At 43.8% G+C, this 143,611-nt stretch overlaps 3 protein-coding genes and 1 long non-coding RNA gene across 5 annotated transcripts; 3 read left to right on the forward strand and 1 right to left on the reverse strand.

Moving 5' to 3' along the window:
- The first annotated feature begins 7,916 nt into the window (after positions 1–7,916).
- RRAGD (Ras related GTP binding D) lies at positions 7,917–51,225 on the forward strand. Its single transcript, XM_082730596.1, has 7 exons — positions 7,917–8,414; positions 28,870–29,165; positions 34,582–34,781; positions 35,939–36,053; positions 36,835–36,977; positions 41,642–41,790; positions 48,315–51,225. Exons 1-7 carry the CDS (start codon positions 8,279–8,281, stop codon positions 48,464–48,466), a joined length of 1,191 nt encoding a protein of 396 aa, XP_082586722.1. The 5' UTR covers positions 7,917–8,278; the 3' UTR covers positions 48,467–51,225.
- Positions 51,226–64,601: 13,376 nt separating this feature from the next.
- Positions 64,602–66,161, reverse strand: LOC309864788. The gene is made up of 3 exons (XR_014311759.1): positions 66,026–66,161; positions 65,130–65,263; positions 64,602–65,032 (listed from the first exon to the last, which is right to left on the reverse strand). It is a non-coding gene; the product is annotated as an uncharacterized lncRNA (long non-coding RNA).
- On the forward strand, positions 65,784–91,919 carry UBE2J1 (ubiquitin conjugating enzyme E2 J1). Of its 2 annotated transcripts, none has more exons than XM_082730598.1 (8): positions 65,784–66,628; positions 74,330–74,403; positions 75,547–75,678; positions 76,776–76,860; positions 77,141–77,246; positions 80,820–80,949; positions 82,425–82,544; positions 88,619–91,919. In XM_082730598.1, the coding sequence occupies exons 1-8, from the start codon at positions 66,598–66,600 to the stop codon at positions 88,895–88,897; spliced, it is 957 nt and encodes a 318-aa protein (XP_082586724.1). In that variant the 5' UTR covers positions 65,784–66,597; the 3' UTR covers positions 88,898–91,919. The 2 variants fall into 2 exon arrangements, with proteins under 2 accessions (XP_082586724.1, XP_082586725.1); XM_082730599.1 differs by lacking the exon at positions 65,784–66,628 and adding an exon at positions 67,242–67,391.
- A 5,048-nt stretch (positions 91,920–96,967) lies between these two features.
- On the forward strand, positions 96,968–141,166 carry GABRR2 (gamma-aminobutyric acid type A receptor subunit rho2; the record flags this gene model as incomplete). Its single annotated transcript, XM_082730595.1, has 9 exons — positions 96,968–97,080; positions 104,636–104,742; positions 129,562–129,629; positions 131,151–131,374; positions 132,144–132,226; positions 132,425–132,565; positions 135,790–135,942; positions 136,917–137,113; positions 140,177–141,166. The coding sequence occupies 9 exons, from the start codon at positions 96,968–96,970 to the stop codon at positions 140,486–140,488; spliced, it is 1,398 nt and encodes a 465-aa protein (XP_082586721.1). The 3' UTR covers positions 140,489–141,166.
- Positions 141,167–143,611: the final 2,445 nt, after the last annotated feature.

The raw sequence follows: 143,611 nt of genomic DNA on the forward strand, positions 1-143,611 counted from the left end.
GTGGAAATCTACATGTAGCAATTCCATTTTACTAGTCTGGGACTTTACTTGGGTAATTACAAATGCCGTTTTCAGTTTGTTCATGGCTTCTAGTTGGAAAAATTCATTATGTATTCCAAAGACAACATGATAGATATCTAAGAAATAGCCAAAATTACAGGATTAAAGGAAGTTGTCCTGGGGCAATATTCAATAACTAAAATATTAGAAATCAAGTAACTTGATCCATATCCTGCTGCCCTCCCATTTCTGTTCCTATCTGGGTCTTATTTTAATAAATGGCATTACCATGCATCTAGTTGCTCAAACCAAATGCATGGGAGGAGTTCCTTCCCTGACCACCCATACTGAAGAAGCTACCTACAAATCTTATCTATGCTATCTCTGAAATTTATAAAATCTATAATCTGAAATTGTAAAATCTATCCAGCCCTCTCACTTTTCACTGTTATTTCTTCTTCCACTCTTAAATCTGCAATCCACTTCCCCCACATCAGACAGAATATAGGCATCAGCTATCTACTGCTGTGTAACAATCCATCCCAAATCCTAAGGTCCTTTTTCTTTTTTTTTGGAAGATTTTATTTATTTATTTGAGAGAGAGAATGAGAGAGAAAGAACATGAGGGGGTTAGGGTCAGAGGGAGAAGCAGACTCCCTGCCGAGCAGGGAACCCAATGTGGGACTTGATCCCGGGACTCCAGGATCTAGACCTGAACCAAAGGGAGTTGTCCAACCAACTGAGCCACCCAGGTACCCCCAAATCCTAATGTCTTTGAAAAACAACTATTTTAGGGTGCCTGGGTGGCTCAGTGGGTTAAGCCGCTGCCTTCGGCTCAGGTCATGATCTCAGGGTCCTGGGATTGAGTCCTGCATCGGGCCCTCTGCTCAGCGGGGAGCCTGCTTTCCTCTCTCTCTCTCTCTCTGCCTGTCTGTCTACTTGTGATGTCTCTCTGTCAAAAAAAAAAAAAAAAATCTAAAAAAAAAATATTTTAGGTGTGCCTCGCTGGCTCAGTCAGTATAGTATGTGAATCGTGATCTAGGGGTTGTGAGTTCAAGTTCCACCTTGGGTGTTGAGCCTACTAAAAACAACAACAACAACGGCAGCCATCTTATTTACTCATAGTAAACCCACATGATTCTGTGGGTTGGTTGAGCAGGGTTCACCTGGAATAGCAAGTCTGTGTTCCATGTGGTGTTAGACTTGCTTATGTGGCTGCAATGTGGGGTGGAGAATCCAAGATGGTCACTCCCACGTCTGGTCCCTCAGGTGGGATGGCTGGAAAGCTGGGGCCTCTCTACTCCTGTGCTATAGCATCCTTCATGGATGGCTTCCCTGTCCATGAGGCTTCTCAAGCACGCTAGCCCAAACTTCTTTTCATGGTGGCTCTGGGCTCCAAAAAGTGAAAGAGGAGGTAGCAAAGCCTTTTATGGTCCAATCTCAGAAGCTGCAGTGTCACTGTTATTTCTATTGGTTAAAAGCAAGTCATAAGGTCTGCCCACATTCAAAAAGAGGGAAAATAGCAAGGAGGAGAGGCAAAGTCTCATTTGCAAAAGGGCGTGTGGGATGGTGTGGATGGTTGTGGCCATCTTTGGAAATAATCTACCAGCAAGGGCTTTTAGAAAAGTAACCACACATCTCACATCCCCTCTTAAGAGTCCTTAATGCTTCCAAAGGCACTTAGAGTAAAATCCCGAAACTCTTTATCCTGAAAAGACCACCTGTCCCTCATGCCTGCCACTGTCCTCCTGTCTTATCACATTGACATTTTGTTCCTCCAATGCCCTTTCCTTTTTCCTTGTTTTTTCCAACTACTGAGAAACCTTCCAGGGGAACACTCTCCATCCCAGCTTTAACTTTGTTATCTCCTCATGGTCAACTGAAATGTCATTTTAGGACACCTGGGAGGCTCAGTCAGTTAAATGTCTGCCTTCAGCTGAGGTCATGATCCCAGGGTCCTGGCATTGAGTCCTGCATTGGGCATCCCTGTGGAGCAGGGAGCCTGCTTCTCCCTCTGCCTGCTGCTCCCCTTGCTTGTGCTCTCTCTGACAAATAAATAAATAAAATCTTTACAATAAAAATGAAATGTCATCTTTTTAATTATTTATTTGAAAAAAAATTTTTTTAAAGATTTTATTTATTTATTTGACAGAGAGAGATCACAAGTAGACAGAGAGGCAGGCAGAGAGAGAGAGAGGGAAGCAGGCTGCCTGCTGAGCAGAGAGCCCGATATGGGACTCGATCCCAGGACCCTGAGATCATGACCTGAACCGAAGGCAGCGGCTTAACCCACTGAGCCACCCAGGCGCCCCTATTTATTTGAAAAATTTTTAAAGTAATTTCTATAGCCAACATGGGGCTCAAACCTACAACCCCAAGATCAGGAGTCACATGCTCTACCAACTGACCAGCCAGGGGCCCCTAAATTTTTTTTTTAAGTAAGCTCTATGCCCAGTGTGGGGCTTGAACTCATGACCCTGAGATTAAGAGTCACATGCTTTGCCAACTAAGGCAGGTAGGTACCCCAAATATCATCTTTTTAGGACAGGTCTTCTCTGGCCACCCCATCAAAATCAGACTCCTCCTCTCACCCTCCTGGACTCTTTCTCTCTCTCTCTCTCTCTTTTTTTTTAAGATTTTATTTATTTATTTATTTATTTATTTATTTATTTATTTATTTGACAGGGAGACACACAGCGAGAGAAGGAACACAAGCAGGGGGTGTAGGAGAGGAAGAAGCAGGCTCCCCGCTGAGCAGGGAGCCTGATGCAGGGCTCCATCCCAGGATCCTGGGATTATGACTTGAGCCAAAGGCAGACGCTGAAGGACTGAGCCCCCCAGGTGCCCCCTCATATACTCTTCCACCTCCCTCTGTTTATCTCCTCCAAAGCACAGCCCCGAAAATTTAATTGCCTTCATGGTCATTAAAAAAAATTTAAAAAACATATTTGTTGATTGTTGAAGAGATGATGTTATCAAATATAAGTCTCTATAATGGCTACAAATATGTAAAAGGAGAGTGTTTCCTTCGAAGGAGGGAAGCCAGAAAGAAACTAACATTTCACTGGATATTCTCTTATGCCTTTGCCTCTTTTACCTTATACATGTTTTTTAAAAGATCGAAACATTGTTATTTGTAAAGCTATCTCTACATCCAATGTGGGGCTTGAACTCACAACCCCAAGATCAAGAGTCTCACACTCTACTAACTGACCCAGCCAGAGGCCCCTCAAAACATTATTTTGCTAAAGTCTCTTTAATGGTGGGCTGCCTCAGTGAAAATGATCTAATGATTTTTTAATGATTGGATCAGGTCAATGACCGTCTTAGGAGACCCGGAGACTGTAAACTGTCTTCTTGAAAAATTCGGTTGGCTTCCCTGGATTAGCAGGAGTTGAGGGAGATTTTTTTTTTTTTTTTAAGATTTTATTTATTTATTTGACAGACAAAGATCACAAGTAGGCAAAGAGGCAGGCAGAGAGAAAGGAGGAAGCAGGCTCCCCGCTGAGCAGAGAGCCTGATGTGGGGCTCCATCCAAGGACCTTGGGATCATGACCCGAGCCAAAGGCAGAGGTTTTAACCCACTGAGCCACCCAGGTGCCCCTTGAGGGAGAGTCTATAGAAGGTTCTTTTTTCTGTTTGCTACAAGAGAGAATTAATGGCTTTAAATACATATTTTAAAAGAAAGCCTTAAAGGCTCTCAACATGTGAATCCTAGGAACCAGGCATAAAGCCATCAGATGCCTTAAAATATCCTAAAATGCAGGATGCAGGCTGTATTTAATTACTTGCCCTCTTCAGGACTGCAATTATTCTGCCTAAATTGTACAGGTCTCTTTTAAATAGCTCTCATGTTCCTTGTCACAAGACTTCTAATTGTAGACGGCAAAATAATTCATTAGAATAAGGGCACAAACTTTTGGACTTTAAAATTCAAATTTTATTTTATTTATTTAAAGATTTTATTTATTTATTTGACAGAGAGAGAGAGAGACAACAAGAGAGGGAACAGAAGCAGGGGGAGAAGCGGAGGGAGAGGGAGAAGCCGGGGTCCTGCTGAGCAGGGAGCCCAGTTCGGGGCTTGATCTCAAGACCCTGGGACCATGATCTGAGCCAAAGGCAACCACTGAATGACTGAGCCACCCAGGCGGTCCGAATCTTGTAAATTAAATGGCTTGGGGCAATAGACCCATTTTTGAGTGTATATGTGTGTTTTAATTCTTTATCTAGGAGACTGGGAGCCAGTTCTTCACTTTCTGCCCCCCTTTTCAGTCTAAGGCTATAATATAATTTCCTGTAGCCACTAAATAGGAACAAGATCTAATGTCTAGGGACGCCTGGGTGGCTCAGCTGGGAAGCCTGCTTCTCCCTCTCCCACTCCTGCTGCTTGTATTCACTCTCTCACTGTGTCTCCCTCTGTCAAATACATAAAAAAAAAAGGTTCTGTGCTAAACAGGGGGTTGAACTTACTCAGGACCCTGAGATCAAGAGTCACAAGCTTCACCAACTGAGCCAGAGGCACCCCAAAGTCTTTCCATGTTTATTTAAATACTGAAAGAATCTATATACATGACTTTTTAAATTAAAAAAAAAAAACTTCTTTCAATTTTTTCAATATATCCTTTATTTGAAAGCTGACAGAATTGGATTAACAGCAAAAGAAAAGCAATACAATTTTTTCTTGTTCTCTTTGTTCAAACTTTATCAATACCGTACATTTTGGGGGGCACCTGGGTGGCTCAAGTGGGTTAAGCCTCTGCCTTCAGCCCAGGTCAGGGTCTCAGGGTTCTGGGATCAAGCCCAGCATCTGGCTGTCTGCTCAGTGGGGAACCTGTTTCCACCACCCCCCTGCCCCCCATCTGCCTCACTGCCTACTTGTGATCTCTCTCTCAAGTAAATAACTAAAATCTTAAAAAAAAAATACTGTACATTTGTAAATGACAATGAATTAGAATCTTTTAAACCTGTCTATGACTCTCATCTACCTTGGGATAGAGCATAATCAAGGATTTGGCTTTTATTGATTATTTTTTTTTAAAGATTTTATTTGTTTATTTGACAGAGAGCGATCACAAGTAGGCAGAGAGGCAGGCAGAGAGAGAGGAGGAAACAGGCTCCCGCTGAGCAGAGAGCCCGATGCGGGACTCGATCCCAGGACCCTGAGATCATGACCTGAGCCGAAGGCAGCGGCTCAACCCACTGAGCCACCCAGGCGCCCCTTTTATTGATTTTTTTTTTTAAAGATTTTATTTATTTATTTGACAGAGAGAGATCACAAGTAGGCAGAGAGGCAGGCAGAGAGAGAGGAGGAAGCAGGCTCCCTGCTGAGCAGAAAGCCCGATGCGGGACTCGATCCCAGGACCCTGAGATCATGACCTGAGCCGAAGGCAGTGGCTTAACCCACTGAGCCACCCAGGCGCCCCCCTTTTATTGATTTTTTAATGGATTTGTTCCTTTTTTTCTCAAGAATGGACCAATTCTCAAATATTTTAGGGCGTGCTCCAATTTACTGCTGATGTCCCCTTTAAAAGTTGTCTTTTGGGGGGATAGCAGAGATTATCAAATATCTCCATCCTTTCGGGGTCTCAGGCACAGTGGGGTTTTTGGCTTAGGAATTGTCCTATCTTGAACCCATGGGTCCCTGGGACAGACATGCCTGGCAACCAGCCCAGGAATGCCCTGACTGGCTAGCCTGACTTTAGACGGGCTTCTAGGACCTCGTGAGCAGTCCTCTGGAGTTTGAATCAAGCCAGTTCAGTGTCCTTTCCAAGATGGTGGGTTTGTTCTGGGATAGTTGGAAGTCTAAATCCAATCTGGGAGAGGACTTCTTCCTTCCCCCTGGGAACTTCCTTTTATAAAATGAATGAAAGACACTAGGAAAATTATCCCTAGTGTAACTTCCCCTGATAAGGTCAAGTAGAGCCTTCTTGTGTTTGCTATGCCGTGTGCCCCCCCCTTCCTCCCCAGCCCCAGCCTGGGACGTGCTATCTGCCCCACCGGATCTCAGTGTTCTGGACTAGGTTCTAGACTCGCTTGCCCTCTGGTTTCCAGTTGGGTTTGGCCATTGGGAGGCACTTCCAGGAGAATGGAGGGTGGTTGGTGAGAGAGAGGTCAGGGTATCTCTACTGCTGTCTCCTTGACAGTGAGGTGCTTCTGAAAGTGTTTCCTCATCAGCTACAGCTCCTGTTTTGTGCCCCTGCCCAGTACTCAAGCTCCCTTTCTTTAGTCCTTCAACTTTAGAGGTGATAGTATCTTCCCATTGCTAATCCCTACTTTGATTCCCTGAACCCTGCCCATGCCCCTGTAAATTGTTCTTTTTTTTTTTTTTTTTTTTTAAGATTTTATTTACCTATTTGACAGAGGGAGATCACAAGTAGGCAGAGAGGCAGGCAGAGAGAGAGAAAGGAGGAAGCAGGCTCCCTGCAGAGCAGACAGCCTGATGCGGGGCTCCATCCCAACACCCTGGGATCATGACCTGAGCCGAAGGCAGAGGCTTTAACCCACTGAGCCACCCAGGCGCCCCTGTAAATTGCTCTTTAACTTAAAGCTTTCTGTAAGTTAAAATCTTTGCCCATGCCATCTGTTTTCCTCCTGGAAAGGACCTTGACTGATGCAGTCATATCAAGTTAAGCTTCCTCCCCTGGGAAAATCTGAAGACCTTTCCAGTTAGAAGCAGCCACCTCCTAGGTGTCTACATCCACCTTCAACACCACAACTACTACAAATTCCAGGACATGAGTCATGGTTTGCTAGGTTGAAAGGTCCTCCGGGGCAGGAATACTATTCTGAGTATAGGTGGACACTCTCCGCTCCGACCCCCCCCCCCCCAGGCAATCCCATACTTAGTGTAGCCCCTGTCATATTGTAGGTGCTCAATAAATGTTTCAGACAGAGTCAGCACCCTTGGGCCCCAAGAGCCTCCAGTCTCAGCTCTCTGCCTCCTCCCCCATACCACCTGCTGCCCTGTTGGCACCTGTAGAATCTGGATCACCATGCTGGCCAGCTGGTTTATTTCTTATTGTGCTTGACATAAGGAAGTTCATTCACGTGGTTTTTGCAGGATCAGAAAGGGTGCGTATAGTATGTCCGGCGGTAAAGAGCTTGTGGAGAAATGCAGGTTTTAGTTTCACCCACACATTGTTGCTGTTCCTATGTGAGAGTTGCTCCCCCCACCCCCCAAGCCTTGAAACATTTTATTTTGAGATGGGGGGATTACAGCCTCTGAAACAATGAGACAGGAGTAGGTGGTCATGAATAGCCTGTGAGTATGTTGTACACCTGCGACCTTTTCCAAAAGGCTGCAGAGCAGCCTAGGCAGCCATGAAGCACGTTAGGTTTTTTAAGAAACATTTTACATCGGGATAGGCCTGATTCTTTAATATTCTTGGTGGGAAGCACTTTGAACCATAAACGCACACTGAAAGGCAATTGCTATGGAGATTGAGCCTCTGCAGTAAATTTCTCTGAGTTTTCTTCTCGGGGAGCTTCAGTACCCATGCGGTGTCCTCCACACAAGGCTCTGGGTGGGGGCCCGGGCGCAGCAGTGGTGGGGAGGGGGGAAGGCAGCCCACTTGGGACTGGAACCCTCTCCAAGACTGAAAGCCAGAGAAGGCCTCCAAGGTAGGGTGTGTGTGTTGGACATAGGTGGGGGATACGTTCTCAGGTTGTGCAGGCCCCCAGCTCGCCGGCCTGTGCGGGTACCACGTGCAGGAGGCGCGCGTGGGGGCCCCTGGCGCGCAGCCGCGGTGGGTGACTGCGCAGCGTCCCATAGCCCGCGGTACCGGGCGTGTGCCACTGTGAGCTTCTGGTTAGGTGGAGGGCTCCGCGCAGCCCAGCCCCCGACTCCTTGCTCCCCCTCCCCCAGTGTGTGTGCGCGGCCTCGGGCCAGCGCCCCGCCGAGCGGTGCTGGAGCCCGGGAAAGCGCGCGCGCGCGCCCGTGTGTGTGTGTGTGTGTGTGTGTGTGTGTGTGACAGTGTGTGTCAGGTGACTTGGGTCACGCAGTCTCTCTCTCCCTCCTCGGGGAGGAACTGCCGCGCTCCGGCTGACTCCTCCGCCGGCAGGCGGGCGGGGCGGGGAAGGGGGCTCTGGGAGCGGTGGGAACCGCGAGACCCAGACCTGGACGCCGACCGCCGCGGGGGGCGCGCGGCCCTGCCTCCGCGGGCTCCCGCGAACCTCCAGACAAAACCCCAATTCAGAAATAGGCTGCGAGCGGCAGGGGAGGAGGTTTGGCCCCCACCAGGGACCCCCGCCGCTCCCGGGACGGCCGGCCGTGGGAGCGATGAGCCAGGTGCTGGGGAAGCCGCAGCCGGAGGACGAGGACGACGATGAGGAGGATGAACTGGTGGGGCTAGCGGACTACGGGGACGGGCCCGACTCCTCGGACGCCGACCCGGACAGCGGGGCGGAGGAGGGAGGTGAGCGCGGGGTCCCCCGCCCGGCCCCACGCCCCGCGCGTCGTCAGGCTGCACCCCATCCCTTCCCTGTGTGTCTTCCTGCCCCCCGCCCGACCAGGCGCGCGGGCCACCGACTTGGAGGGGATCCAGGAGAGCGGAGTTGAGAGGTGGGGGTGGGGAGGGGCGTCCGAGGAGCTACCACGGGCTGCAAAATGGGGGATCCCGGGAGCAGGCGGCGGAGGGGGAACCCGGATCCGTGGAGAGAGCTGAGAGGAAGCTTAAGGGCAGGAGGAACGTACGCTCTCTGGCCCTTTCCAGGGCTAGTACCTTCCCCACCCCTCACCCGGAGCTCTCCAAGGGTCTGGGGGTTAGGAATGGGAGGGGACCGCCCGACGCGCCCTGGGACCTCTCCCTGAGTGCTGCTGTTGAAGCCTGGTCAGATGTCGTGGCTAAAAAAGGCAGCCGGCGGCAGCGTGATTGGCAGGGTCTTCGGCAGCTGCGGGTGTCAGTCTTACCCCGTGTCGCCGCGGGAGGGGTCTTTGGGCTGCTCAGGTCTGCGGCGGCGGGGGCCCCCGTACAGCCGCTGGGGGGATGCGCGCCAGTGATGGGGGAGTCACCGAGTGGCCGCGGGTTTCCCGGAGTCCAGACAAATACAGTTGTTAGGACACCTTATCTCTGCTCAGTGTCACCGCCTGGGCATGGCCGTGCCTGCCCTGGAGTGAGCGCGGGGCGGGGGAATACATTGCCACTCAGAAGCAAACTCTGTTTCCTGTTTAAGAAGAGGGGTTTAGTAATTGCTCAGCCTGTGGGGAGGTCCTGCATTTAATTCTTAAGGCCTAAGGAAGTTGAGAGTCTTTTAGGATTCCGGAAAGATTCATCTCTTTTTGTCTGTCTCCAAAGCAAGGGGAAAAAAGTCCTCTATTATAAGGTCACTTGAAAAGGTCAATAGAATAAGGCTGTTAAACAGAACATCTAGATGAAGCTGTAGGCTTCCTAGAGAAGGCACTAACTTCTAAAAATTTCACTTAGAAGAAATTGCGGGGGAGGGGGTAAAACTACCTTTGTGACTGTTGATTTGGAAGAACTTTCATTGAAAATTCAATTGAACTTTAAATTCCCATTCAAAGACTTTTTCCAGAGGAAATTGCCATTATTTTGTGTGGGGTAGGTGCTACTTTCAGTTAATCAGAAAGGGAAGAAAGGGGTGTGTGTGTGTGTGTGTGTGTGTGTGTGTGTGTGTGTTTTAAAGGAAAGAAAGTTAACTAAACCTCGAGCCTGATAGATGAGAAAGAAGCTTTCTAAGTCACATTTTTTCATAGCATCCTTTCTCCGAAGAGGACTTAGGCTGATTCCCCATTTGCTTAAATTGGCGTGTGCACCTGTGTGCTACTTTCTTCTGCACTTCCCATAATTGGTCCCACAGTTGAGCACGTGGCCACGGTTTTGTAGATAAAGGCTTTCAACCCTTTTGTTGGAGTCTCTAGAGCTACCTTTGGTAATTAAATTGTTCAGTCGCTTTGTTATTATTCAAATTGCTTTCGTTAGTTCCTTCTAGATTCTTAGAAGACTCTAGAGATTCAGAATGGGGATGTATTTGGAAGATATTTGAAATGGTAGACACACAATAGGGCGCATGTATGATACTCTTTTAAAAAAAGAAAAGTGACTGTATCTGGGAAGAAAAGCCCTGTAATTGGATAGTTCTGAGGGCCTGAGACATTCCTTGGAATGCAAAGGACCTACTTACTTTTTCTGCAGTTCCTTAAGGGGGGACGCTTTCAAAATTTGATTTGAGTTGAGGACTTGAAATTGAAATGGAAGTAAAGCTTTGCCTGAGGGGTGGGATTTCCTGAACAAAGGGCTTCCCCAGAGCCCAGTCTTGAATGCTCCTAACCTAAAGGCAAACTCCTCTGTAAAGGATGCTTTTCATTACTTCAGTAATAAAATCATCCATCTTGAGTTCTTGGGATCAACCTGGAATCTTGCTATAAAAGCGTTGAGTATATTTATGTGGTAAGAGGAGCGACAGATGATTATTTGTTCCTGCAGACTTTACTGAAGCTCTCCGCCTGCTGTATATAGGTGGTCTGTTCTCAAGACTTCCTCTGTTATCTCAAGTTCCTGTTCTTTCCATGTATCCTTGACTTTGATTTTGGGGTTTAGGCATGAATGCAGAATCTCTTACCAGAGCATTCACTTTCTAGAGTGGCAGATACTTTCCTCAGTCAGCAGCTCTAGCAACAACTGTCCCTGACAATGTCCTGACAACTGATAGGATCCTGGGGAGTTGGGTTGAGGGTGGAGGGCAGGACTTGTGACTTTAATTCCTGGGACCTCAGGTGTCACCAGAGGGTCATCTCAATTTCTGATAGGCCCTGGGCACATGTTGCATTGGAATCCTGTGTTTATTTTGGTAAAATTTACATTTACCTACTCTCAAATGAAAGAAAAGGAATGTGGAGGGAAAGGGACTCTTACTCTGAGGAAAGGTGGATACGCTACATTTTGAATTGTGAACAAAGCATTTCTTTTTTTTTTTTTTAAAGAAAGATATCATTTTTTTATTTTTGAAGATTTTATTGATTTATTTGAGAGAAAACACAAAGGTGGAGGGAGGGTCAGTGGGAGAAGGAGACTCCCCACTGAGCAGGAAATCTAGGATCATGACCTGAGCTGAAGGCAGACAGACACTTAACAAACTGAGCCACCCAGGTGCCCTGAACAAAGCATTTCTTTGATAAACACTCTTCCCCCTCTTCCTTCCTTATGGACTTGATTTAATGCCTTTGCTTAGTGGAGACCTGGGGCTTGTTCTGTTGTTCAGAGATCTACCCCAGCAGGTGGGATGCAGGACTGACTAGTATCACCTGGTAAGTTGCAAAGGGATTTATCAGGAACTGTGCAAAAGAAGGTAGATTCAAAATGGATAGTGTGAATTTCATTTCCCTTAGTCTTAAAAGGAACTTCGGATCTTATTTTTAAACTGAAGACCTTGTAAATTTTGCCACGGTGTGCAAAATTTGAAAACTTATTGCAGCTAAGGTGAAACTTAAATTGCACTTCTCTGGCTTGCGCTCCAGCTTTTATTCATGAATAGTTGGAGTGCTCTTTGGCAGATTGGTTCTGTTAAGGACATATATGGGCACCTCTCAACCCCCCTTGGTAGGGTAGTTAATCAGACATAAGGTGAGGTCTCCCCCTCCATCTCCTCACTCCAGTTAAAACTCCAGAGAGGGGAGGCAATAAATAAGCCATTAAAAACAATTGCAGCAAATACAATGATTGTTTTTAGACACATGGGATTTAAATCTTTAGTAAATTACTGTGCTTTAAAAATTGCAGAAACAAGGGGCACTTGGGTGACTCAGTGGGTTAAAGCCTCTGCCTTCAGCCCGGGTCATGATCCCAGGGTCCTGGGATCCAGTCCCACATCGGACTCCCTGCTCAGCTGGGAGCCTGCCTCCCCGCTTTCTCTCTGCCTGCTTCTCTGCTTACTTGTGATCTCTGTCTGTCAAATAAATAAATAAAGTCTTTTAAAAAATTGCAGTAACAAGAAAGCAATTAAAAGGGGCGCCTCCCTGCTTGGCAGGGAGTCTGCTTCTCCCTCTGACCCTCCCCCTTCTCATACTCTTTCTCTCTCAAATAAATAAATAAAATCTTTAAAAATAAAATAAAATAAAATAAAAGGGGCGCCTGGGTGGCTCAGTTGGTTGAGCGACTGCCTTCGGCTCAGGTCATGATCCCGGACTTCCAGGATCGAGTCCCACATCGGGCTCCCAGCTCCTTGGAGAGTCTGCTTCTCCCTTTGACCTTCTCCTCTCTCATGCTCTCTCTCACTCATTCTCTCTCAAATAAATAAATAAAATCTTAAAAAAAAAGAAAGTAATTAAAAGATCATATGTGGGGTGGGGGTGGGGGCCCTGGGTGGTCCAGTGCGTTAAGCCTCTGCCATTGGCTCAGGTAGTGATCTCAGGGTCCTGGGATCAAGTCCCATATTGGACTCCCGGCTCAGCAGGGAGCCTGTCTCCCCGCCTCTCTGCCTGCCTGCCTCTGCCTACTTGTGATCTCTCTCCCTCTGTGTCAAATAAATAAAGATCATATAGGGCACCTGGGTGGCTCAGTCGGTTAAGTGTTTGCTTTTTGCTCAGGTCATGTTCTCTGGGTCCTGGGATAGAGTCCTGTGGGCTCCCTGCTTGGTGGGGAGTCTGCTGCTCCCTCTGCCCCCACCCCACTTGTGCACACGCTATCTCTCTCTCACTCAAATAAAATATTTTAATTAAAAAAATAAAAGATATTTGATCAAAAAGTGAAATTGTTTTTTCCCAAAGTCCCTCTCAGCTTTTAGGGGAAACTTGGCTAAGACAGCTGCTCATCCACAGTCCAGCCAAGGTGTGGTCTTGCTTCCACTGCAGCCTGTGAACTCTCTTAGCGTCTGAGGAAGTGACAGTACAGGTGGTTACTGGAGAAACGAGAAATCAACGGTCAGCAGGTGATAGTTCCCTGATGGGTATGAAAGCAGTGAAACCACTGGTGTGCAGCTATTAATCATGAGTGTCAGCTTTTTTTCCTTCCTTAAAGTAATTTAAAAATTGTTAGTGAATTCATCCTCTCTTTGTTCCTTGGGAGTAAGTGGGGATAGGTAGTGACACTGTGGCTCTGAAGTGCTAGGACTTTTCTGCAGCCACAATACGAGTTAGACCTGAGTAAGGTTTAGGAGAAGGTCAAGTTCATGGATATGTAAATCCATTTCCTTGTAATTCTGCCTTGTCCAAAAAGGGTTGGCTTGGCAACAGCCCTGACTATGCCTAATCTCTTGGGTTTCCTGTGGCTCTGGAAATACAGAGATACAGAAGAGTTGAAATAGATTAAATATAGAACAGTAAAAAAAACGATGTGACCAAAGTCACACCTTAGGCACAGTGTTTGTTTAAATACATATGGCACAGGTGTGTGTGAATGAGGGGGAGGGGCAGAGGGAGAAGGAGAGAGAGTCTTTTTTTTTTTTTAAGATTTATTTATTTATTTATTTGACAGAGAGAGAGAGAAAGAGAGAGAGAGAGATCACAAGCAGGCAGAGAGGCAGGAGGAAGCAGGCTCCCCACCGAGCAGAGAGCCCGATACAGGGCTCAATCCCAGGACCCTGGGATCATAGACCTGAGCCGAAGGCAGAGGCTTTAACCCACTGAGCCACCCAGGCGCCCAGGAGATAGTCTTAAACTGCCTCTGCCTGGAGCCACAGGGCTTGATCTCCTGACTCTGAGATGATAACAGCCTAAGCTGAAACAAGGGGTTGGATGCTCAACCAACTGTACCACCCAAGCTCCCTGAAAGCATAGTTTTATATTGGATGTTTTGTAAACATGTTTCAGTGATTCAGGGTATTATGGAATCTTGATTCTCTACTTCTATCTATCTACTTCTATCTACTTCTATTCTTTTACTTCTATCTACTTCTATCTTCTATTCTCTACTTCTACATCGCTCCCATTTTCGTATCAGAACAGACACAGGGTAGTCTGATGGAGAAAAAGGAAGCAGAAACTAAGTTCTAGAGTTCCGGATAAGGGATGTAGTTCTCAGTTTAAAAGACCATCTTTTTCAGTCCCCAGCTGACTGCGTGTCTCTCTGTTTACCCTCTGCTTCCGTCCGTCCCCTGACCTCATATCAATCTTTCCTGCTCATTTTTATCACTTTCTTTGCGTCCTTTATTCATCCTTAATTTTTTTTTTTAACCTTTTCTTTCTTCCTCTTCTGTGAAAGCTTTCAGTATGTCTTGTAATGGTGGCTTTCCCTGGTTTGCTCTGACACTCAAGACAAGTGGGCTTTTCACTCCTGGCCTAAGTCGTGCAGGATGCAGTCGACTTTTTCCTCTGGAGGACCTTTGGGGAAGACTCCAGCTCAGTTTCTCAGGGCATAGGATGGAGGACCACAGATAACCAACCTGGATCATTCTCAAAGCATTAAAAAAGAGAAGTTCACAGGAATGTTTTCTGCTTGCAGGAGCATTAGTAAGTTAGCACACATTAGAAAGCTTACTGAATATATATATTAAGGAAATATTCATATATGGGATTTTTCTTTAGTGACCTACCACTGTGATGTGAAAGAATTTCATAGAGAAAGATTTGGTCTTCACATATAAATAAAAGCCACCTTCAAAAACTTTCATGCCTTTGAAAATATATGTTCAGTTTATATTTAATTCTTCTTACTAAGTAGTTGATCAATTGGGCAATGAATCTGTATGATTTTTGCATATTATTAATGACATTCATATATTTCTTTTTTTAAAAAATTTTATTTATTTATTTGATAGGGATATCCCAAGTAGGCAGAGAAGCAGGCAGGGAGGGAGGGAAGCAGGCTCCCCACTGAGCAGAGAGCCCGATGCAGAGCTCCATCCCAAGACCCTGAGATCATGACCTGAGCTGAAGGCAGAGGCTTACCCCACTGAGCCACCCAGGCGCCCCCATATATTTAATTCTTATTAGGATGGAATTTCTCCCTGAGCTCCTGGGTCTTTTTTTTTTTTTAATTAAATAGACTCTATATCTAATGTAGGACTTGAGCTCATGACCCTGGAGATCAAGAATGGCATATCCACAGAGCCAGCCAGGCACCCCTGAGCTCCTGAGTCTTGAATGTATAAGTAGTTCCATTGATCAGAAATGTAAAGGTTCACAGACAATGTTGCAAAGAGAAACAAACCAGAGGCCTCTTCCTAAAAGCATAAGTAAATAGAAGCTTAAGCCTTGGATGACCCCACAGAATACTAATAGCAAAGAAATTCTAGCTTTCCCTTAAGGCCATGTGAGCTTCTCACAGCAGCTACATTCCACAGAAGGCCCTCTCATCACCTGGGCTGGGGTAAAAAAAGAAAGAAGAGTGGGTGCACATATCTACACAGACTGATAGGTAAGGCCTCATGGGCCAGGGAGCATATATGGGGTCACATAGCTGGTACGTGGCAGACTGGGACTTGAACCCCAGTTTGTTACTATCCCAGTACTATTTAAACCATTCCACTTGCCATCACTTTGCCACTGTGTTTTCCTAATTTTTCATTAAATCTGTTTGATTTTCCCATTGTGGACCCACTCAAAGGTGTCAGCTCTCGGCAACCATTCCTTAATTAGAATAGTTCTCAGTTGTATACTATTTCAGAATTTATGAATTGTGTGTCCTGTGATGTCTCCTTCTCTCCTGAGAGACCACGTGAGCTTAAGAAGGTAAGGCTAACCCTGTTAGAACTGTGTCAGGCCTTGAGTTCCACTTTCCTGATCTCTGGTTCCTTCTTTGCTGTGAACATTCCCAACCCACAGACCAGCCAGGTGTGGCCCCCAGACGGCCACATACTCAAGGCACTGATGCGTCTTTCCCTTCCTTGTGTGTTTATAAGGCCTGTTGGTTTTTGACAGAGATCTGCCAGTTACTGATGAAGTAATTAGCTTGTAGGTCCAGTTCCATGGCCCCTGTTCATAATGCTGTTCCTTGGGTGGTTGAGTCTCCCTGGGATTTCCAGCAGTCTGGTTACAAAGCCAGGGTATTTGGAAAATTGGGGAGCTCACAAGTATAGTGCAAGATAGGTAAGGTATGGTCAGTGTCCCTCACCGCAGTAGATACACTACCTAGGCAGAAAGCTCATACTCTTGATACTCAAGTGCTGATCTGGGCCAGTGTCAGATAGGAGGTTTCTTTTTAAAGCTTCAGTTAATTTAGCTTCCAGTTCTGCTTAGTCACTTTCATGCAGTTATCCCAACCAGCAAACATCTATTGAGTATTTATTGTGGTAAGCATTGAGGCCTCAGTTTTTACATCTGGAAAAGATACAGGTTACAGGTTAGCGCCTTGAGGATTGAGGTGACCCTCTGTGCTATGCAGTGGTTAGTGAGTGAGAAGTGCTGGGTGGTAATAGGTTGGAGCTGGCTGGTTTGAGCCAGTTCTTGGTGGCCAAGGCTAAAACCTCTCACAAATTCTCTCACCCCCAGGCAACGAGATTAGGGGGAAAACCAGCCATTGAGGCACGAATGGCCTCAGCAACCTTCATTCCCAGTTCTAGACCTGCCGGTGACCTCTTGTTACTGTTCTCCCCAGGCCCGGATCCTTTTCTGACCTGAGCTGCAGGCAGACAGGCACCCCAGAACCCACAACTTTAAATGCCCGTTCAGCCTCTTTCCCTTTACCCTCTTTGTGAATGGGCCCTTGTTAGCTTGCTCTGCCAGCTTGGGAACTTGGGACTTCTTTCTCCCTTGTCATATGTGTCCAGGGGATCACTAAATACTATTGAGTCAGTTTGAACTTCTCACAAATCTGTTCCTTCTGACCATTTCCACTGTCTGTGCCTTAGTTCTTTCATTTCTCATTTGTGTTCTAGAATAACCTAAGTGCTGTGAGGAAAGGAAAAACTTTCCCTCTATTCTCTTAAGTTCTGAATTGAGAGTCTGCAAATTAAACTGACAAAAGGTGGATTAACAAGAGAAAACCAGATTTAATTATGTACTAATGCATGAGAGTTCACAGAAAGTGCAATTTAGGTGTTTAGAGGGGTGTCTGGCTGGCTCAGTTGGAAGAGCATGTGACTCGATCTGCTGGGAGTAGAACTTACTCAAATAAATAAACTTAAAAAAAAAAAGAGGTGCTTAGATTTCTGGCCTTATTACTATCTTAATAGAGGATAAGGAGGGGACGGAGGTCAGTTCTGGGAGAATGAGTGACTTCTTGGAAGGGAGTCGGGGAAAGGGCATTTATGGAAAAATAAATGACTTTTTGGAAAGATAAATGGGCCCACAGGAGAACAGCTGGGAGATAGGAGAGTTTGGGGACCATGTCTGTTTGGGTGTGGTGCCAACTTCTGTCTCAATCTCAATCTTCACCCAACAGAAGATCAGAGTTGCTTCTAAGAAGGAGATTTATGGCAATTGAGTTCTTTTGGGAGGCTCTGCTTTAGGGAAATAAGGGACTTCAGTATCTTTGGCTCAGTATAATTTTTATGGCACAGTGACTTACTCTAGACCCCTTCACTATCTCCCCACTGACCCCCCCCCCAGGGGGTCTGTTTCTGGAGTAAACCTCTTGAAGTGTAAATCTGAACATGTTAGTCTCCCCTTAAAATCCTTAGTGATTCCCTCATGGCTTTCAAAGCAAAATGCAGACTTCCCAGCATCTCATTCATGAAGTAGCAGAGTCTGGTAGTGGTTGACAAAATAGTTTTGACCATAGTCCACAATAAAAAAATGTGTTTATATTGTGAACCAGCCCTACATATGTGTAAGTAAACTTGGAAGAATTTCGCTAGCAGTATATACACCTATTATACTTGATGTACTCTGGTATTTCCCCAGTCTCTTTTTTCTTTGTTGCAGTTTTTGTTTGCTGGGAGCTAACAGACTTCTCTATCAACAAAGCTATTCAAAGATATTTATTGGACTCATGCCACATGCTTTATAATTTGCCTGGGTATATGTGGTACAGACAATAAACAAGTAAACAGACAAGAAGACAAATGTGTAAAGTAAAAAGATAGTTTTGTATAGTGATAAGTATTTTTTTCTTTAAGATTTATTTATATGAGGGGTGTCTGAGTGGCTCAGTGGGTTAAGCGTCTGCCTTCGGCTCAGGTCATGATCTCAGGGTCCTGGGCTCGAGCCCCACATCTGGATCTCTGCTCATCGGGGAGCCTGCTTCCCCCTTTCTCTCTGTCTGCCTTTCTGCATACTTGTGATCTCTCTCTCTGTCAAATAAGTAAAATCTTAACAACAACAACAAAAAAGATGTATTTATATTAGGGAGAGAATCTTAAGCACATTGCCCAGTCACTGAGGCGCTCAGATGTTGTGCTCAATCTCATGACCCTGAGACCATGACCTGAGCCAAAATCAAGAGTTCGTGGCTTATCCAGCTGAGCCACCCAGGTGCTCCCAGTGATAAGTACTATTAAGACACAGGGTTGGGGTGCCTGGGTGGCTCAGTCTTTAAGCACCTGTCTTTGGCTCAGATCCTGATCCCAGGGTCCTGGGATCCTTCATCGGGCTCCCTGCTGGGCGGGAAGCCTGCTTCTCCCTCTCCCATTCCCTCTGCTTATGTCCCCTCTCTGTCAAATAAATAAATCCTTTAAAAAAAAAAAAAGGGCTGTCAGGAAGTGATGGGGTCTGATTCAGCTGAGAGGAGGTAAAATTGCTGCTGGGGTGAGTGAGAAGAAAGCTAAGGGAGGCCTTTCAGGTGGAGGGAGTTGGATGTCCAGGGTGAGGAACCGGAAGGCCAGTGTGGTTACAGGATAGGGAACTATCCTGTAATTAACAGGATAGGGAACTAGTAGGGAGGATGAACAGGGCACAGGATGAGAAGGTGGCCCATGTAGGGCCTTTGTAGAAAGAAGGTGTTTGGATTTTATTCTAAATGCTGTGGGAAGGAAGTCACTAGACAGTGTGCAGCCTTTTCTTGTCTTTAAACTACATTCCTTAAACTCCCGGAAAGCCAGAATCTCTTTCTGGCACAACCTTTCTTTCATTCATCTCTTTCCACCTCCTTTTCTATAAGACTCAGCTTTTTCTCCAGGGAGTCCTCTCTATGAGCCCGTGAACACCTCTGTTACAGGGCACTGTAATTGTCAGGGTTTTTTTGGTCTGTTTTCTCCTCTAATCGCTAAGGAATGAATCTTTCTTTGTGTCTGCAGCCTGTGTCTCAGCCCCCTGCAACACTTGGCAGAGGATCAGGCCACCTTTATGAAACTGAACAAACGGCCCTCTGGTCAATTTCACCTCTCCCAGCAACTTCCTCCACTCCCGCTGACACTTTGAAAGGCCCTTCCCTGGGATTCCATCTCCAGGCCCAAATCCTGTGGTTCCTTTGTGATTGAAAAGTGTTAGCCCTTACCTTGTAGTGCTCATCCTTCATTCTCTTCCTTTCACCTTTCTCAGGATATTCTTTTTTTTTTTTTTTAAAGATTTTTATTTATTTGATAGATCACAAGTAGGCAGAGAGGCAGAGAGAGGAAAGCAGGCTCCCTGCTGAGCAGAGAGCCCGATGTGGGGCTCCATCCCATGACCCTGAGATCATGACCTGAACCGAAGGCAGAGGCTTAACCCACTGAGCCACACAGGCACCCCACCACCTTTTTTTTTTTTTTAAGATTTTATTTATTTATTTGACAGAGAGATCACAAGGAAGCAGGCTCCCCGCTGAGCAGAGAGCCTGATGTGGGACTCGATCCTAGGACCCTGGGATCATGACCTGAGCCGAAGGCAGAGGCTTAAACCCACTGAGCCACCCAGGTGCCCTCTCAGGATATTCTTGAACAAGCGGTGATGCACAGGGAAAGTTTAGTGGGGAGAGCCAGGTGGCCAGGAGGCTAGCTGGGTGCTCCATTTCCTGATGTGTGTTCCCTGCTATCACTCCCAGAGTGGGTGAGAGCCTCTGGGAAACCCCACAGGGTTTCAGAAGCAGAGATACTTAAGGGGAGGTGGGAGATGATAAGAGGAGAGGTTTTTTTTTTTTTTTTTGAGATTTTTAAATTTATTTATTTGACAGACAGAGATCACAAGTAGGCAGAGAGGTAGGCAGCAGCAGAGAGCCCGATGTGGGACTTGATCCCAGGACCCTGGGATCATGACCCGAGCCGAAGGCAGAGACTATAACCCACTGAGCCACACAGGCGCGAGATTTTTTTTTTTAAATATACATGATCTATATCAGATCCTAGAGGCCTATCATGCTTGAAAGCAATGGCAAATCAATTTTTCCTTTATTTTATTTATTTTCTAAAGTAATCTCTACACCCACCGTGGGGCTTGAACTCATGATCCCAAGATCAAGACTCACATGGTCTACTGACTGAGCTAGTCAGGGGCCCCAAAGGAGGGATTTTTGTGAGCAGTCCTCTGTGATACAAGAAACTGGTCTGTAGCAGTGGTCAACAAAGTTTTTTTGACTGTGGGTCACGTACCAATACACTTATGTTGTGAACCAGGATCACATATGCTTAAGTAAATCTAAAAGAGTTTCGCTAGCAGTATGTACTCTTACTACACAGGGCGTTCTCTGGTATTTCCTAGTCTCTTATGTTTTCTGTGTTGCAGTTTTTTGTTGAATGCCATCTTAATTGTTGGCTAAGACTCTACGTGAGGACTTCACCACATATTAGCCCTGTGACCTTGGGCATGTTCCTTCCCCCAGATTGCTCAGGTGCAAAACAGACTTGTACCTCCTCATTGCCGGGGGTATGGGAGGTGTGCGGGGAGGAGGAGGGGGTCCAAGTTTGCAGAAATGTCTAGCAAGGTACCTGGCATGTGTCCAAACCAGCTAAATGTAAAATGCATCTTCCTGGGTCTGAGGGGTCTCAACGGAGTTGATGGTACCCTCGTCGATCTGGCCCCCCCATTGCCCAGCACTTTACTGTGGGTGGCCGATGCTTGAACTTGGCAGGGAGAAGGTAAACACTTCCAGCTGTGTGTGTACATTGTGGTGGCACGTGCTTCTCACTTCCCAGCCAGTCTGTGTATGTAAACGAGCACATACACTACCTCCTCTCTACCCGGTGACCTTCTATATCACCTCCCACTCTCCCAGGAAGAGGAGGGGGGGTCCACCCTCGGAGGCACGAGCATGTATGGCCAGACCACGCCGACACTTCTGCAGACCCCGATGAAGGGAAGTTAAAATCCACACTGATCTCCAGTAGTAAGAAGTAAAAACATGTATAAACACTTAAATATTTTTGTGCTTATATATCATTTAAAGTAGACTTTTGCTTCCTTTGATTGGATGGAGTGTTGCACAGCAGAAACAGAAGGCATAGACTTTGGGATGGGCCAGCCCTCACTTTGAATGTTGACCTTCCTGAGCCAGTAATTTCTTTACCTGTGAAATGGGGATAATACTAGGTATTCCTGAGAGAGTTGAATGGGGTGAAGTGTGGTGAGTGCCCAGTACAGGACTTGGCATATAGAAGGTACCTTTTATGTGGTTGATGAGTTTGAGTGCATGTTTTCCTGTTCTATGAAAGGCATGGTGCACCTTTGCCTAAGCTTTGAGCTCTGCTCTTCTCAGAGAGCCTCCTTCCACCACCCCCAGCAACCCCGTCCAAATCCTGCACTGCTTTGTCTGCACTCATAACCCTTGTAATGCACTGTTCCTTCCCATTCCCCGTAGGCATTTCTCTTACACTTGGCATTGATCTAACACTAGTTGTTTATGAGGCAGTAATAGAACAACTGTAGCTTTTGATGTTTCCATTTTGTCCTTGAGAATACATTTATAAATCTTTTTTGTCAGATACTCTTTTATTTTTATTTACTTTAGATTTTTTGTTTAAAGATTTTATTTGTTTTTTTAAATTTAATTAATTAATTAATTAATCTGACAGAGAGAGATCACAAGTAGGCTGAAAGGCAGGCAGAGAGAGAGGAAGACAGAGAGAGAGGAAGGGAAACAGGCTCCCTGCTGAGCAGAGAGCCCGATGCGGTGCTCAATCCCAGGACCCCAGGATCATGACCTGAGCCAAAGGCAGAGGCTTAACCCACTGAGCCACCCAGGCGCCCCTAAAGATTTTATTTATTTATTTGACAGAGAGAAAGAGGGAGAGAGCACAAGCAGGGGGAGTGACAGGCAGAGGGAGAGAGAGAAGCTGACTCTCTGTTGAGCAGGGAGCCCAATGTGGGCCTCCATCCCAGAACCCTGGGATTATGACCTGAATAGAAGGTAGATGTTTAACCAACTGAGCCACCAGGTGCCCTGAGAATACATTTTATTTTTTATTTTTATTTTTATTTTTACTTTATTTATTTTTTAAAAGATTTTATTTATTTATTTGACAGATCACAAGTAGGCAGAGAGGCAGGCAGAGAGAGAGGGGAAGCAGGCTTTCTGCTGAGCAGAGAGCCCTATTCGGGGCTCGATCCCAGGACCAGAGCCAAAGGTAGAGGCTTTAACCCACTGAGCCACCCAGGTGCCCCGTAAATACATTTTTTTAAAAAGTGCTGTATTGGGGCATCTAGGTGGCTCAGTGGGTTAGAGCCTCTCTGCCTTTGGCTCAGGTCATGATCTCAGGGTCCTGGGATCGAGCCCCACATCGGCCTCTCTGCTCAGCGGGGAGCCTGCTTCCTTTCCTCTCTCTCTGCCTGCCTCTCTGCCTACTTGTGATCTCTCTCTGTCAAATAAATAAATAAAAATCTTAAAAAAAAAAAAGTGCTGTATTGAGGGGGCTTCTGGATGGCTCAGTCAGTTAAGCCACCAACTCGTGGTTTTGGTTCAGGGTCCTGGGATCTAGCCCTGTGTCAGGCTCCACACTCAGTGGGGTCTGCTTGAGGATTTCTATCCCTTTCCCTCTGCCCCTCCCCCCTCTTGCATGCTCTCTGTCTACCTAACTAAATAAATCTTTTTTTTTTAAAGCTGTACTGAGGTATAGTTAATGTAAAATTAAGTACATTTATTTGACATATGCATACAAAGTTTTGACATATGTATACACCTGTGAAACCATCACCGTAGCCAAGAACATACACATTACCCTTAAAGGTTTTCTTATACACCATCAAGGTCGCTCCCTCTGATGCTTTCTCACTACCTCTTGCCATTTCCCAGGCAACCACTGATCTGCTACTTGTCACTATAGATGAGTCTACAGTTTTTAGAACTTTATGTAAATTGAATCACAGAGTTTATGTCTTTTTCAGCTGGCATCTTTCACTCAGCATAATCATTTTGATATTTACCCATGTTACATGTGTCAACAGTTTATTTTTATTGCTGAGATGCACCGTAATTTATTTATCCATTCACCTGCTGATGGACATTTGGGTATCTTTCTTTTTTAAGATTTTATTTATTTATTTGATAGACAGCAAGAGAGGGAATACAAGCAGAGGAACTCAGGGAGGAAGAAGCAGGCCTCCTGGGGAGCAAGGAGCCCAACGAAGGGCTCAATCCCAGGACCCTGCTAAAGGCAGATGCTTAACGACTGAGCCACCCAGGTGCCCTGGTCATTTGGGTCATTAACAGTCTTGGACTATTACAAATAAAATTGCTATGAGCCTTTGTATGGACATAAACTTTCATTTCTTTTAGGTAAATATATGGCTGTAGAATATAATACATGTTTAACTTCTCTTTTTTTAAGATTGTATTTATTTATTTGTCAGAGAGAGAGCAAGCGAGCACAGGCAGGCAGAGTGGCAGGCAGAGGCAGAGGGAGAAGTAGGCTCCCCGCCAAGCAAGAAGCCTGATCTTGGACTTGATTGTAGGTCGCAGGGATCATGAATGAGCTGAAGGCAGCTGCTTAATCGACTGAGCCACCTGGGCATCCCTACATGTTTAACTTCTTAAGAAACCATGAAACTGTTTTCTAAAATGGCTATACTATGGGCACCTGGGTGGCTCAGTGGGTAAGCCTCTGCCTTCGGCTCAGGTCATGATCTCAGGGTCCTGGGATCAAGTCCCGCATCGGGCTCTTTGCTTGGCAGGGAGCCTGCTTCCTCCTCTCTCTCTCTCTCTCTGCCTGCCTCTCTGCCTTCTTGGTCTCTCTCTGTCAAATAAATAAATAAATCTTTAAAAAAAAAGAAAAAAAGACTATACCATTCTACTTTGCCACAGCAGTATGAGAGTTCTAGTAACTCCACATCCTCATCAGCACTTGGTACTGTGTTCTTAATTTTAGTCATCTTAACTGTGTACGCAGTAATACCTCATTGTGGTTTTGATTTACATTTCCTTGATGACTGGTGATGGGCTGAGCATCTTTTCATGTGTGAATTTACCTTTCATAAGTCTTCTTGGTGAATTGTCTGTTCAAATCTTTTCTCTCCCACCTTTCCAAAAATTGAATTTTGTTTTCTAATTAATGGGTTTTTAGAGTTCCTTACATATTCCACAAATCCTTTCTCAGATCTATGATTTGCAAATATTTTCTTTTGACCTATGGCTTGCCCTTTTTATTATTTTAATGGTGTCATTTGAAGAGCAGAAGTTTTTATTTTAATAAAGTCCAATTTGTCAAATTGGGGGGAGGGTGTTATAGTTAAGAGATCTTTGCCTAACCCAAGGTCATAAATATTTTCTCCTAGAAATTGCATAGTTGTAGGCCTTAAATTAGGTCTATGATCTATTTTTTTTTTTTTTTTAAAGATTTTATTTATTTATTTGACAGAGAGAGATCACAAGTAGGCAGAGAGGCAGGCAGAGAGAGAGAGAGAGAGGAGGAAGCAGGCTCCCTGCTGAGCAGAGAGCCCGATGCGGGACTCGATCCCAGGACCCTGAGATCATGACCTGAGCCGAAGGCAGCGGCTTAACCCACTGAGCCACCCAGGCGCCCTATGATCTATTTTTGAGTTAATTTTTGTATTTGGTATGAGATGTGGTTTGAATTTTTTTTTTTTTTTTTGGCATATGGATATCCACTTGTTTTAGCACCATTTGGTAAAAATGACTATTCTTTCTCTGTGGAGTTGGCTTTTCATCTTTGTCAAATCTCAGTTGTCCTTGTATATGTGACTCCTTATTCTGTTTGCATGATCTATTTGTCTATCTTTGTGCCCATACCACATTATCTGGACTGGATTTTAAATTTCTCCAAGATGGGAACCATGTTTTACATATCTTCTTGTCCGACCAACCTTACCAATTGGCTACTTTGAGTATAGTAATCAATATAATTATTGTATTGAAAAAACAGAAACTTTGCAACAACCACTTAACAAGCAAATGTGGAGTTGAAATCACAATTTAAAGAGTATTTAATGTTTTGAAATATTTCTGTGTTTGCTTTGACTCCCTATACATTAAACATTTTTTCAAAACTAATTTTTAATGTGTGTGTGTGTATAACCACACACATAAATATGTGTGTGTGTGTGTGTGTATATATATATATATATAAATATGCGTGTGTGTATATATATATATATATATATTTTTTTTCTTTTTTAAAATTAAAGCCACGGGTGTCCCTGGCTGGCTCAGTCAGAGCAGTATGTGTCTCTTGATCTGAGAGTTACGAGTTTGAGCCCCACGTTGGGTATAAAAATTACAAAAAAAAAAAAAGAACACAAAAACCAACTTAAAAAAAATTAAAGCCAGTATCCCTTTGGTGATTCTCCCAAATCTTTCCCCCATGTAGTCTTTGTTTGTTTGCACCCTTCTGGATCCTTTTCTTTTTTTTTTTCTTTAAAGATTTTATTTATTTGACAGAGAGAAATCACAAGTAGGCAGAGAGGCAGGCAGAGAGAGAGAGGGGAGGAAGCAGGCTCCCTGCAGAGCAGAGAGCCCGACATGGGGCTCCATCCCAGGACCCTGGGATCATGACCTGAGGCTTGAGGCAGAGGCTTTAACCCACTGAGCCACCCAGGCACCCCTCTAGACCCTTTTCTAATGTACTTTCACAAGTATATTTTCTACTGGTTTGAGATAGTTATTCCTGATGTCACCTTAACCTTTATCTCATACTTTCCAGCAGTGTATCCCTTTGGATTACATTCTGAGAGGATTTGATGTTCCGGTTCACTGTTGCCTCCTTTACCTGTCTTTATTCTGTTTTTAAATCAGAATCTAACCCCCCCCACACACAGTTATATTTTTATTTCTAAGATCTCTAAGGCCATTTTTTCATGGTTGCTCTTATTCTGAAACTGTCTGTTCTTGTTTTATGGTTATCACATTTTCTCTGAATATTTTATGTTATTTTATTTTAATGATTTTATTTATTTATTGGACAGAGCAAAACAGTGAGAGAGGGAACACAAGCAGAGGGAGTGGGAGAGGGAGAAGCAGGCTCCTTGCAGAGCAGGGGGCCTCATGTGGGGCGTGATCCCAGGACCCTGGGATTGTGACCTGAGCCAAAGGCAGACGCTTAATGACTGAGCTACCCAGGTGCCCCCTGTGAATATTTTAATTATGCTTAACTTGGAAGTTTACTCTGACTCCTTATGAACTCCGCTTCTTCAGATGTATGTTCGGGTACATGGATATTAGACTTTTGAGGAAATGTCTGGAGGGAAGATAGTACTGCTTCCCCCTATTGAACTCCACGAACTGTAGTGAGAGTTAAGGAAGGGCAGCACACTTGGAGCATGGTAGTGTGGGTGCTCCCTGTTTCTGCTGGGCATTCTGAGCCCCTGGAGCACTGCCTTGCCCCTCATACTGAAACTCCTGTAGTCACTGCTCTTACCTGAAATATGTACTGGGTGGGTGGGTGGCAGCGGTGCACAGAGTTTATCTGTTGGCTTTTCTCATTATGATTCTCCAAATAACAACCCTGTTTGTTGTCTTCATGTCCCTCCCTGTTTGGGCTTCTACCAGTTCTACCTTCTGTAGCAGAACCCTACCATTCCTAGTCATGGGCTGCAGGTTCCCTTTTAATCTGACGTTTGTGTCTCTTAGGGTTTTCTCTGTGATCTGGCAGCTTTGAGAGGTGGTGGTGGTGGTTTTGTTTTAAGCTCAGATATTTATGTTTATTTGTTCGTCTATTTATTTACAGTTTATACCTTTTCTGTTAACTTTTAGGGATTCGCTGTGGGAGGGAAGGTGGTGACATGTTACCAGTCTAAAAATTTTTAAACTGGAAGCCCTGTTTTCTTTTTTAATTTATGTTCTGCTTTTGCTAAGATTGACTTGTAATGACAATACTGTGAGTGAGTAGCATATAATGACTGATGAAGAAGAAGCAGCTGGTAACTTGTTTGGGTGCGTTTTTTCTTAAGAAGCATTATTGCTTCTATAGTATATCATCAGCAGATTGTTGAATTGGGTTAAGTTGAACTGGAAAAGAGTGCGTGGGTAGGGCGGGAGTAAAATGTTGCTTATAGTAGAATAGCAACAGTGCACATCTGAACCTGCTTACTTTTTTTTTTTTTTTTCTGTCTCTCTCTCTTTTTAAGTTTTATTTATGTATTTATTTGACAGGGATCACAAGTAGGCAGAGAGGCAGGCAGAGAGCAAGGGGAAGAAGGCTTCCCGCTGAGCAGAGAGCCCGATGCGGGGCTCGATCCCAGGACCCTGGGATTATGACCTGGAGCTGAAAGCAGAGGCTTTAACCCACTGAGCCACCCAGGCACCCCAAACCTGCTTACTTTTTCTTTATTCAGTTATTGTTTTACCTGAAATTTGTGTGTTTACCAAAACCTATTGTAATTTTCAAACATCAAAATAGCATATATAGGAATGAAATTCACTATATATTATCAGGTATTAATATGTGTTTAAGACAGTTGTAGAGACTTGGAAAAATTTATTAGTTGCAATAAGAGAAAAAAGAATTACTTTCCAGTCACTATTGAATTAGATTGGGACCAGGGCCTCAGAAGAATGTAAGAGGGTTTGTCAGAAGGAAACTAAAAAGAAATTCATGTGCATTGGACGTGTATTTTCATTTCTTTGAATATATTCCTAGCAGTGGAATTGCTGGGCCGTATGGTGACTCAGTGTTTAACCTTCTGAGAAACTGCTAGACTGTTGAAAGCACATCATTTTACATTCTCACCAGTAGTGGATGCAGGTTCTAATTACTCCATAGCCTCACCAACACTTGTTATTTGTCTTATTTGTTATAACCATCCCAGTGTGTGTGAAGTGGCATCCTGTTGTGATTTTTTTTTTTTTTAAAGATTTTATTTATTTATTTGACAGACAGAGATCACAAGCAGGCAGAGAGGCAGGCAGAGAGAGAGGAGGAAGCAGGCTCCCTGCTGAGCAGAGAGCCCGATGCGGGGCTCGATCCCAGGACTCTGAGATCATGACCTGAGCCAAAGGCAGCGGTTTACCCACTGAGCCACCCAGGCGCCACCCTGTTGTGATTTTTGACTAGTATTTTTTGGAGGGCTAATGATGCAGAGCATTGTTTCATGTGCTTATTGGCCATTTTTGTATCTTGGGAGAAATGTCTCAGATTTTTTGCCAGTTTTTTTTGGTTAGGTTGTTTTCATTATTGAATTTTAAGAGTTCTTTATATATTCTGGATATTAGTCCTTTTTCATATATGTGATTTGTATAAGTTTTCTCCCATTCTGTGGCTTGTCATCACTTTCTTTATAGTGTCCTTTGAAGCGCCAATGTTTTCAATTTTGATGAAGTCCAAAATTGTTCGTTTGAGGCATAACTCAAATGAAGAAGCATCTCTTCAGGGCATAGAGAATCTGATGATCTAGACAAAGACGACATTGCTTTGGAATGCTAAGACTGGATTTCTTCCCCTCACACTCTGCTCCAGGAAAGCTCTACTTGTCACACACCAGATGTGCTTCTTGTGATACGGAGTTGTACAGGTTTTTCTGCCCTCTGGAATGGTGTGACAGGTAGCGAGACAGCATTTTTCAGTGTTCTGCACTTACCAAAGGCCCCCTGAGTGAGTGGAGTGAGGTCGTTAGCAGTCTCTGTATCTGGAGGAGTGGCAGTGTCTGTGAATCATAAATCACATCTGAGGTGGAAGTGAAACTCCTCTAATTAACCACTGTGAAAGCAACTCACCCTCATTCTCGTTTTGTGGTTTCTCTAGTTCTGGACTTCAGCGATCCCTTCAGCACTGAGGTGAAGCCCAGAATCCTGCTCATGGGCCTGAGGAGAAGTGGCAAGTCATCTATTCAGAAAGTTGTTTTTCACAAAATGTCTCCCAACGAAACACTGTTCTTGGAGAGCACAAACAAGATCTGCCGGGAAGACGTTTCCAATAGCTCCTTTGTTAATTTTCAGATTTGGGACTTCCCAGGACAGATTGACTTTTTTGACCCTACCTTTGACTATGAGATGATCTTCCGGGGAACAGGAGCGCTGATATTTGTCATCGACTCCCAGGTAAAGTTCAGTCTCGGGGTACATGGGACTGCAGGCCCCTTCTCCCCCCCAGACACAGTGCCTCCCATGTCCATACCAGTTCTTTGTAATGTTTTGTTTGTTTGTTTTTCAAGAATCAGGAATAGCCCTTTATACCCAACAAGGTCTCTCAGTGGGGGCTGTCAGGGTTGCAAAGGGTTAAAGTCTCCCTCTGTGGAACCCTAATCAGTGAGCAGTGAGCACTGCAGCAAATCACAGAAACCTCAGAGACGCAGGGGGTCGCCATACAGGCCAAGGACAGCAACTACGTGTCCCCTGCCTGTCCCCCTACTCTGGACAGACATCTGTAAAACAGCACAGGTTTTCTGTAACAAAAATATGCATATAAATGTGCATTTTAAAATGGTTACTCTTTCCTAGGAAGATAAAGTTCTAACTGTGAAGGTTTTCTTTTGAATTAAATTATTGTAATGATTGGGGCACCTGGGTGGCTCAGTGGGTTAAAGCCTCTGCCTTCGGCTCAGGTCATGATCCTGGAGTCCTGGGATGGAGCGGGGCGTCAGGGCTCTTTGCTCAGCAGGGAGCCTGCTTCCCTACCTCTCTCTCTGCCTTCCTCTGCCTATTTGTGATCTCTGTCAAGTAAATAAATAAAATCTTAAAAAAAAAATTATTGTAATTCTTAATAGTACACAATTGATTGACAGCATAACTGTTATGTGTTTTATAGGTAACTATTAAAAATAAAAAGTAAAAATTTGATTAATAAGTATACCTCTTAAGACAGTGGATCTTTTCCCACTTAATTCACCTATGCATACTTGAATAAGACAGAATTTGGCATAAGTTCTATTTTTGATTGTGTCGATGTGAGCGCTGAGAAACCTTGTTCGCATAAATAAGTAGATGGTATGGGATGAGTTTTGTTATAGCATTCGCTCAATTATTTAAACGCTTTCCAAGTTACATCCTGTAAATTGCCCAGTTTTCTATAACCAAGGCTTGTTTTTAGTAGTTATCAGTAGACATCCTGAATGGGCTTTCCTTTAACTTTGCTGAAAACAAAGATGTGGGGACCCCCTGACTGGTGAAGGGCCTTTGTACCCAGAAATCAGTTATTCACTTTTTTAGGATACCGACTAGTCTTGTGAATTGTCTCTTTGGTCCTCTGGGCCTTTCACCTGTGAAGTGGGAGCCAGCAGTTGAAGGGGAGGAGGGGAGGGAAGCAGCAGACTACAGGTGCATCTCAGGCATGGCCATCTTAGGAAAGAGTACAGGGAACAGAACTGGGACAGTGACACTCTTCAAACTCTCTGTGTCCAGGCCCTCTTAGAAAGTGTCGTGGAAGCACAGCTGAGCCCGAAGTCTCTCCCAAGGGCTCTCTTACAGCTGTGGGGGATCAATGGCAGTGAGTCCTTCCAGGAATGCACTAAACCAGCTCTAAGTTCAGGGCATGCTGTTTTCCTGAAACTGGGCCTTCAGTCAGACAGATGGGCTGAGCACACCTGGCTCTTCCAGGAGCGCCGATGGAGTTAGGGAGGCAGGGATACGTAAGCTGTTAGTAATGGTTCTGAGCCCGTACTTGGAAACCCATTCTCTGAGAAGACTGCTCTCCTGCCTGAGCTCATCATAAACCCGTTCGGGGAACCAGGTGCCTGTTTAATACAGTAACGAAGCCTTTTCGTTCCAAGCGATTGCACTGCATAAATACTTCCAGTGTTGCTGTGGGAGCGTGGCCGTCCGGAGGAGGGGCCCGCTCTTTCTTTTCTGGTGGTGGTGCGCCGGGAAGAGACTTAAACTCCCGCACCGGACCTGTGAACAGCAGGCCTCCCCTCCCCTGGGCCCATCTGGAAAAGCATGCTTGTAGACACCTGCATCAGGTCCAGGTCCTGCCGCCAGTCGCGGCTTTCCTGGCTGTCCCGCTTGTACTGACCTGTTTTCTGGCCCATCTGTGGCCTTGGCAGTAGGCCCTGCTTTCCTGCCTAGGTCTGCCAGCACAGAGATGAGGGAGCTGGGGCGGACAGGAGGAGCCGAGCAGCTGGGTGCGGGCTGGGGCAAGGGAGGGGGGGATGCTGGCGAGCCCTTGGCTACGTCCCACTCACCTGTCTCTTCTAAGCTCCAGTGCTTTCCCTACATCACCGGGCTGCTGCTTCTGTAGTTGTTGAATGAGGTAGCAGCACCAGTAGCCTGACCCTCGGGTAAGGAGATTGCAGTCAGATGACTCATCTTCTCAAGACAGTGGCTTAATAAGTACTCACTTCAGTACTGTGTTGTGCTTCTGTAGCAATTGGCATTTCTAGAATTCAAATGTCTAACGCAACTCTATCCTAGGTGTTTGTACTGTGGCTATACGGTGGCTAAAAAAGCTTCGCTTGACTATTTTTAAGTTGCCGCTGTAATTTGGTTTTAATTTTACCTGAACATGAAAAGCGGCCCTTCAGTTTGAACTGGTAAATGTGTTTTATTTATTTTTTTTTCTTTTTATTTATTTATTTTTAAATATTTTATTTATTTATTTGACAGATAAATCACAAGTAGGCAGAGAGACAGGCAGAGAGAGAGGAGGAAGCAGGCTCCCCACCTAGCAGAGAGCCCGATGTGGGGCTCGATCCCAGGACCCTGCGATCATGACCTGAACTGAAGGCAGAGGCTTAACTCCCTGAGCCACCCAGGCGCCCCTGTGTGTTTTCTTTTATTTTGTTTCTTGTGTTTGTTTTTCTTTCTTCTAACTTAAGGGCAGAGAAAGATAGAAGAATGTTGGAGAAATTTGTCTTTTTAAGTCCCACTTTTTAAAAAGGGCCGAAAAACATTGTTGAGACCTTTCATTTACTAAAAAGGAATAATGAAATAAGCTATTTCAGAGTCTATGTAATACATACTTTTGCTTTGGAAGCAGACTGTAAAAAACATGTTTTCAGGGATTTTTATATGATGTAATTACAAGTACTGAAAAGAAACGTAAACTTCAGGCAGTCTTGGCAGGCACTCAAACGTCATTGCCTTTATTTCTAAAGAAGGCTCTGTTGGTCTGACGCCTCATATTTTTATTTTTTCCTTGTGAATTCCTCACAATCACAGGATTGCCAGATAAATATATCATCAAGGAGAAAATGTGTCCTCACAGAATGTTATAAAATGAAGGAGCATGAAAGTATCCAGAGTGATTTTCTGTGAGCTACCTGTATAACACCACCTGCCCCCCAGGCAGAGCCTACTACATGTCCCACACACCCCAGGGCCACTCTTGGCCCCCTGAAGCCATGTCACATGAGCCCTGGGATCCACAGTGGAGGGTCGGCTTCCTCTACATTGGTGATTGTGACCTGCCTGTAATTCCTAGATCTAATTTTGGAATAGGAACAAAGGTGGTGTGTTTCTCCTGTATTTTTATTTGTTGTAGAAGATAGTAACAAACATAGTGAGAAAAATCAGCCACGCCCCCTCTGTTCTAATGAAGCAAGTATTTTCTTCTTTTAGATGTTATTTTTAGTCCTGGTAGGTATGTGCCACTTCCATCACTTGGTTGGTAGTCAGATAATTTTATACGCCTGGCAGGGAAGTTACAGTAATAGCTTCTAATCTTTTGAGATGGTGATACTCTCTTGACATTGGCTGGTTTTGCTCATAGATGTGTCCCCTTAACTCCCTGTCTTCAGTTAAAGACATAAACAAGGGGCGCCTGGGTGGCTCAGTGGGTTAAAGCCTCTGCCTTCAGCTCAGGTCATGATCCCAGGGTTCTGGGATCAAGCCCCACATTGGGCTCTCTGCTCAGCAGGGAGCCTGCTTCCCCTTCTCTCTCTGCCTGCCTCTCTGCCTACCTGTGATCTGTCTCTCTGTCAAATAAATAAAATAAAAAATCTTAAAAAAGACATAAACAATAACAATTAGTAAATACGATAAAATGTGTTCATTTTGAGTGTACAGTTTAGTGAGTTTGACAATGCATATAACTCGTAACCACTTCACAGTTAAGACGTAGATTATTTCCGCCACCCGGAAACCTTTCTTTGTTGTCCTTTCTCAGATGGCCTCCCCCTGAATTTCAAGACATTTTAAATGAATTCTGTATGTTGTTTAGGGATACATAGGTATGTAGTACTGGAGAAAGATGATTGAGAATAAACACTAAACTCAGGATAGTGGATACCTCTGGAGGGTTGGGGGTAGAGTGATGGGGTGGGCTGGGAGAATGGGGAGAGACCCTCAGGGATTCAGGATATACTGTTTGGTTTCTTTTTTTTTTTTTTTTAAGTTTATGTATTTAATTAATCTCTATGCTCAATGTGGTGCTTAGACTTAAGACCTCGAAATCAAGAGTCACATGCTCAGGGAGCCTGGCTGGCTCACTTGATAGAGTATGCAACTCTCTATCTCATTGTTGTGAGTTTGAGCCTCACGCTGGGTGCACAGATTACTTAAAAAAAAAAAAAAAAAAAAAAGGGCTTGCGTGGTCTTCCAACTGAGACAGCCAGGCATCCCTACTGTTTGATTTCTTAAACAGGAAGATGCAAAAGCAGATGTTCATCATATTATTATAAAAGTGTCATTTGTAGGGAGGAGGAAAAAATAGTATTACATTATTTGGGTCAGTTACTCATGATCAGAGGTCAGCAAACTGCTTCTGTAGAGGGCTAGATGGTAAGTGTTTTAGGCTTTGCAGGCTGGCTGTACTATCTCCAAGGGGTTTCCTCAGAGGAACACCCCTCAACTCTGCCACTGTACCATAGAAGCAGCCATAGACGGTATGTAAATAGAGGAGTGTTCCAATAAAACTTTACTTATAAACAACACATAGTGGGTCCATTTTGGCCCTCAGGACATGGTTTGCTGACCTCTGCTCTAGACCAGTGCTCTTATCTTTCCTCCTGGCTCCTTCCCCATCCTCCCAGTGACCCATATCACGTTTCCATCTCTTAACTGTTCATCACAGTTCACCCAGGGACTCAAAAATCTGGGAAGAATAGTATCCCAGGGAAGGTCCTAGGTGGTATGGGGCCATTTTGAATTCAGAAAACTGTAACGCTGGTCTTAATGACTGTCATCAAGCTACTACGTAACTGCCTACAGCTGTGTTTTTCCAGCCCTTTTCATCTCTTTGTTCATGAAACTTCAGTTTCAATCTTGCATTCCATGAAACCAGCTCTTATTTGGGCTTTTGCAAACTATTTTGGAGGATTGTACCTACATGGTTTCCAGATTAGGAGTGAGTATGAAAGGGAAAAAAAGGTAACTGTGAAGTAAGGTGATGGATAGATTAATTAACTTGGTTGGGGGGGGATCATTTCGTGATGTATACGTATATCAAAACATCATATTGTACACCTCAAATATACACAGTGCTTGCCAATCATACCTCAGTAAAACAGGAAAATCGAGTGTCTGTGGATGGTAGCATAGCAGTCTTTGGCCTCCCCTGACAGGAGTGTGCCTTTGTTCCCAGGACGATTACATGGAGGCTTTGGCCAGGCTCCACCTCACCGTGACCAGGGCCTACAAAGTGAACACTGACATCAACTTCGAGGTGTTTATTCATAAAGTCGATGGTCTGTCAGATGATCACAAGATTGAGACCCAAAGAGATATTCATCAGAGGGCAAACGATGACCTTGCCGATGCTGGATTAGAAAAAATTCACCTCAGGTGAGAACAGAAACCCTTCTGGGATCACAGTTCATCAACAGAAAGAAGCAGGTGTGGAGTCCAAAGTCAGCACAAGCGGTGTGGTATTCACCTGTTTACCTTATTTGTGCTGTACACATTGGGACAGTATTTGGGAAAAGCAAGCTTTGCATGTACTAATTCTAATTTTCGTTTTTGTTTTTTTTTTTTTTTAAAAAAAAGGCTTAAGCTAATTTTTCCCACCTATGAAAACCGTAAAACTCAAGAACATAATCCAGGAAGTTAATCAAGGCTGAAGTTTACAATTCTTAATAAACAGGATAGTATTTATAGCCACAAGTAAAAGATAACTCTGAAGATAATTCAAATAGAAATACAGAGGAAAACCACTTGTCTATTAAGGGTTTTTTTGGAGATTTTATTTTATTTATTTATTTTTTTTTAAATTTTATTTGACAGAGAAGAAGAGACATCTAGAGAGGGAATACAAGTGGGGAGTGGGAGAGGGAGAAGCAGGCTTCCCGCCGAGCCAGGAGCCTGATGCGGGGCTTGATCCCAGGACCCTGGATCATGACCCGAGCTGAAGGCAGATGCTTAACAACTGAGCCACTCAGGCGCCCCTGAGATTTTATTTTTAAGTAACCTCTGCACCCAACGTGAGGCTCGAACTTAACCCCAAGATCAAGAGTCGCATGGTCTACCGGCTAAACCAGCCAGGCACCCCTCTATCAGTTTTTTATGGGGAAGTGTATGCATCATTCAATTGGCAAATTGGAAAGTGAAAATATTAGATGCCTCAATACCAGTAACATAGGCATTACTAACCTAACAGGAACATGTAGAGATGACCTGGTGTGGATTCTTCTGCAGAATGTAAGAAAGCTCGTATGGGCACATACCACTGCATTTTTAGGCTTTCCAGTCCAGCCAGTCAGCAGATGAGAATGCACAATTCTTGCTTTTTGGGAGCTGGGGAGGAATGGCTTGTTAACACATGTTCATTTTTCGCCAGGGTCATTTTGAATTCTGAAGGGGGCTAGAATGCATGTGTAGGGACAGTAGGTATAGAACGCTGATATAGGCTGATATAGAACGTAGGTATAGGCTGTTGTGACAGCCTAAGCAGTCTGTCCCCCAGTCAGAAGGAAAGTGTGATGAAATACTGTTTTCTCTTTCAGCTTCTATTTGACGAGCATATATGATCATTCAATATTTGAAGCTTTTAGCAAAGTGGTTCAGAAACTGATTCCACAACTCCCCACCCTGGAGAATTTGCTAAACATCTTTATCTCGGTAAGTAAATAACATCCTCTTGGTAGAATCATTTGCAGAATTTTAGAATAACATTGCGAGCGTGAAGAGAGTCTTATTTTTGCTTGCTCTTACGGCATTGCAGGGTCACTGAAGGATTACTCTGGAAGATTGCTCCAACACAAAACATACTGTTTTGTGTTCTTTAAACTTTCAGTTCCCAAACCATTTCTGTTCTATAAGTAGAGTGTTTGTTAAAGTCATAGGCAGTCTTCAATGTGGATAGAGCCCTGTGAGATTTAGGAAGCTTTAAGGGTGGTTGTGGCAATGAGATAGAGCCTGCTGAACATTTTTTACATGTTAAACACTGTGGTTGATGCACTGGCGAATGAGTCCTATAGACCATCAGCTCTGGGCCAGCTCTGCTGTTGACTTGAGTCAGACTTGTTGGTTGCACTCCTATTTACTCTGTCACTCCACAGTTTGGGGTTTGTTTAGATTTTTTAAATATATTTCATTTTAAAATTTATAGTCAGTAAAATTAGTGTTTTTCCTTGCTTTTTCCTAACTGCATCTCTAAGAGCCAAGAAACAAGCCCAATTTGTTTACCTACAATAAATAATTAATGAAAAATAAGAATTTTCCATTTCTTATGCATATCATTATAAAACTTTACGTGAGATTGAAATTGTAACAAAATCTTTAGTAAATTAATTTTTGCTCCTTCATATTTTACACTGAGGATGGCATGTAATTTTTTTATATAGTGATGATGTTCTAAAATCAGCTGTCGCTTTAAGATAGCATCGTCTTTTTGTTTCAGAATTCTGGAATTGAAAAGGCATTTCTCTTTGACGTGGTCAGTAAAATTTATATTGCAACTGATAGTACCCCAGTGGATATGCAAACCTATGAGCTCTGCTGTGATATGATCGATGTCGTTATTGACATCTCTTGTATTTATGGGTAAGTAAAATACTCCTACGGGGTACGAACAGACATACTTCCGATTAGGAAATGAAACTGTGCATAATCTTTGTAACATTTGCATTTACTTACTTGATTTTAATACTTTTGTTTTTTTTAAAGTATATTGAAGATAAGAAATGCTACTTTTTTTTAAAGATTTTATTTATTTGATAGAGAGACAGAGTGAGAACCTAAGGAGGGGGAGCAGGAGAGGGAGAAGCAGACTCCCCGCTGAGCACAGAGCCCTCAGTGGGACTCAATCCCAGGACCCTGGGATCATGACTTGAGCTGAAAGAGGAAATCATGCTTAACCATCTGAGCCACCCAGATATCTCAATATTTTTGTTTTAAATGACTGAGATCTGTAAATAAACAGCATGCCATAACAACAAAAATTATTGAGTAAATGCCTGACATTCTGCTAATAAGCATATTGCATACATTATATCATTTAATTCCCCTCTATTCCATGAGATGGGAGTTACTATCCCCATGTCACAGATGGGGAAACTGAGGTTCAGAGTGGTTGTTTCTAACCCCTGCTCACACTGTCAGTAAAGGACAGAATCAGAACTTGAACCAAAAGTCTGACAGTTTCTGCGTTCTCCTGAAAAATCTGTCATCATATCATAATGTCATACACACTTGGGAGAGACTAATAGGATCCTCAGACTTTGAATATGTATCTCATATTAACAACAGTTGTTCCCTTCTTCACTGTAAGAAATAACGACTGGATTTTCTTTAACATACTTTGTCTTCCTTTATGAGCAGCAGAGAATTACAAAATGAAGCAAACAACATTACCTGATTATTATCATGGTCTTAGAGTCTTAGAAAACAGAACTTCCTGTACAGTTACAATATTATAAAATAAACAAGGGGTGGAGAAAATTGATTCTGGTATCAGACATAGAAACATTTCCACGTAATTTTTAATTTCCTGAATGGGTGTCGTAGAGAGTGAACTAGTTTGAAGTTTGAACTTGTTTGTCTGTCGTATTAAGATCACGCTGTTGCTGTTGATTTATATGGACTCTTACACACTTATCCAGTCATTGATGGGTAAGGCTCTTGTTCATCTTCCTCTTTACGCACCAGCTGTGACGTGCCTCACACAGCCTCCTCTGTCAGCTTCGGGAAGGGTCTTGGTCTCCCCATTTCTCTCTCCTTCTGTCTGAAGAGCCTTTGACCCCTCAGCTCAGATTCTTCTGCTATACACACGTGCACGCCGGGTCCTTTCTATTATGAGACAGGGAAAGTGGTACTGTGAGACCATAGTGAGGGTGACATGTCACTGGGCTTCACCTGGTAGGCCCTGGATAAATGTTGTTATTATTATTATGTTACATTGCCATCTGACTTCAGGAGCAGACCTCACTCCCAAGATTACTGCCTTCTTAGTATTATTATTAAACACTGCCATCTGGCTTCCAAAACAGACCTTGTTTTCTAAGACGACAGCTCTATAGCATTCTATTGTTTTTAAACTCCAGTGGATTGACCTTGAAATAGTCAGGGAAACTGAACGTATCCTGATTACAGTGTAGATTGCTGTGGTAATCAAATACAATAAACACAATTAATCTGGCACCTCTTTAATGATATGCGTAGTCCTTATTGTGCCATATGGTAATTAGATGTAAGTGGTAAGCTGTTCATGTAATGATGCTAATCAGAGTTTCTCTAACCCAGCTAAAACAAACAGGAGGAGGGCAGCAGGCAGTGGGAGGAGTCAGATTGCATTTCCTGAGAACCCATCAGGTGCCTTAAGAACCAGTGTGGGTCACCAACTGGGCGTGGGCCCTGGAGTTTCCCCACCCTTTGCTGGAGCCGTGAGGAGCCAGCCCAGCTAACTGGCAGCCGCTGAGGAAACAGGCTTGCTGCCAGTTCCTAGCTGCTCCGTGGAGACCAGCAGGGCCCGAGGCAGGTGTGCCTTGGTCAGTCTGCTCAGTCATCTGGGGAGTTTCTGGCTCTCCAGGCACGCACGCAGGCTTTAAAATACTTTGTGGCTGCCTGGGTTTTCATGGCTTTGTGAACACAGACCTGAGTAGTAGCACAGAGTTGCAGCTGTAATCCATCACCGGTATTTACTTGTAGTTTTTTGGGTCTTTCTGGTTTCTCCAATTTGTTTACTTCATTTTTTCTGAGTATGAATGCAGTCCGTGCTCATCGCAGAAAATACGTAAAAGCATAAAGAATAAAATTAAGGTAACCCATAATTTCATCACCTAGAGATAGTCAGTATATATATTTTATTGTGTTTTTTACTTTTATTTTTTGGAGATTTCATGTATTTATTTGAGGGAGAGTGGAGAGGTGCGGAGGGAGAAGCACGCTCCCCACTGAGCAGGGAGCCTGACCTGGGGCTTGATCCCAGGACCCTGGAATCATGACCTGAGCTGAAGGCAGATGCTTCACTCATTGAGCCACCCAGGTGCCCCTAATGTGTTTTATTCTTAATTTCTCTGTGTAATTTTTAGGATAATGTGATCTTTGTATATATAAATTTTATATGTATCCTGCTTTATGCATTTAACATTATCACCTAAGACTTTTTTCTTGTTATTAATTGCCATTAGTAAATTTTCTTCATTAGGTAAAAAATTCAAAAGTTTCAGTTTATTTTTCTCACAACATCACTTATTAGCAAGAGAAATTCAGCCTAGAAAAATAGCAGCTAAAAATAGTACAAAGGACATTAAGAATTCTGATAAAGCATCTTTAACATCTGAGATCCAGTCTCTTACAGGTTTTTCTTTAACGTTTTGGTAGGTCACAGTGAGTTGAATCCTTTTTCAAAAAACCTTCTTCCCCAGTTTACTTGTAAGTAGCCATGTATGTGCTGGTTTAAAATATTCTCAAAACTAATAACTTACATTTCCTTTGAAATACTCTACAATTCAGACTTTCATTTAATCTGGTTTGTCACCCTACCTTCTTATGATATTTATGAGACTAAAAACATTAACTCGGTATTAGATTAGTTTGAGATCCCGGCTCTACCCCCATCATCAGTTTTGACCAAATTAGTTCCCCTAGCCTCGGTTCCTTGATACCCAGCTTAGAGGAGTCTATGGCGTGATGATAGAGAAGTCATGATAAAAGCTAAGAACGGTGCCTGTCACATTGTAAATGTTGACTCTTATTCTGCAAAGGGATCAGGTTTAGCACCACCTGTGTTCCCCTGTTGTATTAGTGAGATCTGGCATAGTTCCAATTAAGTCAAATTTCTGGTCAATTACTCATTAATTTGGGAGGTAAAAATAAATACACATACACACACACACACAGAGTTTCAGATGAGGGGAACAGGTGCAGGGAAGTGCTCCTTTGCCTATAAGAAGAGGACTCATACGTCTGATTACATCAATGTCTTCGGAGGGTCCAGTTTTGGTCATTAAAAGGCATCGTCGTCGTCGTCTTACATTCATTGTGCCTTTTACAGGGTCTCAGCACTGTGCTCAATGCTATATATCTATTATTTAATTGTACTGAGAGACTTTGAGGTAATTGCTCTTAGTATACAGGTAAGGGAGTTGAGGCTCCAACATGTTACCTTGCTTTCCAATTCACATAATAAGTGAACTGGGGTTCAAACCCAAGTCATCTGTGTCTGCAGGCCACACCTTTTCTTAAAGAGATCAGTATATTGGGCGCCTGGGTGGCTCAGTGGGCTAAGCCGCTGCCTTCGGCTCAGGTCATGATCTCAGGGTCCTGGGATTGAGTCCCGCATCGGGCTCTCTGCTCGGCAGGGAGCCTGCTTCCTCCTCTCTCTCTCTCTGCCTGCCTCTCTGCCTACTTGTGATCTCTCTCTCTGTCAAATAAATAAATAAAATCTTAAAAAAAAAAGAGAGAGATCAGTATATTTATTTACTGTTTTATTTTGAAAAAATTTCAAACCTGCAGAAAATGTGCACTGAGCTCCTGTATGATACCCTTCACTTGCATCCACCCCTTTTTACCAATTTGCCATATTTACTGTCTCTTTTTCTGATACATTTTGCGGTTTGTTTTTGCGGAACCATTTGAGAGTGAATCGCAGACATCATGATTCTTTGATCCTAGCTGCTTGGGTGTCTGTCTCTTTTAAAAAAAAAAGTCCTCTTACAGGACCACTGTTTACCAAATTAAGCATATTTAGCACAACTGCAATATTGCACTAATACATTGTCTGTATCCAAATCTTACCAGTGGTCCCAATTCTGTCTTTGATCCCTGATCCAGGATCTAGGCCTGTGTTTTGCTGTCATGTCTCCTTAGGCTTCTGTAGTTGGGAAGCGTCATTCAGCTCTCCTCTGTCTTCATCAGACAATGCTTTTGACAGCCCGGTTACTCTGTCAGGAAAACTCAAGAAGCCCTTATGGGCTATGGAGGGGAGAAGATCTAACCTCCACCCCTCACTCGTGTTGCGAAGGTCCCTGGGGAGATGCCTCCCTGTCCAGCAGCCACTCTTTGTGTCCCTAAGAAGGGACCGTCCTACACCATGCACGTTCTTGTGATTGTGTGTTTCGAAGACTTCTGCCAAACGGCCCTGTAATTGTAAACGACTTCTCGTTATGATTATTGCTCTGTGTAGTGAAGCTGGTCTCCGTCGCTGGGTTTCATTTTGTAGTTTCTTCCCAGTGGTCACATATGTTCTGGTTTCTGTCCCCATTTAGTCTCAAAGAAGATGGAGCAGGAACCCCCTATGACAAAGAATCAACGGCCATCATAAAGCTGAACAATACAACAGTTCTTTATTTAAAAGAGGTGACAAAGTTCCTGGCTCTTGTCTGCTTTGTCAGAGAGGAAAGCTTTGAAAGAAAAGGTAATTGTGTGTGTGTGTGTGTGTGTATTTGTGTGTGTGTGGGGGGGGGGAGGCTTTAAATGAAACCATTTCACTTCAGACTGATAACTGCTTCTACTGCTTGTGGATGGTGGGTGGTCGGCCGCATGTTTCCTGAAGCTTCCAGACTTGTGTCACAAGTCCCCTTGGTGTCCTTCCCCGCCCACCTCCCACCCCCCACCCTGGGCTGTCAGACTTTTGGGATCCAGGAGCCAGTCTGCCCTCTAGTGCTGCAGCTGCCATGAGGTAGAAGGGGCCCCAGGGACTCTGGCTATCCCTGGAGTGAAGCTGGTTGAAGCCTTGTTGACAGGCTGTAATGTCTCTTGCCACAGGGGCCCAGCAGCCTGTGGTGAGGGCCGCGGCCTCTCTCCTGGTCCACTCCTCTAGAAGGTCCTAGGGACGGTGGGACCGCTGGAGATCCCTGTGGAAAGGAGAGGGGACTTGTACAGCATTTAAGTGAGACCTATTCCACTTCTGTTCAGCCTTTATACATTCTTTAGTCCTCAAAACACAGGGCTGACATCATGATTCTGAAAAGGGAAGATGGGAATATACTTAAGAAGGTCACCAATCAGTGAAACAAAAACAAAAGATATATAAATAAATGATAAATGTGACATAATACCATATAAATGTGTAATACATAAATATATATTATATATAAATATAAAACAGTTAAGTAAATAAATACAGAGAAAGTAAAACTAAAGCAACTGACCTCATAGAGATACTCATTTTCCCCCTACTGTTTAAACTGGGAATTTAAACTACTACTTAATTTTTTTTTTTTTTTTAAGATTTTGTTTATTTATTTGACAGACAGAGCTCACTAGTAGGCAGTGAAGCCGAGAGGCGGGGGCGGGGGGAAGCAGGCTCCCCGGCGAGCAGAGAACCCGATGTGGGGCTTGATCCTTGGACCCTGAGATCATGACCTGAGCCTAAGGCAGAGGCTTAACCTACTGAGCCAGCCAGGCGCCCCTACTTTTTTTTTTTTTTAAAGTACTATTTAAATTTAAATTACTATTGAAAACAGCTTACTGACTTGCTAGGGATTTTTGCTAGCAACTAGGGCATGATTTACCAGTTTGGGGGGTAGGAAAATTCCCAAAAGCATGCCAACAGTAACATTTACTAAAATAGCTTTTCCCCCCTTTATAAGCATGCATGTTCTTTATAGAAATAACTTTGAAAATTTGGGGAAGTACAAAACAAAATAAAACCACTCCATTTTGCCGTCTAGAGCTAAATTCTGTTACATTTTTGAGATTTTCTTTCTCCTTTCCTCCCTCCCATCTTGCCTTCTTCTCTCATCCCTCTTTTCCTGCCAACAAGAGGGGGCCAAATGGTCTATTTTGTTTTTGTCAGATGTTTTACAGCATTAAACCATTTATATCTTGGAAATTTTTCCAAGTCCTTGAGCATGAAAACACAATTTAGATTTTTATTGTTTCTTTCTTATTACAAAAGCAGTAGATTCACTTAAAAATTTAGAAGTAACAGATAAGCAAAAAAGAAATACCTAAGTTCTCACTCGGAAATCACTCTCAACATTTTCTTTACAACTTTTTGGACTTTTTCATCTGTGGCTATGTCGCTATCCATATGTGATGATAAGATAAATGCTACTTTGTAACCATTACTGAATTACAGTGAGGTAATTACAGACATCCTTCTAATTCACTAAGCCTTTTTTAACTGTATCATTTTAGTTTCTTTTATTGTTAAGAATTTATATTGTTTTTAGATTTTAATGTTGTAAATAATCTGTGATGACCTTCTTTGCACTGAATATTTGTGTACATTTTGGTTTTTTCCTCAGGAAAAAACTTCAGCAAGTGGAATTACCCAAGGGCAGGGTAGGCATGTTTTGGTGGCTTCTAATACATATTATCAAAATATCCTTCCAAAAGATGTTATGGGTTTCTGCTACAAAGAGAATATAAGTGTGTCCGTTTTGCTGTATTCCTATCAATATTAGGTATTAGCACTAAAAAATTAATTATTAAAAACTAGTATCATTTGAATTTTTATTTCCTTGCTTCTTGGTGAAGTTGTATATTTTTCCTATATTTACTGACTGTTACCAACCAGTTTGCCTTTTGTGTTCTTGGCCTTCAAAATTTTTAATTAAGTGGCGCTAATCTTTTATTCCTTAGTTTCATCTTGCTGAAAGTAAGAACAGGTTAAATAGTAGGCTCGTGGAATTTTGACAGGACAATACCTTGTTTCATTCTCTCAATTATAGATGATTTTACCCAGACCCAGGAGCTGTTAAGTAAGTTTTTTTTTTTCAAGTTTCTCCTACCAGTGTGTGGAAGTCAGAGCTAAGATTCCTGGGCTTGTCCTTACATAGACTCAATTGTGTGTATTGTGTACAACCCATTATACATATATTTCCATGATTACAGATATTTCCAGAATTTATATTTGGTGATTAATATTTTACATTGATTTTGCAAGCTAAATAAAATACAATGCAAATAGTACAACTAGAGCCCCCAAACCATCTAGGGTAGTGGCAGCTCCTAAAATTTAGGGTATATTAGCGTCAACCTGGAGAGCTTGTTTATTTTCAGCTGATTTTAGACTGAACAGAAACGTTGCAAAAATACTACATTGCTTACAGAGATTCCTCAATCCACTTTCCCCATCTTACATACTCTATTACTATAATAGTAATTAATAGTATTAATGAATTAATTAGTATTCATTAAGAAACTACAGACCTTATTCAGATTTCACTGTTTTTCCAAAAATACCCTTTTTCTGTCCCAGGATCACAAATTGATTTGATCATGATTCCTCCTAGTCTTCTCCAGTCACTGATAGTTCTTTATCTTCCATGACCTTGACACTTTGGAAGAGTACTAATCAATCGTTTTGTAGAATGTCCCTCAGAAAGGGTTTGTCTGCTGTTTCCACACAGTTGGAACAAGATTATGCACTTTGACCAGAATGTGTCCTTCTCAGTGCATCATATCAAGTGGTTCATGATGTTGATAAGTCTTATTACTACTGGTGGTGTTCACCTTGATTTAGTCAAGGTCATGTCTGTCAGGTTTTTCCTCTGGAAAGTTCCTGTCTTTCCCACTGTAGTTAATACATATTTTCAGGTTATGTAAATCCTCTTCTTCCTCAAACTTTGGCCCACTAATTTTAACATCCATCTATGGTTGTGGAAATAAATTTAAGCAGGAGTTTATTATGTGGATCTTTGTAAGTTAGGTGGGATCATCTCTAAGGACTGACAGATTTGGTAGAATTAACTAGCTAGAAACCTAGGTATTTTAATATGACAACTAGGAAATTGCAGACAGATTTAACCCTATCGTGTTAAACTCCGTGTGCTCTTTAAAATGATTATCTCCATTTGCCTAGGATGGGAGGGCACCTTCCCTTGATAAGGGGAATGTCCCTGGCAAATGGAATGACTTGGTCACCCTGGGGATCAGGGAGTTGTCTTTAAAAAGAACTTACTGCTTATAAATGTGTAGAGTAGTTTGGTTTTGTTGCTTTACTTTTTCTTCTTTAAAGATTCTTATTTTTAAATAATCTCTGTAGCCAGACTGTGGCTCAAACTTCCAACCCCAAGATAAGGATTGTGTGGTCTACCAATTGAGCCAGCCAGGTGGCCCTGGTTATGTGGGTTTTTTTTTTTTAAAGATTTTATTTATTTATTTGAGAGAGAGAGCATGAGCGAGGAGGTCAGAGGGAGAAGCAGACTTCTCGCGGAGCTGGGAGCCCGATGTGGGACTCGATCCCGTGACTCCAGGATCATGACCTGAGCCGAAGGCAGTCGTCCAACCAGCTGAGCCACCCAGGCATCCCTGGTTATGTGGTTTTAATCTCAAGTGTTGTAGAGTCCTCTTGGTGCCAACAACCGGCACTGGTTGGTTAGCTTTGCCTCATGCTGGGTCTCTGTCTGGGTTTTCATTAATGATCTCTGTGACTACTTTTGCAGAAAGGAGAGGATCAAAAGCAGATGTGGTGTTTTCAGCCTTGGCTCCACACACACTCCACAGTCCTTGCTCCATAGGCACCTTAGGAAGGGAGGCAGTTAAAAAATACGGACCTCTGGGTCCTCCTCCAAACAATTAGAATAGAATTCCTGGGAGAGGGGCCTAGGGTTTGTTAAATATTTTTAAGTTCTCTGGATTTTTTTTTAATATATATATTTTAAGATCTTATTTAATATTGGACAGAGAGAGACATAGAGAGGGAACACAAACGGGGAGAGGGAAGCAGGCTTCCCACAGAGCAGGGAGCCCGATGCGGGGCTCAATCCCAGGACCCTGGGATCATGACCTGGGCCGAAGGCAGATGCTTAACGGACTGAGTCACCAAGGGGCCCTAATACTGTTACATTTTAAAGATTTTTATTTATTTATTTGACAGGCAGAGATCACAAGTAGGCAGAGAGGCAGGCAGAAAGAGATGGGAAGCAGGTCCCCTGGCGAGCAGAGAGCCCGATCTGGGGCTCCATCTCAGGACCCTGAAACCATGACCTGAGTCGAAGGCAGAGGCTTTAGCCCACTGAGCCACCCAGACACCCCAACATTTTAAATTGCGAAGATGAGTAAGTTAATATTTGTCAGGAACTGTCAACAGAAGACTTGTGCAAGTTGAATTTTCACTGAGCCAGTTTTTCTAACTAAGCTTTCTTCCTAAGGCAGTTGGTTGCATGTAAAAGCAAAGAATCTCCTATCCCAGTTTCCACTAAATAAAATAATCTCTTTGCTTCTTGTTTATTTTCTTTTAATTACATTCTTTATTTGGAAGATGGTCCCAAGAAACAAAAATGAGGAAGTAGGAAAATGAGACAAGGTAGAAAAGCCACCCACCGTGGCGCCAATGAGCAGTTTTATGTTCACTCCCAGTACGAGAGAGTCTCTGAGAAGCTGTGTGGAACAAACGCAGTCACCCCAGTTGAGTATGGGAGACTGCAGCACTGACCCGCCTTCCTCTGTGCCCCTGTTTGAGGTGCCTTCAGAACGTTCGTTCCCATATCCCTCGTACCTGTCCATGTGCAGTGGAGGAAGTTCTGTGAAAGCCTCCGGCAGAAAAGAGCTGCTTCTCTTTCTTTAAGATTTTATCTTGAAGTAATCTCTACATCCAGCGTGGGCCTTGAATTCACAACACTGAGATCAAGAGTCACGTGCTCTACTGACTAGGCCGGCCAGGTGCCCCTGGGCTTACTTAATTCTTACTAGTTCCCCCCCTGATTCCAGTAGTGTTGTCTGAGGAGATGACTTGGAGGTTTTATTGCACTGTGGTCAGTGTCGCTTCAGAAGCAGCAGAGGGCGCCACTGAGAAGGTTTCCTGCTTCTGGAAGCTGAGCTGGTGTTCCCTCCAGTGCACTTGCCGTTGTTTGACTGCTTTGAAGAATTTCAGTCCTTGGCTTGAATCCCAGTTCTTTTTTATTTTGGTTGGGGCTTTGGAAACATTACTTCCGTGGATGGAAGCAGTTGTTGGGCTAGTTATTTTAATAAATGTAAAAATAATACATCGAACCAACTGCCTTAGCCTAATTGGTATAAACATAATGTTGTTCTCAACACTTTTACAAATTAGTGTGCTGAAAAATGCACTCAAGACTTGGGATTAATCTTCTATTCCATTCTTGTACCAATGATTTCAGAAAGCACAAAATGATTCTCCCCTACTTCGTCTGCATTTGAAATTTACTTAGAGTTCAGAAACTGAGAGCGTTGTTGGTTGAACTTCGAGCTTGCTGTTGACCTGAGGTGACTGCCACAACTCTAAAATCAGGGACGGGGATCTTGCTTTCCCTAGGGCTCCTGACAGTGGCTTAAATTATGTAATAGGTATCAATAAATGTGGATCAATAGAATGATGGGTACTGAAGCTTTGAGATCTTGGCCACACTTCGAGTCAGGGTCTGCCTCCAGTCAGAGTCAGTTGAATAATCCCTTTTGGGGAGACATAATAAATATTTCATGGAGGATATATCTTAATTGTAAGAAATCTTGAATTCTGATAGGTCAAAAAATACACTTCAGTTCTTCAATGTTGTAGGTCATAGACATCTTTGAAAATGTGGTCTGTACTCTGGAACCTTCCCTTAGGAAAACATGTACATTGACAGAAAATCGCCTGCGATTCCTCAAGCAGCTACAACTTCTAGGGAAATCTGTGGACGTTCTGTTAAGGCCGCTCTTCTGCTTCCCCTTAGTTGCTTGTCCCGGCCATGGCAGACACGACAAGAGGAGATTCTTTCTTTGTTTCTTTCCTTTTTTTTTTTTTTTTTTTTAAAGATTTTGTTTATTTATTTGTCAGAGAAAAAGAGAGAGTGAGTGAGTATACACACAGGGGAAATAGCAGGCAGAGGGAGAAGCAGGCTTCCCGTTGAGCAGGGAGCCTAATGCAGGACTCGATCCCAGGACCCCGAGATCAAGGCAGACGCTTAACCAACTGAGCCACCCAGGTGCCCCATGAGGGGGTTATTTCTGTGCGACATGTCTAAAATATTTTGTTTTTTCCCCCAGGGCTTATTGACTATAATTTTCATTGCTTCCGGAAAGCCATCCATGAGGTCTTCGAGGTGAGGATGAAAATGGTGAAATCTCGAAAGGTTCAGAATCGGCTGCAGAAGAAAAAAGGAGCCACCCCCAATGGGACCCCTAACGTGCTGCTGTAGTGAGGCTTTGGGAGTATCTCTGCGAGTCAGACCTTGCAGTGAGGCTCCTGTGCTGTGTTGCACTAAAGGAAGAGGAAAAAGGAGATTGGGACACATGACGTATTTGTTGTTTAAAAAAAAAAATCCCCTCAGCCCTCTTGATCTTCTCTTTTTTAAATAAAGTGAGCACTTTGAAGCCGAAACTTGTATTTTAACAATGAAGTAAAATCTACTGTAATTTCATTACACAAATGTAAACTTTTATGGTCTGTAGTCAGAAATTCCTGTGTGAGGACTGCCAGGAACTGTATATATTTTGCTCTTTTTCATGTTTTTTTTCTTTGAACTTTGATAAAACGACTTTTCTAAGCTTTTTTCTGTACTTGGTGTCAAGGACATGCATACTGTAGTGTTGTTCAGATCTCTATGGCTTTCAGAAATCAAAAAGCAATGAACTGGCAATGTTTTTTTGGTTTTGTTTTGTTTTTTTATAAATTTGGGAATCTTTGCTACTAATTGTTGAGAAAAACCATTTTTCAGTGGAGCTGGAACAGATTGGGGCAGCAAGCTCCAGGAGCAATAAGAACTGTCTCCTGTTTATAACTGGTGTAAACAGGAGTTTTGTAGAATAATATTAGCACCAAACTTACCTAAAAATGTCACTAGCCGTGCCCGGACTTCCCTACTCAACAGTTTTTACAAAGCTCTTTACCTCAACACACATCTCTATAATCATTTTATACAGAGAGGTTGTTCCTTCTTGCTGCATTACTGTTCTTTAGAACCTTTGGGACCAGATTTCCAAAATGGTGCCAATCACTAGAGAGAAAGAGGAATGTTGCTGAATTTCAGGGTTTATGGAGGCTTTTCTGTAACTGCCACTGGGGCTGAAGTTACATCAGAGGTCACATGGTTTCCCAAATGTAGGTGATGGGTATTCAGAGATTTAAAAATGGATCTACAGTTTGTATGTTTGGCCCCCCTGTGAAGTGGGCCTATTGTGCAACATTTAAAATGTTTATTGAGGATCATGTCCACAGGGAATGTCTCAGATCTCTACACAGAGCATAGCCCCGGTGAGCACGTTTGTCACCCATTAGTCTCCTGCTCAACCATGACCGTGTGCCTTGGGGACTCTGCCCATTCCCACCTTAGGATTGAACTAGAATTCAGCCAGCCAGCAGCACACTCTGCACAGCTGAAAAGCTATCCTGCAGACCTCTAATGATCAGTGGGACGAGGTCAGCTGGAGGAGACATCACAGTTAGCTGTGTGTTTGTTTCTGTGAAATTCTCCCACTTATGTTTACTTTACACTTTCAGGATGTTAAGGGACTCCTAAATCTCCCCTCACCCCAAACCATTCCTAGTAGATAATTCTCTGTCTGTTAGGTAATTCTATATCTGTCCCAAGGGTCAGTGCCCTAAACCCGACTTGTGAGTATTGGAAAATAATGTTATATACTTATTTATTTTTAAGCAAAGACTCATAAGGAAGTCAAAGCTGGTCCTAGCAAAATGTACCAAGTTCCTAAAGTGACTTGCCCTTGAAACTATCCCGTCTCTATCTGTGGCTTCCTTCCATCCTCCCTCCTTCCCTCCCCAAGTCCTATTCCTTTGAGGCTGCTAACTGCAATGCAAGATGGTAGCTGATGGAAGTGTAAGGTTTGAGTCCTCCCAAGGGTCTGTGCATTTTGGAAGGAAATTTCTAAAAATCACTAAGGCACCCAACTCCCTCATGATTCCTGCTCAGAAACCTGGATGGGTAGGAACCCAGGGTTCCAAAGGAGACTTTTCCTTAATTTCTAGACCTATATCCTGTTGGATCTTTGGATCTTTGCCAACAGGCTTGTTACATATGGGTTCTTCTTAATAAACTTAATGTTCTGATATTTTTTACACAATGTTTCTTTTTGATTAAGGAAATAAGGAATCACTTTTCTAATGTGACTTTATCCTCAAGGTAGAGACACTTGCCTACCTGGTAAATTACACATTACTTAGGTATATATTATTGTAACCAGGAGGAGCTTCCATTTTTAAGCTGGGTAGATGATGACTTTTTGTTAAAATGTGCCTTAAAAGTCTATAACTTCAGGAGCAAATGACTCTTTGGGGGAAAAGCAAAAACAATCGTATGGCATAGGACCCAAGTTCACGGTAGTAAGTGCACTCTTTGATTGATCACACACTAATACGTAGATTACTGCCTCAAACCTGTAAGCATGGCAATGACCTCTTAGTTAAAGACAGATGTAGGAGTTATGTCTAAGTGTTCAGCTTTTTAAGTCTGTGCTATTGGAATGACAAAATCTATTCCTTCTACATTTTATTTTTGATATGGAACATAGCTTACTGTAATGTGTATGGTCCTGTTTAGGTCTCAGATGTATAAATACAAAGTCAAATACATGGCTACAGTGACTTCTCTGGAACATGTTTGCTCATTTTCAAAGGTGGAGAACTTGACCTACAGGTTTTTAGGGCAATCAGAGGTGAGAGGTGAGACTGTGAATTACCCTCTTGGGTTATTTTTAGTGATATAAATGAGTGTGTATGACCAGGGTAGAGTGTTTTTGAAGGAATAATAAAAAAAAAAAAAACCTGGTTGGCATTCATGGATAGTGTTATTTTGTGAGCATAATATATTTTGGGCCCTTAAATATAAAATGACTGGAAACACAGCAATATTGTTACTATACGGGTTATATGCTAACTCTGAGACGTACTCCAGAAAAATGGCTGAACTGTCTTGATTATTAAAGTATGGTATGCATTTAACTTCTATAGACTGTTTGTAATTTTTAATCAAGCATAGTATTATGCTTTAAGCAGGACATCATTCGTAATTTTTGCTAAAACATTGCTTTCAAGAATGTTAATGCCAATTTAAAAGCACGTGTCATGCTCATGATTTGGTAAGGCTCTCGTTTTATTTCAGACATATTCATAACTAAGCATTCTGGGAGCAGAATATTCTCTTTGGTAAAGGGGCCCGTCCTGTTTCTGAGATTGTTAACCGTCTATGAATATCATTGCTTCACTGGCCCTGTTGGGTCCCTTTAGTAAAATGTTTGTCCTGATAGACCAGCTTTCATCTTGTGGAAATGAAGATAAATCACTCTATTTGCACTTTTATATTTTATTTTTAAATCCTCCCTTTTATCTCTCCATAGTTTTCATGGGAACATGGCTGTTTGGAATATAGAACTGTTGGTTTTTTTTGTTTTGTTTTGTTTTGTTTTCAGTAAACTTCGGACACTAATTCTTGCTGCTCTTGTCCTAATCCCTAACCGTCTGGAAATTCTTTTTTTGTTTGTTTGACAGAGATCACAAGTAGGCAGAGAGGCAGGCAGAAAGAGAGAGGAGGAAACAGGCTCCCCGCTGAGCAGAAAGCCCGATGTGGGTCTCGATCCCAGGACCCTGGGATCATGACTGGAGCCGAAGGCAGAGGCTTTAACCCACTGAGCCACCCAGGCGCCTCCTGTCTGGAGATTCTTTTCAAACAGGCTACCTTATCGATTCTGACTTGCATCATAGGGTTCCACTCTTACTGACTTCTACGGATCCCTAAGAGTTCCCGGAGAAGACCAGCTTTAGATATTATATCTTATATACAAAACTCTGTTTCTGATTGGAAAACCTGATCTAAAATAATATTTCTCTACCACTTTTAATCAGTATTGATGTTGAGTTTAGGAGGAAAAAAATGTCTTTGACAGAATTACTTCCTGGTAATATGCAATGATTGAATGCACATAATATTTCAGGTTCTCAAATGCTTTTACAGAAGTTATCTTCATAACCCCGAGAGGTGGGTACTATCATCACTCCTAGAGATCCGGCAACTGAGTGTAGAGAGTTGAAATAACGTGGTCAGGATCACATAACTAATAAGATACAAGGCTGGGAGTCTGGTTGGAGAATTCACCCTCTCAATACTGTTTTGAGCAACTGTACCACATGTCCCTTTAAAATGCCCTGCCTTTACAAATACGAAGATGGGAACTTGAAGTTTAGGATTTACTGCCACCTGGGGCTATGAAGGCTAAAATGCAGGGAAATTTTAAAAAGAAATACCTTTTCTCACAGGAGAATGAGTAAAAGCAGCCTTCTAGAGGTACTTCACTCAAGATTAAGCGGCCTTCTTCCCAGTCCAACACGGAAAATAATATTAAGAGAGTATTTAAATATCAGAAGAGATTTCAAATACCTTTTCCAGACATTTGGTTTTCTGAGAAGCAAAAGTATATCAAATTCTGAGAAAATCAAGAGAGAATAATAAGCCTTTGATCTTAGCTGCATTCAACCTTTTACTTCAGTATGTGCAACCATATGTATAGAAAACAAAATTACAGAAAAAAAACATTGGATTAAAATTCAAAAAGATACATTTCGGGACGCCTGGGTGGCTCAGTTGGTTAAGCAGCTGCCTTAGGCTCAGGTCATGATCCCAGTATCCTGGGATCGAGTCCCACATTGGGCTCCTTGCTCGGCGGGGCGCCTGCTTGTCCCTCTGCCTCTGCCTACCATTCTGTCTGCCTGTGATCACGCTCTCTCTCTCTCTCTCTAACAAATAAATAAATCTTTTTTAAAAAATAGAAAATATTTTTTAAAAAAAGAAAAAAGATACATTTCAACCCCAACATTTTCTTGAGCTGCAGACCTACCTTTAAAATTGCCAGTCGCGTATTTTTGCTGGAATCTTCCATAAGAGGACCCTCCAATCTAATATGCCCTACATTAAACTCACTTCCTTCTTGCTAAACCTTCTCCTCCTTTTATGGTGGTGTGACTATGCTCCCTGCAGTCCCTGCCAGAAACGTGGGCCTCCTTGACTCTCCCTTCCTGCTTGTTCCATCCAATCAACCACCCAGTTCCTTCAGCTCAGTTTTAGAAACCTCTATTCATTCTTTTTTTTTTTTTAATTTTTCTTTATTTATCTGACAGAGATCACAAGTAGGCAGAGAGGCAGGCAGAGAGAGAGAGGAGGAAGCAGGCTCCCTGCTGAGCAGAGAGCCCGATGTGGGGCTCGATCACAGGACCCTGGGATCATGACCTGAGCCGAAGGCAGAGGCTTTAACCCACTGAGCCACCCAGGTGCCCCTAGAAACCTCTATTCATTCTATTCTCTCCATCTCTTTTGCCACTATCCTGGTTTAGGGCACCATCTCCTCTTGTCTGGATCTTAACAGCCTCTCAACTAACATCTCTCCACCTCATCCATCCCCATTCATTCCATTCTCCACACAAGACTCAGAGTGACCTTCCTAAACCCCCACCATGCTGACCACATCAGTCTCTTGCTTAACACGGGTCATGGCTCTCCATTACAGATATCAAACTCCACAAGAACGTTTGCAATAACCTGCCTCTCTAGTTCTTACCTCCCTCCCCAGCCATGGCTCATCCTCCCTCAACAGAGGTGAACCAGCATGACTGTATGGTGTGTGGTAAACCAGAGGAACCATGAGTCTTGATTCCTTTCTTTTTGGTCATTTTCTGAGGGAAATGATCATTTTTTTTCTTCATCAGTGACTGATAGGACACCTATTATGTATGAGATATTGTGCTTAATAAAAAGGCAGATTTTAGAGATGCAAGGATTTTAGTAATGAAAATAAAGCACTTTATAGAAGTGTAGGAGTTAACCCTTCATGGAATCCATTATAAATTCTTTGTTGTTGTGAGCTGCAATAAATACAATCCACACTGCAAACTATCACATACTTACACCTATAAATAATACCTTTTTTTAAAAAAAAGATTTTATTTACTTATTTGACAGAGAAATCACAAGTAGGCAGAGTGGCAGGCAAGGTTGGGGTGGGCAGGCTCCCTGCTGAGCAGAGGGCCCAATTTGGGGCTCGATCCAAGGACCCTGAGATCATGACCTTAGCCGAAGGCAGAGGTTTAACCCATTGAGCTACCCAGAGCCCCTAAATATTACTTTTTTAAAGAGTTTATTTTTTAATTTTTTTTTTGTTATTTTAAAAGATTTTATTTTTAAGTAACCTCTGCATCCAGCGTGGGGTATGAACTCATAACCCCAAGATCAAGAGTCACACGCTCCACCAACTGAGCCAGAGCCAGCACCCCTTATAAATATTACTTTTATTTTTATTTCTTTTACGTGAGCTCTGTGCTCAATGTGGGGCTTGAACTCATGACCCTGAGACCAAGAGTCACATGTGCCACTGACTGGCCCAGCCCAGTGCCCCACAAATATTACTTAAAAACAAAACAAAACTCACAAAATAGTATCCTTCCTACATACAATGTGTTCTAGTATTTTTTTTCTTTATTTCTTTTTTAAAAAAGATTTCACAATCCACTAGTGGGTCATGACCTGTAATTAATGAGGCATTGCTGGAATAAATGAAGCCATTAGCCAGATCAGAGATACCTGAAGATTTTTTTAGCCTAAAATATTTTCCTTCCCTCTCTGTTAATTTTATTTATTTGTTTATAAATCACCATTAGTTTTTCTTTTTCTTTTTTTAAACAAATTTTTAAAAAATATTTTATTTATTTGAGAGAGAGAGAGAGAGTGACAGAGAGCATGAGAGGGGAGAAGGTCAGAGGGAGAAGCAGACTCTCCGGGGAGCTGGGAGCTGGATGTGGGACTTGATCCTGGGACTCTGGGATCATGACGTGAGCCAAAGGCAGTTGCTTAACCAACTGAGCCACCCAGGCGCCCCTAGCTTCTCTTTTTTAAAAGATTTATTTATTTTAGAGAGAGAGAATGTGTGCGCACATGTTTGGGGGGGAAGGGACAGAGGAAGAGGGAGTAGAGAACCTCAGGCAGACTCCCCCTGAGCACAGAGAGTCCTATGTGGGGCTCAACCTCATGACCCTGAGATCATGATCTGAGCCAAAATCAAGAGTCGGACCCCTGACCAACTGAGCCACCCAGGCACCCCTCCCTATATGTTCATTTAAAAAAAAAAAAAAGATTTATTTATTTATTTAAGAGAGAGATTGTGAGAGAGAGAGAGAGAAAGTATGGGGAGGGGCAGTGGGAGAGAATCTCAAGCAGAGATTGCGATACCTCCCCATTGAGCACAGAGCCTGATGTGGGGCTACCTGAGTTCATGACCTGAGCCAAAATCGCAAGCAGGTGGCACAACTCACTGAGCCACCCAGGTACCTCTCCCTCTCTGTTAATTGTACAGTCTTAACAAACACAGGGAACATTCTGAGAAGGTTCTTGAATTTCTCTTTCACTTGTCAGGGCTTTCTGCTGTGTTCATCAGAGCACTTTTAATTTCCATTGCCATTCCTTGGAGCTGTTTGTTGGTGGGTTGTTGGGGATCCATCCTGGCAGGATCTTCTTTTACTATAGACTCTGTCCTTGACTATAATAAATAATTAACTTTATTTTTTAAAAGATTTTATTTATTTAGTGAGAGGGCATGCACATATGTGGGGTGGGTAGGGGCAGAGGGGGAAGGAGAGAGGGCATCTCAAGCAGACTTTGTGCTGAGCACAGAGCCCCACATGGGGCTCGATCTCACAACCCCGCAATCATGACCTGTGCCAAAATCAAGAGGCTGACACTTAACTGACTGAGCCACTCAGGCGCCCCAGTAATTAACTTTACTGGGAGTCTAGGGACTCATGAATTTATATCTAACTTTTATGGGTCCTTTGTTCATTCACACAACATTAGTCTTAACCAGTATCAAGGATCCACAAGTTTTGACTTTTTTGTGTTGTTTTGACACTCCCAAGAAGCAAGTGGACAAGGCCCTTCCCCCTGAAAGGGAGTTGATTAAGCCACTACACTCAGTGTGTGTGGAGGAGAGCATTAACCAGCTGCCTGAGGTCTTGACCACCGTGCTTCCTCAATCTGTACTAAAAAGCTTCTGGGGCAAGGAGTCCCAAAACTGCGTAAAAAAACTAAGGCCTGGGGTGCCTGGGTGGCTCAGTCATTTAAGCATCTGCCTTTGGCCCAGGCCATGATCTCCGGGTCCTGGGATTGAGCCCCATGTCAGGCTCCCTGAGCAGCAGGGAATCTGCTTCTCCCTCTCCCTCTGCTCTTCCCTCCTGGTCCTGCTCTCTTTCTCTCTCAAATAAATAAATAAAATCTTAAAAAAAATAATAACAACAATAACAAAAATCAACCAAGACCCTCCCCCTGAATGCCCAACTACAGTAGAGCAACTAAGATCTATTTCTTCCATGCTAATGCAGGCCACTCCAAGATGGGCCATTCTGGTGTGATGACTGAGCTTAAGGCAATGGAAACCCTGTGGGCTCAAGAGAAACTTCTGCCCCTCCCTTAAACACACAGAAGAATCCAAATTGGGGGTATGTCCCAGAATAAGGATTATTAGCAGAGATAAATTTTATCTGAGTGACCTATCTGTATGGTAGGGCAAACATCTAATTACCAAATATGTGCTTTATTTCTTACTGCCCTGGGCAGCACATTCCTTTCCTCTGAAGTCGCAGATCCCTACCCCCTCTCCTTAGTTCAGGATCACATCTAGACCTCATTTTGCCTGTCTTTGGAGTTTCCATGTATGGATTCCCCATACGTATGCTATGAAATTTGGTTTTCTCCTATTTATCTGTCTCATGTCAATTTGATTCGTAGTCCAGCTAGAAGGACCTTGAAGGGGACAGTTCTTGCTCCAGACACTTCATGCCTGCCATCTCTGTGGACAGTTCCATTCCTGCAAGCCGATTCTGCTGGCTTCCACCTTCCATCATTGCCCCAGTCCCCGTGTGGCTGCTGCCTGATTCTTGCTCGCTTCTGGCCTTGCAGAGAGCTCAGGGCTGGAGTGCCCTGCCTTCATCCGAGGTCACCAAGCAGGAACAAACTCCAGCCTTCTTCCAGCCCTCTGCAAGCGACCTTGGTCATCCTGCTTTCACCTCCCTTCCATGGGAAGCAGGTAATGACGGGGCTGACTGGAAGGGACTGGTCCTGTTTATCTTTCCATCTCAGTGGGCAAGGAAAGAAGTCAGGTTAGTGAGGTGTAAGAGAAGTCACCACCACATTCATGTCCTACCATTTCATTCAATGCTAAAGGCCAGTGCTTTCCAAAGTTATCTGATCTTAAGAATCATCTAAAGTGTTTAAAAATGTAAATTCCCGGGGCACCTTGGTGGCTCAGTGGGTTAAAGCCTCTGCTTTGGCTCGGGTTATGATCCCAGGGTCCTGGGATTGAGCCCCACATCGGGCTCTCTGCTCCTCGGGGAGCCTGCTTCCTCCTCTCTCTCTCTGCCTGCCTCTCTGTCTACTTGTGATCTCTGTCTGTCAAGTAAATAAATAAAATCTTTAAAAAAAAAAAAAGTAAATTCCCTTCTCTACCCCAGTCTTGAATCAGAATCTTTGAGGAGAGATCTGAGAATCTGTATTTTAGGTAAATATCCTAGGCAAGTCTTATAAATTCGGAGACATTGTTTAGCCTTACAGCCGTTAAAAGGGATGGGGAAGGGACATGATGGAAGACTGGGGTTAGAATTACACAGGGGAGCTTTCTTCACTCTTCCACTCCTCCATAAACGCACGCATACATGCACACGCCCACACACGCACACACATATATGCTTCAAGTGTTAGTGTCTTTATCCAACTGGATTACGTAGCTTTTGATATTGACATTATTTAATCTGCAATTCAAATGTAAACTTTTATAGGCATAAATTAAATAATGAAAAAGTCTATTTAAACCACTCATTACTTTAGATATTTAAATATCTGTTCATGTTAAAATCACAAATTATGCAGAACATCATTAATTTAAAAAAAGTATTTTTTTCCCCTTTAAGACATTTTATTTAATTCTTTACAGCCATCTTCTACGTCAGGGTCTTCATCATCACGGGAACATTTTGGCTCATCTGACAATTCCCTCTTAGGCATTTTAAGAAAGAACATGTTTTAACTTGAAGACGCTGTTGCCAGTGGAAATTTTATTGAGTCTCAGGAAACTAGTTGTTAAATATTAGGGCAGGTTTTTGTTTTTCCCCTCTGTATTCACTCAACAAATACGAACTTCTTCCCTTTTCAGTGACTTTTTAAAAAGCCTACTAATAAGGATCTGCCATGCTTGTCCTCCGAGGTCATACACTCAAGAATGCCTTTGATCTTTCCCCCTAATTTTTTAGGTGGCCCTTATTAGAAAACTCCTGTTGCTCGAGGTCCTTTCAAGACATACTGTCTTTCGGAATAATTTTGTCCTTCTTGAACAAAGTAAAGACAAAAAAACACTCTCTTTTCTGAAAAATGGTATTTGGGAAAAATTTTGCTTTCTATTCTGGCATATATGGTATATATTTCCATTTAAGAACATCTGCACCTAAACCCAACTTCATTTTTTATTTTTTTTTATTTTATTATATTTTATTTTTCAGTGTTCCAAGATTCATTGTTTATACACCACACCCAGTGCTCCATGTAATACATACCCTCCTTAATACCGACCACCAGGCTCACTCAACCCCCCAGCCCTCCCTTCCAAAACCCTCATTTTGTTTTTCAGAGTCCACAGTCTCTCATGGTTCATCTTCCCCTACGATTTCCCCCAGTTCACTTTTCCTTTCCTTCTCCCCATGTCCTCCATGTTATTCCTTATGCTCCACAAGTGAAACCATATGATAATTGACTTTCTCTGCTCAATTTATTTTACTCAGCATAATCTCCTCCAGTCCCATCCATATTTATACAAAAGTTGGGTATTCATCCTTTCTGATGGCTGCATAATATTCCATTGTATTTATTGACCACATCTTCTTAATCCATTCGTCTGCCGAAGGGCATCTTGGCTCTTGCCACAGTTTGGCAATTGTGGACATTGCTGCTATGAACATTGGGGTACAGATGGCCCTTCTCTTCACTACATCTGTATCTTTGGGATAAGTAGTAGTGCAATTGCAGCTAAACCCAACTTCAGCTTGCAGGGAAGTCACACTGGACCAGCTTCTTCTCACAAGATGCTAGAAGGCAGAAAGAATACAGCATACCTGTATCTTTTGGTTATTTTGTGCTAAAAGCATAAACTACAGGGAAGTCCAGGACTGTTTTTAGAAGCTGATGACTTGGTTCTCATTCAAAGTTTGTAAACTAGATTTTAATGGAAAGCAGCCTAGGTTTGTTTGTTCTGAAAACATTAATAGTATTACTGAAATGCCTTGTGGCTGCGGGATTTTCTAAGAAGGTCTGTATTTGTGTGAGCATTGTCTGTAGCCTAAAGAAGATTTCACATCTTTATGAACTATGATTTTTTTGGATAACTGTGGATGCTATAATGATGAAGAAAATACAAATGTCTTTAAAAGTATTGAACTCAAAGTAACTTTTTACCATTTTGCATTTCCCCAATGAATAGAAACTGAAACTGCTCTCAAGAAGGTAGGAGCAGGGTTCTAAGCTTTTCAGGTTAGTTTGTAAATGACCAAGTTTCTTCCACCAGCAAGTGGCTAAAAAGACTCAGAGAGGGCGCCTGGGTGGCACAGTGGGTTAAGCCGCTGCCTTCGGCTCAGGTCATGATCTCAGGGTCCTGGGATCAAGTCCCGCATCGGGCTCTCTGCTCAGCAGGGAGCCTGCTTCCCTCTCTCTCTCTTTCTGCCTGCCTCTCCATCTACTTGTGATTTCTGTCAAATAAATAAATAAAATCTTAAAAAAAAAAAAAGACTCAGAGAATGACAGATTGGCATTGCAGGATAGGGGGCCACAAGAAGACAGGCATAGAGGGTGCCTGGGTGGCTCAGTCAGTTGAATGTCTGCCTTCGGCTCAGGTCATGATCCCAGAGCCCCAGGATCCAGCCCTGGGATCGAGCTCCACGTTGGGCTCTCTGCTCAGTGGGGAGTCTGCTTCTCCCTCTCAGTCTCCCTCTCTGTTCCCCCCCACCCAAAATAAATAAATAAAATCGTAAAAGAAAAAAGAAGAAGGGCGTAGACAGAGAGGCAGAGGGACAGTGCCCGGAAGAGCAATTAGGAACGGACCCAGGTGGAGGAAGGAAGGAAGGAAGGAAGGAAGGGAGAAGACATAGTTGCTGGCACATCGTGAGGTTATCCATTCTTTCAACCATGAACAACTAGTTTTATCTTATTGTCAGGTGTTTCCTTAGAGCTAAGATTAGAAAATGAAATATCTCTTGTCAAATTCATCAGTCCATCAGAACTAAGGAGTAAGGAATATGAGTACTACAATTTTTTTTTTTTCTAAATTTTAAAAGCACCTTTATTATGCAGGGCACCTGGCTGGCTTGGTCAGAAGAGCATGTGACTCTTGGTCTTAGGGTCATGAGTTCAAGCCCCATGCTGGGTAGAGATTACCTAAATAATTTTTTAAAATGGCACTTTATTATGAAAAACAAGAACAAAAATTAATGCAATCCATGCAAATAAAGCAAAACACAATACTAACCAGGTTTCTTTTTCATTTCTTTTTTTAAAAAATATTTTATTTATTTATATTAGAGACAGCACATGAGCCAAGGGAGGGGCTGAGGGCAAGGGAGAGAAAATATCAAGTGGAGTCCTCGCTGAGTGCGGAGGCCCAGGTGGGGCTCCATCCCACCACCCTGAGATCATGACCTGAGGCGAAACCAAGAGTTTCAGACATTTAACCAACCGAGCCACCTGGGTGCCCCTCTTTTTCCTCATTTCTAATATTGAGAGTTGTAATTTTGAGGAAGGTGTCAGATAATTCAAAACTATGACAACAAATTGGATCACTGAAAGAAGATGTAATTTTTAAGAAAGCCACAGTAAAAATGATTTTAATCATGCTGCAAACAACTGTTTACTACTGAATAGAGAAAATGCTTCTTTGCTTGTTAATGGGGAAACCCTTTTAAAATGAGGTACTTCTGCCAGTGGAGTACAAGTCCTCTGGTGGAAGGACCTATTAAACTATTTTTGTTAAGTGCTCCACTGGGTTTCAAATATACCCATGTGAGATCTGTCCATAATACTTTCTTCCAGGATACAGTATTAGAAGAGTGTTAGAACAGAATGAGCAGATAAGGTATGTCTTGAACAAATCAGAAACTGAGGACAAAATGAAGAGGTCATTTTGTTCCTGGACGTCTCAGCCTGCCACCTGATGGTAGGTAGATGCCGGCCCTCAGTGCAATAAGGCTGAGCACACAGACATGGCTTCCTGTCTGACATTTTTGTTCAGGCGAGCAGACCTTAAATAATGGCCCGCATCTCCTTATGTGAATATCAGCTACATTCCCATGGGATAATTAGTCCCATTTTTCTTGTTAACTTCTAAAGGGGAAATCCTGGGGGGTGAAACAATAGGAAAACTGCGGCAGGTCTTTTTTTTTTTTTTTTTTTTTTAAGATTTTATTTTATTTGAGGAAGAGTGCAAGCTAGGGGAAAGGGCAGAGGAAGAGGGAGAAGCAGACTTCCTGCTGAGCAGGGAGCCCCACACAGGGCTCGATCCCAGGACCCTGGGATCATGACCCGAGCCAAAGGCAGATGGATGCTTAACTGACTGAGCCACACTAGGCACCCCAGGTGGGTTGTTTTAATTTTTTTTTTTTAAAGATTTCATTTATTTTTTTGAGAGAGAGTACACATGCACATGCATCCACACAAGCAGGGGGGAGGGGCAGAGGGAGAGGCAGAGTCCCCACCAAGCAGGGAGCCCCAGGAGGGACTGGATCCCAGGACCCCTGGATCATGACCTGAGCTGAAGGCAGACACCCCTGATTGAGCCACACAGGTGCCCCAGTGGGTATTTTTTTCCAATGGAAAAAGAAAGTGTCTATTATAAAATACTCGAAGTAATTAATAAAATGTTTAAAATAAAGTCCATATATGGTTTTCTGAGGTTGTTTTTCATTTTTAACTATACTCTAGGAAAGAATTAGTGTAAAATTAGTCAATTTGTCCTATCAATGTAAGTGATAATAGCACTGCTACTTGCAAAACAAGTAATCCAGGGGTGCCTAAGTGGCTCAGTGGGTTAAAGCCTCTGCCTTCAGCTCAGGTCGTGATCCCAGGGTCCTGGGATCGAGCCCCACATCGGGCTCTCCGCTCAGCAGCGAGCCTGCTTTCCCCCTCTCACTCTGCCTGCCTCTCTGCCTACTTGTGATCTCTCTCTGTCAAATAAATAAATAAAATCTTAAAAAACAAAAAAACCCCAAGTAATCCAGTTAGCTGATGGCAGATATTTTTAGTATAAAAAGACACACACAATGGAAGTTCAACTCTGTTAAACTACCTACACTTTATAAATAAAGGCTCAAGGTAAATACACTAAAAGGTTGATCTTGGCCATTTCTGGGTAGTAGGATTATGGAAGATTTTTATTTTGTTCATATTCCAAATACCGAACAATAATCATGTATTACTTTTATGATCAAGAAGAGAAATCATTTTAAAAAATAAGAAAAGTCTGGGGCACCTGAGTGGCTCAATCAGTTAAGTATCCGACTCCTTATTTAGGCTCAGGTCATGATCTCAGGGTCCTGAGATCAGGCTTTTGATGGGCATGGAACACACATGCACGTGCCCACACACACACACACACACACACACACACACACACACATATGCTTCAAGTGTTAGTGTCACACTTGTGTTCTCTCTCCCTCTCTAAAATAAAAATAAATATATATATATAAGAAAAGTTTTAAGTGCTGAAGAATAAATATCTTAAAGTGTGTTGTCCAAGAATAACACTGAGGTTCTAAGAAGCATATCCATTTTTAAATGGTGGGGAAAGGCCTTGCATGACACAAAATAGACTGACTGCTTTTTAGTGTAGCAAAAGCAATCCAGGTTCCAGAGTCAAAAGACCTGGAGTTGAATCAGGTTCTTCCACTTTCTAGATAAGCAGCCTTGGATAAGACAATGGAACTTTAAGATTTCAAAGTATTCAAATCAAATCAAGAAAAAAATAAAAGTCTAGAAAAACTTGTTTTTATCAATATGATAAAACAATAATATATCAGAAGTATAAGAACTTATAGTGGAAGAAACAGAATTAAAGTAAATTGCTTTGGGGTGCCTGTTGGAGCATAAGCCTCTTGATCTCAGGGTCATGAGTTCGAGCCCCACATTAGGTATAGAGAATGAAACAAAATTTTTAAAAGATTTTATTTGAGAGAGAGACACACAGAGAGAGTGAGCGAGCAGGAGAGATGTAGAGGGAGAAGGGGAGAATCCTAAGCTCACTCTGGGCTGAGTGCAGAGCAGGGCTCAATGTCATGACGCTCAGATCATGACCTGATCTGAGATCAGGAGTCAGACACTTAACCAACTGAACCACCAGGCAAACCGCCCCCACCAATAAATCTTAAAAAAAAAAAAAAAAAAAAAAAAAAAAAAAAGTAAATTGCTCATTTCTCTGAGACCTCAACTGTCCTCATTAGAAAGATGAATTTAAATAACCTGTGCTGTTGTCAGTATTATTGTGAAGAATAAATGAGTTGATGTATGTCAAGTGCCCAACACTGGGTCCCCTACACAGCAGACAAAAGTATACAGTCTTGGCCTTGCTCCCTGAATGCAAATGAAGATGGGTGGGGAAACTGCACTTCAAAGGGCCTCTGTTCTATCTAAGGAAAAGAGGAACTATATAGGTCAATAATTATGGGTTTGTTTGTTTTTAAGTAGGCATGAAGGCCAACCGGGGCTTGAACTCACAACCCCGACCCTGAGATCGAGACTTGATTTGAGATCAAGAGTTAGATGCTTAACTAAGTCACCCAGGTACCCGATTGTGGTTCTAAATAAATTCTCTTAACTATAAATGTCTCTGCTGAGAGAAATCTTTCAGTTGGCTTGCTAGAGGCCTTTGCTCTTGCAACAAGTTTAATAAACTTTAACATGAGCCCATTAACTAAATTGTTAGAATAAATTTGTTTTTAACCGAGGAAGGAGAGATTATAATTACTCTGGAGCCCATCTTGTGGGGAAAATAGCCCCCTCCCTGTTGAGGAACAAGAATTCTTTGTCCCCCCCCCCTTTTTTTTTAATTTTTTATTTTTTATAAACATATATTTTTATCCCCAGGGGTACAGGTCTGTGAATCGCCAGGTTTACACACTTCACAGCACTCACCAAAGCACATACCCTCCCCAATGTCCATAACCCCACCCCCCTTCTTTGTCCCTTTTCCAGGAGCAAGAACTGTCCCCTTCAGGGTCCTTCTGGCTGGACTAAGAATCAAATTGACATGAGATAGATAAATAGGATAAATTTAATAGTGTAGGTACAGGGAATCCATACAGACATGGAAACTACAAAGACAGGCAAAATGAGATCTATACGTCATCCCGAACTAAGAAGGGGTTGGGACCTGGAACTTCACTGGAAAGGAAAACACTTCATGGACAGGAGAACAGATGTTTGGTAATTAGATGTCTGCCCTGCAATACAGGTGGGTCACTCAGATAAGATTTATCTCTGCTAATAATGCTTTTTCTGGAAAGACTCTCAATTTAGATTCTTCTATGTGATTGAAGAGGGACAAAAGTTTTCTTTTGCACTCTCAGGATCTCAAGTGCCTTCAGCTCAGAATAATCCATATGCCAAGTGGCACATTGGGCGTGGGGGTGGGGTGCTGTCCTGAAACCCTTCAATGCCAAGGAAAAGAGGAGGTGGTGGTGTCTTCTAAAAAGAAAGAAAAGAAAAACGTCACAGTCTCCATACAGAGGAAGAAAAGGATAGGAGAGCCCCAGAGGAGTATAGCGTCCAGTGTTTGACTAACCTGGAGGCTAAGAAACCAAGCGGTTCCTTGGCTTCCAGAACTGTTTCCTTAGCTCTCAGATGGGAACGATGGTACCTATTTCAGAAGCCTCTTTACTGGAAGGCCTCTTGCACCAGCCACAGGCTTTTGCAGAACTGTCAAGTGTTAAACAATTTGAATATTTAACACAAAGAATGAATAAATGAACGAAGCCGCACATTGGCTTTGTTTGCGTATCTCAGCCACTCGGATCATCCGTTTGCTTCTCAGAAAACATCATGGAATGGCTTGAAAGGTCCCATCCAATTTAATGTTAGATATCCTCCATTTCTTCCCTTCCATCTCAATTTCATTCTTTACGAAAGCTTGCTGGTACAATTCTTTATGTGATGAAATATAACTGGCCCAACTAGATCAACCCTGCTTCATCTCACCAAGAGTTCCTTCCTTCCCTTTTCATCCACCCCATCTTCCTCTTTTCCTCAGTTCTCACCCCTCTCTTAAGCCTTCAAGAACCCATAGGCTTCTTCCTCGGAATCCCATTTTTTCTAGAACGAAGCATGTACTGCGTCCTTAAGGTTGCATGCTTTTCCCCAAATTCAATGTATTTCCCTCAGTTTTATTTGACTAGTTATAATTCTTTTTTTCAACTCCCACCATGCTTAGAAGTGTCTTGCACCCAATCACATTACTAAAAAAGAAGTTAGAAAAATCCTACTCAATTTCCTTATCACCGGATTGCTCTTCTTTACCCCCATCAGCTCCTGGCTCCCAAACAAAGCGGCCCACGACCCCGCGGAGCAGCGCGCGAGCAGCCAGGCCCCGGGCCCCTCTGCACTCTCAGCCCGGGGGTCCCGGAGCCCGCCGGCAGCGGGTAGGGCCGGGCCGCTTCCGGCCGCGCAGTTCCTCGCTTATACCCGCGAGCGCCGGGGAACCCCGGAGGGGCCCGGGGAAGGGTCGGCCTCCGCGGGCCCAAGCCGAGAGGAAGACGGGGACGCCGCCCGCTTTTGCAGACCCCGGAGCGACCTTAGCGGGCCTAGCGGCGACCGCGCAGTGACCGGCGCCGGGGCTGCCCGACTGCCACGAAGCCACCGCCACGTCAGGGCAACTTCACAAAACCCGGGCGAGGGCGGGTGACGCACACCCGGCGACCGCGGCGGGGTTGGGCCCGTGGCCAGACGAGGAGGCTGACCTCCAGCCCCGGCGCCCGGTTCAGCGACGCCCCCGCCGGCGCCGGCGCCTGCCGGGCCCTCAGGGAGGCGGGGGGAGCCGCGGAGGAGGCGGCGCCATCGCGAAGCCCGCGCCCCGCCCGCACGCTCACACCCCCACACACCTCCCGCCTGCAGTCGGGGCCCGGGCTGGGCGGCGTCTGCGGAGGCTCCGTCGGCCTGGCCCAATCGGCCCGAGCCCGCGCTGACACCCGGGCAGCAGCGGCGCGGAAAGGTGGAGGCGGCGGGCCGGGAAGCCGTAGCCGGGACAGCGAACCGCCATGGAAACCCGCTACAACCTCAAGAGTCCGGGTGAGCGGGGCCGGAGGCGGCGGGCGGCGGCGCCGGGTGGGCCGGGGAGGGCGGACTGACCCTTGGGCTCCCGGGCCCGGCGCTGCGGTTCCCTCGCGTCCGCCGCCACTCGCGGCTCCGCTTCGGGGTTTCGCGTTCTACGCGAGACCGCCGCCTGCCGGGATGGTGCAGGCCGCAGGGCGGCCGGGCGGGCACCCGCCGCCAGTCGTGCGTACCCGCCAGTTCCCCGCAGCACCCGGACTTTCCCTTCTCCTCATATTGGGCGCGTAGTGCAGGGTCCTGAACTCATCCCTGGGAACAGGTGTAAAGGTGATGTCGGTGGGTAATAGTTAACAGTCCCTGGCGGTACCTAAGCCCAGACGGTCGTTATCCCTTCGTCGCTGCCACCGGACTTTTATTAGCTGCTTGACTCACTTGCATGTGAGGATTTGGTTGTTTAAATATCCCATTTGCAACATTGGGGGCGAATGGAATTACAGACCTAGAGGAAAGATTCTGTGCTAAACCAACTAACCTAGAACTAAGAAAACTAGTTAGAGGGGCCGTGTACTTTAGAGGAAACCATGATTTTTGCCGCGACGGCTGACATGATACATGTCTGTGTTCAGTCATAGAGACTTCCTGCATTTCGTGCCCCTGCTTCATTCACAGAATAGCCCGAACAGTCCTAGCTTCAAGTTCTTTCCCGGGGCCGTGTAAAGATGCAAGAAAAGTCAGCAGCTCTCTCATATTAAGGCAGGCTGGAAATGAATCACTAGGGCCTGTAAGTGGTATTTATTCTCTTCTGTCTGTACCTTGATAAATTTGTCAGGAGGGAGAAACTCCACAGTTCAGCTCTAAATGATAATCCTACAATATTCGTGATGGTTTGACCAAATATTGCTGTTTCTTATTTTTTCCTTCCAAGAAAGCATCCTTTCAGTAGGAATCAGCAAGATTAGCATCCTTATGAAAAGAGCTGACATTGTGATTTTTTTTTTATTAAGAAAATACTTAATATGTAGAAACTCCAGAAAAGTCCGAGGATATTGATTGAACAGAGCATTGTGAGCTTGAGTGCGGTCGGGCTGAGATGTGATCTTAGGTGACCAAGAGAGTGTAGAATGGGTCATAACATTTGGGGGGGGGGTCCATAGAGTTTTTAAAAAAAAATCTGGTGAAGGCTCTGGGCTTTCCAAGAAATGCATTTATACAATTCAATTTCAGTGGGTTAAGGACCCCCCCTTGAACCCACACCCCTCCCATCTCCTGAACACCTGGGGAAGAAAGGAATTTAAAAGAGAAAGGGAAAGAAAACCTTAGTTTTAAGGTTAGATGGTAGAATGCTTAAACTGTTTAGATTGTCTTAGATTTAAATAAAACTACGTGGCTAAAAATGTACGGTGACTCCTTGGTCACATGGTACCAAGTTCCTTAGGACAGCTGAGGACCTTAGTGGAATGTCCAGAGAATAATGGAAATATAAGTAATAGTGCAGTTTAGAATGGCGAACTGGTGGGTCCCAAGACATTGTTGTTAGAGCACATTGCTCAGGTTTGATAGGTTCTCATACCTGAAGTTATGAAAAGCTTTCAAAATTCTCCAGAATTTTGAACACTTCCAAAGTATATGATCTGTCATCTGGCTGAGCTTTGGTCGACATGCCTCTGTATTATAAATTGCTTCCTCTTTTTGGTATCATTTCCTCAAAGGTGGTATTGCTGTTCTACACTAAATTATTTTTTAAGATCTTTTGTTGTTGTTACTGTGTGGATCATTTGGAGTTCATGGTGAAGTTGAATTAGATGATAATATGGCACTTACTCGAAATGCTAGGAGGCATGGTGAAGCTTCCTTCCTTTGTTTTATTCTCAGTCCCGTGATATTTTTAGAGTAATGCCTATGTGAAAAAAACTGTTTAAAAGCACTGCACAATGGAAGGTACAGAACCTTTTCTCTGTAATGTGCAGTTGTCTTAGAGGTATGGATCATACAATTAAGAGAATACACATAACTGGTTCAGGGCCAGTGCTCTAGCATGTGGATAGTAATTTGTTCACTTTGTAATTAGGAAAAGTTATTTCTTTGTGATTTTTCTGGAATGGACTTGTGGTTATGGGCAGAACTCTGTATGGAGCCACCTCCTAAGCCTCTGACTTAGCTTTTCAATAGTTGCTATGCATCAAGCTCCCCGATCCCTTTTTGAGTCTGCTCTGGCCAAGGTAGTAGGGTCTCTTAGTACAAAGTAGGGAGATCTAGGTATAAAGAACGTTCTGTGGGAGCTTTCTTCAGACAGGCCTGTGGGTGTGTTTAGCAGGTGATTGGTGCATATGAGATCGGTGCAAAGGCATCCACTATCTCCACCAGAAACTTGGGCATGACCTATGCATGCCCTTAATGTGAATTACTGGTGATTTAACATCTTCACCCAGATTTCGCACAGACTGAAAAAAACTTCTATGAGGTAATAAAAAACCCAAACTCATCAATTTACTCTCATACCCCAAACTTGCACCTCATCCCTTATTCCAGGGATTGACAGCAACTAGGCACTTGTGGGAACCATCTTTGCTCTCTTGGTCTGTGTCTTTATTCTAGCCCCTAGCCTGGAACGAACACACACACACATATGTGCACACACATGCACACACACAGGCACCAGTCCATGCAGACAAGTATTTATTTATTCGGCCACTGTTGTCTCCAGATCCAGTAAAATAAAATAAAATAAAGCAAAACTGATTTGATCACTCCCCAAATTGAAAGATTTTCAGTAGCTTTCTAGTAGCTGTAGGTAAAGTTCAGAGTAAAGTGTTTAGCTTGGCCTACAGGGCTGCTCATGATTGGATCTTTGTTTGCCTTTCTCACCAACCTCATTTCCCACAACTGTGCTCCTTTGCTCCCCCCCATCTCCTTTGTATTTTTGCCATGTATCCATCTTGGTGCAAGTGACTGTCCATATGGAGCCCCTCTTCTCACCTGTATGCCTTGATTCCTCTTGGAACCTCTGCTTGCAAAGGCTTCCCTTTAATCCATTGGAAATTCCCATTCTTCATGTTTCTTTAAGGTTCAGCCTTCTTCAGCTACCCTGGGCAGACTATTAGGTAGACTATAAGGTAGTCCCTGTATTTGTATACACTTAGTCAGTGGTTTTTTTTTTTTTTTTAAATTTTTAAAGAATTTATTTATTTGACAGGCAGAGATCACAAGTAGGCAGAGAAGCAGGAAGAGAGAGAGGAGGAAGCTGGCTCCCCGCTGAGCAGAGAGCCTGATGTGGGGCTTGATCCCAGGACCCTGGGATCATGACCTGAGCTGAAGGCAGAGGCTTTAACCCACTGAACCACCCAGGCACCCCCTTAGTCAGTGTTTGTATTGTAATTGTTTTCATGTCTTTCTCACTATGAGTTTTTTGAAGGCAAGAAGCAGGTCTTGGTTATCCTTCTGTCTCCATCACTGAGACATTCTTTAGATGTTTGTTGAATGGGTACCTTTCTAGGGTCTTTCTGGGCAGAAACACTAGTCCTTAAACATTTACTTAAGTGCTTTCACTATGGGAGCAGGAAGAGGCACTTGGGGAGCAGACACTGTGTTCATATCCTCAGTATACCTGCCTCCTGCATTTTAGGTATGCTTTGGAGGTTGATTATATTAAGATACTTGTTTTCCAAGAGAAAGTAGACACATGAGAGATAGTGACCTGTAAAAGATCTCTTTAGCTAGAGCTTTGTCTCCAAAGCCCAACGTAAGCCTAGTGAGGTAGAGCCTGGGCATGAGAAGATTGCTAATGTCTGGGCCCACTGAAGCCTAGAGCCTGGATCTAGAGAGATCATATGGCCTCCATAAGATCGAACAAGAGCAGGCATGCAGGTGCTCCCCACTTCTTTCCCTGCCCTTGCACATCTTATCTTACCATGGTAGAAGAATTCCTTGAATAACCGAGCAAAGCGGTAAGAGAGGAGCTGATCAGAAAAAGCTTCCTGACAATGTGATATCTAGGGATGGAGAGTATCAGGAGTCTGCTAGTGCAGACTATGCACTAGCCCCAGTTGCCAGGCAGTATTTCTAAACTTGGCTATTCCATGGAAGTAATATTTTTGCTTGGGAACCAGAGAGCCATGCCACGAAGCCAACCACATATGTTTACGGCCTGGTTTTGAACCAAGGAAGAACCTTATATCCCAATCTATTTCTGACCTTAATAACTTGTGACGGGGGGAGGTGAGGGGAGGAAGGAAAGGAGAATTATATGAAGAAATTGTTGACTCCCTTTCGAAAGGTACAAACATTGAAGAAAAATAAAAGTAAATGATTTATTTTAAGGATTTAGAGCTTCAAAATGTCAGAGCCAGAAGTTTAATGCAGCCTAATTCAGAGTCCATATTCTTTTGCACTAAGCGTTTACAATATATGTAATTTCAGAAAAAAAAGATCATGAGAACACTAGACTAATATTACCTCTGTTTGGCTACATGGCTTTAGCTCTCACATGGTATGTTCCTTTAAATATATTCTCCCCCCCCCCCTTAAATACATTCTTAAATCAACTCTGACCCTTTCTTACATCTCTCATAATATCTAGGTACTGTTGGGTGTTTATTTTCTTCTCTCCTACTGAACTGAGCTGAGTGGGAAAGAGGCAGAGAAAATGTGGTAAGGGGATGGAATGACATAAAATCTGTTCTTCAGCTTAATTATTCAGCCAGCTGATGAGGAATGAAGGGGAAAAAATCTCTATGGCATCTTTGATTGCTGACAGCAGCCAAATTACCTTCATAACAGCTTCCATGATTTTATTTATATCTAATAATACTGATTTGAAAGAATGATATTTTTGTGTGGCTTTACATCGGGGTTTTTCCATCTTTGTTCTAAGGGAGCTGTTCTGGTTGAAGAAGCCAGCATGGAAGGGCCTTCAAGCTGTTTACTCCCTTCAGCCTAGTCTATCGAAGGGTCCCATGGAACATATAGAGGTTCTCATTAAACTTTTTTTCGAACGAAGGATTTTATCTTATTGTCAAATAAGATTGAAAACCATTGCCTTTAATCAGATGTTTGGAAAGAGATTTTTGGAGGGATAATAGGAAAATTCAGGTAAGCTAATATTTGAGTGCTTACTGTGTGCTAAGCCCCGAGGAGCCTGCAGTGAGTAAATTGTTTAGCAGGAAAGACTGGTGTTAAGTAATTACAAGTGAGAAGAACTTTAGGGAACTCAATCTAGTTTCTAGGGTAGTGGCTTCCAAACCTGACTGACCATTAGAATAACTTGGAGAGTATTTCTGGTCTCCACTCCCCTCCAGGATGCCTTAGAAATTTTTATCTGTCCAGGTTATCTGTCCCGGTCATTCCTCAGCATGCACAAGGGAAGGTGTCAGGGAGACCTTCCTGAGGAAGTTCCTTAAAGCCCATCTAAGTGAGATAAGGAGTGGGACTGGGAACAGCACTGCAAGCTGAGGAGCATGACAATTGCTTGATAAGAAACATATAGGTAGGGGTGTCTGGGTGGCTCAGTTAGTTAAGTATCTGTCTTCGGCTCAGGTCATGATCCTGGGTTCCTGGGATTGAGCCCTGCGTTGGGCTCCCCGCTTGGTGCGAGTATGCTTCTCCTCCTCCCTTGGGCCCTCCCCCCTGCTCATGTTCTCATGCTCTCTCTCTCAAATGAATAAATAAGTTAAAAAGAAACATACGGGTACATATTGAGAGACACACACACACACACACACACACACACCCCATCATGTTCTAGATACAAGGCTTTTGTTCATTTCTTTGGTTTCCCCCACCACCTGTCCCATGACTACAAGCTCCTTGGTAACCAAAACTCTATTTTATTTTGGTCGTAGTGTAACATCTAGTATATACTCAATAAATATTTGATGTTCATATACTTTGATCAAGAGAAAAAAGTCTGTGCTTATAGGGACCTAGTTCAGTGCAGGAGATGGAAAAGAATTAGTAATTATGGAATAGGATAGTGACTTAACTTTTACCCCCACTTAGGAACTCTTGATTAATATGAAATTTTGGGAGTTCCTGGGTGGTTCAGTTGGTTAAGCAACTGCCTTCAGCTCGGGTCATGATCCCGTGGTCCTGGGATCAAGTCCCACATTGGGCTCCCCCTACTCTGTGGGGACCCTGCTTTTCCTTTGCCCTCTGCCTGCCACTCTCCCTGCTTGTGCTTTCTCTCTTTGTCAAAGAAATAAAATCTTTCAAAAAAATATGAAATTTTATGCAGAAGTCCTGATACATACTGAACTGTTTGGTTGTATGTGTGTGGCAGGTGTTCTCAGTTAACCTCTTTCCCCATAACATTCCAATGTATACTTCCATATATTTTACTTTTATTGTTTCCTCTGCCTTTTCATACCCATGCATACTGTTTTTCTTTCAGATCTGTATATGACCCCTTTTCTTTTTTGTCTGTTCTCAGGTTAGGTGTCTACCTGGTACATACTTTTCTTAAAGCACATATTGAACTACATCAGTTGGTTTTCAAGCAGAGTTTTGGGGAGCTTGGGCTACCCAGTTTTCCCCTGGCATTGCTCTCCTACACCAGTATCCTGACCTTTTTTTAGCACCTAAAACTTGGTGAGAGGGACCTTTGATAGCAAGGAAGGAAAAAGGGCACAGATACAGATGGGATTATAGGTTGTCAACAGTCATTTATTGTGGAAGTAAAAGGCTGTGCCATTAACTCCAAGAGGTGGAAGAGGAGTAAGATAAGTAAACAGGTGTGAAATAGTCTTGGGGTGCTAGTTGGAATGGGCTGGTGGGCTTACCAGAGAAATTCAAGACATTAGGTAGCATGTGTCTAAGAACATCGTTGGGTTGGGTCAGCTAGAATTGCATTTTATTAGGGGATTATGAAAAAACTCCTAAGAGCCATATGTGTGGTTGAAGAGGGAAGTGAAGATAGATGTAAATGGACATAGAAAATTATGGGGTCTGTGGATTGGCAGTTATAATTAAGCTGAAGAGTCATTTCAAAAAGGAATTCAAGGGGCATCTGGTTGGGTCAGTCAGTAAAGCTTGAGACTCTTGATCTCAGGGTTGTGAGCTCAAGCCCCACACTGGGCATGGGACCTACCAAAAAAAAAAAAAAAAGAATCAGAACTAGGGAGATTCAGTGACCTCTAGGGACACCCATTTATATTAATGCACGAAAGTGGGTGGAAATTCCCAAGAGGTGGAGGATGTGGTGGTGGGGGCGGTGTCTACTGTTCATGAGCATGAATTCCAGAAGGCACATTTTTGTTAATATAGGCATTTTAACAAGATAAGAGTTGGATTACCTGTGTTAGAATCCCAGTTGTCATTTACTAGTTGTGTGACCTTGAACAAGTTACCTAATCTTTCCATGTTTTCAGTTTCTTTGTCTGGAAGATGGGAATAAAAATGGTATCTATCTCATAGCATTGTTTTGAGGATTATATGAGTTAATGTTAGAGTGCTAGCACATATGAATCATATGTAAGTATTTATTAAATAAAATTAATACTGCCCTAAATATTTACTTAATATTTAATTCTTCCAATGCCTAGTTACCATGTCCTTCCCTTTTCTCGGAATACTGTTATCTCATAATTAAACTTTTACCATACTCAATTGAGCGTCCTCTACACATTTTTTTACTGAAATAGGAACTTTTTCATTAGGTTTGTTAATCTGTACTAATCTCTTAGAAAAGTATATTTTAAATGTCTCTATCTTGTGAATTTATTTTAGCTGTTAAGCGTTTAATGAAAGAAGCGGCAGAATTGAAAGATCCAACAGATCATTACCATGCACAGCCATTAGAGGTTAGTTTCCATCTTTTACATATGGATTTTAATACTTTAATATTTTAAATGAATTCCTTAAGATTTTTTTTCATTGCTTTGAGTCATTACAGATGTGTTTGGTGTGGTTTATTGGTATGTTTTCCTCCCTGCATTTTCTTAGTATTCATTTCATTAGCCATTCAGAATCCGACATGGTAGGAGCAAACTTCCAGTCTCTATAAAATGATCTCAGATGCTAAATTGGTTTTAGGTTTTGAGTATAGGGGAGGGAGAGGGTAATGAAAAGAAACCCAAACTCTTTATGGTTTGGAAGACCCCTTTATGGTTTGAAGGGACCCCTGCAGCTAGTCTGGGCTTCTTGCACAAACATCTCTATCTCCTTTCAGTCTTCTTATTTGTAGAAGGAGGGTATTTAAATGTGCTCAGTCTGTCTTCCATGATAATAGTGAAAATAAAATATAATAAAGTATGTACAAATATTTTGCACACTGTAAACTATAAAGTACTCAGGGACCCTAAGATGATGATAGCGTATTTATTAACATTACTATTTATAAATAAATATGCTCTTAAACATCTATGAGGGATAATTTTTTAAAGTTTGTTAAAATAATCCACATTTATAGCAATTATTTGATTATTAAAGGAATCATTTAGTTTAATTAAATCTGTAATCTAATTTATGAATATATAACATTGCTCAGCTGTTTTTAAATCCATTTGTTTAAAAAAGGTTAAAAAAAGATTTAACTCTCGTGGGACATGAATGCTGGATTAAATAGCTTTTATTTATAACTTCTTTTTTTTTTTAAGATTTTTATTTATTTATTTGACAGAGAGAGATCACAAGTAGACAGAGAGGCAGGCAGAGAGAGAAAGGAAGGGAAGCAGGTTCCCCGCCGAGCAGAGAGCCCGATGTGGGACTCGATCCCAGGACCCTGAGATCATGACCCGAGCCGAAGGCAGTGGCTTAACCCACTGAGCCACCCAGGCACCCCTATTTATAACTTTTATACTTGAGATATTTTGTGCAATAGAAACTATTCTAATAATAATGTGAAACATTTAATTTTTCTCACCCAGGAATATTTCTGGTACTCATTAATAAAGATGATCAAATGTTTTAATGTTAATGATTCCTTGCTGGTTATTTTTATTCAGGATAACCTTTTTGAATGGCACTTCACAGTTAGAGGACCTCCAGATTCTGATTTTGATGGAGGAGTTTATCATGGACGAATAGTATTGCCCCCAGAATATCCCATGAAACCACCAAGCATTATTCTTTTAACGGTAAGAATTCTTGGCTTTTTGGAATGCTTGTGATTTACTTCTTCATGGTGACTGCAAAGCATGGTTAGCAGACTCATTTTCATTAAGAAGTAAAGCAGAACATTGTTATAATTTTGTCTTTGGGGATCAGAACTTGATAGTACAGTTCTTTTCCCCCAAAAAATAATTCTAAAGAATTATTAATGCTAATGAATGTACAATTATCATAGTGTGGTTGCTAGGATTCAATGAATTAGGAGATACAAAGTGCTAGGCAGTGTCTGGCACTTGGTAAGTACTCAGGAAAGGGTAGTTAATGTTATTATATCTCTTAATCACATCATCACCTTCAACTTCTCATCTTTCTTATACTCTTTTCTTCAGTTTTCTCATTTTTATGTACAGCTCTGAAAATAAGAACTGTCACAAGGTCCTCAATAAATGTTAGTTTATTACCATTTATATCTTAGAATTTCTGTCTTCACATATTTCAGCTCCTTGTGAAGGAAAACTGTTGGTCCAGTTTTCTCTAATTTTTCCTGGAGTGTTGTTCATTTGGAGTAAATTCCTCTTTTATTAAGCTCTCCTTCCCTCCTTTCCTTTAATTTGCAGGTAGGTCTAATTATCCTCTAACCATGAAAAAAGCAAAACAAATAAAACGCAAATCTGTATCTCTCCTACCTCTTTAAGCTGTTTTGTATTCCTGTCTTATGAATTTGCATCATCCTTATGAAAATCACTGCTGTCTCAGAGCTGCCTGCACCACTGTCTAGTTAGGTGACACCAGGTCCTTAGGTTTTCTTAGCCTCTGCCTGTCTTCTCTTTTAGACCCCTCACAGAGCCTAACTCAGTACTATACTCAGAGGAGGGCATTAGGACATCATGATACATCAATTACTTAGATTTTAGAAAGGTGCTACAACTTCTAAAAACAGCTTTTATTGTTTTACAAGTATTTGTAGAGTGTCTATAAAAGGACAAAAATCTGTATCCCATTGAAGATTATATTCTTTTCAAGTTTTTAAAAAAATTATTTATAATATAAATATATTTATGCTTACAAAGTATAAAACATTAAATACATACATAGTTTTTAAAATGTCTTGTTTATTCCTAAGGCTAATGGACGATTTGAAGTAGGCAAGAAAATCTGTTTGAGCATCTCAGGACATCATCCTGAAACTTGGCAGCCTTCATGGAGTAGTAAGTATTAATTTAAAGTGAGTATAAATCTTCTAGAACTCTAATCAATTCATAAGTATAAATTATAAGACCCTCTTGAGACTAAAAGCTGTTTTGGATAATTTGCTGTTACTGAATAAAGAATAAAAATTCTTTCCTTGTCTTATTTTTGCCATCATTTTAGTACAACCACCCTACCTGTACCTCTTCAGTGAAAGCCTGTGTGTCTTTTTTCTCTTTCCAGAGTAAGCCCAGTTCCTTTTACAAAACAACTTAGATTGATGTTTACTTTTTATTCCAGTAAGAACAGCATTACTAGCCATCATTGGGTTTATGCCAACAAAAGGAGAGGGAGCCATAGGTTCTCTAGATTATACACCAGAGGAAAGAAGAGCACTTGCCAAAAAGTAAGTTTTGCATTTCATTCTTTGTTAAGATTTAAATATTATTCTGGGTAATGGCTGATAGGGGATAGGCTCAGTTTCTTACTTTGTGAGTTACCCTGGTTTCAGGGTCTAGTCTAGTTTTGCTGTTTTAGGATTTCATTTGTAGCAGTTTACTACGCAGGAATGACCAGAGTCTAAAGAATTGATTTCATGCTGTCTAGTTTTAGAAAGTAGTTAGTAATATCAGCCCACAGTGGGAGATACCTTTTCCTAGAAAACAGTTCTGATCATTTGTCTCTACATGGGCAGAATTACAGATGGGAAAAAAACCCCCCAAAACCAACATAATTGTTTATATGTAGTTTTCCGTAAGATTTAAAAACTTCTTGAGGGTAGGGAGGGAGTCCACTTTTATCTTAGCATCTACAGTATTAGGCTCAAAGCAAATGCTCAATAAATAATCCTGAATAAAGTAAAGGGGATTTTCTTTATTAAATTATGGCTTCCTGGGGCGCCTGGGTGGCTCAGTTGGTTGAGCGGCTGCTTTCGGCTCAGGTCATGATCCTGGAGTTCCGGGATCGAGTCCCGCATCGGGCTCCCAGCTCCACAGGGAGTCTGCTTCTCTCTCTGACCTTCTCCTTGCTCATACTCTCTCTCACTGTCTCTCTCTCAAATAAATAAATAAAATATTTAAAAAGAATTAAAAAAAAATAAATTATGGCTTCCTAGTGGTCTTTCCTTCTCACTTTTTTCAGATGCGTTCTATCCGTATAATCCAGATTAGTCATCAGATTGAGTAGCCTCTCCTTTGAGTAGTGCAAAAACTAATTCTTTCTTTCTTTTTTTTTTTTTTTTTAGATTTTATTTATTTATTTGACAGAGAGAGATCACAAGTAGGCAGAGAGGCAGGCAGAGAGAGAGAGGAGGAAGCAGGATTCCTGCTGAGCAGAGAGCCCGATGTGGGGCTCGACCCTAGGACCCCGGGATCATGACCTGAGCCGAAGGCAGAGGCTTTAACCCACTGAGCCACCCAGGCGCCCCAAAACCAATTCTTTCTGTCTGTCTCTCTTTTTTTTAATTTTTTTTTTTTTTAAGAACAACTTCTAACCCAGTTTATTTTTTAATCGGTGTGCATAGCGAAGAGACCTTATAAGAAACCCTATCAAGGTACTTTCCAATCCTAGAATATTAGACCCAACCCTCAACAAATGTTAAAGATTCCAAATTGCAGTGAGGTGAAGAGGAAGAGTATTTAAAGTCACTTACTTCTGTAATTCTTGATCTTGACATTTTCCTGCTTTGGACTCTGCCGTCTACCACTTCTCAGACATATTATGTTAATTAAATTATAGTATATCTTACCCTTCCATTGCCCAGAATATGTCCTATGTAGATATTTGTTAAATCAACCAGATTTTAGTGTCTGAAAGGTTTGATAGACTCTTGGATTTCATCAACAGCTTTTCTTTTTAAACCTTATTTCCAGGTTCTGGGGATATACCTTACAGCAGCTGTTATTCACAAATTATATGTACTTGAATATATGCCATTTCTTTCTATTTGATTTTCTTGGTTGGCTTTCTATCTTGATACTTTTATCCAGTTCATTTCATGCATAAAGAAAAAAAGAACTTTTGTTTTTTTGTTCTAGACTTGCCAGTGTATATATTCTAGGTTCTTCTTCTATGATAGAGGCTTTTTATTTTTTAATTTTTTTAAAAGATTTTGTTTATTTATTTGACAGAGAGAAGTCACAAGTAGACGGAGAGGCAGGCAGCGGGGGTGGGGAACCAGGCTCCTTGCTGAGCAGAGAGCCCGATGCGGGACTTGATCCCAGGACCCTGAGATCAGGGCTTGAACCGAAGGCAGTGGCTTAACCCACTGAGCCACCCAGGTGCCCCTGATAGAGGCTTTTAAAAAACATGGTTTTGCATTAGTCCATGGTAGCATATTGTCCTTGTGGATAAGCTAATACATTAAAAATTAACCTTCCCCTTTAAGTTTCATCTGGCTTCTCAGTTAAGAGTGGACACACTTTAATGCAAATAATTTGGATACAGCTGACTCTTAAAAGCATAGGGACAGCTGTGCTGCTTCTGGTGAAACACAGATATTCAGCAACAAGTACTAAGTTAACAATACTTTTATATATATTTTGTTCACATGAAGTTGTTTAATAAATTTAAACAGCATGTTCCTAAAGACCAAAGGCTTCTATTATGTTGAAATGGGAATCCAATTAAACAGTTTTATAAAATGTTCAGCAATGTAACCATATATACTTCTGTATATTATGCATACTTACTTCCAGTCATATAAATCCTTAGCACTCTTGTGGACTTTAGGGCACTTTTGGCTATCTCTGGAATACAAAGGGGAAAATGAAAACATAGAAAAACAAATTAATCTTGGGAAGTAGTCTAATTAACAGATTTATTTTGAGTCTACTTAATATAATGAGTGATACATTTCAGAGTCTTTGGATTTTATATGAGTTGTCTGTCTTTCAAGTTATACTGCTATTTATTTTTTTTGTGTGTTTTTCCAAGTTTTTATTTAAATTCCAGCTACTTAACATACAGTGCAATATTAGTTTCAGGTGTAGAATTTAGTGATTTATCTCTTGTGTCCAACACCCAGGGCTCATCGCAAGTGCCCTCCTTGATCCCCATCACCTGTGTAACTGTACCCCCTGCCCCTCCACCGGCTCTCCCTCCACCACACACACCTTGCCTCCCCTCTGGTAACCCTCAGTTTGTTCTCCATAGTTAAGAGTGTGTTTTGTGGTTTGTGGTTTGCTTCTCTCTCTTCCCCGCCCTTCACTTGTTTGTTTTGTTTCTTACATTCTACATATGGGTAGAATCATATGGTATTTGTCTTTCTCTGACTGACCTATTTCACTTAGCATAAGTTATACTGCTATTTAGTTGAATAGGGTTTGTGAATTTTTTCCCTAGAAATATCTGTAAATTTTATTTTTGGTGGCTTTTTTACTGTTTTATGTATGTCTCAGCTAAATATAATTCAGATTTTATAATGGACTTTTTTCCACAGGCTTAACATAGTTTTGTTATGTGTGATCGTGAGGACAGTGTAGTTAGACATCGTATATATTTTGTTGTATATCTCTAAAGCTTAGTTTTCTTTAGATAGTATGTTGGAAAAAAAGTGGAAGCTAAGCCCTGGATTTTATTTTTTTAACTTTAGATTTTTAAAAGTTGAGATATAACTGACATGAGTTTTTGTTGTTTGATTTTGTTTTTTTGAAAGTTTTATTTATTTAAGTAATCTCCACACCCACCATGAGGCTTGAACTCATGACCCTGAAATCAAGAGTTGCATGCTTTTCAGACTGAGCCAGCCAGGTACCCCAACATGAGTTTTTTCTTTTTTTTTTTTAAACACCAACCTAACTTGTGTATTTGTCTCAGAACTGTAATAGTGCCATAACTATAGATGTATGTATATAGATGAATATGATATGGAATTATTCAGGGTTCTTTTACTTTAAATTGAATCATTCAGTATTTGAGTATCTTGAATTGACATTCAGGTATTTGATTTATACCCATCAAAAAAATTATTTCCTACCAGATCACAAGATTTCTGTTGTGAGGGATGTGGCTGTGCCATGAAGGATGTCCTGTTGCCCCTAAAATCTGGAAGTGATTCAAGCCAAGCTGACCAAGAAGCCAAGGAACTAGCTAGACAAATCAGTTTTAAGGTACTCTAAATTAGTGAATAAATTCTAACTATGTGACCCTTTTGTTTACTGCCAAATTCTGGATAGAAAGTAAAGCAATATAGTTCTGTTGCAATAATGTTTTACAAATAAGTTTTTCTTATTCCAAAACTAATAATGTACATTCACAGAGGGGTCCAGCACAGTGGTTAAGGGCTTGAACTCTGGTCCACGGTGCTGGGGTTCGGATCCTAGCTTTGCTCTTTATTGGTAGTAGGACATCAGACATGTTACGTGGCTTCTCTGTCTGTACCTTTTTCTTTTTCTTTTTTTTTTTTTTTTTAAAGATTTTATTCATTCATTTGACAGAGAGAGAGATCACAAATAGGCAGAGAGACAGACAGAGAGAGAGTTGAGGAGAAGCAGGGTCCCTGCTGAGCAGAGAGCCCTATGCGGGACTCGATCCCAGGCCCCTGGGATCATGACCTGAGCCGAAGGCAGAGGCTCAACCCACCGAGCCACCAGGCGCCCCTGTACCTTTTTCTTATCTGTAAATAATGATGTTACTTATCTTGTAGGATTTTTATAAGGATTAAGGGATATAATACTCACTTAATATAATACTCACATAAGTGTATTGTATTTAGAACTGGCCCTGATACTTAATAAATTTTAACTATTATTTAGAAGATAGAGTAATTTAGAAGAAAATAACAATCATGCATAATCCCATCCCCAAGAAATAACTGCTGTGAATATTTTGGTGTATCTCCCTTATGTCCTATTTTTTCTACATATGTTTTACTCAAACATAGAATTGCTTCTGGATTTTAATTAGCCCTATTAAAAAATGTCGGCCTGCATCAGGTAGCATGCTGCTTCCTCCCTGTTCACCTCTCTTACATCCCATCGGTCCTTTCATATCCAGTTCTTGAAAGAAATTTTTTCTTCTGTTCATTGTGTTGCTAAAAGAGGTGGTAGTTAATAAGTGTTGGTTATTTTCTTCCTTCTGAGGATTCCTTCTGTACTTAAATTGCTTTTCTGAAAATCGTAGAGCCAGAGGTATTTTGTACATCAGAATTTCGGATTTTAGAAAATACCAAACATACATCGTATTTTAGTCCCTGCAGTGGGATCTGGGGCAGTATCCCATAATCAAATCTATTAACATTCCCTCAGCAAACCTGGGAATGTCTACAGTAATGTGGGATAAAAATAACCTCACATGTCACACTTCACCTGGAAGTTACAAACAACTTAATTTGGAATTGTGGATTATGAACCACGGGTGTTAGTTTTGTCTTTCACCAAGTAACAGCTCCTTGAGAACAGGTTTTGTCTGTGCTTCTTCCTGAAATACCTAGCACAGTCTCAGACACAGGAGTGCTTAAGGTTTAACTGATTGATAGTTGATATTAAATTAGCAATTAAAATAAGTCCAACAGAGGATTAGTAGGTGTGGCTTATTCTGTATGTTTCCTGTTCTAACATTGCTCTTGGGTGTACCTTTTTTATAGGCAGAAGTCAATTCATCTGGAAAGACTATTGCTGACCCGGACTTAAACCACTCTTTTTCACTAAATGATTTACAGGATGATATACCTACAACATTCCAGGGTGCTACAGCCAGTACCTCGGTATGGCTCTTCTCTTTTACATATATGTATGTCTGTATCATTATCATTTTTGCAATAGGAGGAGACCTCTAGATGAAATACCTGAATATTTTGATTCTCCTGACCACCTCTCCCTCTAATGAGTCAGATTATCTTAAGCAAATTATTCATACTTTTGGGGTCTTTTTTCTTATTAAATGAGGTTAGGCTAAATAATTTTTAGGTCCTGTCATCTCTCTGGAATTCTGTGATTTCTCTAAAAAGTTAGTTACAATATAGCACTACACTTTGAATAAAACAAAATATACATACATTGGCCACTTTTTTTTTTTAAGATTTTATTTATTCATTTGACAGACAGAGATCAAAAGTAGGCAAGAAGCAGGCAGAGAGAGGAGGAAGCAGGCTCCCTGCTGAGCAGAGAGCCTGATGCGGGGCTCTATCCCAGGACCCTGGGATCATGACCCACTGAGCCACCCAGGCACCCCATTAGCCACTTTCTAAATAGGCACTGTTTCTTTAGCAGGTTTGTTAAGCTGCATTAACTCTCAGTTAATAAAGGACTAGAGCCAAAGATTTGCCTCAGACTTGCTCTGCCCAGTACTGTAGCCACTAGCCACATGTAGCTATCTAAATTTATATTTAAATTATTCAGAATTAAACTAAATTTAAAATTCAGTTCCTCAGTCACAGTGACACATTTCAAGTAACCAGTAGCCACTTGTGGCTGGGTGGCTACCCTATTGGACAGCATAGGTATCAAACATTATCATCTCAGAAAGTTCTGTTGGACAGTGCTGCCTTGCACATAGTTAAGTGCCCAGTAAATAATTGTTGAATGAAAGGTTAAATGAATACTATGTGTCTTGTTCTGCCCTGACCTATTATCCAGATATTGGTGGGTATAGGTCATCAGAGATTGATTAAGAAAATTTGACTGGATAGTTGCTAAATAAGTAGGATTATGGGGGAAAAATATTGATTTTCTTTACATATATTAAAAGAAATATCTTTTTGGTAACATTGTTTGGTTGAGTAGCTACATCTTTTTTTCCCCTCTACAGTTTTAGAGAGTATTTTAAAGGGTCAGGAAAATTGAAATAGAAGCTGGCAAATACAGATTTGCCTTTTTCTCGGGAATAAGTTAGTATAATATGGGACTGAATGGTCCTGAGTGGTGGTTCTCTCCTTTTCAGAGAGTGAGATGGGCAGAGAGAAGTAGGTTGGAGAGAGAAGGGGAGAGGTGCATGGGAGGAAGTACTTGGAGGACTGGAGATGAGGGGGTATGAGGAAAAAGCGGATGCTGAGAGTTAAATCGTTTTTACATGATCCCCATGTAATTATGAATTGCAGAGGGATATTATAAATTATATTATATATATAAATATGAATTGTATATTATGTATTAATATATAATATATAAATATATTATAAATTAATTTTGAAGTATTAAAAATTGAGATTACTTTTTTTTTTTTAAGATTGTATTTATTTATTTGACAGAGAGAGAGATCACAAGTAGGCAAAGAGGCAGGCAGTGGGGCGGGGAAGCAGGCTCCCTGCTGAGCAGAGAGCCCGATCCTAGGATCCTGAGATCATGACCTGAGCCGAACACAGAGGCTTAACCCACTGAGCCCCCCAGGTGCTCCTACTTTTAGTTTTTAGTTAAAAATGGAACCATCTCATTTCAGAGAGGGAAGGGTGGTTATCTTTTCTCATCTAAAAGGACAGTCTCCTGATATTTATGGTGTGTTTAAATCTGTCTTCAGTCTCTTATATCTGTGTCAAGTTATATTGTATTTCATATATTGCAGTTATACTTATTCTACTTGTAATTTATTTTATTATTAATTATTTATTGTCTTCCCAGAATGTTAGTTTCTTGAGGCTCAGAGCGCTTTTTTTACTGCATTGTATCCCAGTGCCTGGCCTTGTGCCTTGTATATAATTGGTGGGTCAATACGTATTTGTTGATTGAATAAATGAATCTTAGGATTGGCACTTTTAAAAAAATACTAGAAATACAGGCAAAGAAATTAAGAAGTTTAAGTAAATTACATTGCACAACCAATAATATTATTACAGTGATATTTTCCATTTTGATTTGGTTTGATTTGATTTTTGTTTTAGTGTTTATTATTGCAGTATAGTTGATGTACAATGTTACACTAGTTTCAGGTGTGTCAGTACGTAAAACTTAGAATTCTTTTTCATATATACAGGTCATTGATACCAATTGCGGTTAAAACACTGAGAAGTAATCAATTGCTATAGTTGCACGTTAAGCTTTTAGTTATATTTACATACAGATTATCTCAGAATATAATTATATAATTTGATCACCATGGACGTAATTGAAACTTGGTTTTGGCTAGGGGTGGCTGCTTTACATGCAAGTGTAATATAAATTCACTAAAATGTTATACATCAAATCCCAGATAAGCTATGTTTTTTTAGCCTTGAGGGGGCGAGAGATTGCCCAAAGTCTAAATACAGCAGATAATATCAGGCCATCTGTTGCTTTTTGATGCAGATTTTTTTAGCTGTGTAGAAATGAGGAAATTACTGATGGTAGTTTTATGTTATTCCAGTCTGTCAGATTTTTTTCCCTCTTCCTAGGTATTGAAGTTCTGAATAAGCCATTCCATTTTGTATTAAAAAGCAAACACAAAACTCCTTCACAGATGCTGGTTATTCTAGATCATTATAGAAAAATTTATGTATTACAAGGGAATTATTTGTGATTGATGGTTTTTTAAATTAATTCAGTTAAGTACACATCATATACTTCTACCTTCCCCCAAATGGTCGCTTCATCTTAACTAAGGAAACAGAAACTGGTATGACTTACGTCTTCATTCAGTGATAGGTATATTTGGACAAGTTTAGGTCAACAGCAAAAATTTAGAAGTCCTACCATCAATTGTACACAGCATTTTGAAAATGCTAAAGCCAACTTCATGTGAACTGCCAAAATTTTGTCCAATTAGTCCTTAAACTCCAAGCAATCTAGGTTCCTCTGGGTCTGTAACCTTCAGGTGTTACCATTTTCCCTTGATGGGATTGTTTTTTGGGGGGGATTTTTTAAAAAAATATTTTATTTATTTATTTGACAGACACAGAGACTACAAATAGGCAGAGAGGAAGGCAGCGGTGCGGGGGGGGGGGCGGGAAGCAGGCTTCTGGCTGAGCAGAGCGCCCGACGCGGGACTCGATCCCAAGACACTGGGATCATGACCTGAGCCGAAGGCAGCGGCTTAACTGACTGAGCCACCCAGGCGCCCCTGGGGGATTGTTTTAAATAGGAAAAATTTTAGAATTTTATGGTGTGTCAGCACTAGTCAGTAATAGTAATATAGCCAGAAGGATCCTGAAATATGGGAATCTAATTAAAGCAGTATGTCTATAAAGTATTTCCATTAAGTGCATGTACTAAAATATCATCTAAAGTCAATGTTTTAATGGATTGTTCTAAATTTTTTTTTGAAAGATTTTATTTCTTTTAGAAGGAGTGGGTATGCATGAGGGGAGGGGTGGGGAGGGATAGAGAGAGGGAAAGGCAGAGAATCTGAAGCAGACTCCTCCCCAAGGTCGGACCCCCTTGGGTGGGTGGATCTCAGACCCTGAGATTATGACCTAAGCTGCAACCAAGAGTCAGCCCCTCAACCGCCTGAGCCACCCGGTGCCCCTAAAATGTATTAATCATACCAAAAGGGGTCTACAGAACTCTCCTAAGTAATGACTTTTTAAAAATCTTAATCTGTGGGGTGCCTGGGTGGCACAGTGGGTTAAACGGTGGACTCTGGGTTTCTGCTCAGGTCCTGACCTCAGGGTTGTAAGAATGGGGCCCCAATAGGGCTCAGAGCTCAACCAGAATCTGCTTGAGATTCTTTCCCTCTGCCCCTCCACTCTGCATCTGCATGCACTCTCTCTCTCAAATAAATAAATCTTAAAAAAACAGTAACAAAACCTAAATGTAGTGTCTCCAAAGGGGCATATTAACAGTAACAGTATTAATAATGACTAGCATTTAATCAACATTTGCATGCCCTAAGCACCTTATATCATTACTCCTTTTAATCCTTACACTACAGAATTGGGTATTATCCTTACCATACAGATGAAGGAGCTGAGTCTTAGGCTGAATAATTTGCTTAAGGTCCTGCATCTCCAAAGTGATAGAGCCAGCCGAATAATGCTAAGGCTCCCCGTTTTAGTCAAGTATATGGGCATTGTATTCTCCCATCAAACTAATGGAAAAAATAACACTTATAAAATAAAATCTAAAATAGAATCAATCTCTTGTGCTGGTTTCTGGACTTACAGCACCTTCACGTTTTTCCTTAAGAGCCTTCCCTGTAAGCCTTTAGCACTTTTGCTGAATCAGACACTTCTGGCGTCTTGGCAAAGCAGTTAGAAGAATGGGAGATTTCAAATGGAATGTTGCTGTATCAGCTGCTATATAATTCGGCTCTTCCCAATGAGTGCTTATTAAGATCCCGTATAATGTCTGTGACAGTGTGAGACCTCTTAAAATGCTGCTACTTTGTGGATCTGCTCCTTGTTGCTGGGAGTCTTGGAGTTTGAAGTCCCAAGTTCACGCAGCTCTAATTCAGTATCAGCATTGACTTTTATTTAAAGTCAGTAGTTCCTTTTTTATCTCTGTGTTATGGGTCACTACATTTGAGTACTTCCAAAGGACAGTTTTAAGAAACTCAGATTATTCACACCTTTTAATGTTGAAATGAATATCAGATTTCAAGTGTAATTTCTTCTGTAGGTAACTTAGATCAGCAGTTTCTTTCCCTAATGTTTATAGCTGTTGCCAGGACAAAGCCCATCCTTTTCCTTTTTTTAAACTTTGAGGGGTGCCTGGGTGGCTCAGTTGGTTAAGCTGCTATCTTCGGCTCAGGTCAGATCTCAGGGTCCTGGGATTGAGGCCCTGTGTTAGGCTTCCTGCTCAGTGGAGAATCTGCTTCTCCTTCTCCCTCTCCCCACCTGCTTGTACTCTCTCTCTCTCAAATAAATAATAAAATCGATTTTTTCCTCTTCTAGATAGTGAAATTTTCTCTAATTGAAAATAGTTTAAATGTTTTATATTTACTCACTTTTTAAAGTTATTCTGAAGAAAACTTGCATTCTTATTTTTTATTTGAAAGGGTATTGGTGCTAATATAACCAGCTCAAGGTGTTTTCAGTAAAAGAATTAAAGGCCATCCATCAGGTTATTAGAGGCAGAGTTAAGGGGTCTATATAAATAAAACGGAATTCTTATTTTGTAGAGCTTTCTTATCTATAAACCGTATTTAAGATTTTGAATCACGTGGTACCACATTGTGGTTATCCTTGACCAAGCAGTCATTGTAAGAATAGAAAGCAGTTGGTATCTTGTGCTTTGTGGGGCCAACTAGTGTGCCAAAGTATGCTTTACATACATAAAGTAACACAATTCAAATAGACAGTAATGGGTTCTTCTAGACTTGTGCTTAATTCATTTGACAGGAGTTAAAAGAAAAGATAATCGTGGCTTGGAAACCACATCTAATTTTTATAACTGTACTGCTGTGGAGAACGTATGGTTTGAAATTCTTCCCTGTGCTGTATGATTGTTGGTGGCAGCATGTTGATGCAGTTAGATAATGTTGAAAGAGACCTGGTTCATGAGAGGTAACACTCACTGTTGAGAGTGAAACTCTTTGCCATTTAGTTTGGCAAACTTTCAAGCTGAAAAGAAATCAGATTCCTTCTTTCCTTGGCTCTCCTGCAAGAAGCGAGGTGCCCGGATGTTTAACAGATATTGCTGGAGTTACACCTGAAGGGAGAGTAGAGAGCCATCTCTAGAGCAGATGGCTGAACTTTGTCCTCATCTTGTTTGTTCCTGATAAAGTCCTCCTCTGCCTGATGCGTTCTCAGAATAAGTTGTGTTGTTGGCTTATTTGGGAGAGTGAGTAATTACAGCATTCAGCTCATTCTGGGTAGTTTTGCCTTTAGTCATATTCTAGTGCTCTGAGATTCTTTGTACTCTTGAATAGATAACAGGTATATACACAAGTTTTCTTTGCCAGTTTCAAACAAAGTTTCCTAAAATTTCCTAGTATGGAGCCCAGAACCCCTCAGCAGCATCTCTTCAACAACCTGCTCAGCCTGTAGTTAAGAATACCTCCATGAGCCCTCGACAACGCCGAGCCCAGCAGCAGAGTCAAAGAAGTTCGTCTACTTCCCCAGATGTGATCCAGGGCCAGCAGCCAAGAGACAACCACACCGATCATGGCGGATCCGCGGTTCTGATTGTTATCTTGACTTTGGCATTGGCAGCTCTTATATTCCGACGAATATATCTGGCCAATGAGTACATATTTGACTTTGAGTTATAATATTGTTTTGTGTCTTAAGAGCTGTGACTCAACTGCTTCATTAAACATTCTGCATTGGGTATAATCTAAGAATTGTTTACAAAAAGATTATTTTGTATTTACCCTTCATTCCTTTTTTGATCCTTATAAATTCAGTATAGATAAAGCTAGACTTTCAGACTATGTCTGCTTAGTTTAAGGGACTGGAAGTCAAAGTCCCTTGTCTCACCATATGACCTGCTTTACAGAGAAATAACTTATTGTTGTTTCTCATGCCTCAGCTTCTTTTTATGTGAATTTGTGATACTTTTCTGTATGACTCTTTTTGAAATTTTTGGATTAAAGAAGGTGTTTAAAGTTTCAGTGAGTATTACTGGTTACTCAATACCATTTATTGAGTACTCTGTTTCTACTTATGTAGAATGATATAGGGATAAGAGTTGGAAAGGGAAAGTAGGGCTCTTCAAATAGCTTGATGAGAATGTCATTCATAGGAGATATACCGGGATGCCCATTCTGTGACTTTGTGTCCTAAATGTCATTCAGTGAAAGTAACTATTTCAAACATTTATGAGGAAATGAGATCTTTGTTATTGGATGTTATTTGGAGGGAATAATGCTTTGTAACCACTTTGATATGCTGTTATCCCCTTCTCTCCCAAATGCACACAAGATTTACAAAGAAAGGAAACGGTCCTCCACAGATCTTTTTTTAAGGAAAGAAGGGTCCAAGCCAGGAAATCACTTGGTTTCCTTCCAGAAGTCAAATGGAAGGATCTTCAGATTTTAATGTTTGCTCTGCTTTGAACTGTATCTCTTTTGGAGGCATTATATGCCTAGCTTTGTAATCACTATAAATTTAATTATTCTAGGAATATGTATAATGTTGAAATATTTCATGTACCATTTTAATAGAAAAGCTCAGGGCCCAAGTAAAAGTGATAGAAATTAGAAAAACCTTTCCTTAGAATTGTCCACCTAATCAGAGCCCAAGAAATAATTTTCAGTGCAAAATCAGTATATAAGTTAGTGCAAGCTAGCTCCATGGATTCTGGCAGATAATTTTATCATCATAATGCCTGGTGAGAACATATAATCACAGAAAAACATTGCCTTCAGCACATTCAGTATAGCATTGAGGGCCCTCTTGAGAGTATTTGTTAATGAAGATTTAATTTTTAAATACAGGCAGTCCCCTGCTTTCAAATAGGTTATATTCTAAAAGTGCATTTGTGAGTTATTTATTTTGTTTTGTTTACAACTCAGTGTTGTAAATGGTGTTCAGGTTCTAGACAAGTCCAAAAAGTCCATAATGTATCTTGAATACTTTGGAGGATGGTGTTCATAAAGTCCTTAATGTAGTTTTAACTAACTGAAATTACAGACAAGATAGAAACAATTTGTAAAATGGTATTAAAGGCAAATTTAATTTTTACTGCTGCAATGGGCTTTTGTTCTGTTAATTATCAGACACAATTTCTATTTTCATCTTATAGCCATTTGTCCTTTATGTCCACATCTAAAGTGAGAACATACTGTATACTATTATATAATACAGAATTGTCTTAAACTTGAATAAATTAGCTTTTTAAAAGTGTTTACAGATTGTTTCTGTTATATCTATAGCCAAAGTTGGTAAAGTCTTAAAAAAGCTCAAGGACTTTATGAGGACCTCCTCTGTCAGGAAGATTAGAGGTGACATATTTTATATAACTTTATTGCCATGAGAAAGCATGTTCTGAAGTCTTTGTTTGGAACACAAAATATTATAGATACTGGTTCAGTGGTCTCCTAGCAAGAGGTCACTGACCCACCTGGGAAGACCAGATAATGTTACCACCGGAGAAGAAGCAAGTCTCCCTGCTCTCAGCCTATGCTGAGATTAATCGTGTGCTAGGAACAATCTTCCCTCCACTTCCTCCCAGTCAAACCTGAGCCGGCCTCTGGATCTGTGTGATCTTGTTACATGTTTCCATGGGGTGTACCAATACTTTTAAGATTGATTAAGCCAAGAAGATTTTGCACTGTGCAGGTCCTTCTCTATCTGATTTGCTTCTCTTCCCTACCTTGTCAACTGACAGGCCACCTTCTTGTTTGTGTTGGCATTTTTTAAGCGCCTGATAGTACATCTCTGAAAGTGGCACATTCTTTGTTCTTTCCCTTTCGGCTCACAGATGCTACCTAAAAATTCTTAAGTTGTCAGTCGGATGCCCATCATAGAGCCGATGAGCAAAATCAATCTTTGGGGCTATTCTTACTCGAATGCCACCTGAAGAGACTTCAGAAAACTTATTTTTAAAGCCCCGGTTTATCCCTTTAATTAGAGTGTAAGGACAAAACCAGGTGTGTGATCTGGCTTAGGACTCCTTCCCCTAGTCCTCAGATTTAAGTTAATTCATGGCTTTTTCTTTGACCAACAAAGCATATGAGTACATATCAAGGTAGTTAAAATAGCATGCTCGAAAAAAACATAATGTCTCTTTCACCTGTAACTGTTTTAGCCAATGAAAGCTTTCAAATTTTATGTATTGTGGGGCTTATATGTAGCACTTTACATTTTCATGCTGCTTATTGTTTTATTCTACTGAAATAAATGAATTTCATCAAAATTCTCAATGAATTTTTTAAAAAGCCTTTAAAATTGTTTATCATTTTGACTATAGCAATATATTTCCTATTTCAGGAGAATAAGAAATCTTCTTGTTATTTTTGGCTATGAATAAACCTGGTATCTTGAGACCTCCCATTTTTATAGACCACAATCTGTAAACAGGCAAACCTCACACATTTGGACTTACTTGAGCAGAATTCTAAGCTGAAGTACTGAAAAGCCTGTACTGTTGCATTATTTGCAAGTAAGTATATGATAAGTGACTGCATTTAGTGAACCTGACTCTTGAAGACTAATGTGTGCATTAACATGGGTGCTGTTTAAGCCTTGTGGGAGGCTGTACATTGCTCAAAAGCTGTTTGGAACACCTCTTGAACAGTTGCCTTCAGACCTAGTTTGAGCTGCTCAATAAAACCAGTGACTTTATTCATACCGTGTTCTGACCACAGGTTGTATTCTTTATGTTATTCGGTCTTCTGTCCATTCTACCTCCTTAAATATTCTCTCATGTCTTACCACTTCTCTCTGTGTTCATTGCCATTACCCTAATGAGCCTTCATCTCCTCTGAATTAGTGCAGTAACCTCTAACAAGTCTCCAGTCTTGCCCCGTTCCTCACCCCTCTGCCAGAGTCTTCTCCAGTGTGCAGGTCTGATTCTGTCTCCTAAGACAGGCTCCCATCCTTAATGCAGCTTATAAGGCTGCATGTAGCCAGACTACCACTGAGCTCTCTGGCCTAATCTGACAGCAGATGCCTCCTGGGGCCTTTCCACAGCGTTGAGCTTGAGCCACTGGGGCCAATCCTCTGTTCTGAGAGAAATAAGCAAATGTTAGTTATATATCCACTGCCTCGCACCATATACAAAACTCAACTCATAATGGACCCAAGACCTTAATGTTAAGAGCAAAAACAATAAAATTGTTAGAAGAAAGCATAGTAAATCTTTGTGACCATGAGTGAGGCAGTGGCTTCTTAGATACAAAACCAAAAACACAAGTATTTGATCAAAACAAACCCTTCGTGTTTCAAAGAACATCATTAATAAAGTGAAAAGAATCCCAGGTGGGAGAAAATATTTGCAGATAAAATATAAGAGGCTTGTATCTAGAATATCTAGAGAACTCATAACAATAATGAAAAAGCTAACCTGACTTAAAAACAGCAAAGGGTTTGAATAGATATTTGTATAAAGAAGATGCACAAATGACCAATAAACATGGAAAGATGCCTGAACATCATTGGTCATTGGGAAAACGCACATCAAAAGTACAGTAAGCTACTTCACATCCACTATGACGGCTGGAATAAAACAGGTGTTGGTGAGGATTGTTGGTGGGAATGTAAAATGGGGCAACCACTTTGAAAAACTGGTAGTTCTTAAAAAAGTTAAGCGAAGAGTTAACATATTGTCGTGGCCAGCGCGACAAATCGACCAGGAACGTGAGGGTAAGAGGATGAAGAAAAGAAATTAAGAGACAAAGAGATGGGGACAGGAGGAGCACTGAGGAGTATGTCCAACAGTGCTAAGTTTATTCAAAGCACTAAGGCCATATATAGAGTGATAATAGGAGAAGCAATACACCTGTGTCTAGTTAAACAACCACGAGTTCCTCACGACGCCAAATGGCTAATTTGCCAATACAAATACAGCAAACCTGAAAGTAATTTAGGGCAGCAAGGATCAGCAATGAACTTTTGACCCCAACTGAATTGTACTCAGTTGTTTAGCAAGCGTGTGGGAAGTCACGTAGGCGAGCGCACAACACATAGCACAGACCCTTTCTCAGTGCTACTCAACTTTTCCTGTCCTAAACCTTTGGTTAGGTTATTTGGACTTTAAAGGAGGCTCAAGTCAGGGCCTGGTTTGGTCCTCGTCTCAAGCGTTATTGCGGCCTCCCACACCATATGACCCAGCCATTCCACTCCCAGGTATATTATCAAGAGAGATGCAAACACATTCACACAAACTTCTACAGAAGTATTCATAGCAGCATTATTATTCATATCCCCAAACTGGAAACTCAAATCCCATTGACTAAGATAAACAAGGTGTGCTCTGTCTATATGATGGAATGGAATCTGACCATGAAGAAGAATGAAGTTCTAATACATAGGACAACATGGATGAATCTTGAAAGCATCATGTCAGGAAAAAAAAAAGATCAAGTCCAGTGAAGTCAGACACAGAAGGCTACCTAGGGTATGATTCTGTGTATATGAAATACCCACCTTAGGCAAACCCGTAGAGACAGAAGGTAGGTTGGTGATTGCTAGTGACTGAAGGGAACTGAAAGGAAGGGGCAGCGACTGCTAATGGGTATAGGCTTCTTTGGCGGGAAATGAAAATGATCTAAAATGAGATACTGGGGATGGTTGCACACTCTATACCAAAAACCACAGTTAAAGGGGTAAATTTGGGGCACCTGATTGGCTCAGTCAGTCAAGTGTCTGCTTTTGGCTCACGTCATGATCTCAGGGTCCTGGGATCGAGCCCCATGTCAGGCTCCCAGCTTGGTGGGTAGTCTGCTTCTCCCTTTCCCTCTCCCCAGAGCCCCACTCAAGCTCTCTCTCTCACTCTCTCTTCTCTCAAATAAATAGAATCTTAAAAATTTTTTTTGAAAAGGGTAAATTTATGGTATGTGAATGATACTTCAAAAAAAGACATTACTTAAAACATTACACGTATCTCCAACTGAGTTTTTCTCCATACCATAATCACAATAATTCAACTACTGAAAATAAGAGAGATTTAAAGAAAAAACTGATAGGGACGCCTGGGTGGCTCAGTCAGTTAAGCTGCTGCCTTCCTTCTGCTCAGGTTGTGATCCTGGGGTCCTGGAATCGAGTCCCGCATTGGGCTCCTCGCTTGGCAGGGAGCCTGCTTCTCTCTCTGCCTCTGACTGCCACTCTGCCCGCTTGTGCTCTCTCTCTCTCTCTCTCTCTCTCTCTCTGACAAATAAATAAATAAATAAAATCTTCAAAAAAAAAAAGAAAAAAAAAAGAAATTGATAGGACCTAAAATGTCGAGAATGCAACAAAATAAATATTTCTCTCTCTCTCTCTTTAAAGATTTATGTATTTGAGGGAGAGAAAGAGAGAGAAAGGAAGAGAAGGTGAGGGAGGAGCTGGGGGAGAGGGAGAGCATTTCAAGCAGGCTCCTGCTCAGTATGCAGAGGCTTTCACCCACTGAACCACCCAGGCGCCCTACTCCTGCTGAGTATGGAGCCTGATGCGGGGCTCCATCTCATGACCCTGAGATCGTGACCTGAGCTGAAACCAAGAGTGTGACACTTAACCAACTGAACTATCCAGGAGCCCTAAAAACAAATATTTCTTGAAAACAACAATATCCATGAATAGTTCTAGGGTTCCAATCAGAAGCACCATCTTTTGAACAAAATCTATGGAAAGGAACTTTAATGGGTATCTTTCCTTCCCTGCTAAATCTTTAGGAGCAGTGGGACTTTTAAGCAAATTATTTAGGTAATTCTAAGAAGTGGCCAGATTGGGGAACCACTGAGTTAGTCCCCATACAGAATTATTCCCACTCCCAAATTTCTATTTAACTCCTGTATTTTGGCTTTCGGCCACATCTTTCAACTGAAACTACAGTTAACTGAAGTTAAGAACAGTGTGCTGGTTGCCAGAGCTAGTTCACCTGTTTCCTGCCGTCACTTCTTCACAACATTGACCGTTGACTACTCTCAGAGACTCCTTTGGTTTTCATAGTCAACATCTTTGCTAGTTCTATACTTTTGTTCAGGCTTCCCATCCATCCATTAGAAGTATAGGTTTCAGCACACTTGCCTGGCTTGATCAGTAGAGCATGCAACTCTTGATCTCAGGGTTGTAGGTTCGAGCCCCACATGGGGTATAGAGATTACTTAAAAATAAAATCTCTAAAAAAAAGAAAGTATAGGTTCCTGAGGATTCTATGCTTACACTGGGACTTCTATTTTCCTGGAAGATCTCACCCTTTCCTGTAGTTAAACTACCACCATACATTGACGGCTCCAGACTTAATTCTCCAGTCCAGACCTTTCTCCTGAGCTTCTGGCTTATCTATACTCCAGCTGCCTATTGGGCATCCGGAAGTCCCATGATACCTCAAATTCCATGAGTCAAAATCTATGTCATCTCCCCACCAAACCTGTACCTCTAACGGATATCACTTACTCACCAGTCCCACCTCCAAACTGGAATCGTAGATATCACTGTGGCCTCCTCTCACCTCCCACCCTATTCAGTCAGCAAGTGTATTCTACTTCAGAAAGAACTTGACCTTCTCATTCTTCTGCCTTCCCTCCTCTTCACCTTCCATCTGCCCTTCTTTAAGGCCGGAACTCATCCTCCTTCGTTATTATAACTTCTCTGATCCAACTGATCTCAGGAATTTCTTAAAAAAAAAAAAAAGTAGATCGTGTCATCCCACTTTGCTTTCTTTCTTACATAATAAAACCCCAATTCTGTCCACTTCCAGTTATCACTTCTCTTGACCTCCTGCCTCATCTCCCTATGTCTTTACCACACCAAACTCTTCTCCGTCTCGGACACAGCCGGCAAGAAATAAGTAGTCTTTAAACATTTTATTCTGCTCAGTAGACTAAATATAGACACGTGTATGTTTACACTTCAAATGTTCGCAAGTCCATGTTCCAGGATAGGAATCAAGCCTAATTTATGGTGATATTATACATTTTAGGATTAAAGACCCAAATTAATCTAATGCTCATGGTAGGAAGAAGAGCTAACATAATCAAGAATTCTCCTTTGGTTTATACATCCCTTCAAAATCAAAATGGATTTTATGCTTTGATAAGATGTCTTTTCATTGAGAAAACATGTATTTGGGGGGAAAGCAAGCATCCTTGGTCATGGGCAAAATATGCTTTCTTGGATGGAGAAATAAAGCAACCCGGTGAAAACAGGTCATTCGTGTGTTCACTCAGCATTTCCCGAGCACATTCATGCACTCCTCTTGCCCATCAGGTCTTCCCTGCAAATCCACTCAGAACCCAAGCTGTCTCCCTAGTGGATGTGACAGACATGTTTTATGCAGCCAGAGGGAAGGATTAATGATCTCAGCAAAGAGCTGGCATGTTCAAGAGGTTTAAATTTATTTATTTATTTATTTATTTATTTTATGTAACAGTTTTAGCCAAAGCTGCTCTGGGACTCAGCGGAAGCAGAATTTCACAGGACAAACTTGTTAACTAATGGCCAATCACTAAGCGGCCAAGCCTTGGTGTTTGTGTCACGCCTTGGCGGGGTGGGGGTGTGGGTGTGGTGGGAGGTGGGGTGGGACGAGCATCACTATCAAATATTTAATCGGAAAAACCAGTCCGGCCAGTGGTGCTCTCGCAGCCCCTTCGAGAAGCACCGCCACAAGATGACAGACTGAATGTACGGTGCAGCCCGCAGGGGCCTGCCCCGCTGCAGGTTACTGGAGAGCAGTCTGTGGCATCGTAGACGTTCCCAGAATGCCTTATTTCACAAGACTCATTTTGCTCTTGTTTTGCCTGACGGCTCTTGTGGAGAGCAGAAAGCCCAAGAGGAGGAGATCGACTGGGCAGCTGGAAATGACCAAGCCCAGGTAAAGGCTTGGGTGGGAGGGGAGGAAGGTCACCTGCAGGGGCGCTCAGCGCGCCAGCTCCCAGGAGGGCCGGGGCTTACACTGACCCGCTGGGATCTATTTCCCAGCCAGAGGTTGATGGGGCCACCACCTCGCTGAAAACAGCCTCTCTCAGAGCATAGATATTCTCTAGGGTCACAAGCTGTGAGAGAGCAAAGCCAGACCGGGCTGAGGAGTTTGTTCTGGTATTGGTGTTCTGTCCAGGCATTTCGATTTCAGGCAGGTGGTTGAAAATTTCGTGGGTTAAAAACATCTTGTACTTCTCAATTTGTGCTGCTTTGTTCCTCAGGATGACATCCTGTAGGGACCACGGGACCTGCTGAGTAATGGCATTCAAGAATTTTGGAGGGGCGGGGAGGAGCGGGGAGGGGTGGGGAGGGGCAGGGGGACCCCGGTAGATAGGAATTTAGTTTGAACTATTGAAGAAAAAATGTAACCGAGAGTTGTCCTCTTTAAATTATTGGACTGGGAACAGCTTTCTGACTGTATCGGGTATCATTTCACTGTTTCAATCTGAAAAAGGTGTTTGAAATTTGCTAGGTTATCCAAAATACATGCGTAGGCAACAGGTGTAGGCAACTGCCATTGCACGATGTAACAGAAACATTTCCAAGATACTGGTTTGGCCTGGAATGTGCATTGAAAATCATATTACAAATCGAAGTTCCTTAGTAAGTTTGCTTGAACCGATGCACAAAGCCTGATACCCTAGGCCTGATGGAAACGACTGTTTGGCGTGAAGCAAAGAGCAAGCAGCTGAGAGGTAGAGGGCGTGTGTAAGATGTCACACATCTGTTCCCCATTCTATGAAGCATTTCGAGAACTAGAGATTGTGAATATAAACTAATATATGGAGGCACATTTTCTAGGTCACTGGCTTTTATTTTTAATCAGGCATCGCTATTGGTGACAATTTTTTGAAATTGTACTTCCGACAGATCTACCTATAAGTTACATACATACATACATAGACTATTGCATACATAGACTATTACACATATGTATATTAAAGTAAAACTTGATTGCTTCATTATTTTTAGATAAAAACTATCAGTGAGAGTTGCATTCTCTACTTTCTGCATCCCAGTAGACCGTCTTAAGCTCCCAGGAATATGCCGGCTTCAGAGACTGCCGCTCTCCGGGAGGCCCAAGCTCTGCAGGGCCATTTAATCCTAGTCACGCAGAAAGCAACAGATACAACTTGTCCAGGAGGACAGGAAGGAGGCACTCAGTGCAAGTCTCCTCCTGGGAGGATGTTGCCAGAATTCGAGGCTGTTGAACTGGAAGGAGCCTCAGGGGTCATGTGATCCTGCAATTCCTCTGAGCCCTAAGACGGTGAAAGGTGAATAGGTGTTGGGTGAAAAGGGGTCTTGGGCTCAAAGAAACTTGGGAAACTCTGGTTTAGATCATTTTGAACAGCTGTCTTTATAGCACAGCTTCTCAAACCTTTATTATGCAAATAGACATTCTGAATCTTGAAGAGGAAAATAAATTATACAGTTTCTGAAAAAAAAAAAAAAAAACCCTGCTTTTTTGTAACTATCTTGAGGGATTCATATTTTACAGAGCACGTATTGGGAAACACGGTTTCAATTTTATGGATGCTGAGAAGTCTGTTGGAAGGCAGGACTAATTCATACAGGTACCTAGTGACCCCACTGGGCTAGAACATAGGTTCCTTGATTTTCTCAGCCTGGAGGAAAAGCGTTGTATGGACTTGTCTATTCCCTGAGAACAGTTCTGGGGTTCAACAGGAACCCCTCAGGGATCCTCAAGGATCCTGCTTGGCAGCCTGGGCTGTCATACCTGTGTCACTCCTCAGAAGACCACAGTCATTCCCAGGCACTGGCATGAGCTTGGGGACAGACTGAATCTGACCCTTAGGCGTGAGGAGAGTTTCTTGAAATCCATCCCAGGGGGTGTTAAAGTGGAAGAAAAGATGAACCCACACATTCAAGAAATAAAAAACAATTACTGAAGGGAGGCTAGGAGAGAGGATAGAGAAAATGTCACCTTAGGGAACATGATTCTAGGCCTTTCTAAATCCACCAGGGCACATGCAGGCTCAGGCCGTCATAAGGCTCTGTCGGTGAAAAATTTCAGCCAAGTGTCAGACTAAAATATTACTTTCCTCGTTGACACACAAGAGTTAAGCTGTACGAATAAAGAGGAACAAAATGACTTCATCTCTGTAAGGTAGCTTCTTTCCTTGGAAGTCTGTCCCTACCTTCCATATCACACCGTCTTACACACACATACCATATACCGTACACAGGAATTCACCCACTCACACACTCACACATACACTCACACACACACACACCCACACACACTCACACACTGTTAGGATCTTTTCTAACCTACGTACTTTCCGTATCATCTCCCCAAGGCACTCTCACAAAACAAGTATTCTGCTCAGAAGGTGCTTTTTTCCAGACCTTCCTCCGGTTTTCCCACCCCGCGTGTCCCCCTTTAAGGAACGGCTGCCACCTGAACCTGTTTTGTCCCGACTATTCGATTTGCTCTCTTCTTCCCGCCTTTCTTTCTCCGGCTTTATTCCAGTCCCTCCCTGCCCGCTACGTGAGTTGGCTTCCTGACCCTGTGATTGCTCCCCACCCAGCAAGAGAGGCCCTTCTCCCTGGAGATCTGAAAATGAACCTAGCTCTCACCAGATAACACTCTCTGGTTCCTCCTGGTCCCAGGGCCTGGGGGCCCCTTCCAGATTTCCTCTCCCATTTGCAGTCCCCGTGGCCAGCCTTCTCGGGATCTGCCTCGTGGCTTACGTGGTGCCAGGCCCAGGAGCAGCTTTGCTTTCCCGCTGCCCGGTGATCCTCACCCTCCCCAGTGGCCTGGGGAAGGAGGTGGGGCCAGGAAGTCAGAGAAACCAGGTTTGGACCCTGGTTCTGTGGCTCCCTGGCCACGGCGGTGTTTCCTAATCTTTCTGAACCTTGTTTTTCTAACTGAAAAAGGTGCTCGTGAGACCTTTTCCCCTGGGATGAGGGGTTAACCACAGCTCAGGGCCTGCACGGAGGGAGGGTGTCACATACAGGCATGGTCATCCTGCCCGCTATTGTGCTACGAAATGAACCTCAGCACGGTGGCACCAGCCCTGCCTCTCGAAGGGGTCATGAGCAAATTTTTCCTCCCTCTCCACCCAAGGCTGTGGAGGTTCTGGCTCCCCTGCCTTGGGCCGGGACTCAGAGTATGGCCCCTGGAGTCTAGGGTCTTTGGGCCAAGGCATCCAGGCACTGGAAGGATGAACTGAGGGCATGTGGCTCACACAAAAAGCCCAAGGCTGGAGATATTAGTGGCCTGAGTTATCAAGTAATTGGTTCCTTTAAAAACAACAACAAAACCTATTTCTGGGCCCTCAGGATTGGCACAGGCATTTCAATCTCCTCTCTCCTGCAGTGGGACTGGAATTCTGCGACTTCCGCAACCAAATCCTCCCCTCTAAATGGAGAGGGATACTGCTGGCCAGCTGGGATTTGCTCCCCATGAGGCAGAGCGGTAGGGCGCCGGCAGCACTCACAATTGAATGTCCGTGATGTGCTAAGTCCTTAGGCTGAGCTCTTCCTCTGCCTTTCCGCGGTGCCATTGCTGGGTGTCCAATATGGCCTGTCATGCAATTGCTGTGCAGGGAACCCGGCCTGGTCCCTCCTGACTTCAGGAGCCAGGCTTGGGGTGGAGACCATGACAGTGGAAGCTTGGTGGAGGTACCCTGATAGTGACTACCGCGCTTCAAGGGACCCAGACTTGGGTTCCATATTCCAGCTCACTGGGAGGAAGACGTTACATTAGACTTCCCTCCAATGGGCTTGTCTAAAAGCAACTCCAACTTCTTCCTCCAACTTGCTTAACGCCTTCAGTGTTTTCCCATTGCCTTTGGATAAAGACAGAAGTCTCAACATGGTCTTCAAGGCTCTGCCTGGCCCGGTCCCCGCGTACCCCGCAACCTCTTCCTCCCCTTCCCCTTTTATTGAATCCCCTCTCAACCTGCAGCCTAGACCACCTCAAACGAGAGGTGTGTTGAGTTTAAATGCCTATAGGGTATCCATCAGGGATCATCAGGTCGGCAGTTGGATAAAAGATCTAGAGCAGGGGGTACAGATGCCGGAATCTGTAGCCACAGACATAGGCTCGCCTGCCAAAGAGGGTGTAGAAGGAGAAGAGGCGGTGGCTGGGACAGCGCCCTGGGGATATTAGCGTTGATGGGGTGAGCTGGGGGCAGGGAGGCGGCAATGGAAATTGAGAACGAGCTCTCAGGTGTTAGGAGGACAGCCCAGTGCTTGGTCCTGAAAGACCAGATTTCTAGGAGAGGCATGGTCCTCCAGGTGGCAGAGAAGCCAGCGCTCAGCGGGGCCTCGGGGCCTGCACAAGTGACACAGGAAGTGCTTGGGGGTGAGGAGGCGGCTGCAGCCTGTGGTGCACAGTTCTCTGGGAGGATTATGGATTTGTGAGGAGGGGGGATCTTTTTTTTTTTTTTTTTAAGAAAAAGTTTAAAGACAAATATATCTACCACACCTGTAATGCTACCACTTTTCAATAAATTTTATGTGAGGAAGATGTGTGGTCTAGACAGATCTTCTGCTTAGTTTGGGTTCAAGGGAGGAGAGACTTGAATCCAGTTTGAAGGCTGACGAGAAGGAACCGTGGGTGGGAAAGGGAGATGCTGATGTAGCTGGGGTGAGGGTGTTTGAGGGCAGATGTCAAGGGCTCTGGGAGGAGAACCAGGCACCTCTGCCAAGCCCCCAGGGACACTAAGAACCTGCAAGGCTGACAGAAATGAAAATAATCCTACTGCCCGTGCCCCCACCCTGTTTTCACCTTCTCCCTGGGTATCTTACAGGCACCTCGAAATCAAGATGGCTCAGAATGAAATGCACCCTCTTCACCACAAACGTGCCATTTGCCATCTCAGGGAATGCCCCCACCATTCACCCAGGTGCTCAAGTCATAAGCCAGAGTCATCTTTGCCCCTCTCTTTCCCTCACAGCCTATATATAATCCATCAGCTAGACCTTTCTGTCTTCCTTAGATCTGATCACTTCTCTGCACCTCCCTTCCCTACAGCCCTGATCCAGGCACCATGTTCTTAGCAAGTTTCCTAATGGTCTCCTGTGTCTGCTGTGCCCTCTTCAGTCTTCTCTACACAGTGGCCAGGAGATTGTCTCAGGTCCTAAACGAGTCCTTGTGACTCTCGTGTTCAGAATTTCATGGGTTTCCCTGTCAGTATTATGCTCATGAGGGTCTCATGATCTTGTCCCTGGCCTTATCTCCCACCTTCTTTCTTACTGCTTTGTTTCTCCTTGCTCTCCTCACACAAGCCAGACTCACCTCAGGACATTTGCACTTGCTGTTCTCCCAGAGTACACTTCTTCACATCTTCTCATGACTTGCTCTGTCCCTCATCCCATCTGGGTCTCAGATGGTTTCCCTGATCACTTCCACCCCAATCCATCTTCCTCTTATTTCTTATCCTGCTTGATTACATTTTTATGGCACTTAGCACTTTCTGAAGTTACATTACTTATCTGTCCACTTGCTTATTGTCTGTCTCCCCCACCGGGTTATCAGCCCAGTGAGGGCAATGAGTATATGTCCTCCCCATGACTAGTACCGCATCTGGACAGAGTCAGTTCTCCAAAGATATGTGGTTACCAAGTGGATTTGAGTCTAGGAATTGAGGAATTGTGCAACCAGAGTGTAGGACGGCTGTCCCTTTGGATGCTGACATCCCAAGGTTGATGGGCCAAAGCTATCGCAGGAAGAGGGAGAGTGGTTGGGAGGTCTGGAGCTCCAGGTGGTTCTGAGAGTAGGGCTATAAGGTGGGAAGCCCAGCTTATAGGGGAATATGCTTCTTGGTGGGAAGGGAGGTGGGCAGACCAACCTTTAGACCAGCATTGTGTAAGTAAAACTTTTGAAGACCATGGAAATGTTACAGATGTGCACTATCCAACATAGTAGCCACCAGCCTCATGTGGCTATTAAGCACATAAGTATGGCTAGTGTAATTAAATAACATTAATATTATATTATTATTGACTTTATTTTATTAATTACATTTTAATTTAATTTAATTTAATTTAATTTAATTTAAATTGACTTCAACAGCCACACGGAGCTAGTGGCTACTTTATTGATCAGCACGGCTTTAGCCCTCCCAACAAATTACACCACCTGGGCAGAGCTTCCAGAGAATAAAAGTTAAGAAAGATTTCATAGGAAGATGTCTCAAAGAACAGGACCTTGAGAGAGGAAACATGTTACTTCCCTCTTACAGAGTTTAAACAGGAACTATGCCTGTTTCTCTAAAAAAAAAGAAACATGAAAGCATGATAAGAACATTGAGAGTAAAATAAGGATGTATATATAAATGAGCAACAAACATTCAACCCCAAATCTCTTCATTTACTAGAGCCCTCAAACATTCTGTACAGAACAAAATTTACAGTAACACTGACTTCTGATTTGGTTGTTTTGTTTCTTCTGTCAAGAATTAGATCTCACAGGTGCGTGGGTGGCTCAGTTGGTTAAGCGTCTACCTTCAGTCAGGTCATGACCTCCAGGTCCTGGGATCAAGTCCCGCGTTGGGCTCCCTGTTCAGCAGGGAGTCTGCTTCTCCCTCTGACCCTCCTTTCGCTCATGCTCTCTCTCTCTCATTCTTTCTCTCTCAAATAAATAAAATAAAATAAAATAAAATAAACAAGAATTAGATCTCATATCTTGTCAGACACAAATCCTTCCTCCCTCCCTCTCTCCTTACTCTTCTGCCTCCTCTCTTCCTTGTTTTTTGTTTAGTGATGATCATGTCAGCAGAATATTGCTTTAGAATATTTTGGATTTTATTGTTTTTGGATTATGTGTGGTTGTGATGAAGGGAAAAAAAAATAAAGAAGTTCTAGAAAGAGTGAGTGTGGGTGAGAGAGACTAGAAAATGACTACTTTGCCATCTGGGTTGAAGAAAGAGAGTGAACTCAGGTCTGCAGTCCTGGCTGGCTCCAGTGTCCACCACCCGGCTGAGTGGCTGGAACAACTCTGTCCCCAACCGGGGCCTTGATCCCCACTGTGTGTGCCTTGTCTGTTCCCCCTGGGGTTGAGGCTCTGCTCCAGTGTGGGTTCTGCCGCCAGCTGCCAGCTGGACTGAGACAAGGAGCGTCAGGTCTGGTGAGGCTAAAACCAGCATTTTAAAACTTTCACTATATTTGTGTCAGAATTTTATTGATTATGAAACAATACTATAGCAACATAAGAGAAACATTTAAAAAGCAAAAAATTTCTAATTCTCCACCATTCAACCCAACGGTTGTCATGCAATCGTAACTTACCTTAGGAAGGTTCTGGAAGGGTCTGGTCCTCAGGACCTGCTTGTGAGGACCTGAGGGGGACAGGGTGGGTGGGAAGGAGTGTGAGTTTGTGTGTGTGTGTCTAGCCTTCAGTGGATGGAGAAAAGTTTCCTTACAAGTAAATCCTACATTGTGGGCCGTTGAAAAATGTCTCTTGCTTGTTTTTGCAGTCACCTATATAAGAAGAACCTCGACATGACCAAAATCCGCAAGGGAAAACCTCAGCCGCTTCTCCGAGTGGAGGATCATGATTTCTCCATGAGGCCTGCTTTTGGAGGTAGGACTGAGCGCTTCCCTTGGCCGGCGAGGGGCCTGGTCCCTGGGGTGGCCCGCTGCTGCTGCTCTGTCCCATTCTCTCTGGCACAGCTCTCCCCTGGATCCCCACTCACAGTCAGATAAGCCCAACTGGGCTTCCAGAGTCCCTCATTTTCCCAAGGAGAGGAGAGCTGGAAGGAAGTGAGCGAGAGGGGTGCCGACGGAAGTGTCGCTGACCACTAAGCTGCCAACTCTCTCTTCCTCAATTACAAAGCCTGCCTGGAATGTCTGGACACAGAATGGCTCCTGCTCAGCCTCCCTGTGATTAGCTGGGAATTGCAGCAACAACAATTTAACCCATGACAAGTCCTCTCCTAGACTCGCTCTCAAGGGGGGGTGTTGCTACTTTGGAGTCAGGGAGGGGTCGTGCGAGGCTGGTGGCTGTCCCTTCCAGGAGCTGGAGAAATGCCATAGGCAGGACAGGAAAGCCATCTGTTCTGACCAGGCAGGGAGTGGGCTGAGAAGAGCAGAATGCATGAGCTGGGAGGACCAATGTCCCCACCTTGTGGATTCGGGAAACTGAGGCCCAGAGCATTTCAGCCACTGGGCCCCAGCCAAAGCAGACCTGGGTCATTTGGCTTCCCACTCCCTTTATCTCCCTTTCCAGATCTTCTTCTTCTTTTTTTTTTTTAATTTTTTAAAGATTTTATTTGTTTGACAGAGATCACAAGTGGGCAGAGAGGCAGGCAGGGGTGGAGGGGAAGCAGGCTCCTTGCTGAGCAGAGAACCAGATGCGGGGCTCCATCCCAGGACCCTGAGATCATGACCTGAGCCAAAGGCAGAGGCTTTAACCTACTGAGCCATCCAGGCACCCCTCCAGATCTTCTCTTAAGTCCCTGGGGCTATAGGGGTGATCTGTGGGCAAGTCAAAGACCCTCTCTGAGCCACTGTTTGCTGGTTTGTAAAATGGGGATAGTAATCCCTACATCATGTTGTCATGGGTGTGTATGTGGGGGGGGGGGGGTTGTCAGGATTAAAGGAGATAATGTATGTAAAGCCCTTGACACATAAGGGTTCGGTCCCCTTAGAAAAACCCAGCTGTCAGGCCTTCCTCTGTGGGCCTATTAAGGGATTAGACATTCGTTTATCCCAGAGGCCTTTGCATTTTAAAAGGCCTCAAAGCCTCTCCCTCCATCCCAGAGCTCTCACACCTACTGAGCAGGAGGATGAAAGGGGCAAGCAGATTATGGCCGGTGCCTCTTCTTCCTCTCTTCTTCCTATCCCCAGTGCTGCTCACCACGGGCTCAGGTCAGGAGGCGGCCCTCTCTCTGCCCTGCCTCCGCCCTTGCTGGTCCTCCCTGCACCCCCTGGGGGGGTGCTCACCATAGTCATGCTGACAGGGAATTTTAGGAAGATAAATTTCTCTTGAATGAGCAGCTCAGAAATTGCTATATTGGCTCCAGGAGGTCTGAGAGGACCCTGTCAGCGGAAGGTTCCTGTTGCCTTTCTCTTGGAGCCTCAGTTAAGATACCGAGGGTTGGCTAAGCAGTGAGAACAAGAACACACAACAGTATTCATGACAGCAACATATTTATAGTGGTTTTCTGTGGCAGGCACCATTCTAGTCAAGGAGTGTACGTCCTCACAACAGCTCCGTGAGATAGATATTATTATTTTCCCCAGATGGGGAAACTGAGGCCCAAGAGGTGAAGGGACTGGCTCGGGTCACCCTCCTGCTGAGATTAGGCTCGAGGTCCCTCCTGGCTGAGGTGCCTCCTTGTCGCTTCTACCTGTGCATCCCTCAACGCAGGGCTGACCTATCCAGCAGGCAAGTAGGCATAGTGTCAAACGCTCACAGCGATACTCTTAGAAGCCTCTGGAAATATTTTAAAATCAGAAAAAGAAAAAAAATACAATGTGAGGTAGGATATATAAGATCCAAATCTTATATATTATTTAATTATATGTTCACCTCATACCAATAGAGTTATAAAATATGTTTTTTTAAAAAAATAAAATACACTTTTTAACCTTTTTTATGGAGGAAGGAGCCCATGAAAGCAAAAGTGCCCAGGGTTCCCCAAAGTCATGCCGTGGCTTGCCTCAGTACACGGAGTTGTGGGGCAGGTGTGTGTATATGGGGACAGGTAATATCCCGAAGAACTTGCAGGAACTTTCCACCGGAGGCTGTTGGCTGCTGGCAGGAGCCTGGGCAGGCACCTGGTCCAAACCCTCAGATTACCTGGGGTAAAAAAGAAGAGCCTGAGGCCCCGGGGGCTTAGGAGGTGGCTACAGAGCAGCCAGAACAGAACTTTGGTTTCATCTTCCATATAAGCCGCAGAACTGAGAGCCTCATAAAAATGCTCCCTCCTCCAGGAGAAAGCCAGGAAGCCAGGATCTGGCTCTCAGGAACGGCAGGTGAGGTGTTGCCAAGTTCCCGGAAAACCTGGCTCAGGGCAGAATCTTCCAGCAGGCTGCAGCCCCAGTCCCGGTGCCCCTTCCTCCAGCCACATCTGAGTAGCAAGTTGGACTTCCTGTGCCCTGATCCCTGCCACCGCTGGGCCCACCAAAGGGGCCGCGCAGGGTGCGGGGTCAGGACAGTCCCCTGCCCCTGCCTGAGCTAGCCTCTGAGGCTGGGAAGGCCCTGACCTGAGGCTTCTACCCATCAGATCTCAGTTCCCAAAGCACAGGGTGGAGTCTGTTTCGCCCTCTTTCCAATCCCCTTCCCCAGGGCATTTGGTCCTCTGGGCACCTTTTATCCTGTGCAGAGCTTTTCTGTGTGTCCAGACATCACCTGGCTGAAGTGGGGGACAGGGGGCACATAGCGAGGTGGCAAGGCTGCACACTCTCACCCACCCACAGATAAGATAAGGGGGCTAGTGACTTCAGTCCAGGCTTCATTCCAGGCCAAGCAGGTGGGATGGGGCCATCACAGCAGTGTGGAGGATCTGGAGATGTTTAGAGCCAGGAAGCCTTCCCTGCGAGTGCTCCTGAGGGTCCCAGCCCACCAGCGCCTCATCCTTGGATGGGGGACACCGCCCATGTGTCAAGCAGGTCTCCGAGGAAGGAGGCTGGCAGACAGCACCTAGGGGACTCTGGGCAAGTGAAGAAGGCACTCCTTCCTTGTGCCAGGCCCCCGGGGAGAAGCAGAGCCTGGGCCCGTCCTGACCCCCCATCTCCCCTTAGCACCGGTGCACCCTAAGCGGGTCATGTGAACAAAGATGTCTGTTGCTCTTTGTGGGAGGTGTCTAACTCCTGTCTTCTCTTTCTAGTTTGTTTCCTTAAGAGGGGCTTCCTTGTGGATTGATGTTTAAAAGTAGTTGAAGTAGAGAAGAATTTATCTAAGGTTAGATACCCCATGGGTGACCTTTTTAGTCCGGAAGGAGAAAAGATTAAAAATCTATCAGCTTCCTAATAATCCCAGGGATCAGTTGAAACGAAAATACCTTGCCTAAGCTGCCAGCTGTCAGATTCAGTATGTGTCCTGGTTAGAGGAAGCTCCAGAGACCTGGGGGGGTTGGCGGGGGACTCCTCTGTGTGTTAGGAGATGGGTTGCAATGCTGGTGGGTTTTGTGTGTGTGTGTGTGTGTGTGTTTTGTTTTTTTAAATTTAATTGTAGTTTTAAAAAAAATTGTGGTAATATATATAGAACATAAACGCTTACCATTTTAACCATTTCTTTTTTTTTCATTTTATTTTTTTATAAACATATATTTTTATCCCCAGGGGTACCATTTTAACCATTTCTAAGGGTACAGGTCAGTGGCCCTTTTTCTCTACCACCACCACCTCCCATTGTCAGGATTTTTTCATCCTCCCAAACTGAAACTCTGTACCCATTAAACACTTAACTCCTATTCCGTCCTGTTTTCCCAGCCCCTGGCAACCACCATTCTACTTTCTGTCTTTATGAATTTGACTGCTCTAGGTACCTTGTGTGAGTGGTGAAATCAGACAGTTTTTGACTAAATTTTGTGACTGGCTTATTTCATTTAGCATAATGTCCTCAAGGCTCACCCATGTTATCAGAATGTCCTTCCTTTTTATTATTTTATTTATTTATTTTTAATATTTTTAAAAATTTATTTATTTGACAGACAGAGATCACAAGTGGGCAGAGAGGTAGGCAGAGAGAGCGGGGGAAGCAGGCTCCCTGTTGATCAGAGAGCCTGATACAGAGGCTCGATCCCAGGACCCTGGGATCATGACCCGAGCCAAAGGCAGAGGCTTTAACCCACTGAGCCACCCAGGTGCCCCTGTCCTTCCTTTTTAAAGCCAAGTAATACTCCACTGGGTGTATAGCTCCCCTTTTGTTTATCCATCCATCCGTTAGCAGATACTGGGTTGTTTCCACCTTTCTGCCGTTGTGAGTAAGGCTGCCATGAACACAGGTGTGCGGATAGCTGTCGGGAACCCTGCTTTTAATTCTTAGGGGGTATATTCCAAAGTGGAATTGAGTCACTCTGTAGTTCTGTTTAGTTTTTTGAGGACCCTCCACATTCTCTTCGATGGCAGCTGTGCATTTCACATTCCCACTTGCACAAAGCTGATTTTTAATTCACACTGTATGCAGGGATGGCCAGGAGGGAGGGAGGGTCATCCCGGATTCTTGAATCATCTCCAAAGGACTTTGTCAGGCTGGTCAAGAAGAATGGTGGCAGCAAAGTGGCTTAGGTTCTCCAACCAAAATACTTCAGTTCATAAGACATATACTTGACATATTTCTTGAGCTGCAGGGCCCCTGACTAGCTCAGTCGGTAAAACATGCAACTCCTGATCTCAGGGTCATGAGTTCAAGCCTCATGCTGGGTGTGGAGCCTTTTGAAAAAAAGAAGCCCTGTACTTTTTGAGCTGTTACTATGTGTCAGTGGGGTCTGTGTTATCTGGAGACCCAGGAGTGAACAAGATAGCCACAGTCCTTAGAGTTTTAATGCTCTAGTGAGGAAGACCAGGGTTAATCAGGATGTCAAGTTGTGCCGGGAAGGAAAGAAAGTACGGGAGCTGCAGGGTACACACGGCAGCGTCTGCTGGCTACACGCACCAGGCAACTGCTGCCCTGATGAGCCGGGGAGGAGGAACACCAAGGAGCCACCCTTGCCTGGGAAGCATGCGCTCTTGGAGTCCTTTACATTCTGTGACTTTGCCTGACAAGATAGATTGTTCTCAAGAAGCTAACAGTCTACTGGAGAACAGAGAAATGATGGAGCAATGTAGGATGTTGCTTCTGTTGGAGAAGGGGGACTGAGGGAATGGTGAGAAAGGGGACCGGAGATGACTTCCCCTCAGGTGGCGATGCTTGCCATGACCTGGGAAGATGCTTAGTGGGTGAGCCCAGTAGGCGGGAAAAAGAGGACAAAGGACAAGCCAGGGAGAAAGGTGCTCTTGGGTAAAGATGAAGTGTGTCAGGGAATATGAGCAGCTCCCCATGGCTGGACTCTATCGTGTGTGTATGTGTGTGTGTGTGAGAGAGAGAGAGAGAAAGAGAGAGAGAGAGAGAGAGAGAGAGGTGGGGCACAGCCTGGCCGGGCAGGGGCAGCTCTGGGAGGATGTCTGGGCAGGAGGCTCACTGAGGGCTTGTGGGAGGATGCTGGAACAGTTAAAATGGATACTGGCCACTGGTGGGCCACTTCCAGTCCAGAACAGAGCCCATGAGAGATTAAGCTAAGGCCCTGGAGAGAATGGGGGGGGGGTCTGAGAGATGCTAAGAAGGAAGCCAGTCTCCGATGCCATCAGGGAACCGGGGACACCTAAGCATCTGCCATGGGGGAGGCCATTCACTGAGATGCGGCATCAGGGAAAAGCCACTGGGAAAAGACAGAGTAACTGCCAGGAAGAGATGGGTGGCTCAGAGTGGGGAGGGGAGAGAGGGTAATTTGCTGGGAGTGGAGCCATTACCGGGCTGAGGACTGAGGTAAGAGGAGGCAGGAGTTGACCTGTTGTTGTCAGTAGTGGCCTTAGGCCCAGGCAACGAGCCCTGCTCTGGCCAAACCCCTCCCCAGGCTCTGGGGCCGAGAGGCTGTGCTCACGTGGGGTCTCCCTCCTGGCCACATCTGAGCACAGGAGCTTGGACTCACGTGTCCACACACCTTGAGCTTGTTTCCAGGAGCTGCGCAGGCCTCTTCCCTAAATAAGCTCTGAAGGAGACTGCATCACCCCTCTTTCTGAGAGGTGGCTGAGCCGTGTTGGAAGGGGGTGGGATGGAGCTCAGACACGTGGGTGGGGGTGTCCACATGCATGTATGAGAGGCTCTTCTGGGGGCTCCTGGGTGGCTCGGATGTTAAGCATCTGCCTTCGGCTCAGGTCATGATCTCAGGGTCCTGGGATCGAGCCCCGCATCAGGCTCTCTGCTCAGTGAGAAGCCTCCTTCTCCCTCTTGCACTCCCTGCTTGTGTTCCCTCTTTTGCTGTCTCTCTCCCTGTCAAATAAATAAAATCTTTAAAAAAAAAAAAAAAAGAGGCTCTTCTGCACGCAGGGTGCTGCTGAGTGGGGAGGGAAAGAAAGCTCGGAGGCTCAGGCCCCCTCTCTCTGCTCCGCCATGTTCAAGCCTGGAGCTCTGAGGGGTCTAAGAGTTCTGAAGTTGGACTTGGCCTTTGGGTTTGTTGGGAAGGTGTATTTGTCAACGAGGTAGGATAGGCTTTATGTCATGTTGTCGTACTTTAGCTTGATTTACAACCTTCAGATATTCAAGCAATATGGCGTCTAGGTCCCTGGTTGTACTCTTGCCTGTAGGTGGGCCTGCGAGTGCTATTGCTGTCCATAGAGGTCAGTCAGCTCCCCAGCACCAGGCACGGAGGAGAGTGGGCCTGGAGGGGCAAACCCACAGGTCAGCGTTGGGTGGGTTGAGATTGAGTGACACAGAGAGACTGAGGGACTGAGCCCAGCCTGTGACAGGGGCAGGTTGGGGCACGGTCTAGGCCAATAGCACCTTTCCCACATCAGCCTCTAGAACACAGGAGAACACCTTCCAGTGCTAATCTCACACAGCAAAGGACTGAATTCAGGAAGGAAGGCAGGCAGCGTGGGTTCATGGGATAACGGCTAACCCCAACGCTTCCAGCCTTCACTTCGTGAACCTGCCTATTTTCTGTCAGCTCTTTCTCAGGTGATTTGGGCTGGAAGGTCAGGAGCCCTTTCTGAGTTTGCTCTCCTCCCCTTCCCAGTCAACCAGCTTAAATCAATTCATCCATCAAACAGTCGACTGTTTCCACTTTCCCAGGCCTCACCCCCTTACCCCACACATTCTCAACATGCTCTTGGAGGGTGAAAAAGACACAGCTCACAGTGGTTGGTGGCCCTCCAAAGCTCAGTCCTCCCGGACAAGTCCTCCCTTCTCTTAGTATTTCATTTAAATTTAAATTCATTGATAACCTTAAATAGCCTTAGAATTTTCTCTTTAGGGGCAATAAAGATAAGAAGTTTAGAAGCACTGCCTAGTGCAACCCTGACTCATCACCTCATGCCGCACCCCCCCTACCACCTCCTCTATCCCCACGGCCAGGGGGGATGGCCTTTACCTTCTGGAAACCTTTCTTCCCTGTGCTGTTCCCTCACAAGGGGCAGGCTTCCCATACTCTTCAAGAGGAAATGCAGCCCCTGCTTCTCCCTGTTAGCTCCAGAGGACTCCACACTCCAGCCCAGCTCATTCCCGTCTCCCCCTACCCCTAACCATGACTCTTCCCTCCTAGAAGGCTCACAGTCCTGGAACATCCTGTTCCCACCTGTGAGCGTCTTTCTATCCACATCACTCCTGCTCTATGCTTCATCCAACAGCCTGTCCACATCTAGAACCCTGTTTAATTCCTTTCCTCTAACATGAGCCACCTCTCAGCTATTTTGAATGCTAGCACTTTCAGCTTTGAAAGAATCGCAGATTCCTTCTTTCACTCGCCAGACCGCCCCTCCACTTCAGACACCAAGGCAAGTAGTGGGTTCCAGAGTCACTGCGCAAGTCTGACTTGGCTACAAAATCAGGGGTTTCCACCACCCCCTCTGCAGGTTCAGTAATCGGCTGTAATGGCGCGTAGAACTCAGGGAAAAACTTGCTTGCTGTTACTGATTTATTATACAGCGTATTATGAAAGAGACAGGTGAGCAGCCAAATGAGGAGGTCCACAGGATGAGAACTGAAGTGTCCTGAGCACAGGTGCTCTGTCTCGTGGAGCTGGGGTCTCCCACCTTCCCTGCATGTGGATGTGTTCGCCAGCCTGGAGGCTCACCAAACCTTGTCGTTAGGGTTTTATAGGGTTCCCTTACACATGCATACTTGATTAAATCCTTGGCTATTGGTGATCACCTCAACCTCCAGTCCCCCCTCTCCCCGGAGGTGGGGGCATGAGGCAGCAGCTGAAAGTTCCAACCCTCTAATCACATCGTTGCTTCCCCTGATAAGCAGCCGCCATCCTGAGCTATCTCCTCACTAGCCTAAACTCAGAAATGTTTGCTGGAAGTCTGTTATGAATAAAAAAGATACTCTTCTCACTCCTATAGCTCAGGAACTTACAAAGGTTTTTAAAGTTCTCTGCCAGGAACTGGGGAAGAAGACCAAATCTGTATTTCTTGTCATATCTCGATATCACAATTGCTGCATCACTTTGCAATGTTACTGCCTGGTTACTTCTCAGGTTGGACAATCTCTAATGTGATGCTTTCCTAAGGAAGTTCCTTTTCTTTTCTTCAAAGATTTTTTTTTTTAAATTTAGTTATTTGAAAGATACAGAGATAGTGACAGAGAACATGAGCAGGGAGGAAAGGGAGAAGCAGGCTCTGCTTAACCAGCTGAGCCACCCAGGCACCCCCCAAGGAAGTTTCTAAGGTAATTCTGATGCTTTTCACCTGGGATGATACTTTAGAACCACTCCCATATAAGACATCCTCTGTGTTTGGGGTGCCCAGACCTGTGAGTGCCCCAGGGCTCTCCACATGCTTTACTCTGTGGCCTCCTCTCTAGTAAGGATTCAAGCCTGGACTTCTAAGCTCCAGGAGTCTGGCCCCCAAGGCCTCAACTCCTACTCATCTGACCCTGCTGAGGTCCATGGAGCCAGCGTAAGGTAAGGTCCTGGCTCTCTTTGAAGCTGTGGCCTCCTGTTGAGTGGTTCTTGGATCTCCCTAGCTCTTCCTCCTCCTTTTCCCACATGGGGTGGTCTATCACTTCACAGTTACATTTGAGGTTGGGGAGCTGAAGCTAGGGAGAAAGCTGGCTCCTGGGGCTCCTGCAGCCTTCTCCCCAGGAGCTATTGCCCTTGGAGGAGACCCCTCTGATCCTTCCTTCATGCTCTTGGCCCTTCCCTTCTGGAGCATGAACCCTAACTTGCCACCCATGCTGTGCTCCTACTCACTCCTTCCTCTGAAATTAATCTTTCCTTTCTGGTCTCTCCCCCAAAGAGCCCCTCCCCTGCAATCCCCCTTGGGCCAATCTCACTCCTTCCCTCCCTTGACCCCACCTGAGAGACCAGGTAAACAACAAGGTTACTGAGCTCCAAAAGGACAGGATGCTGGGCCCCATTAACGAGTCTGTTTGGGGATGTTACATTTAAGAAATTGTTAGATATCCAGTGGAGACCTCTTTTAACCTTTTTTGTTGTTGCTGTTATGTTGTTAGTCGCCATATAGTACATCATTAGTTTTGACGTAGTATTCCAAGATTCACTGTTTGCGTAGAACACTCAGTGTTCCATGCAATCTGTGCCCTCCTTAACACCCATCACTGGGCCAACCCATCCCCTAACTCCCCTTCCCTCTAAAACCCTCAGCTTGTTTCTCGGAATCCACAGTCTTTCATGGTTTGTCTCCCACTTTGATTTCCCCCCTTTCATTTTTCCCTTCCTTCTCTTAATGTCCTCCATGCGATTCCTTGTGCTCCACAAGTAAGTGAAACCATATGATAATTGACTTTCTCTGCTTGACTTATTTCACTCAGCATAATCTCCTCCAGTCTCGTCCATTTTGATAGACATGTTGGATATTCATCCTTTCTGATGGCTCTTTTATTTATTTATTTAAAAATTTATTTATTTATTTGACAATCAGAGATCACTAGTAGGCAGAGAGGCAGGCAGAGAGAGAGAGGAGGAAGCAGGCTCCCTGCTGAGCAGAGAGCCTGATGTGAGGCTTGATCCCAGGACCCTGGGATCATGACCTGAGCTAAAGGCAGAGGCTTAACCCACTGAGCTACCCAGGCACCCTCTGATGGCTCTTTTAATCTTTTACAACCATCAGGCTCTTCGAGTTTGAGTCAGAGATGGGACTCAGGGGGGCAATGAGAGTCGGTGTGGGGTTTCAGGGGAGAGTTGGTTGAGGGAAAGACCGCACATCTGCAGAGAGGAGCTTTGTGGCAGAGAACATAGAGGGACGGGTGTTAACAAGAAGGCCTGGGCCCAAGGAAGACTCCTAGACTCAGTGACTCAGTGACTCAGCAAGGGTCAGGAGGGGAGGGCAGGGAGGAGGTGGAGACAGCTGGTGGAGACGGGTAGCCAAAGAGAGTTTAACAAGAAGAGGAAAGTGGTCATGAGGGCATGGGAAATAGTAAAATCTCACTTTGGAAGTCTTTCCAAGTCAGCCATCCAGAAGTTCTCACACTTGAGTGTGGGTCAGCATTACTCCAGTGCTTATGAAAACCCAAACTCCCGGGGCCCCAACCCAGAGCCCCTGGCTCAGGAGCCTGGCGGGTAGGACTCCAGAATCATGTTGCAAACGTCTGCCTGGTGAGGCTGTTGCTGCTACCCGAGGTAGTAGGGTCCTGACCCAGTCCAGCCTAGATCCCAAAGTCCTAACACCAAAAATCCTGCTTTCACAAAATACCATAGACAGGGCAGCTTAAACAACAGATTATTTCTCACTGTCCTGGAGGCTGGAGGTCTGAGATCAGGGTGCCATCGATGCGGTTCCTGGGGAGAGTTCTCTCCTGGTTTGCAGATGGCCACCTCCTCGCTGATCCTCACAGGGTTAAGGGAGAGAGAAGCAAGCTCTCTTGTCTCTTCTTACAAGTCCTATTTGTGGAGGCTCTACCCTCCTGTCCTACTCACCTCCTGAAGGTCCCAACCTCCTAACACCATCACACGGGAACTAACTAGGCTTTGCCGTATGAATTTGGGGGGTGGGGGAGGAGACACTCAGTCCACAGCAAGCACCTCCTTCCTTGGGGTCTCTGCCCACCCAGCAGCTGCACAGGCCCTTCTGACCTTTCTCAGTGATGAGTATCTGAGGAGTTTCCCCAAGACAGTTAAGCAGAGAGTCCGTGGAAAAGGGCAAGACCGCCCACAGGCAAACTCATTTCCACAAAGGACAGGGGATCGAGGCTGTTTCCTCGGTGAGTCAGCGGTGGAAAGTACCTTGTATGTACTGAGGTAGCCCACGGGCACATTCTTCACCGTTTACGCAGGGACAGCTGCACTCTCCCCTGTCCACCTAGGACACTCTCTCTTTGCCGCTAAAAAAATATTCTCTTGAAGTGAGCACTGCATTCGTGCTCTGTAGGTCTTGAACCGATGACCACACATTTAGAGACTTAAGCCTGCACACATCTATTATCTATGGTTCTATGGGTCAGAAGTCCGAAATGGGTAAACTGTAAGTTTACTGGGGTAAACGCACAGTGTCAGCGGGGCTGTGCTCCTTTCTGGAACTTCTGGAAAGAATCTGTTTTCTGGCCCTTTCTGGCTTCTAGAGGCTGCCCAGATTCCTTGGCTGCTGGCTTTTCCCTATCTTTAAAGCCAGCAGCAGCGGCGGGAGTTCCTCAAACATTGCATCACTCTGAACCCTTCTGTCTCTTTCTTCCACATTTAAGGACACTTGTGATTCCATTGGGTCGGCCTGGATAATCAAGGCTGCTTTTCCTGTTTTAAGGACAGCTGAGTGGCATCCTAAGTTCTATTTGCTGCCTTCATTCCCCCTTTGCCATGTGGTGCCTAACAAATTCACAGGTTCTGTGGGTCAGGATAGAAACATCTCCGTGGGAGGCATTATTCTGCCTCCCCCAAACGTATGTAAGGTGAAGTGCGTAAATCTCATATATAGCTCGAATTTTTACATATGTGAATATTTATTCTTAAAAACACGACCTAGATCAAGATATAGAACATTTTCAGCTCCTCAAATGGCTCTCTCATACCCTTTCCAGATGGTGCCTCCCAAGGATAACCGTTATGCTGCCCTCTGTCACATGAATTAGTTTTGCTCATTCCTATGTTCCCTATAAATGGAATCCAACAGCATATGACACGCTGTGAAATAACCTGGTCCCTCTTTGGAACTGTACGGCATGGAGTTTTTTCATCATCTGAGTGCCAGTCTGTCTTTCTGAGGGAGCCCAAGAACTCTGTTGGATGTGGTAGGGGAGGGAGGCTGATGGCTCACTGCCCTGGGATAACATGAGAGAGAGTGCGTGTGTGTGTGTGTGTGTGTGTGTGTGTGTGTGTGTGTGTGTGTATGTGTGTGTGTGTTTGTGGTCTTAGTGAGTTGATACAGAATGCTGAAGTGACCAGCAGACCAGCACAGGCTTCAGGTCTACACACAGAGGCCACCGGGTAGGAGGGTTTTGCTGCGGAGACAAAAGCCAGGACTGTGGATTTGTCAAAAGACTGGTGAAGTCTGTTCCATCTCAGCAGACGCCAGTCCGCGGGGTTGATCCAGGCCACCTACTTCATGGCGGGGCCAGCCAGCGTGGATGCGAGGGCCTTTTTCTCCTTCAGGCTGCAAGGTGACCCAAGGTGAGAGGAAATCAGAAACACCTTAAAAACCAGACTAGACTCAGCTGCTGTTAGTTGGTAATTGAAAATTTTTCAGACTTTGAAGCATAAGCTTTTGCAAGAAAGATCAGAAAAGCTGCCTTTTTTTTTTTTTTTTTCACATCTGAGAAGTGGTGGGTTAATTATCTTCCTCGCTCCCTCACGCCTCCTGACACTGTTCATACAACCGGAAATGCCCTTCTTCCCTTTGCTACTTGTTAGAAGTAACCACTGCCTCAAACCCCAGCCCAAACACGGTCTCTATGGTGACGCTTTCTCCAGTGCCCCCTGTCAGAATTAATCAGAAGTTGTCCCTTCTGTAAAATTCTCTACGGTGCCTTTGGTTAGAATTAATAGAGCTTTCCTCCTGTAGTATCTCCCAGATGCTTCTATTATATCACTTTTGTGATGTGTCCTGAAACAGAGCACCTTGTCCCCCTTAGCGGATTTCAGTCACCTGGAGAAAGCCGCTGTGTCTTCTTGGTCTCCGCACTCCCAACTGCACCCCTCAGGGCATGGTCTAACGGACGTGGGCAACGCAGGTCTGAAAGGATGAACCAGGCAGTCGGTGAAGGTGTGGAGACTTTAGGAAGCTCACACACATGGAAGGTCTTGTTGAGAGTAAGCTGCAATGGATCTGTGGAAGATTGTGACACCTGAAACATCAAAGTAAGAAGTACATAGTAAGAAGGATAATGAAGAATCATTATTAAGGTCTTATTTTTTGTTTCAATTCATTTTACTACAAGTTTGAGAAAATTTTGTTATAAAAAGGGGCTTTGGAAAGACGGTATCTTTGAAAAGATACTGCCAGATGACAGAAGACATGAACAGATATTTCTACAAAGAAGACGTACAGATGGCCAACAGATACATGAAAAGATGCTCAATATCACTCATCACCAGGGGAATGCAAATCACACTACAGTGAGTGTTACCTCACACCAGTCAGAACAGCTAAAATCAACAACACAAGAAACAAGTGTTGAGTAAAAAGGGACCCTTGTGTACTGTTGGTGGGAATGTACACTTTGGAAAATACTATGAAGGTTCTTCAAAAAATTAAAAATAGAATTATTATATGATCCAGTAATTCTAGTACTGGGTATTTACCTAACAAAATTGAAAACACTAATTCAAAAAGCTATATACACCCCTATGTTATTGCAGCATTGTTTACAATAGCCAAATAATGGAAGCGGCCCAAATGTCCACTGATAGGGGAATGGATGAAGCCGGAATGGAATATTACTGAGCCATAAAAAGTATGAGATTTGGCCATTCGCAACAACATGGATGGATCTAGAGAGTATCATCCTCGGCGAAATAAATCAGAGAAAGACAAATACCATATCACTTTACTGATATGTGAAATTAAAAAAAAAAAACCAAATGAACAAAGGGAAAAAAAGAGAAAAGTTTTAAAAAGAGACTCTTAACTCTAGAAAACAAACGGATGGTTACCACAGGGGCGATGGGTGGGGGAGTGGGTGAAATAGGTGACCAGGAGTAAAGAGTGCACTATCAGGATGAGCACTGAGTAACGTACAGAAGTGTGGAAAGACTATACTGGACACCTGAAAGTAATATGACACTGTATTGGACATAATTTTAAAATTAATTAATTGTTTAAAAAGATACTGCCAGACAAGTCTCATTAATCCACTACTGATCACAATATCTCTTTTGACAAACGTTGAGGTGTTCTTCTCTCCCTTCAGCATAGCAAGTTGTAACTCCTTAGGAATGGGGAACACGCACAGCTAATAATTGCCAGCCCTTCTTCAAGTGCGGCCCACAGAGATTTTTCTGTTGCCGGCTTCTCCGTTTCACTCGGTGGCACCTTCCGCTCACACTGCTGGCGGTGAGTGAGGCTGTGCTTCCCTGCAGCAGCTCAGGCTGGGTGACAGTCCAGGACTCGAGTCCAGGACTCGTGGGGGGTCCTGGGACAGTGAGTGGTTATGCTGGTGTGGCGGGCAGAGGACCCAGGGCACCTATAATTTCCCTGGGGAGCTGGATCTGCGGCGTGGCCCCTCAGTGACACTCATGCTAAAAGCTTGGCGGTCATTTCTGTCCCCATGTGTATTAAGCCTCCTTCAGGCCAGGCTCTTCGTTCTGTGAGTGCTGAGGGAAATAGCCACCAGTAACTTTCAGGCTCCACCTTCTAGGTAAGATAAGCCCCTGTAATAATAACAGTGATAATATAACTCTATAGAATATCTTATATGCCAAACCTCACATGGGCTTTGCACAGATTAACACAGTCAGTCCTCATGACAACAATATGAGGTTGGAATATATTATACCTATTTAACAGGTAAGGAAACTGAGGCACAGAGAATTTATGTATGCCCAAGGTGACACTGCTAGTAAATGATAGAGCCAAAACTCAGCTCCTGGCGCTCTAACACAATGGACTTACTTTTTGATATTTTGGAATCACAGAGTCCTTTGAAAATCTGTTTTTTTCCCAGAATAGTGATAATCTCTTTGTCACACACACACACACACACACACACACACACACACACACACACACACTTTTATATGTGATGTCAGGAGATTCACAGAATCCTTGCACCTGTCCCTAGCGGCCCCACGGAGCTCAGGATAACTACCTCTGCCTGCCTTGTACAGATGATCTCCACCCGATGACATCAGTGCGGAGCAACAAAGCACAGACATGAGCAGAGCAGGCTGGGGCAGCTGGGAGCTGGCATGAAGGATACCTAGGGAGGGCAAAAGAGGGAACACAAGGCCAGGTGGGGAACCAGAGGGACAGAGAAATGGCCCTCTATCTGGGTCCGGAGCCTGGTCTGTCTTCTGGCCCTTAGGAGGGTCAGGTGGCTTTCTTGGGCTTTTCTTCCCTGTTCTTACCTTAGTCATTCCTACAGCAGAGGTTTCTCAACCCACTGACGCACTGGTTGGAGCAGATGGGAGTGGGGGACTCAGGGACCTGCTTCCTTAAATGACCACTTTCTTCTCCACCTGTGGGACCAGAGAGCCTGCAACATCCCCCCAGCCCCACCCCACCCTCTTGCTCTGCTTCCACATTTTCAGAGGAACCTCTGCCATTTATCCTCAGGTCTTCTTGTCTATTGTCATGCTAACCACCCCACCCTCCTCTAAGGTGTGGGGGTGTGGTGGGGCAGGGCGGTGGTGGAGGCTTCAGATGCTTTCTCCAGTGCAGATTTTCAAGCTGACAAAGCAGAAAGATGACCCTCCTCTCCACAGGTTGATGGGGAAAGTAGATGAGTATTCCAGTAGGAAAAGAACAGTACACCATGTGTTTCAGCAACCTCACTTAGGGGGTCGGGGAAATCCTCCTAGAAGAAAGGTGGGGTTTAAGTGGAGACTCTGGTCAATTGGACTAGTAATATCTTGTGTTTCAGATGAAGTTATATCTCTTTTATATATCTATTGTTTATTTCCTCTTTTTTGGAAATGCTTATTCAAGTCTCTTGCCTGGTTTTGTATTGGGTTGTATGATGTTTTCTTAATGGGACTCTTAGGAATTATATATATATATTCCACATATAAGCTCTTTGCCTGTGGTATTTTTTTGTAAATTGGAGTTCTTGATTTCTTCACTGGAAAAAATTTTTAAAGATTTTGTTGATTTATTTGACAGAGAGAGAGAGAACGAGAGAGCATAAGTAGGAGGAGTGGCAGAGGGAGAGAGAGAAGCAGACACCATGCTGAGCAGGGAGCCCAACGCAGGGTTCCATCCCAGGACCCTGGGATCATGACCTGAGCCAAAGACAGATGGTCTTTGAGCCACCCAGGAGCCCCTCAGTGAAAAGTTTTTTAATAGAATTGTAACACGTATACAGAAAAAATACACAAATCCTAAGTGTACAGCTTAGTAAAATCACAAAAAGTGAACACTTTCATTACTGAGCATGTAGATCAAGAAACAGTATTTCCAGAAGTCTCCTTGCCCTGTCATTATCCTTCCATTGTGGGCAACCATTATCCTGATTTCTAACACCAAATAATTCATTTTGCTAGGTAATCTTAATTTCAGTGTGAATCTATTGATCTTTTCTTATGGTTAGTGCTTTTTGTGTCCCAATATTGCTCTCCTGAGGTAAGAATATATTCCCCTCTGTTACCTTCTGGAGCTTGTTGTTTTGCTTTTCACCTTTGTAAAACTCACATTTCATATCTATAATCCACTTGGAGTTATTCTGCATATTGTGTGATTTGCATATATATTGCCAATTGTCCCAGCATTAGTTATTAAAAATACTATTCCTTCTCCAATGACCTGCAGTGACATCTTTAAAATAAGTCAATGTCCTTAAATATGTGTGTCTGTTTCTGGACTCTCTACTCTGTTCCATTTGTCAGTTTGTCCATTTTTACGCCAGTCCCTATAATGAATCTTGATACCCGGTAAAGCACATCCTCCTACCCCGTTTTTCTTCAGGATGGACGGCTTTGAATTTCCTAATGATCATTTTGTCAAGTTCCATACGAAAATAATGAGATCTTGCTTAGAATTGCACTGAGTCTGTAGACCAATATGGGATCATTCAGATTTTTACAAGATTAAATCACCCAATACAGGAACAGAATCTATTTTCCCATTTATGTAGGTCTTTCATTTCTTTCAGTAATATTTCATAGTTTACTTCATAGAGGACCTCCAGATATTTTGTTAGATTTATATTAGGTTCTTATTCCTAGGCATATTTGATGTTATCATTAAAAGCATTTTTGCAAAAATTTCCCTTTCTAACTTTGATTTTTATATATTGACTCTGTATTCAACATCCTATTAAAATCCCTTATTAATTTCTAGTAGTTGATCTGCTAATTAAAAAATTATATACCCAATCTTATTTTTGTTTCTTTTTTTCCAGCTGTCCTAATGTTTCTCATTCCCTTCCTTTTTGTACCATCTAGACTTTTCAAAATAATACTGAATAGAAGTGGCATTCACAGGCATTCTCAATATGAAAGGAAATCTTACAACACTTTACCTTTACATATGATATTTACTTGGGTGCCCGACACTCAGCTGGTTAGGCAACTATCTCAATTTTGGCTGAGGTCATGCTCTCAGGGTAGTGAGATTGAGCCCTCTATAGGGCTACACACTCAGCCCAGGGTTGGCTTCTCCCTCTTCCTCTCTTCTCCCTGCTCGTGCTGTCTCTATTTCTCTCTAGAATAAATAAATAAATAAGGAATGCCTAGGTGGCTCAGTCAGTTAAGTATCTGTTTCTGGCTCAGGTCATGATCCCAGGATCCTGGGATCGAGTCCCTCATCAGGGTCCCTGCTCAGGAGGGAGCCTGCTTCTCCCTCTGCCTGCTGCCCCCTGCTTGTGCACTCTCTCTCTCTCTCTGACAAATAAATAAATAAAATCTTTAAAAACAAATAAGTATAATATTTACTGTAGCTATTTTTTGGTAGCCATCACTTTCCAAATTCGGTAAGCTCCTTTCTAGTCCTCTATTCCTCAGTGTCCTAAATGGACACTGATTTTCGCAGAGGCTTTTTCTGTTAATGTGGAAAATTATATTGATTCTATTTTTAAGATTTATTTATTTATTTTATTTTTTAATTTATTTGAGAGAAAGAGAGAGTGTGGGGGGCAGGGACTGAGGGAGAGGAAGAGAGAAATTTACGCAGACTCTGTTAAGCATGAGCCTCCTGTGGATTTCGATCTCATGACCCTGAGATCACAACCTGAGCGGAAACCAAGAGTTGACATCCTTAACAACTACGCCACTCAGGTGCCCGATTCTATTTTTATGGTTTAGAATTTTATGCAGAAATTCTCAATCTTAATTTTTATTATCTCTTTGCACTTAGTACACTAAGATATTATAAGCCCCTTGTTCCTATTCTCTATTTTTTCTGCTGGTTATCATGTCTTACTTTCTTGTGTGCCTTATTATCTTATTTCTTTATTATGAGCTATATATTATATTTATAATATTTTGAATAGAGATAACTGGAGAACTCACATGGTGATATCTTCCTCCAGAGAGAATTTCTGTTTATTTCTACCAGGTAGCTGGTAGCACTGATAGCCCCGGCTGCCTGAGGCTACTAGCACTCCAAAGAACTAATCCACTTGTAGAGACTGATGTGATTTGAAGTTGAGCTGCACATCCTGCAAGGGCCTATCTACCGTCATTGCTAGTGTGTACTTTTGGGCTTCCTAATACAGAGTTAGCCTGTTTGGTGGGCCCTGGTCTCTAATCCCAGCCTTGAAGCTTCCAGAAACCATCAAGAGCTTCCTTCAGCAACTCCGTTGACTTCCTGAGTTAGCAAATTCTCCCAAAAAAAGTAGATCCAAATTTTGAACACGTCTGCTTGGGCCTCTGTTTCTCTCTCACATCCTAATCCAGGTTAACTTCAAAGTTTTCAGAAATAAATTTTTATGTTTTGTCTAGCTTTGTAGTTTTCAGTAGAAATATTACTGTGAATTCCTTAGCTTGCAATTACTCAACGTGAAAGTCCTTGATTGATTTATCAATTGTTAAAAAAACCTTGCATTCCTGGAATAAACCTGATTTAGAAGAGACTTACCTTTTTTAAAAAAAAACATATTACTGGATGGGATCCAGCTTAATATTCTGTTTAGGACTGTTGATTCTATGTTCATGAGTGGATTGACCTATAATTTTGCTTTCTTGTGCAGTTCTTAGGCTAACTTCATAAAATAACCTGGTATCTTTTGACATGTATTTTGATTTTTTAAAATATTCTTTTGATATTCTCTAGAAGAATTTATGTAAGACTGGTACTATTTCCACCTAAACCTTTGCTAGAATTTGTTGGTGAAGACATCTGCACCTATCATTTTCTTTGTGGGAAAATTTAAATTAAAGATTTTTAAATTAAATTTTTTAAAATAAAAAAGCAACATTTAAAAAATAATTTTCAGGTTTTTATATTTTTCCTCTTATCAGTGTTGACTGTTATGTTGTATATCTCTGGGAATTTGTTCATGACATCTAAATTTTAAAGGTTATTGGGTTGTTCAGAATAACATCTTTTAACAATTACCATATGATCTCTCTGATACGAGGAATTTGGGAGGCAAGGTGGGGGGGTTGTGGGGAGTCGGGAAGGAAAAAATGGAACAAAATGGGATCGGGAGGGAGACAAACCATAAGAGACTCTTAATCTCACGAAAAAAAAACTGAGGGTTGCTGGAGGGTAGAGGGGTAGGGAGAGGGTGGCTGGGTTATGGACATTGGGGAGGGTATGTGCTATGGTGCTGTGAATTGTGTAAGCCTGATGATTCACAGACCTGTACCTGTGGGGCAAATAATACATTATGTATTAATAATAATAAAAAAAGAATAACATCTTTTAATTTTTTTATGTTTGTAGCATATACAGTGATGGCTTTTTCATTCCTGATAGTGGTTATTTTTGCTTTCCTTTTTGCCAGATCAATCTTATTAGAGTTCTATTGGTTCTATCAGTCTTTTCAAAGAACCAATATCTGGCTTTAATTATCCTTTCAGTTGTATGTTTGTTTTCTAAATCAATGCTTTCTGTGCTTACCTCTTTTATTTCCTTCCATCTACTTTAATTTGTTTTTCTTTCCCTACCTTGTAAATTGAATTTAAGCTTTTCTTCCTTTCTGAGATGAAGGTTAAGGTTATAAATTTCTCTAGAAGAAATGCTTGGCCTACATTCCATGAGTTTTGATGTGTACTATTTTTTAAGTCATTTTCTTAACATTTTCTAATTTTCATTATGGTGCCTTCACTGACCCATGAGATTTTCCAGAAGTACATTGCTGAATTTCCAAATGTACGGAGATTTTCTAGTTATAGTTTTGTTGCTTATCTCTAATGTTTATTGAATTCAGAGTTATATCAATTCCAGTCCTTTAAAGTTTGTCAAAAAGGCTCTTTAGCTCTGTATATAGTAAAATTTTTGTAGATGTTCAACAAAGGCTTGAAATGAATTTTTATTATGTAATTTTTGCATTCATTGTCTTAAACATGTCTGTTATGTCAAGTTTGTTGATTTGTTTTTCATCTTATTTATCCTTACTAGGATTTTTTGGCCTGTTTTATAAATTCTGAGAAAGAAGGATTAAAATCTCCCACTATGAATGTAAATTTGCCTGTTTCTGCTTCAATTCTGTCCACTTTTGATTTTTGCCTTTTGAGCTTATATCAGTAAATGCACACAAATTTATATTTATATTTTATTGGTGAATTGAGTCATTTGTTACTACGAAATGAGCCTCTTTATCTCTCTTTGTCTACTTTATTTGATATAATACAACAATACCCATTTTCTTTTGGTTAGTATTGACATGTGATATCATTTGCATTCTTTTATGTTCAACTTTCCTGTATCTTACATTTTCAGTGCATCTCTTCAAACAGCATAAAGTTGGGTGTTGTTTCTTGATCCAGTATGACAAACTTTTAGCATTTCTGAATTACCAAGTTGAACAATATTTGTTTGTTAAATGGAACATTTGGTCCATTTATATTTAGGAATAATTTACATGTTGGTTTTAAATCTGTCATCCTACTCTGTCTTTTTTATTGTCCAACCAATACGGTGTCTTTCTTTTTTTCTTTCCTTACATCTTTTCTTTTGGATTGGTTACTTTTGGTTTTCCTATTTAGGCTTTCCTATTTTAGTCTGAACACACATATTCTTGCTATTTGTCCGTGGCTCCCCGGAAAACAGCATGAACTCTTGGCTTATCGTACTAGCGTGTTAATTAGCTACTTTAACTGTTCTCCAAGACAACGCAAAGATCTCATAACACTTGCACTTCGCTTATATCCCTCCTCATTTAAATGATATTTTTGCTTATATTTCTGTTTGGGTTTTTCACCCCCACAATACGCTATTAATATTGTTTTATATAGCCAACGTTTACTTAGAATTATGCATATGTTTGTCATTTTTGTTTTTCTTTTTTCATTCTTGCATCTCCATCTTTCCCTTTGGGAAACCTTCCTTCAGCTTGAAAAACATCTTCATTTAGGGCAGGACACATGTCTGCCTATTCTCTGTTTTAGTTTGTCTGAAAATTCTGTTTCACATTCATTCTTGGAGTCAGTGGGGAAGACATGACATTTATCTTGATTTTAAAAATGGATAAATTCCTAACATGTGCTTTTTAGGGCCCTGTGAGGAGAATTAATGACAGGAAGGCTAGGAACCAAGAAAATCGTTGGCTACACATGTATTTCCCTTATGCTACCTTGAATTTGTCACCTCATTGGCTATACTGTCTGCAATCCCACCAGTGACTTCTGTTTGGTTTACCAGATCTCTCTCTCACAGCAGAAAAACCCACCTTGGTGTGAAGAGGCCAAGGCATGAATGCCTGCTTAGTCTAGTTAAAGACTGTTTTCTTTCTAACACCCTAGGGGACCCAGTCCTACTCAAAACGTAAAATTGTTCAGGGAAGAAGGACAAAGACCAGTTCTTTGGTAGAATTTCTCCCAAAAATCAGGTTAGAAAAGGCCACAGAATAGAGAGTTCCGGAGAGCCTGGGCAGTGGGGCAGGTCAAGGTCAAAGGTCAACCCCATTGCACTCAGACCAAGGAAGACATGGCATTGGTTCTGTTCAAACTTGAGGTGTGAGTCCCCCAGAAGGCAGCTTTAGAGCCTCCTGAACACCCAGATTGCTTACCTCCACCAATCCAGGTCTCCAGAGAACCTGACCTGCCCTCCCACATGGGCAGGACCTCCAGAGCACTGATGCTACCCTCAGGCATTATCAAATTTCTCTTAGAAGGGCAGTTGGAGCTGTGGAGAGCAGGCCAGGCCCTGAGAACAGAGCGACACAGTTTCAGACTCAAAGCAAGCTGATATAGTTTATCTTGAACACGTCCTTTGCCAAAACCAGCTCCTATTCAAACACTGTGCCCATTATCTGAAAACCAGGCCACTGGGAGGTAGGTCCAAAGAAGGTGATGGTTGTATTGTTTTTTTTCCCCTTTGGCTCTTGGGACAACTGGATGTGGCAGATCACGTGGCACTTTAGAGAAAGGAAAGGAGGGGAAAGTAGAGCGGATCATGCACAGCAACCCCCGTGAAATACGGGGCTACCAAAGTTAGCAGTTTGGACTCTGGGCCATTGTAACATCTCTGGCTAACAGAGGGTCCACAGGATGAGGAAATTAACCAGCCCCACTTCCCCAGGGGCTATGCTGGGAGCACGTGGCCCCGGGACAGGGGAGCAGGGTCTGGGTACCAGGAGAGAACTCTGACCAGGCTGCCTGCAGACCCCCCTAGTGTTGCAAGCCCCACTGGGGGAGAAAGGCAGACTAGTCAGTCCTCAGGAGGGGGACTCCTCCCCACACTGAACATTCCAATTCTGGCACCTTCAAAGCACCCCATAGCCTAGAATAAGAAGAGAACACAGCTGTTAGAACAGGGACTTCTCATGGGCCCTGACCTAAGCCATCTGTTGAAAAACATGGGAAAATAAAAAGATCAGCTTACACCCTGATTTGAGAGAGGGAAAGTGAAAAAAAAAAAAAAAAAAAAAAAAAAAAAAAAAAAAAAAGCATTGTATTAATTTCCTTAGATGTTTAAGAACACAGAAAATAGTCATTACATCCCTGTGGTAATCAATAAAATCCTTCCATTCTGTTGGACTCAGTAAAAAAACCAAATCTTTAATGGTGTGATTGTAAGTATTAGCAGGTATACAGGGAGATTTGGGGGGAGTCGTGAATCCACCAACCTGGGCCACCTCCATGAGGACCCCTGGTCCTCCAGTGTGGGCTGGAACTGAGGACTGAGACTTCTGGTTCCTATTCATGTTAAGGTCTCTGATCCTCCTTCCCTGCCCATGACCAAAGTTTCAGTGCGTTCCAGACCTTCTCATTCCTAAGACCCAGACTCCCTCAGCCACCCTAAAGTTCTCCCTGCTCAGACCACAGTGGGTCAGCATGGCCTGGTCCCCACTCCCTGGCTGGAGTTCAGAGGTCAAGGTGCAGTGGCAAAGGCCTCTAGACAATGCCTTCTCCCCAGGAACCCAGCGCTGCTGCCACTTGACTCTCTCAGAGATAGTTTTTTGTCTCTGAGTATAATAGCATGTGTTAATATGCTCAAAAACACAGGCTTTTCGTTTTCCCCATTCTAGCTTTAAAAAAAAACCTAAAATCTAAAATACTGGGGGGCGAGGGTGGCTGAGTGGGTTAAGCCTCTGTCTTCAGCTTGGGTCATAATCCCAGGGTCCTGGGATCGAGCCCCACATCAGGCTCTCTGCTCAGCGGAGAGCCTGCTTCTCTCTCTCCCCCTGTCTGCTGCTCTCCCTACTTGTACTCTCCGTCAAATAAATAAATAAAATATTTTTAAAAAATCTAAAAAACAATTTATAGAAGTATAACATACACACAGAAAGTATACAAGTTGTAAGTGGACAGCCCATTAAGTTATCACAAAATGAATGTAACCATCATCCAGCCCAAGAAATACAACAGGATGCCAGAGCTAAATCCACAGCTAAACACAGTTTTGGACATTTTGCCACGGGCCAGGCGGAATTGAGTGTCAAGCTCTTGTGCTATGTACTCTCTTACTCCTCTTCTGACATGTTCTGAAAGGATTTAAAATTCTTGTACAGTATTGTCTTTGGCTGTGATCCAACTTCTTCTCTCACACCCAGACGGAAGGCTTCTAGAAGGCAGTATTCGGGAGGTATAGTTTGAGTGACCGAATGAACCCAGCCCCGGGCATGCAGGTGTTCCAGGCCCAGGTCTGAGGCTCTTAGGGCTCATCTGTCCTTTATAGATGTCACAGGAGGCAGGACAGTGGACCAGGTTCCCTACTGAAACACTAGAGCATTATTCTCTCTACCCTACAGAGATAGTACAGGGATGTAGGAAGTAGTAACCCAGCTCATCGATTCATGCAACAAACATGGATTAAACATTCACGTTGACCCAGGAAAGACACATAAGGCAGATGGTGTCTCCAACCTCAGGAAGAAAGTTCAGGAAACCAACATGTCAGGAAATAGCAAGAAAACCCTCATAGAATTTGGACTACTGCTTCACTCTGTCCCAGTCAGTCTCTTCCCCAGGAGGAGGGGGCTGGGGTGGCTGACCCAGTGGTAGATAGAATGGGCCCTTCACCAGCTGGCTTTGCTCTTCTGCAGGCCCCGCTATCCCGGTGGGCGTGGACGTGCAGGTGGAGAGCCTGGACAGCATCTCGGAGGTGGACATGGTACGCAGCGCCCTCGGCTGGCGGGGCAGCCTCAGGGCGGCTTTTGAGGTTAAGGTTCTGAGAACGCCTGTGGCCGGGGCAGCTGGGGAGGAGGGCAGGCAGGCTGTGCCTGGGTGGGCAGAGCCAGGGCTGCAGAGGATAGACTTGGGGACTGGAAGTTGGATCAGGTGCTGTGAAGCTAGAACAGGGGTTCTCAATGATATGGGTCAAAGTAACTCGGGAAGTTGGTTAAATGCAGATTTCTGCGCCCCACCAGAGACTTCCTGAATCAGTCTCCGGGAGTGAGGCCCGGCCCCTTACATTTTGGACACAGCTCTCACGTGATGGGACCAGTCAGATGAACCTCACTTGGAGGAGCCCGGGAGGGGACATTCTCAGACAGAAACTCTGCCGTTCGCTGCCCCCCAGGGCCTGCCTTGAACATGCCTCCCCTGCCCAGTCCTTGCCCGGGTCCGCAAAGATCAGGCAGTCAGGGAAGGCTTTTGAAGAAGCCTTGTTTCCGTTGAGACGCGAAGGACAGATGAAGAAGGCGACAGCGTGGAGCGGGCCAGAGGGAGAGCAGGGGAAGGGCCCGGAGGCCGAAGAAACAGGAGTTCTAGAAGCACAAACTAAAACATCGGAGCACAAAGTGAGGAAGGGGTGGGGGCGGAGGGTTGGGCGGGCGGGGGTGCTCCCGCCCACCAGTAACCCTGCAGGACAGCCAGGCGGGGTAGAGGTGCGCTGGTAAAGCAGAAGTGGGCCCTAGGCTCTGAGACCAGCACCACCAGCAGGCATCCTAACGCCCCCGCTCCAGAAGAAGGTGTTTGGGGGCATTTCCTTACTTATTCACACTTGCACCTTGTCTACTGGCTGTGACAAGGGGCCAGCCTCTTGGTTCAAGGCCTCATCAATGCAGGCGAGGAGACACCATTTAACAGAATGAGCTTTCAGGCTGAAATTATAGCAGATATGCAGCTGCCCAAGCCTTCATCCATTCATTGACAACCCCCCTGATTTTTCCATCCTGCATATATTTATTGAGCACCTACTGTGTGCCTTGTCAGGCATCGAGTTAGGACCTGGGGACTCAATGGCACACAGGACACAATTCTGCCTTCAAAGATTCTTTGAGACCCACACGCAAAACTCTCTTAAACGGGACACTGGGTTGTGAAGGCTTCTCCCAGTGCCCACTCACGTGACACTGAAAACTTAGCCAATAGGAAGGGAGCCCCGTGTGCGCAAGTCTGGGCAAGAGAGAACAGGACAATCTCTTTCTGTGGTCCCCATGGCAGGTTCACAGCTGCAGGTTTCACTTGCAGCCCCTAAGGGGGCGCTGTTCTCTGTACTGGGCTCCCACCCCACCTCCCGCCTGCACAACGATGAGCCCTTCTCTTGCCCACCCTAGCGGCACCACAGAGGCAGGTAGCCACCGTCCTGTGGCGGAGCCTCTGGTGTGCATTGCTTTGGTTGATGACGGATGGGTTGTAAGAAAGGCAGCTTGCTAAATACATCTGTCTGGTGTCACCTCCGGCTCCGCAGGACTTCACCATGACCCTGTACCTGCGGCATTACTGGAAGGACGAGAGGCTGGCCTTTCCCAGTACCAGCAACAAGAGCATGACCTTCGATGGCCGGCTGGTAAAGAAGATCTGGGTCCCCGACGTCTTCTTCGTTCACTCCAAACGGTCGTTCATCCACGACACCACCACCGACAACATCATGCTACGGGTGTTTCCAGATGGGCATGTGCTGTACAGCATGAGGTAATGGTCCCTGGGCTCTTGGTCCAGTGTCACGCTCATACGTATGGTCAGCCTGGTTGGCCGTGAAGAGTAGGTCACCATGGTTGGCCTGTGTCTCTATGGTATGAGCCTCCTGATGTCGGTTAGAACTCTCTGAGGATGAAACGGTCACCCTAGTAGCCAACAACTTCCCTGTCACTGGGGCGCTTAAGCTCGGGTGAGGAGACTAAGTAGGCCCGAGTGAGTTGAAGGAGCCAATGACCTTCTAGGCACCTTCCAGCCATGACAGCCCATGATTCTACTTTATTGGTAATAAAGATTTAAAAAGGTGACAAGAGCGGCTCTTGACTGAGTGCTGTTGCAGCCGGCTTCCGCGCTAACACGAGATGATGCAGGCTTATCCTACATCTTCTTGGCCTACTGGTAGGGTTCACCAGAACCTGATGCTAATAGCCTTGGGGTGTTGGTTGGGGGTTGATAACCTCCCAGACAACACTGGGGGAGGCACCCCACGGGCTGAGGGCCACGCGAAGAAAAGGTACAGGTGTGTGCTCCTGACAGCCAACACCCTCAGTGGCTGGGGGACGCAGTAGAGCGCTGATAACACATCCCGCGGAAGACAGGACTCTAAAACTTAGGGTCTTGCCATGCAGAGACTGGGTTTCCAAGCTTCTGAAGCAGCTGTGAGAAGGCAGCCGCTCTTGGTTGTGTTGGTGTTCTTCTTGCTCTGGGCAGGCATAAGAGCCAAGAACTCACTGCACGAGCCAACATGCTTGTTTGGGTTGCCTAGGATTACGGTCACTGCCATGTGCAACATGGACTTCAGCCACTTTCCCCTGGACTCCCAGACCTGCTCTTTGGAGCTGGAAAGCTGTAAGTACCAGTGTTCCCGAAGACAAATCTCCACCTCATTCCCGCTCCAGTCTTTGTGCCCTTTTTGTAACCGTGAGACTGAGTACTGCCTGCCAATGTTAAGGCCTGTTTACTCCAAGGCTGGTGTAGGATTTCCCTGTGGCTTCAGCCACCTCCAAAGCAAAGGAGTCGAATTAACTTATTTTCCTCTCCCCAAAGATGCGTATACAGATGAAGATCTAATGCTGTATTGGAAGAATGGGGATGAATCCCTGAAAACCGATGAGAAGATCTCCCTGTCCCAGTTTCTGATTCAGAAATTTCACACCACTTCCAGACTGGCCTTCTACAGCAGCACTGGTAGCTAATGTTTGCCACGGTCTGATCCAAATGTGGAAGAAAATACCTTAGAAACCTCCAGCCTAGGGGCGCCTGGGTGGCTCAGTCGTTAAGCATCTACCTTCGGTTCAGGCCATGATCCTGGGGTCCCCGCCTCGGGTTCCCTGCTCAGCAAGGAGCCTGCTTCTCCCTCTCCCACTCCTCCTGCTTGTGTTCCCTCTCTTGCTGTGTCTCTCTCTGTCAAATAAATAAATAAAATCTTAAAAAAAAAAAAAAAGAACCCTCCAGCCTTGAACTGTCCCATGCCAATGAAAATGAATGTGTATTCCTAAGTAATGCGTAATTCTGCAAAACATAAGCAACATTGATAAGCAGAAATTTTGAAAGTTGCTCTCCTCTGAAATCCCATGGCCAGAGGCAGCCACTCCTCACAATTCAGCACACATCCTTGTGAACACTTTGATTTTAAGGATGTAATTGTACAGAAGTGGGGTCCTGTTTTACCTGCTACTCTGTAGTCTGATTTGTTTGGCTTAATGACAAGGATGATAGATTTCTGAGGAAATGTATCTCTTACCTATTTTTAGATCTATCAACTTATTTATTTATTTACTTTATTTAACTCCTCTTTATTTACTTTATTTAACTTTAGTCGGGGGAGAGGCAGAGGGAGAGGGAGAGAGAGAATCCCAAGCAGACTCCCCGCTGAGCACGGAGCCCGATGTGGGGTTCCATCTCACGACCCTGAGATCGTGACTTGAGCTGAAATCAAGAGTTGGACGCTTCACCAACTGAGCCACCCAGGCGCCCCTATAGATTTATTTTTAGTGTCTAGTGTAACTCATCTTGGACCCTGGGCCGTGTTTGAAGTTTTGAGAAGATGCCCTTGTCAGTTCTCTAGTCCCACTGTTGTTTCCAAGGGCCGTCATAATAAACACGAGGTGGGGGCCTAAAGCAAGAGGAACATATTTGCCCATAGTTGTGGAGGCCAGAAAGCTGCAGACCATGCTCCCCGCTTAGGCTGTAGGAAGGAATCCTTCCTTGCCTCTCTCTAGGTTCTGGTGGTGCTGCCTTGCTCTAATGCCTGCCTCTGCTGTCACGTGGCGTTCTGTGTCCCTCTCTGTGTCTTCACATGCTGCCGTTCCTGTGTGTCTGTGTCACGAAATTTCCCTCCTCTGTAAGGCCACCAGTCAGTCATTGGATTATGGCCCACCCTAACCCAATATGCCCTCACCGCATCTTGGCTCCATGTGAAAAGACCTTATTTCTGAATAAGGTCACATTCGCAGAAAGGGGGAGTTAGGACTTCAACACATCTCTCTAAGGGACACAGTTTACCCCGTGACAACCCTGCAGTAGCTGCAGGACTCTAAGGGACTTCTCACTTCATTCCGCCTTGTCCGTATGCCGAGAAGCCCAGGCCCTTCCATGCGGAGCTTTTTTGCCCCTGCCCGGCTGCCGGCTATCTCCCCGTTCCCCTGCCTCCACGCACACCCCTGTGCCCCCAACATCAAACACTGGAAAAGACCGAGTCTCAGTCAAGGTGGTGTGAGTCTCCGAACCACGCAAGCCGCTTCACTTTATGCCCACGGGCTCGTCCTCGTCCCTCTCTTCCCTTCTCCGCCGGTGCCTGTTGTCACCCAATCTTCTTTCCTCATCTCTTCTTGGCAAGTTCAAACCTACTCTCTTTCTAAAACCATTCTTAAGAATGTCTTCTATAACTTATTACTATGTGTCACTGTTTTGAGCGCTTTATAGGAATTAATAATTTCTACCCAACAAACCTATGATGTAATTATTATGCCTCATTTATGGGTGAGAAAACTGAGACTCAGAAGGATTAAGTTGCTTATTGAAGTTGCATAGCTAGCAGGTGGCCAGACAATCTGCCTTAATCACTCTGTGCTCTCCTCTTAGATGTTTTCTGTATTGAAAGAGAAGCTGGCTTGTTTGTTTATCTTGTCCCCGCTCCTTTCTGGAGTCCAGATTAAAATGCATCTTCCTCTCCCATTATTTACTATGTACCAACAAGGAGCTTTATCATCCCCGCCCCTCCTACTGCCCCAACCACCAGGAGCTGCGATCTCACCCCAGAGTGCTCTGTTTGGAACACAGAATGTACATTTTTAAAGCTCTTGGTTCCCTCTTACTGTTTCCAAGGCAACTCTCCCTGGTTTTCTTAGAAGGAAAGGATAGTGGAATAGTCCTGAACAGAATGAAGGCAACTCTCAGCCTTCCCAGAAAGACTCTGTACAAACCTAAGGAACAACACGATGCGCTTCGTGGGTGCCAATTTAAGTTGGGAACATAATGCTGAGATGACAGGGCAAAGGGATGAATGAATGATTAGGAGTTTCTGTCGTATCTGCAGATCACTGTCTCTTTTCCCACTCCACTAAAAGCCCCTACCTCATTCAAACCGCCGAGGGACCTACAGAGTAACCGAGTGTCAAGCTTGTCTGGACTCAGCCTATCGTTCCGGCCTTTCACTACGGATCCAACCCTCCCCTCACCTGACTCAGTAGTAACCTTCCATGCGAGCCAGGTAGACTTTGTTCCCTCTGCAGCGTTTTTCTGGGGGGCAGCCCGCGCCATTATCCCAGCTGCGCTGAGCTGGAGAGGGGTGGGTGTGTGCACACCCCTGTAGTCTAATTTTGACATTTGTACCGTCCTTGACATCATCTTTGGTCCCAGTGGTTGGTATCGATCCTGTGGCTCGTTGGACGCCTTACCGTTTTAGTCCTTGTTGACAACCATCCATCTGGTGATGCAATGGAGACAGGCTGAGCTGACCCAACGTATGACAAAGGGGACAGTCCTACCGCAGCTCTGCCGGCTCCTGCCCCAGTGGTATTGGTCCCAACAAAATGGAACCAGTCCTGCTTCTTAGCCTCCTGAGTAGTGAGTCCTCAGGAATACGGTTGTGGGTGGAAAATAATGACTACCAAACAAGCAGCTAACCCTAGCTTTCTCTCTACCTGCCCCCAAAATGTTAGGGGAAGAGAAGAGAGGTTAGGTAATGTTGAATAAAACAGAACACGTATTAGGTAGTGGCAAGATCCTTATTGATAGGAGAGAGGGCTTAGATATTAGAGAGGAAATGTAGTAGAGTAAGTCAATGGATCATTAACTTTCTCCTGAAGATCAGAGCAATGAGGTGGGGGGGGGCGGGCAGGGTCTCCTAAGAAACAGTTTGTTCTTGCCTCTCAAACTGGACCTCACTGGCTTCTTCCTGTGTCCCCCAGGCTGGTACAACCGTCTGTACATTAACTTCACATTGCGACGCCACATCTTCTTCTTCTTGCTCCAAACCTATTTCCCTGCCACCCTGATGGTCATGCTGTCCTGGGTGTCCTTCTGGATCGACCGCAGAGCTGTGCCCGCCAGAGTTTCTCTGGGTAAAAGCATGTGCTGGGGTGTGGGAGGGTGGTTTCTTTCTTTAGCTGGTCACTATAAAGAGAAAAGGTAAAATCATCATTCAGAGCTCTTACCTGATGGGCTGCCAGAGCCAGAAGGAGCAAACGTTCCTCCTGCTTGCCGCCTTCACCATTTGCACGCTGCTCTCCGTTTCCTAGACTACTTCATGAAAACCACAGGGAGCTAAAACTATGTCAGCTTTGCTCCAGTGACTTCAGAAAAATCAAGCCTGTTTGGGGGATGGACTTCCCTCACCAGCAGTCTCAGGTCCCAGTACTTCGATAAATAAGATGATTCTGCAAATGCCAAAACCTTATTTTGTAAATACAAAAATTGTGTGTGTTGGCCTTGGTTGGGTAGACTGAGAGTCTGAAGGTAGGGCGGGGTTAGGGGATTTGGGGGAGGGAGAGGGCTGTACTCCCTGGAGTTGTGGTTTTAGTCCTCGCAGACCCAAAATTCCAGAGGGAACGGTAACAGCTTGTCATGGTCAGCTTGGAGGAAATCAGCCTGGGCTCCGAGGAATGTGAGGGTTTAACCGAGCAAGGCGCAATGAAGCAGCTAGCATGACAGGACTCCAGGAATTCCCACAGTCTTCAGAGACTGAATAAATATGGCTCAGAGAGGGAATGAGGCCATTCCCTGTGGTGTGGGCAGTTTCCTTCAGGGGTGACCTTCAGTCACTGTTTCGCATTCCACATCTGACGGGGTCCTTTGCCAAGCACTGCCCATCGGATCAGCCACACCACCAACACCCAGGCCCCGGAGGGGGCTGACCGGCAAAGGAGACAGGCAGCCCGGAGCAGTGGAGCAGATCTGCAGCCTGGATGTTTCCATGCTCCGGGGGATTTCTTGCTGGGTTTTAGACAGGGAGGATGTAAAATGGTGACTGTGTGACGCGTGGTGGGGGACAGTGTGTACCCTCGTCAGCAGCTGACCTAACACAGCCTGTTTGCAGGTATCACCACCGTGCTGACCATGTCCACCATCATCACGGGCGTGAACGCCTCCATGCCCCGCGTCTCCTACATCAAGGCGGTGGACATCTACCTGTGGGTCAGCTTCGTGTTCGTGTTCCTGTCGGTGCTGGAGTACGCAGCCGTCAACTACCTGACCACCGTGCAGGAGCGCAAGGAGCGCAAGCTGCGCGAGAAGGCGAGACAAGCTTCAGTCACCTCTTACGGGGGCCCAGGCTGGTTCCACAAGAGTGGCAGGGGCGGAGGGGGACGTGTAGAGCAGGGCATGTTTGTACAATATGGGGGAGGATCTCTGTTAGACTAGGTTCTAGCTTCTACCGCTAAGGATCCCACAAGGCAAAAAGTCTTCAGACCAAGACTAGGGATAGGAAGACTTGGGTTCTCAAGTCTAACTCTGCCCCCTCTGCTGGGCCTCTGTTTACTCATCTGTAAAAAAGGTAGAGAGGGGGGCACTTGGGTGTCTCAGTGGGGGGCGCCTGGGTGGCTCAGTGGGTTGAAGCCTCTGCCTTCAGCTCAGGTCATGATCCCAGGGTCCTGGGATCGAGTCCCGCATTGGACTTTCTGCTCAGCAGGGAGCCTGCTTCCTCCTCTCTCTCTCTCTGTGCCTGCCTCTCTGCCTACTTGTGATCTCTCTCTGTCAAATAAATAAATAAAATCTTAAAAAAAATTAAAATAAAAAGGTAGAGAGGAACCCTCAGCTCACCTTCCTCCCAGGGTTGTTGTAAGGGTCCCAGGAGGTAATGTATGCAAAAGTTGTCCTGGAACTGTGGGGCTCTGGACAGACATAAGATATCACTATTACTGTTGGACATGCTTAGGGAAGGTACCTGCAGATCCTATTACCAGACAAGGAGAGAGTTCTAGAATTAAGAACCCCTGTATTTATCTGTACTCTGACCCAGTGAAAACTCAGGCACATACAACTTTAGCCTTTAGAATCTTTGGAAATACTATATGCTACCTATACCATACTGCACTATCCTATATTAACCTATGGTAGTTATGGGAGAGAATACAAATGGGGAATTTGGGCTGTGTGTGGGCCTTTGATACAGGGAGGGAAAGTCCATTCCATTCATATTCAGACTCTTCTTATTCACAGGAAAAAATAAAATGCCAACTTGTTACCAAATCATTGGTCACCATGGTGCTAATCAAAATGGGTGTTTAGCTAGAAGTTATACAAATCGGGACATGAAAATCCCACATTTATGCACATCTAGGTGGCTGGTAGCTCCTTAACATAAGGGAGCTTTAAATTTTCAGAAAAGAGGATGTGTTGTTACCTTTCCAAAAAACAGTTTTTCAATGCCCACATTATACCTAAATATATTATAGTAAACCTATATATATTTCTAAATATTCTACATATATTCTAAATATTTCTACATTGTCTCCAAATAGGTTAGACTGTTTAAGAATTTGTTTTCTAAATTCTATTCAAACCTTTTTCACTTTAGCATTTGAGTATTCATTCAGATTTTCAATAATCTGCACATTGGTCATTGTCAAGCACTTTTGGATCATATTTATTTATTTATTTTTAAAGATTTTTATTTATTTATTTGACAGAGAGAAATCACAAGTAGACGGAGAGGCAGGTAGAGAGAGAGGAAGGGAAGCAGGCTCCCTGCCGAGCAGAGAGCCCGATGTGGGACTCGATCTCAGGACCCTGGGATCATGACCTGAGCCGAAGGCAGCGGCTTAACCCACTGAGCCACCCAGGCGCCCTGGATCATATTTAAACACAAATTTTGATTTATAAGCCAATGAACTTTCCTGTCTAGAGCTGTTGGAAAAATAGCAAGCCTTCAAGTATGGGCCCATGAATCGTAAGCCGGTACCAGCTGGAAGCCCACTCTTTGCTGACTCAGATTGTGAGGGGAAGGGAAACCATTTTCTTCCTCCCAACTCATAATTTCTTTTTTTTTTTTTTTAAGATTTTATTTATTTGTCAGAGAGAGAGAGAGGGAGAGAGCGAGCACAGGCAGACAGAATGGCAGGCAGAGGCAGAGGGAGAAGCAGGCTCCCCGCCAAGCAAGGAGCCCGATGTGGGACTCGATCCCAGGACGCCGGGATCATGACCCGAGCCGAAGGCAGCTGCTCAACCAGCTGAGCCACCCAGGCGTCCCCCAACTCATAATTTCTTAGAAACGTTTTTTTAAAGATTTTATTTATTTATTTGACAGACAGAGATCACAAGTAGACAGAGAGGCAGGCAGAGAGAGAGGAGGAAGCAGGCTCCCCGCTGAGCAGAGAGCCCGATGTGGGGCTCCATCCCAGGACCCTGGGATCATGACCTGAGCTGAAGGCAGAGGCTTTAACCCACTGAGCCACTTGGTGCCCTTTAGAAACATTTTCATACTTGCAGAAGCAGGCACGTCCATAGACTCTGCACTTATACTCAACACTTGTTACCGTTTTGCCATTTTTTCTGTGAGCTCTTTCTCCATATAAATGTATTTTTGTCCGTGCAGTTGAACCATTTAGAAATGCATTGCCGGCACCGGGAACTTTAATGCTTGAATGTAACTCTTCAGCATAAGGACACTCTCCTCCCTAGTCATCTTTTGATTCATGCACAAAGACGTGGAGACCCACAACTGGAATCAGAATGTATGGGTTTCTTATTTTTTTTTAATATATTTTTAAAAGATTTTATTTATTTATTTGAGAAACAGAAAGAGAGAACAAGCAGGGGGAGGAGCCGAGGGAGAGGAAGAGGAAGAATCTCAAGCAGACTCTGAGCTGAGTGCGGACCCTGATGTGGGGGTCGAACCAGCGACCCTGAGATCATGACCTGAGCCGAAATCAAGTTAGAGGCTCAACTGACTGATCCATCCAGGTGCCCCAGAAGGTTTAAAGTCCTGATTCTGATACCAGCTGTGTAATCTCAGGAGAATTGTATAACCTCACTGGGTCTTAGTTTTTGCTTCTGCAATTGAGGACGTTTAGACTAAGTCAGTCATTCCGGGTCCTCAACTGAATGGTAGAATCGCCTGGGGAGCTTCCAATCGATTAGCTGAGAGTGAAGCCTCGATGTGGCCATTTTAAAGAGCTCCCCAGGCGATTCTAATATGCAGAGAATCACTGGACTGAGTGATCTCTGGAGATCCTTCTAGTTCTGCCTTTCTATGGTTCTGGGTAGCCAAGGGGCTTCGCTCCGGGCCCAGGCCACTGCCTCAGCCCCTCCACAAGGCCTAACCATGACTGACACCTTCCTTGTGTTTCCTGCCCACAGTTCCCATGCATGTCTGGAATGCTTCCCTCAAGAACCATGATGCTGGACGGAAGCTACAGTGAGTCTGAGGCCAACAGCCTTGCCGGGTACCCGAGAAGCCATATTCTGACAGAAGAAGAAAGACAAGACAAAATAGTGGTCCACGTGGCTCTGAGCAATGAGTCCAACTCCTCCAGGAAGAAGGGGTTTCTGAAGGGCCACGTGGGTCTTCGCATCTTCCAGAACACACATGCCATTGACAAATACTCCAGGCTGATATTTCCTGCTTCCTACATATTTTTCAACTTAATTTATTGGTCAGTGTTTTCCTAGGGGCCCCGAGGACCTGCCTGGAAAAGAACATCTATCTCTATGGGGCTTGGGCAGCCATCTGCACATGAACCCGCTGACCATGTTCCCCTCAGCAGACAGAGCCGTAGCTCCTGGGCCACCATGGCAGCGCCCCCTTCCTGAGGGGCCCTCCAGCTGCCCTTCCCCTGACCTCGTGGGTTTGCTCCTCATTAATGCTGTGTTCTCGATCCTAATTCATACCTCTCTGGGACTTCTGTTCTTATGTGTTAACAGGTTCATAAGAGCCCCCACCCCTATAAAATGACTCAAATGCCTCCTAGATATTCTTAGACCCTAATGAAGCCTACAATTCAGTTGTGAAGGGACGAGGAAGAATAAAGGGCAAACTTAGAGGTTTTCTGAATAGGAGATGAGAAATAGGATTCAAAAGAGGAAATTTTTAAAAACTGTAAACCCATACCACTAGATTAAGTGCCTACCTAGGAAGGAAAACATGCTCCGATCCCAGATAGGAAACGAGACCCGGGTGAGTCTGGCAACTCTCGTGATTTTGCAATCCATTCAACCATTCATTAAATACTGAGTACCCACCCTGTGCCAGGTCCTGTGGAAATGAACAAAAAGAAGTCTCTTTTCTTAGAGAACTTCTGTAAGCCTGCGGTCATTCTGTGTATGGCAGAGGGTCCTTCCACACTTCTCCCTCCCTCAACCCCCACTGATCCCACAGATTCATTCTGTTTGCTGGTGCTTTTACTCTCTAGGTCTGTTTAGAAAGGCACCTCCAGTCTCTTAGGAGATCTTCCTGAAGCCAGTTTAATCCTTCTTTCCTGAAATCTCCACATAAGACAATTCCAGTGCTGGGTAGAGGGCCAGGGACTTGAGAATTGGTGATAACAGAACTTCGTCTTGGGGAGGAAGGAGCCTGGGTCTGCTGTTGAAATGTGTTCTGTATGCCATCCTACCTCTCTTTCTGAGCTTCTCCCCCAGCAGACAGATGTCCTTAATGGTCCTTGTGTCTGAGCCCTGCCCCCCACCCCCAGAACTCTCTTACCAGAAACGCTCCACATCCTCAAATGGTTTCTCCCTTCTACAAGGTAGTGACTTTCCTCTAATGTAGCTAAGCTCAGATTAGGAAAGCAATCTGATTAATTGAATCTACTGTAAGTCGTGAATGACCATTTCTCTTAACCCTAATTTAGGTGTTTGCTAGTTAACTCAAGTGAACCCCCAACTGGTAGTATTTATGGAAAGATAAAGAACATGATTTTGAGAAAGAGGCCTTCGGTTTGTTTTATAGCACTTGGAATCAGAGGGCTGTTCTGGTGTCCAGCTCAGAGGTCTTGCTTAATAAAAGAAGTTGTTCTGCTCTTTCCCTCTACCTACTGCCCCTTCCGCCTTCCTGCCCAGGGTCTGGGTGTCTGGTTCTTCGGTCACGAGTGTACAAGTGGTGCAGCAAAAGAGAGGATAATCCTGCCTTAAGTCAGGTGAGCTCTGGCTCGTGCAGTCTGCTCCACAGCTCCTGCCTCCCAGGGGGCAGGGATTTTCTAGTTCCTGAGGATTAGAGCACAGGTGGGTACCAGAGCCTCCCGAAGTTTCAAGACAGGGGTCCGTAGATGCCTGATCCTCTCCCGGCTCACCACAACTGCCGCCCAGTGCCCTATGCGTCCCAGCTTTTCCCCTCTTTGCTCTCAGCAGTCCCCCTACACACCTCTGTTCCCATACCTTGTGCGATCCTGGTCCCAGACACCTCCTTGCTTCACCACTCCATCGCCCATGTGGAGGGCCAGACTCCCCTCTCTGGCTACCAGCCCTGATCTGAACTGTGGCCTGCAGCCCACCAGCCCAGAGCTGGTATAATCGGGGCAGGGATTTGAGGAAATCAACTCTCAGGAAGACAGGCTCTAGGCAACAGCGTGGCCTAAGTTATCTTGGCAGTGGTCAGTTTGGGATATTCCCAAGACCACTCTCAGGTTTTAATAATTAACTGGGAGGACTCTCAGAACTCAGAAAAGCCATTAAACTCAGGTTATGGTTTAACATGGTGAAACGATACAGATTAAAATCAGCAAAGGAAAGCAGCCTTTACGGCAGGGTATGGGAGAAATCAGGCAGAGAACTTAAACTTCAACTCTTACCCAGTACAGCTGTGCAGTCAGTGCGACAATATGCACCGAGTACTGTCAACCGGAGAACATATCCACGTCCAGCAAGGTATGGACGTGGGTCCATCTAACTGCTTGCCTGGCTCGCCTTAGTTTCCAGCTCTTCCAGAGGCTGAGCTGACAACTCTTAGCCTAAGACCTCCACCATAAATCACATCGTCTGTATAGACTATCTGGTATGGCCCAAGGCTTCCAGCTAAACAAAGACCCTCCTATTAGAGCCTCATCTAAGGGCTTAGAAATGATCTCCCAGAAGCTGAGACCATGGCCTGAATCTTTTCTTTAGTCAAGGCTGATTGTTCACTGCACAGCAATTGTTTATTGACAATTGTTTATTGGTGATGTTGATTGCTGTGCTGCTACTATAGATCCATGCACTAACATCTTAAAGCATCCCAGCACCAGATGTCCGGATCGAGAATAGGAGATAGTCCAGCTGTGGGAAAGGGGACTGGTAGAGAACAGAGTATACAAATACCTACAAAGTAAAATGTGGTAAGCGCTACTGTAGTGGTTCAAAGTGTAGTGGGAGTTCTGAGGAACGAATAATTTCCACTGGGAAGACAGGATCTTGTGGAGAAAACAGCCCCTGAGGTACCCCTTGAAGATTGGAGATTTCTAAAAGATGTACATGCTAGACATACGTGTAGAAAAAGTACATGCTTTCCAACTTTTCATTTCAGCTCAGATCATGATCTCAGGGAGGTGAGATGGAGCCCTGCGTCAGGCTCTGTGCTCAGCAGGGAGTCTGCTGGAGATTCTTTCTTTCCTTCATCCTCTGCTCTTCCCCACTCCCTCATCCCCCACCCCTGCTCTCTCTCCCCACCTCTCTAAAAAAAAAAAAAAAAGGACAGAAAAAATAAAAATACATTCTAGATCTGTGCTATCCAATATGGTAGCCACTAGCCATGTAACTATTTAAATTTAAAGTAAAATTAAAAGTGCAGTTCTTACTACTGCACTGGCCATGTTTCAAGTGCTC

The sequence above is a fragment of the Mustela nivalis genome (assembly GCF_964662115.1).
Source record: "Mustela nivalis genome assembly, chromosome: 5".
NCBI classification, from domain to species: domain Eukaryota; kingdom Metazoa; phylum Chordata; class Mammalia; order Carnivora; family Mustelidae; genus Mustela; species Mustela nivalis.

Coding starts and splice junctions, on each gene's coding strand:
- UBE2J1 (XM_082730598.1), top strand. CDS start 66,598: ATGGAAACCCGCTACAACCTCAAGAGTCCGG. Junction 80,950..82,424: donor CTAGACAAATCAGTTTTAAG/GTACTCTAAATT, acceptor CCTTTTTTATAG/GCAGAAGTCAATTCATCTGG. Junction 82,545..88,618: donor GTGCTACAGCCAGTACCTCG/GTATGGCTCTTC, acceptor AAAATTTCCTAG/TATGGAGCCCAGAACCCCTC.
- RRAGD (XM_082730596.1), top strand. CDS start 8,279: ATGAGCCAGGTGCTGGGGAAGCCGCAGCCGGAGGACGAGGACGACGAT. Junction 34,782..35,938: donor TTAGAAAAAATTCACCTCAG/GTGAGAACAGAA, acceptor TTTCTCTTTCAG/CTTCTATTTGACGAGCATAT. Junction 41,791..48,314: donor GGAAAGCTTTGAAAGAAAAG/GTAATTGTGTGT, acceptor TTTTTCCCCCAG/GGCTTATTGACTATAATTTT.